Here is a 144,179-nt window from a genome sequence, read left to right as displayed (position 1 = left end):
TCCTAATTGTAGTCCACTTTGTTTTAGGAAATGTGGCATGGTAGGCAATATGTTACATGTTTGGTGGCAATGTAGGCAGGCGTTCAGATTCTGGTCCAGGATATTTACTCTAATTGATTCAATTATGGGGGTTAAACTCCTAAAAGATCCTATGATAGTATTACTCAATACTCACATTCCTGTTTCGAATAAGTATCATCGTAAATTGATCCAGTTTATTTTTACGGCAGCAAAACAAACAATTGCTGCATCTTGGAAAAAATGCTCGATCCCCATAATTATGTTTCGCCTTAAAATGAATTGGATCATGGTGAATGAGAGACTATTGAGTATAGGTGCTGATAAATATGCCACTTTTACCAAAATCTGGACGCCTTGGATATTATATACTAGGTTATAAGGTTTACGTAAAGAATAATTTAGGATATATGTAAGACCACCTCAGAATACGTTATATAGGGAAAAGAGGGTTAGAGTTGAAACCTACATGATATACTGTGTTGTGGTTGCACACACTGGTTTTGGAAATTTATAGTGATCATTTATTAAACACGGAGACATTTGTTAAAGTTCATTAGTTAAATTTTTTATTGCTGAATAATTTCTCATATTAAAATGCTTCTCAATGCACAATGTGAATATGTGAAGAGATGAGAAGAACGGTTTTCTTGTCTCTTTTTTGTTCTTTAGGGAACTTGCATGTGGAACCACCATCCTCCTCTGCGTAGGAGTGAGCTTGTTCTCTGTAAAAATATTCAAAAAACATGTTATGATGAATGGACATGCTGTATTATTATCCAAATAAAAAAGTTTTAAAAGAAAAGAAAAAATTAAAACCAATTGCAAATTGTCTAATAGTTAATTCAAAGGTGAACAACCACTTTAACGTTTTCCTGTTTCTCACTGCTGGAAATCAAAGTCAAAGCACGCACAGAACCTGAAAAAGTAAGAAAAGAGTTAATGGTCTGTGCTTTAGAAAGGGTAAAGGGCTAATTCAGGTCAGGGCCCACTGGGGAAAATCACATTATTCCTACAGGCCAGTTTAACTCTGTCCAATTTGTTTTCACACCTTATAATGGAACCTCCTTTCTTCTAATACGAATGGTTGCCCTCATGTTTGCTGAAAAGTCAATACCTTGCTGGTCCTTCATGTTGCAGTCATTGCTTGCTACAGTTATTAGCTGCCCGGTCTACCAGCTTGTCCAGATCCCACTGTAAGGATGCCGCATATCGTGGATTGAATTTTTTTGGGGTGCATAATTTTGTGTCATTGGCAAATACAGAAATGTTGCTTACAATGCCCTCCCACAGTGAACAAATTAAATAAAAGTTGGTGCAAAACAAAAGTCTGCCATACCCCACCAATAAGTATTGTACAGGTATGGGACCTGTTATCCAGAATGCTCCAGACCTGGGGTTTTCCTAACAAGGGATCTTTCCGTAATTTGGATCTCTGTACCTTCAGGCTGCTTATTAATAATTTAACTAGAATTATATCTTAGTTGGAATCGGGTACAAGGTACTGTCTTATTACAAAGTCATATATCAAATCAAAAGTCACGTTTTACTTCTGTGGCATATCAGAGACATCTTTAAAGTTTTTAAGCTTCTTGCATCAACTAGAGGACTACAGGTATTGGTTTTGGGTTAAATTGGATGCTTTTCCAATTCCATAGCTACTATGTATTTCACCGTTTAAGTGCATCACTGCATTCCAGATCAAGTTCTCTGGTGTCTTTGGCACCTGGTGGGCAGGTAGTTGTGGTTTGAAAGTGAACATGCAAAAAAAAAATCCAAGACATGTGTGATGCAGGATTTTGTACTGAAAGTCATTTTATTTTGAACAATGATATGAACAATGATAAATCCACAATTTTTTTCCGACCAGTGTGTGTAATTCATGCATCCTGGGTTCTGGTGTAGATGACAAATCCTAGCCCCTTCTTGCCCCCGGATCAGCCACTTCTTTCCTCCTATGCTGCTTCAACCCCATTTCTTTCTCCCAATCTCTCCAATCCATCTCCCTGACTTATCTTCATATCTCTGCTCCACAAACCGTTGTGAACCACAAGCAGGATCGGATCCAACATCCGGGAGGGAGATGTAGGCTGTCCCGTTATACGCACTGAGCAGTTATGTAACCTTAGTGTTGCTGATGCCTTCCAGCTTCTCACAGGGTTAATGGGCTACTACTACCAACCATTGCACTGATTTATCATCAGCTACGGCTGCTGCAGTTATTCATTTCTCTAAAGGCAAAACTGAGAACTTAATATATACAGAGAGCTGAGGGGAACTAAACAATTTGTGAGAGGAATAAGCTCCGTCCTCAGGTATTCCACAAGTTCTTAACTTTTACTGAGTTATGTAAAAATGCCAGTAGGGTTTGGGTTGTGCCTTCTTTCTTCTTCTGATGCTACTACTACTTCCAGACAAGAGAAGGACACCCTGCTGGGAAAAGTTAGAGCAGGAAGTCAGGGGTCCCATGAACAATTCCATCCACCATCCTGCCTCAAAACGGCAACTTTAGAATTCTATAACTGAGAAATGGAAAAGTTTAAATGGAGGAGGTTGTGGTTAATATTAAGAAAGGTTTGTGGGTGATTCAAATACATTGCTTCTGGCAGTGGTAATACTTCACCATGTAGATTGTTGAGTTGTAATGCTCCAATGGAACCCTCACTAGTGTACTGTAACATATTGATATGAAGCATATTGTACACAATTCCACAGAGCCTCAACAACTGGAGAAAGTGTCTGTTCATTTGACTCTTTAGTATATCTTTAGTATACAGTCCCCCCAAAATATTGTATCTGCCCTGGAACAAACCTCATACAGAGTGGCCTATTGAGTGGAGCTGAACAGCTGGTTGAAAGTGACATTGAACAACTCTTTTGGCTATTGGGTGTTATGACCTGAGAGGGTTTCCAGACACCTTAATGGAGAATTAAACCCTAAAGTCAAAATGGAGTAGCAATGTCATATTTCATACACTGATCTTACTGCAGCAGTAAGTGTCAATGACACTGCACATACTCCGTGTGTTCTGCTTATAAGAACTAACCAAACACAAAGAGTTTGGGCTCTTTTTACCTATATTAAATAATCAATACCAGGGTCTTGGCTGACCATTTGCAGCAACTACAGTGTGTAACATTTGGTGGGTCTGTACTGAAGATCCTGAATTTTTCGTTAGTCCATGTTCACTGATGGTAGGAGGCAACTGGATCCACTTCCTTCCTGTGTGTTTATGGGCTGCTATAGTGGATCAGAACAATTTGGCTATTCACTGTATGTGATCTGAATAAATGAACCCTGATCCATTCTTGGAACAAGCAGTGTCGGACTAGGGGCCCTAGAGCCTCAGGGGCCCCCACACCATCCCCCGGGTCCCCAGCCACAAACTCCTATATATCGCCGATTGCCGATATAGCCGATTGCTTCCCCCTCTGCGCATATGTCTTCTGGAGGGAGATGAGATAGCGCAGGAGCAGGTCTGGGCCGACCCTGGGTTTAGGTGTCTGAACCAAAAATATGTTTAGGGTCCTGCCTGCTCCTTGCTGTTTGTTTACTCAGGGGAGATGAATACATACTGACAGGTGACGACTAGAAATGCAAATGTGACTTTATATAATACAGGGGAGTGTCTAACATATTGGCGGCCCCCCAGTGATTTAGACTTTCCTTGTGCTTCAACAGGTGGATTTAACTCTTTAAGTGCCAGCAGAATTTCACATTTTGGATACATGGAATGCCAGCCGTTTCTAAAACATTTTGTGCTCTCTCATTTAGGAGCATTTTGTGAGGGGAAAACTATAGTTTACCTAGCAAAATCATACATTTTTATGGGGAGCACCTGAGCTTTCTAAATCTGCCTGAGTTTTCATGTATTTCCACCACTGCAAAAAGATTTATAGCTCTAAATACCAAAAAAACGGAGAAAATCCTATTTTTCATAGAATATGAATTTACACCAGAAAAAGATTTCATTTTACATATGAAAATCAAACTGATTTGGAAAGCCTAATGGCTCTCGAATGTGCCAATACGAGACATGTATAGTTTTAGGAAGATTTAGGACTTCTGTACAGCAAAAACTCCCTGCGGTATATTACCGACTTTTGAAACCACAAAGGCAGAAAACAGCATACTTTAGATTCCAAGGCCAAAAAATCCTGACAGTAGGCTAACCAGAGAAAACCATATATTTTTGAAAAGTACACATTCTGCTAATTCCAAAATGGGTAGCTATGTCTCTACTCCTAACTACAAAACATCAAACCTTGGCTGAACATCGGGGGTTTTTATAAAAAATGTATCAAAATTCTGAAAAATAACTTCAAAGGTTTTATTTTGCAGCTCCGCATATCCCACACTTGATTAGGTACTAAGAAAAAGCACCCTGAATATGATTGCCAGGGGTCCACTGAACAGTTTGATGCCCATTGTGCATAGGTTTATCAAAGTTTCTGGAATTTAGACATCGGCAGATTTTTTATTAAGGCTTGGGGAGGCTAAGCCTCCCCAAACCTGTTTGCCTAAAAATGTTTTTTTAAAAACCGTCCAAATAAAATCAAATTGACACAGCGATCAGCTGATCGCCGTGTCATAGCCCTGCCCTCCATGTCACAGTCCCGCCCCCTCCATTTCACGGCCTGCCTGGTCTTCACCGGGCTAAAAGGTGGCAACCCTACTGACCAGTATGCCTGCTTGTGGTTGTTTTGGGAGGGATGGTGACCCCCCACAGAAAACTCCTCAAATCTTTTTACATCTGAATGTTGCTCACAGGTGAAACATTTGGGGACCCCTGATTTAGACTGAGAAAGAACTGCAGAGATCCCCTAAATTATTTTACTGGTGAGCCTCACTCAGAACTATTGGGGAGCCACAAAAAGCAAGAAAAAATTCCTTGGAAATGCCAAGTAAAGGCTGCGATAAGCTTATTAGTGGCCCCATGTGGACTGCTAGCCTGCAGATGCTCTGTTGGAGTAAGCATGTGTCTTCATGCCTTCAAAACTTAAATTTAAGACAGGAATTTCAAAATGGGCACTTACAATGAGGCCACTGGGAGCAACACTAAATGGGTACTGGGTGCCAAATTATATTGCAAACCTACGGCCAGCAATAGCTTATGACATGCCTCTTCCATGCACCCATGGAGTTGTATTGAGGGTATTCCTAAGGGCCAGTATCTTAGGTTAAGGCATGTATGTTCATCTAATGCTGAATTTGAGATACAGGCATATGATTTGTATAAAATATTTAAAGCTATGGGTTACAAGTCAAGAAATCAGTTGGCATGCTCCCGGACTCGAGACTCTCTTTTATATACTCACAAAAGGGATAATAGGGATATTGTTGAAGGAAAGGGGGACACATGTGAGAATAGCAGATTTGTGCTGACTTTCAGTGCAGATGATAAAAGAGTTCAATCCATTATGAGAAAACATTGGGCTATTTTAACACAGGATCCAATAGTGGGACAACTGGTAAAACCTTACCCCTCATTTAGCTATAGGAGGAATAAGAGTATCTAATGAGTCATTTTAAAGAAAAAATAGTGGAGTCTGTTGTAAAAACCCTGGTACCTTTAAATGTGGTAGATGCAAGCAATGTAGATGGATCCCTCATTAAAGTTTGGTAATGGGATAGTTAATTTTGATCTCCTCACTTATATTAATTGCACTACCTCTTGTGCAAATTATTTATTCACGTTTTTTTTTTAATTTATAAGTGGGCAACACCAAAAGGTGTTTCAAGAGGAGGATATATGAACACATTTCAGATTTTTACAACATTGTAACCTTACATCCGCTATTGACAGACAGATTTTTCTAACATGATGGGAGTTATCGCAATATAAGAGGAGGCGATTTGGATAAGGAATTGTTACAGCTAGAGACCTCCTGGATATTTAAGTTAAATACATATAAACCTGAATTTCGGCTTAATGGACAATAACACGTTCAACTTTTTTTTAATAAACAATATCTATAGGTCCTTTTGTTTTGGTTGTATACATTTTGTTATTGATTTTTATTATTTTTTGTTTTTGCTCTGTTTTGTTATGATTTTGACGTTTTTTGATTTTGGTATCTATAGTTTAATTTGCTAATGATGACCAGGTTTATTTGGATTAATCATTTCAATAAATATGCCAGCCAATGATATTTTAAGATTTGTACCTCATACTACTGAAGCTAAGAGACGGTCTGGATCAAGTCTTGAGGGACTCGCAAACATTTATTTGAAAGGCCAATATCTAGTTACAGACATCTTGAATTTATCTAGACAAACTGGGCGCAGCCCTTTTACATTGAATATTATAATACTTTTCAATAAGAAATATTGACCAACTTTGAAAATGACCATGGGATATAAGAAAGAATATCTGCAACCAAATAATGCTTCCAAGTGTTGTTGTACTGTGGAACTGATATACACATGTGTTACCATGGGAACAAGTGTGATATAGGTGGCGAGTCCCTTTAAGACTCCAGGCGCCCTACCTCTTGAGAAGTTTTTGGTGAAACAATCGTTGAGGTGGAGAGTTAAGCTGTTGGCTAGGGGGGCTCCAATACCAGATGCCTATGATTTAATAATCCTGAAAGGGACTGGCCATCCGGTATAAAAAAAAGATGCAAGCCTTTTACAATACCGGAACTTCTGTCTTGATTCATGCAGCAAAGTGTCAGCTGTGATAAGTATCCTGTTGAAATATTGGGTTTATTTAACAACAATATCCCATCGTATATGTTTTAACACTGCCGGCCTTGCTCTGATTTTGGGACACAAACTGATTTTCATATTTAACAGCAGCTTTGTGATGTGCCTGTTCTATGCAGTGCTGGAGTGACCCCTATTGTGAAAATCATATTGGTTCCACTTGGACACTTGATTGATATCACAGATATCACAGAAGCGTTACCATTCAAATACACTGTTTTTTGGGGAAACATACCCAGCTACAGATATTAACTCACAATTGACTGTTAACAAGGCTGTGCCCAGACATAAGACATAATTAATCTACATATGTCACTGGGTGGTTCGGATATAATGATAATGATATAATACTAAAAAATATAAAAAAAAGTTACAAAGGAGTTCCTGCTTTGATTTTCGGGAGGCAATCATTCTCTGTGCACAGGGGACTTCCTGTGTAATATGAAAGCAAGTACATGAGGAGACACTCAAACCCATGGCAGAACTCTCACGTGTAGCTCTTTGTCAACCTCACCGTGTAGGCAATGGTGAATAAGATATGGTGTATGTGTTGAATGTGAGCTATGAAGTACTGTCCACTTTCAAAAAGACATTTTATTGGAGGTCCCCATAGTAACTCTCTGCTTCGTGTCTCTTACAGTTGACTAATGGGCACTCCTAACGGTCCAAGCCCAGAGAAACAGTAGGATCTAGGGGTAGCCAATCACAGCTCTGCTGTCTTTACAAAGAGAAAGATATACTTCAGTCCCCTGTCAGGTCCACATAACTGTTGATTGCTGTTCAGCCTCTGTCTCACCTATGCAGCCAAGGAAAGCAGCCAGGAGAAGGAGATGATTGTTAGCAGGCTCTAGATTGGTGTTGGGGGAAATGATTGGGAAAGCAGTAAAATATCCAGCAGACAACAGGTGTAAAACTTTAAACATGTTATCTTCCCCAAACCGACTGTCACGGTCGGCACCCAACACCAGAACAAACACCAGGCACCCTGGTCTTGGCTCGTGTGTGACCGCCTTTGGGCCTCTGGGGGAGCCCTCGGCTTACTTGGATGCCACCTGGACTTAAACGAGAGGTGCAAGATGAGGGTTCTGGATAGGCAGAGGGGCACGACAGTAAATCAAAGTCTTTGGACAGAAGATCGCAGTACAAGGCGTTTAGGCAACGGAGTAGTCAGATCAGGCCGGGTCGAGGCAGGCAGAGAATAAACATTATCAGACAGGCAAGGGTCAAACCAGGGAGTCAATCAGAGGGTTAATCAGAGGCGGTAGTCAGTAATCAGGCAAGGGTCAGAATCCAGAAGTCAGAATAGTCAAATAGCCAGGCAGGGGTCAAAAACAGGAATCAAACAGGTTCAGAATATAGCACAAAGCTCAGAAGCACCAGGAACAAAAATCCTATCACGGGCAATGCATAAAGTAAAACTGTACCTTTAAATAGCATTTGAATTTCGCGCCACTGCGCATAAACCCAGGAAGAGGCGCGTGCGCGCGCCCTAACAGACCTGCGCTACAGTGAACCTGCTCAGTTGCGGCGAGCGTCCTCGCTGAGGGGGCGGCAGGCGTCCCTGCCGTCCCCCCACTAGACCACCAGGGTAAGATTTTCTCACACCGACGTTGGGAGCCTAGTTCTAGACCTAAGCACAGCCCTGTATAGGGTTATCACCTCACCCCCTTTAACTCTGAACATATATTCAATTTCAATTATTTAGAAATCCATTAATATAAACACTGCAGACTGCACTGATTTCTGTGTAGCCATGCAGTATTCATCTAAATGTAGGAAAGGGTAAGATGTAAGCCTGCACCAGCATTAGTAAATAAGGACCATTAGAACAGCAAACAGAAAGTATTATTTCTAAAAAGAGAGTCTAAGAGTCTAGAAATGTAGACTCTGTCTCTGGCATTCTGTAACTTCCTTACCAATGATTTAGAATCTAAGATGTTGGCAAGGAAAGGCTTAAACTGAAGCCTGAGAAGTGCCTGAGAAGTACTGTATGTTACTAGTTGTGTGTTGTACAAGCTCCCATGTACATCAGCTTTATAAGAGTAGAGTTTATCAGCCCCAAACCTTCCTCTCACCTTTTGGATGATGTCTCAAGTGGACAGTGCCTTTCATTAAAGGAGAACTAAACCCTAAAAATGAATGTGGCTAAAAATGCCATGTTTTATATACTGAATTTATTGCACCAGCCTAAAGTTTCAACTTCTCAATAGCAGCAATGATCCAGAACTTCAAACTTGTCACAGGGGGTCACCATCTTGGAAAGTGTCTGCAACACTCACATGCTCAGTGGGCTCTTAAGAAGCGAAGCTTAGGGGTTGTCGCAAATTTTCAAGTAGAAAATGAGGTTGGCCTGTAATATAAGCTGATGCTACAGGGCTGATTATTATATTCTGATGCTAATTGCACTGGTTTCTGTGCTGCCATGTAGTAATTATCTGTATTCATTACTAATCAGCCTTATATTGTGACATATATATTCTATGTGTACTGTATATTGTGAGTGGGTCCCTAAGCTCAGTAAGTGACAGCAGCACAGAGCATGTGCAGTGAATCGGCAGAAAAGAAGATGGGGACCTACTGGGGCATCTTTGGAGACACAAAAAGATGCAATGAAATGAGAACTCGTAAGGAAATAATATGAAAGAAAAAGGAAAAAGTACGTTAGGTTGTGGCCCTTGGGCTGTGGTTTCTTTATGGCATGATGGGCTCAGTCCAATACAATTTAGAACAAAGCATCATATTCAATGCCTTTTTCTCTACAGAGCATGTTAAATTAGTACTGGTATAGGATCTGTTATCTGGAAACCTCTGAATTATGGTGTTTAAATGATTTTATAGCAGACTTCATGCATGGAAATTCAAATTACAGAAAAAGCAGAAAACCTAAGTCCCGAGCATTCTGGATAACAGGTCCCGTACTTGTATGCTGACTATTGTGCCAATTCCAGGGTATAAATAAGGAGTAGCTTTTAAATAAGACACCCACGCTGTTCAGATGAAAGGCAATGCCAACATAGTACATTCTACATTGATTCTATATCCTTCTAATCCTATAGTCACAGAACAGACTGGCAGGATCAGATGAATAAAACATCACCACAACAGGTTCTGATTATATATTATCATTTCATTGCAAAGGAAAGAAAAACGGGAGGAAAAAAGGGAGGAGACGGCAGGGGAGAAATATTATAGGATATTTTAAAATGGAGAAGGACAGAAACTGTGAGGAGAGAAAGCAAATAAAGAGAATGTAGGCAATGAAAAGAGAACTATTAGGGGCATGAAATACAAAGAACAAAATGGGGGAGCAGATAAAGAAATAATAGGGTCCCATAGTATAAACATGGAGGAGAGAGCAGACACAAGGGCAGGCAGCAGCAGGTGGGAAGTTGATATCAATGGATTCATGTGTGAAACTCCAGTGTCCCTGTTAATGAATTCTCCATTAATAATCTTTATATGCCAATCTAGCAGTGCTATGCTGCCACCCTCTGCCCATCACTGGGTAATGCCATGCTGCAGTGCTGATACCCTTTGGCCGCACACAACACCCTACACTAGGTGCTGTAATGAACTTGAAGCAGCAACAGGGAGATTTCTAGAGAAGGCAGCAATGCAAGATCAGAGCATAGACTCAGTGCTGCCACAGACAATAATCATCTAATTGTCTGATTATAAGGATGCTGGGTGTTGCAATTACACATCCATCCCTTTATTTTACAATAGGGGGTACATTATTCTCTCTATATCCACTAATGTAATTATGTAATAATCAAAAGCAACAAATCAGAAGACATTTTCATCTTTATTTAAAACAAACATCTGATTGGTTGCTTTGGGTTCTGCAGCTGTAATTACACTGCCTAAAATGACGGATCTATTCTGTGCATTTAGATTAGGGATGCACCGAATAAACTATTTGGAATTCGGCAGAATCCCCGAATCCTTGGTGAAAGATTCGGCAGAATACCGAACCGAAACCTAATTTTTATATGCAAATTAGGGTCAGGAAAGGGAAAAAGTTGGAAAAACTCTTGTTTTGTGACGAAAAGTCACGTAATTTCCCTACCCACCCCTAATTTATATATGCAAATTATGAATCAGTTTGGCCAGGCACAAGAATTCGGGCAAATCTGAAACCTGCTGAAAAAGGCTGAATCATGGCCGAATCCAGAACCGAATCCTGGATTTAGTGCATCCCTAATTTAGATGAAAAGCTCTTGTGTGCAGATGCTGTGGCTTCATTTGCTCGCTGAGTGGAGTAAAGTGTTAATCGACCAAAGTCCCCAAGTGGCCAGATGTTGCAGTTCCAGGGATTACTGGGGTCAGGGGTACTTTATTGCTGGACTGTGAAGGAGTAACGTGCACACAGCAGTTACTGTACTATATTGCTGGTGTGTCTAAATGTTACACCCACTCAGGTTCCTTCCCAGGCACAGGCCCGGATTTGTGGCAAGGCCACATAGGCCCAGGCCTAGGACGGCACCAGCGTGTGGTAGTGCGGGCGGGCGCTAGGACCGCGCGGAGCGCACAACCTAGGGGTGCCCGCCCAGCTAATCCGGCGCTGCCCAGGCAGCTATCAGTATATTGCCCTACAGCCACTGGGACTGCTGCCTTTTGTTATGTGAATAATGCCAGAAAGCAATTAGGGGTCGTAAGTGAGGGATAGTGTGTATAGTAACCCAAAATGGTGTCGCAAGAATGGGGCTGGAACTGTCAGATAGTTTGGCTGGTGAGACAAAGTAACACTTATTAACAAGGCCATAAAAGTTGTATCCCACACAGTGTTTTTGTTATACAAATCAATTTCTACTTAAAGGAGTTGTTTGAGATAACTGGAATGGACTGGAATTTGAATAGGATAGGGTCTGAATAGAATGCGAGAAGTAATAAAAATACATTTGTAGCCTTACTGAGCATTTGATTTTTGGATGGGATCAGTGACCCCTATTTGAATGCTGGAAAAAGTCAGAAGAAAAAGGCAAATAACTAAAATGCTATAAATAATAAATATCAATTGAAACATTGCTTAGAATTGGCCATTATATAACATACTAAAAGTTAACTTAAAGCTAACCCCCCCTTTAAAGCATGCTCTCCTTGTTTAGAAAAAACTCTTGTATCCCCATGTTTCAGAGATTCCTTGATCATATATATCCGAGTCACTAGCCAAGATGGCACTGTTTTCAACTGCCCACTAGATGCCAGTTCCCTCTAGTCTGCGGAAAACATTATAGATATCACAGCAGCCAATGTGGCAGCTTCCAAAAAGGCACATTCAGGAATCAATAAAATGCACCCTACAAAGTTGAATTGTTTGCCATGAGTTATTGCGGTTTTGCCCACTTTTAATAAATGAGCCTCACTGACATGTTCTGTGACCATGTAAAGGCAAAAGGCTGCAGGCCGACTCATACAGGTCAGGGAACAATGAGCAACTCAAATGTTTTATAATATTAAAGAAATCCCCTGTACTGCAAATGATAAAGATACTATAAGTCTGGGAGTTCTGGGCTTTGCTTTTGGAGAAGGCAATCATGTTCTATGCACAGAGGTCTTCCTGTGTAAAATGACAAGTACAAGAGAAGCCACTCCATCTCTTACATGACACTTATACTGGAGCTCCCCATAGTGACGGGCACCTCGTACCAGTCTCATCCCAGAAACACAGTAGGAATCAGGGGTAGCCAACCAAAGCTTCTGTTGTATGTGGGTAGCCAATCACAGCTCCCCTGCCTTCACACAGGGAAAGATATGCTGCAGTCAACTGACAGGTCAACCTAACTGCTGTTTGCTGTGCAAAGTGCTGGCAGCCTTGGATTCCCCTATTCAGCCATGGAAAGCAGCCAGCAGAAGGTACAGATGTTGGTTGGCTGGCTCAAGTTAGATTTGGGGGAATTATTTATGAAAGCAGTAAGAAATGCACATTTTTAAAGCACATTCCTTTAGAGGTGTATATGTAATGGCATGTTGGTGTACTTGACACTACAGGTCCCCTTTAAAACCAATAGTTTGCACTCAGCTACATGGCAAATACCTACGTAATGAGAGCTATCATGTCAAGTTAAGGGAACTTTAGGCAGTTAGTTAGTCGTACCATTTTCTGTATCTCACAAAACACTTTAATAAAAGAAATAGTGGATACTAACAAACACAAGCTATGGGTTTGCACTGGACATAGGCACCTAACGGTTTTCGCCGGCCCAACCAATCAGAGTGTGTGCTGGCCCAGCCAATCAGAGCGCAGCAGAGGTGACTTAGGAGTAACAGACGCTTAGTACCAACAGTCTTAAGAGACAGTTGGAGAGGAGTGAGAGAGAGAGTGAGAGAGAGAGATAGCGAAAAAGAGAGAGATTGTGAGCATGGAGATTTCAAAAGCGAGGAAGCGAAGACGACAGATCAACGAAGAAGAACAACTTTCCCCTGGGTGCTGCCATGATCCCAAAAGGGTGAGGCACCAGGGTGATCAACGAGGGACGTGCCACCCTTCAGCTGGGGACCCAGCACTTCAAAATGAGCCTTGGAACACCTTAGCTCACATAGGCATTGGCCTAGAGACCTTCAAGGAGTATGGGGAAGACGCCTACATGTACAACAAAAGCCTTGAAGAGAGATTTATGGCTTTGAACTTTCTACAAAGTCAGCCAGAAATCACTTTGGCGTCATGGTATGAGTTCACCAGCCTGCTTGTCTTCATACACAGACGCCTGAAGTTGGACTTTAGGTCTCTGTGCTTGACTGTCAACCTTCTGGAGCGGTTTCTTGCCCGCACTGCTCCCATCAAGACCACCGACCTGAACAGAGTAGGAGCCACTTGCTTCAATATAGCCTACAAGTTAGTGGACAAACGGCAATTCAGCCTATGGAATTGCCTAAAACTCTTTGATGCCACCATTACAAAGAAGGAAATGAACCAACTGGAGCGAATCATCATTTGCAGATTGCTTTTTGAACTGTCAGCACCGACCATCGATGACTTCTTGGAGCATTTCACCCTCCGGAGAGTAGCCAGCCAGAAGCCTGTAGCTGCCCAGCAGACAAAAGAAGCCATTGCCCTGACTGCTGCTAGAGGCATCGCCGCACTGAGCCTGACCCACCATCATGAGTTTTATACTTATGCACCCTCCATGATGGCTCTGTGCTGCCTGAAAGTAGCCATAAAATTCTACCCTTCAGGCAAACCCATCAACGTGGATCCCGCTGAATACCCAGATCACGTAATGGAAGAGTGTGTCGGGAAGATCATCGCTCTGGTATCATCCAGGCAGAGCTTTTTACACATGCTGCTTCCAGCAGTGTTTCCAAGAAGAACAGCAGAGGAGACAGAGACAAGCGCCTCCCAGAAAGAACCCGAAGGTGGTGAGGCAGAAACATCCAGGCAGGAACAGGGTTCTGACCCCTTGGAAATGGCCCAGGGATCTGGCCTTTCCATCTATCATCAAGGGGTAGGTTTGCAAAACATGCACCCATACATTCCCACATATCCATACTACCACCCTCACATGCACCCATACATTCCTACATATCCTTACAACCACCCTTACAGGCACCCATACATTCCTACATATCCATACAACCACCCTTACAGGCACCCATACATTCCTACATATCCATACAACCACCCTTACAGGCACCCATACATTCCTACATATCCATACAACCACCCTTACAGGCACCCATACATTCCTTCATATCCATACAATCACCCTTACAGGCACCCATACATTCTTACATATCCATACAACCACCCTCACAGGCACCCATACATTCCTACATATCCATCCAACCACCCTTACAGGCACCCATACATTCCTACATAATTATACAACCACCCTTACAGTCACCCATACATTCCTACATTTCCAAACTGGTAGCCATACATGCACCACATAGACACACATCCCTTTACTGACATACAGTCATACATGTATTTTGGTAAAGCTGAATAGGGCATTTTGATCCTGGGAGTAATTCCGATTGCCGTTAAGGAGTCAGGAAGGAATTTTTTCCTCTAGTGAGGTTTTTTGCCTTCCTTTGGATCAAACAGCCCTTTGTGGGTTCTGTTGGGACACTTATTACTGAAATACAATAAAGCTGTGACCATCACAGATTCACCTCAGAACAGTTGTCCGTGTCTTTATTTAAGGATTGGGTACTGTTGGATAAAGCTTTTTCCCTGAGTTAAGGCAGAGCTGTGACTGGTGCTTATATCCTACTGTGTTGATTAATAAAAGAAAATAAAAAGGTCAGGACAGGCAGTTGCTCAGAGGTCCCAAACAAAGGAACTCAAGGAAACGAGGGCCACCATTTTATTACATTTATTGCACCGCACAATAACATGCTGCTGATCAGCAGTCTATTGCTGGAAAACCTGTACAGGTATGGGACCTGTTATCCAGAATGCTCTGGACCTGGGGTTTTCGGGATAAGAGATCTTACCATAATAATTCTACTAGAAAATTGTGTAAACTGTAAATAAAACCAATAGGCTGGTTTTGCTTCCAATAAGGATTAATTATATCTTAGTTTGGATCAACTACAAGGTACTGTTTTATTATTACAGAGAAAAAGGAAATTGTTTTTAATAATTAGAATTATTTGATTTAAATGTTAGTCTATGTGAGATAGACATCCAATAATTCGGAGCTTTCTGCATAATGGGTTTCCAGACAACGGATCCTATACCTGTATTCTTATTTGCTGTACCACATCGAACTCTCTTAGCTGATAGATACTCCCCTGCCCATACCCTTAGGTTGTAGCACAACACCCAGCAAGGTTATATGTGTTTTAGGTAAAACCCTGCAAGCTATTCATATTCATATTCCTATTCAGATTCCAGTCTCTTATCCATGCTGCATGGTTGCTAGGGTAATTTGGACCCAAGCAACGAGATTGCTGAAATTGCAGACTGGAGAGCTAAATAACACAAACCTATAAAAAATGAAAACCAATTAAAAAGTTGTTTCGGAATATCACCCTCTACATCACTAAAACTTACTTTAGAGGTGAACAACCCCTATAATGATCTATTGTAAGCAACTTTTCAATTGGTTTTCAATTAATTTTTCACTGGTTTTTGAATCATTAGCCATCTTATTCTGCTTCTTTCAAGCCTGCAACTAAAATACTCCCTGATTGCCAGGGGTCACTGACAGCAGCAGCCAAAAAACAATCTGTGGTTGTCGTTATTGGTACTTTTTATTGCGTATATTACAATTCAGTCCCTGGCCCTGTATGGGGAGTGGACACACAAATGTAAGTAAGAAACCCCAGCACCCCAACAATAACTAAATAGACAGCACAATAAAGCATAGAACTATAGCAGGAACATCACCAGGCTCACCTTGTTGGGTCGATTATTCTCTGCAAGAACCGGCTTCCCCAGTTTTGGGAATTTGGAAGTCACTGGCCGAGATGGGTGAAGGGACGGCATCATGGTGAAGGATACGGCTGGAACAAGCAATGACATGGAGATGAAATAAAATTACAGTAATGTCAAGGTGGGGGAAGCAATACTGTATAAAGGCAACACTGCGCCACCTGTCACTCTTTAGCTGTTCAAAAAAGGAACTTGAAACATTCGCCCTTCCATATTTATCAATGCTTCTTCAACGATTGCTGAAGGCGGCCAGATGGCCATCACTGATATAATGTTAGGGTTAATGGTACACATTGCATTGGAGAGAACACCAGTCGGTCCTTATAGCCCCATGGCCAGTAGTACTGAGACACAAGTGTGGCTTCTGACACGAAACTGTGCACGATGCAAAAATCTGCACAAAAGCCAGTATTATTTTATATTTTAGCACAAACATTTTAAAAAGACAAAACTTTAATAAATTCAGCTCTTGATAAACCTTGTTTTCTCTCTAGAAAGTTAAGACCTTTAAAGGAGAATTCAGCCCTAAAGTTAAAAAAAGCTACTCTACATAGGCCCCCGCTCCCTCCTCCCCCCAGTGTTACCCAGGGCAAATGGCTCTAACGTTTTCATAACCCCTCGGTGCAGATTCAGGCATCAGAGTTCATGGGCGCCATCTTCAGCCGATTCGGCAATTTTAGAATGAGACCCAGGCAAATGCCCCTAACATTTTACTTAACCCTCTATTTCAGGAAATCGTTTCTTTTTTGGTGCGACAAATCTCCCCGAACTGCCTTCTAGAATCTAAATCGTCGTCAGGATGGCACTCGCACGCTTTGTTTTCAGAAGTCGCCCAAAGTTGCCTTACGAGGAAACTTCGGAAAGTCAAAGCGATCCAACTGATTTACATTTTAGCTAGTGGGAAGGCAGTTTGGGGAGATTAGTCGCCCGAAGAAGAAGCGATTTGTCGATGGGCGACTAATCTCCTGAAATAGCAGTGTGTGCCCTGGCCCTTAACAGTTAATGCATCGGTGACCCCCCTCACTGAGCTGCTTTAGAAAAATGAAACTTTACACTTCAATTTTAGAATAACAGTCACAAATGGAAAATAGAAGGTAATTGGAAAAGGTCTTTATTTTTGGTGAACTATCTGAAACCAACTGAAATGAAAAAAGTGTGAAGGCCACCAACCAATTTAAATAGAAAACACCTAGCAGTGACATTAGCGGCACTTTCAGATCAAAGATGAGTGCACGTTCTTCCCCAAATATATAATAACCTTACATGGACTCTCCAACTTCCAAATGCAATTACTGTATTATTTACACACATATAATAAAATGCAGGTAAATAATAGGTAGTTAACAAACAAGTAAACTTGCTGCATGACTACAAAAACCTGTAGAATGCAAATATATTTATAGACTATAGGGACAGAATAAAAATGTAATCGCTGGTATTGTACAGCACATAACCTTTGGTTCAAAAGCTGATACTTTATTGTGATTTCCACTCCCATTATAACATGCTTTGTGGTTAGATTCTACTCCAGACCCTTAGGGCTTTTTGCTTTATATTTTAAACGAGTGAATAAGCTGCTCGGTATGCAGTCTTTCCTCAGCTTTGCTTGATTTTTTTTTTCCTCTGCCTTTTGCTGCGGCATTTGCTGCTTTGAAAGCTGCAGTAATGTCCCGTCACCTCAAGGGGTAGTGCGCACACGACATGATATTTTTGTCAGTGTTTTTTTCCCCCCTCTCCGCCATGTTTGTCCTCCTTGTGAGTAACTTGGCGTTCGCTCTCAGCAGTTTCCCACACGTTTCCTATATATGCAGAGAGAGTGTTCAGATTTCTATTAAGGACACCTCTGGCTGCTCTTTTTGCAAGCACAGAACTCAAACGCCCTCTCCCTCCCCTCCAAACTTTTTTTTTTATATCATTTTTGAGTTTGATCATCTGAGAAAGAAGAGCAAGTATAACGGAAGAGGAAGGTTGGAAACATACCTAGAAATAGATCGGGGTGGGGGGTGGACGGCACGACTAGAACAGAAATAATTCCAGCAAGATGGACATGAAAAAAGAATTCACCTGGAGCTGAGGAACAGGACGCCCTCTGATTGTGAGCTCATCTCTTTCCCATCAACATATTCTTTTGCTAATCCTTGTGCTCCACGGAGTCGGTGTCTGTGGGTTGTGCTGGGAGCTAGATGGGGGAGTGGATGAATATGGGCAGCCAGGGTGATATTAGCACATTATTTATGTTCTCTTGTTAGCTATATACTCTGCTTTTAGTTGTGTTCATTGTAACAGACATGTGGGCTGTCAATATTGTGCTTGGGAGACAGATCTCTATTGATAACAATGATATTGCTAGAAAAAAAACCCTGGAGTAAATGTGCTGTTTATGCTGATGAAGTGTAGGAGGGGATCTGCTGTATTGCATCGGATAGAATGGGGGACTCCTTTCCAAACAAGGACAAATAGAGAAAAAACTTAACATTTTTTATTGGTAGTCTTGTTAGTTTATAGAGTTTTTTCCCCCCCCCACACTGCCGCTGTACACCCTTCCTCTACGCTTGAGTTTTCCCAGCAACCATGTTTTGAATAAAAAAAAAAAATCACACTTCGTTTTGTATCTTTAAACAGCTACTGAATGAAGGGAGGCTGTGAAAAAGCCAAAGTTTTGGTATTGGGAGACCCACTGCACATAGGGCTTCCACCTTTTCTTATTTTCTTCCTATATATTTATATGTTTTCCCTATTAAAGGGTAGGGTTGCCACCTTTTCTGGAAAAAAATACCGGCCTTCTTATATATTTATCTTTTTTCCCTATTAATAACATTGGGATCAGCCATCATTTTTACCGGCCAGGCCGGTAAAATACCGGCCAGGTGGCAACCCTACTTCCTATATATTTATCTTTTTTCCCTATTAATAACATTGGGATCAGCCCTCGTTTTTACCAGCCAGGCCAGTAAAATACCGCCCAGGTGGCAACCCTACTTCCTATATATTTATCTTTTTTCCTATTAATAACATTGGGATCAGCCCTCGTTTTTACCAGCCAGGCCAGTAAAATACCGGCCAGGTGGCAACCCTATTAAAGGGGATGTTCACCTTTGAGCTAACTTTTAGCATGACGTGGGGAGTAATGGTCTGAGACAATCTGCAATTGGTTTTCATTTTTTATTATTTGTGGTTTTTGAGTTATTTCGCTTTTTTATTCAGGAGCTCTCCAGTTTGCAAATTAAGCAATCTGGTTGCTAGGGTCCAAATTACTAGGGATGCACCGAATCCAAGATTCGGTTTGGGATTCGGCCAGGATTTGGCCTTTTTCAGCAGGATTTGGATTCGGCCGAATCCTTCTGCCCCGGCCGAACCGAATCCTAATTTGCACATGCAAATTAGGGACGGGGAGGGAAATCGCATGACTTTTTGCCACAAAACAAGGAAGTAAAAATGTTTTCCCTTTCTCGCCCCTAATTTACTTATGCAAATTAGGATTTGGTTCGGTATTCGCCGAATCTTTAGAGAAGGATTCGGGGGTTAGGCCGAATCCAAAATAGTGGATTCGGTGCATCCCTACAAATTACCATAGCAACCATGCATTGATTTGACTAAGAGACTGGAATAGGAGAGGCCTTGAATAGAAAGAGGAGTAAAAAAAATGTAGCAATAACAATACATTTGTAGCCTTACAGAGCATTGGCTTTTTAGATGGGGTCAGCGATGCCCATTTGAAAGCTTGGAAGAGTCAGAAGAAAAAGGCAAATAATTACCGTATAAAAACTATAAAAAATAGATAATGAAAAGTAAAAGTTGCTTAGAATTGGCCATTCACCCCTTTAATAACATGTAAAGACTTGTGAATGGTAAGGTACACTTATCAACAGGGGGCCAGGTGCTCAAGACCCAGACTTTCAGCTCTTGGAGGCAACATAAGACATTCGAATTGCAGTGGTAGGCTGGGCACAAAAACTGGACTTCACTCCAAAAATAGATGCAAATAAAAAAAAGTTTTATTGTACAGAAAGTATCATCTCAGAGGGTGGCCTTACGCGTTTCGTGCCTTCTGGGCACTTAGTCATAGGCTAGTCATAAGCCTATGGAACCTTTTCTCCTGTGCATGTGGGCAGCAGCCTGGCTGACTTGACGCTTATTCTGTGTATATGGAGATTAGCAAACTGCTGTGAGTGGGGACGTAGGATAAGATGACCTACATTGCAAGGCACACTTTCACCTACTACAAAAGGGGGGGGCACATGTAATAAATTACTTATGAAGTTCGCTGGCAGTTGCTGTAGGACTCAAGTGTAAATAGTGCAATATATATGATCTCCCTCATGTAGATACATACACAAAGCTTGGTCATACTATGTAGCGTTGCATAGAACTGATTTGGTTTGGACAAGTTGATGTGCTAGGCTGTGGGGTTCCTTTACAAATGGCAGGGAACCTTCCAGTCAAAGGTTATTGCGGGTGTGTTTAATGTATGGTGCCAAGAAGATGCTTCTGCCACTCAAAAGCAAGTCTGTGGGCTGAACTACCACTCTCAGAACCCTTTGTGCCAGGGCCTTTAATTTAACAAGACTCCTTAGCCTAGAGACAGTGCGGTTTTACTTGTGTAGGATGAATGCTAAGAATGACTTATGGCTCCGCTGTGGCAGTGCTTGTATCTTGTGTGTGAGCTGTCATTCTCAGTTCGTAATGGTGTTTATACGTGTGCCAGTGCCTTTAGCGGGTGCATAGAACACACAGGAGACAACGCTATCGGGATTCTAATGTAATAAGTTAAATCTAGTGTGGGGGGGGGGTTTTCCGCGTCGACGTACCACCCTTCTTTCTCAAATGGGAAATAAGCTGAAAAGATGGGAGGGGGGTATAGCGGCCCGCTGTCCTACATTTACACACGCGCCAATAGTAACATTTGTATACACTAATTTATATTGAGGAGGTTTAAGGAAATAAAATGGGCTGTTGTGTCTCAGTTTGATGCAAGAATGTGTTCTTCGGTTTCAGTCTGCTTTCTAGTCCTCTCCCACCCCTCTGGTGCCGCGCAATGTCAGAGGAGGAGATATCACCATGTTGTCCTCTTGCCTTTCCTCTTCACTTTCTCCATGTTGAATGCATCTTGTTTATCTGGACTTCTCCCTTCTCCTGTGGTGGGTTCTGCCTCTAGTTCTTCAGTGTTAAAATCTGAGGCCGGCTTGGTGTTGGGGTATTGAGTAGTCGTTGCCAGGCTCGTTTTCTCCTCAGCATTGTAGTGTTTCTGCTCTCCTGGTATACTGTCACCCTCCCACCCCCCCCCCCTGTATACAGGAGCTGTCTTTGTCTGCTGCCTGTTTGTACAGGACTGTACTGGGCTCCTCTTTCCAAAAGTTGTCAGTGACAACTTTTTGTCACTGAAAATCTCTTATACAGTTACCTGGTATGATTATTACATTATATTAGCAAGCACCCATAAGTTAATATAAAACTATAAACTGTATTCTATTTATTGTACATTAGAGTGCCCTCCATTTGAGAATATTTTTTATATGATTATTACATTACCCATTTACATTGCAACATTCCCTCCCCATACTTTTCCAAACTTAATTTTTTCCTATATAATCTTTTTTTTTTCTAGACCCATTTGCTTACATGTGGTGATATAACGTGAGTCTTAAAAAAAAAAAAAAAAATTGAAAATGTACACACATTTATATATATATATTTACAACATTAGGGGAAATTACTCTCCCAGCGACAAATATTCTCTTCTTCGGGCAACTAATCTCCCCAAATGCCTTCCTGCTGCATGAATTTGAATCGCCAGCAGGATGGCATATGTATCGATTCGAAGTTGACTTGCGATTTCTGAAGCGATTTATGTGCTGTCCCATCGGCGATTCGGATTTTTGCCGGGGGGAAGGCATTTCAGGGAGGTAATTCGCCCAAAGAAGATAAAATTTGTTGCTGGGCAACTAATCCCCCCCAAATCTTCGTTTTTGCCACCAGCCTTTTATGTTATGCAGAGTTGAAGTCCTGTGGTACATATATCTCCACAACTATCCAAAAGGACCATTTGTCTAAAGCAGATGAGCATTTTTGAGTGGTGGGCCTCCGCTCAGACACAGTGCATCATATTAAAGGAACAGTAACAGCAAAAATTAAAGCATTTTAAAGTAATTCAAATATAATGTACTGTTTCCCTGCTATGGTAAAAGTTCTGTGTTTGCTTAAAGGAGAACTAAACCTCCTCCATAAGTTTCCAGGCATTGCCCCCCTCTCCCTCCCCACAATGCTTTAGTGTTAAAAAAAAAAACCCTTTTAAAAATTCCAACCCTTAAATGCAGAGAAGCACAGCAGAGCTCCCGGTCGACATCTTCCGGATATTTGTGCAGTCTTTGGGTCTATTCACGGTCAAAAAGTCTGCCGTCACAGATGGGCCAAGTCAGGAATCAGTTTGAACTGCATTGAAACCCGAAGACTAAATGAAGATCCGAAAGATGGCAACTGGGAGCTCCCCTGCTCTTCTCTGCATTTAAGGGTGAGAGTTTTTTAAACTTTGTAATGGAATACAAGAGAATTCTGCAGTGTTCTCTGCTATGCAACCTGTGCCTTGAATGGCTGCCCCCATGGCTACACAGCAGCTTATTTATAAAAAAAATATAGTAGTCTTTGTGAAGCAAACACGCCAGTTTTACCAGTGCAGGGCAAGCCAACATTAAACTTTAATTGATTTAAAACACTTTAATTTTTTGGTGTTACTGTTCCTTTAACTAGGGATGTAGCGAACGTCGGAAAAAAAGTTCGCAAACATATTCGCGAACTTGCGTCAAAAATGCGAACGGTTCGCGAACGTCGCGAACCCCATAGACTTCAATGGGAAGGCGAATTTTAAAAGCTAGAAAAGACATTTCTGGCCAGAAAAATGATTTTAAAGTTGTTTAAAGGGTGCAACGACCTGGACAGTGCCATGCCAGAGGGGGATCAAGGGCAAAAATGTTTCTAAAAAATCCATTGTTGACACAGCGCTGCGTTTTGTGCTGTAAAGGGCAGAAATCACACTACATTTCTAAACCTGTGTAATAAAATGCTTTAAAACGTCCGGCGTCTACATGCCAATCAAGTCGTGTAAAGGTTACAGCCTGTTCACACGCAAAGACGAAACGCGGTGCTTACTGCAACCCAAAATGCAGAGAAGCACAGCAGAGCTCCCGGTCGACATCTTCCGGATATTTGTGCAGTCTTTGGGTCTATTCACCGTCAAAAAGTCTGCCGTCACAGATGGGCCAAGTCAGGAATCAGTTTGAACTGCATTGAAACCTGAAGACTAAATGAAGATCCGAAAGATGGCAACTGGGAGCTCCCCTGCTCTTCTCTGCATTTAAGGGTGAGAGTTTTTTAAACTTTGTAATGGAATACAAGAGAATTCTGCAGTGTTCTCTGCTATGCAACCTGTGCCTTGAATGGCTGCCCCCATGGCTACACAGCAGCTTATTTATAAAAAAAATATAGTAGTCTTTGTGAAGCAAACACGCCAGTTTTACCTGCCTGTTCACACGCAAAGACGAAACGCGGTGCTTACTGCAACGCAAAAAGACGCAAAGAGCTTTAATGAATGATACCGTCAAGTGAGCAAATAATAGTTTTTAATTACTAGTTGCTTGTCACCTCCAGGATGTTCGTCCTGTTGGTGGCAATATTTCTGTAGTGGTGTGTTTAGCAGTCACCGTGCTTGTGCGCACGTGCACGGTCAGGCAGAGGTAATTCAATGTACAGTGAAGCGAACCAAAAAACACTGATTCTGCAGTGTGGGCCCAGTTTTGGTCTACTTTATTGATCACCTGCGGTGACCATAAAAGATGCGATTTTGCCACTGTTGCAGAACCCTGAAAAATTAGGCATGTGTACTTTCCTGAAAAATTATGTTTTTTTGTCGCAGCCACTGAACCAGAAGTCCAGAAACAATATGCCATATAAATGCTGAAAATATTAATTTTTTTTTGTGGCAGCCACTGCAGCACAGAGGCCAGAAAAAATATGCCATATAAATGCAAACAATATTAATTTTTTTTTTGTCGCAGCCACTGCAGCACAGAGGCCAGGAAAAATATGCCATATAAATGCTAACAATATAATTTTTTTTTGTCGCAGACACTGAAGCACAGAGGCCAGAAAAAAATATGCCATATAAATGCTGAAAATATTCTGTTTTTTTTTGGCCGCAGCCACTGCAGCACAGAGGCCAGAAAAAATATGCCATATAAATGCAAACAATATAAATTTTTTTTGTCGCAGCCACTGCAGCACAGAGGCCAGGAAAAATATGCCATATAAATGCTAACAATATAAATTTTTTTGGTCGCAGCCACTGAAGCACAGAGGCCAGGAAAAATATGCCATATAAATGCTGAAAATATTCTGTTTTTTTGGTCGCAGCCACTGAAGCACAGAGGCCAGAAAAAATATGCCATATAAATGCTGAAAATATTCTGTTTTTTTTAGTCGCAGCCACTGAAGCACAGAGGCCAGAAAAAATATGCCATATAAATGCTGAAAATATTCATTTTTTTGTCACAGCCACTGAAGCACAGAGGCCAGAAAAAATATGCCATATAAATGCTGAAAATATTCATTTATTTTTGTCGCAGCCACTGAAGCACAGAGGCAAGAAAAAATATGCCATATAAATGCAAACAATATAAATTTTTTTTTGTCGCAGCCACTGAAGCACAGAGGCCAGGAAAAATATGCCATATAAATGCTAACAATATAAATTTTTTTGGTCGCAGCCACTGAAGCACAGAGGCCAGGAAAAATATGCCATATAAATGCTGAAAATATTCTGTTTTTTTGGTCGCAGCCACTGAAGCACAGAGGCCAGAAAAAATATGCCATATAAATGCTGAAAATATTCTGTTTTTTTTTGGCCGCAGCCACTGCAGCACAGAGGCCAGAAAAAATATGCCATATAAATGCAAACAATATAAAAAAAATTTTGTCGCAGCCACTGCAGCACAGAGGCCAGGAAAAATATGCCATATAAATGCTAACAATATAAATTTTTTTGGTCGCAGCCACTGAAGCACAGAGGCCAGGAAAAATATGCCATATAAATGCTGAAAATATTCTGTTTTTTTGGTCGCAGCCACTGAAGCACAGAGGCCAGAAAAAATATGCCATATAAATGCTGAAAATATTCTGTTTTTTTAGTCGCAGCCACTGAAGCACAGAGGCCAGAAAAAATATGCCATATAAATGCTGAAAATATTCATTTTTTTGTCACAGCCACTGAAGCACAGAGGCCAGAAAAAATATGCCATATAAATGCTGAAAATATTCATTTATTTTTGTCGCAGCCACTGAAGCACAGAGGCCAGAAAAAATATGCCATATAAATGCTGAAAATATTCAATTTTTTGGTCGCAGCCACTGAAGCACAGAGGCCAGGAAAAATATGCCATATAAATGCTGAAAATATTCTGTTTTTTTAGTCGCAGCCACTGAAGCACAGAGGCCAGAAAAAATATGCCATATAAATGCTGAAAATATTCAATTTTTTTGGTCGCAGCCACTGAAGCACAGAGGCCAGGAAAAATATGCCATATAAATGCTGAAAATATTCTGTTTTTTTAGTCGCAGCCACTGAAGCACAGAGGCCAGAAAAAATATGCCATATAAATGCTGAAAATATTCAATTTTTTTGTTCGCAGCCACTGAAGCACAGAGGCCAGGAAAAATATGCCATATAAATGCTGAAAATATTCTGTTTTTTTTGGTCGCAGCCACTGAAGCACAGAGGCCAGAAAAACTCAGGATTTACCTGGATTCAAATTAAACCAGTAGGGTTTGCACCCTAGTTTGTAACGGTGGTGGAGGGAGGAGGACGCTAAAGGACAGCTGTATGTGGAGTCATGAGGCGTGCAGAGAAGGACAGCTGCATGGGGAGTCAGAATCAGAAACTCAGAACAAGTCTTCCGGCGTGCAGTAACCCTCCGAGATCCACCCCTCATTCATTTTAATAAAGGTCAGGTAATCCACACTTTTGTGACCTAGGCGAGTTCTCTTCTCAGTTACAATCCCTCCTGCTGCACTGAAGGTCCTTTCTGAGAGGACACTTGAGGCGGGGCAAGACAAGAGGTTCATGGCAAATTGTGACAGCTCTGGCCACAGATCAAGCCTGCGCACCCAGTAGTCCAGGGGTTCATCGCTCCTCAGAGTGTCGATATCTGCAGTTAATGCCAGGTAGTCCGCTACCTGCCGGTCGAGGCGTTCTTTGAGGGTGGATCCAGAAGGGTTCTGCCGCTGCCTTGGGCTGAAAAACATTTGCATGTCTGACGTTACAGAGTGGCCAAAGTGCTTTGTCCTTGCAGGTGCGCTCGTGGCAGGATTACTGGCACCTCTGCCCCTGGAATGTTGATGAGTTCCTGAAGTGACATCACCCTTAAAAGCATTGTACAACATGTTTTGCAGGCTGGTTTGTAAATGCAGCATCCTTTCAGACTTGTGGTATGTTGGTAACATTTCTGCCACTTTATGCTTGTACCGAGGGTCTAGTAGAGTCGCGACCCAGTACAGGTCCTTCTCCTTAAGCCTCTTGATACGGGGGTCCTTCAACAGGCATGACAGCATGAAAGACCCCATTCTCACAAGGTTGGATGCAGAGGTATCCATCTCCGCTTCCTCGTTATCAAGGACTGCATCATCCACGGTCTCCTCCCCCCAGCCACGTACAAGACCAGGGGTCCCCAAAAGGTCACCACTAGCCCCCTGGGAAGCCTGCTCCTGTTGGTCCTCCTCCTCCACAAAGCCACCTTCCTCCTCTGACTCCACTTCTGACACCTCTCCCTGCGTTGCAGCAGGTGCCTGGGTTCGTTCTGGTGATTCCGACCAGAAATCGTGCGCTTCCTGCTCCTCGTCACGCTGGTCTACAGCCTCATCTGTCACTCGTCGCACGGCATGCTCCAGGAAGAAAGCAAAGGGTATTAGGTCGCTGATGGTGCCTTCGGTGCGACTGACCATATTTGTAACCTCTTCAAAAGGGCGCATGAGCCTGCAGGCATCGCGCATAAGCACCCAGTAACGGGGGAAAAAAATCCCCAGCTCTGCAGATCCAGTCCTACCACCCAGTTCAAACAGGTATTCGTTGACGGCTCTTTGTTGTTGCAGCAGACGTTCCAACATGAGGAGCGTTGAATTCCAGCGAGTCTGGCTGTCGCAAATCAAACGCCTGACTGGCATGTTGTACCGCTGCTGAATGTCAGCAAGGCGTGCCATGGCTGTATAGGAACGTCTGAAATGGGCCGACACCTTCCTGGACTGCCTGAGAACGTCCTGGAATCCTGGGTACTTTGAGACAAAACGTTGTACTATTAAATTCAGAACATGTGCCATGCAGGGCACATGTGTTAAATTGCCCAGTCTCAGTGCTGCCAACAGATTGCTTCCATTGTCACACACCACTTTTCCGATCTTCAGTTGGTGTGGGGTCAGCCACCGATCGGCCTGTGACTGCAGAGATGACAGGAGTACAGATCCGGTATGGTTTTTGCTTTCCAGGCACGTCATCCCCAAGACAGCATGACAACGGCGTACCTGGCACGTCGAATAGCCTAGGGGGAGCTGGGGGTGCACAGGTGTGGAGGAGGAGGACCCAGCAGCAGAGGACGAAGAAGAGGAAGAAGACGAGGTAGAGAGCGAAGGAGGAGTAGAGGTGGTGGCAGAACCGCGTGCAATCCGTGGCGGTGACACCAACTCCACTGTCGTTGTTGAGCCACACATTTCCTGCTTCCCAGCCATGACCAAGTTCACCCAGTGGGCAGTGTAGGTGACATACCTGCCCTGACCATGCTTGGAGGACCATGCGTCAGTAGTCATATGGACCTTTGGCCCAACACTAAGTGACAGAGATGCGGTGACTTGGCTCTGCACATGGTGGTACAGGTGTGGTATTCCCTTTTTTGAAAAAAAATTGCGGCTGGGTACCTTCCACTGCGGTGTCCCAATTGCTACAAATTTGCGGAAGGCCTCAGAGTCCACCAGCTGGTATGGTAAAAGCTGGCGGGCTAAGAGTGCAGACAAGCCAGCGGTCAGACGCCGGGCAAGGGGGTGACTCGCAGACATTGGCTTCTTACGCTCAAACATGGCCCTCACAGAAACTTGGCTGGGGGCAGATGACTGGGAATGGGAACTGGTGGTCAAGGTGGAAGGCGGAGTGGAGGGTGGTTCAGACGGGTCAAGGACAGCAGAGGTAGAGCAGTAAGATGCTGGACCAGAAGGAGGGTGGCTTTTAGTTTGCCTGTTGCCTTTGAGGTGTTGCTCCCAAAGTGCTTTGTGCTTGCCGTTCATGTGCCTTCGCATAGAAGTTGTACCTATGTGGCTGTTGGGCTTCCCAAGACTCAGTTTCTGACTGCACTCATTGCAAATTACAACGCTTTTGTCAGAGGCACACACATTAAAAAAATCCCACACTGCTGACCTTTTTGAAGCTGGCAATCTGGCGGTAACAGTAGAAGTTGGCGGCGTTGGCGGCAATGGCGGGTGCGTTGGCCGGCTGACCACAGGTGCCGATACATGTTGTTGCCCTACTGTTCCCTGCGAGCTGTCCTCCCTGCTTCTTCTAAGTCTTATTCTCCTCCTGCCTCTCTGACTCTCCGTCTCTCCATCTGAACTATCCTCCTCTTGCTCTCTTCTACTGGGCACCCACAAAACATCAATCTCCTCATCATCATTCTCCTCAGATGCATCAATTTCTTCTAACAGCTCACAGAAGGAAGCAGCAGCGGGGACCTCCTCGTCATCAATCATTATGTCCATCTCTGTTGTGTTCTCTGCCAGAATTAAATCTGGTGTAACGTCCTCATCTCCTTCATCTTCTTCTGCCAATAATGGTTGCGCATCACTCAGTTCAAGAAACTCATGTGAAAATAACTCCTCTGACTCCAGTGAAGAAGGGGCGCCGGTGGTGGAGGAAGTGTTACGTGGGGTGCCCATAGCAGTGGAGGATGAGGATGTTGTGGTAAAGTTAGAAACGGTAGAGGATGGGGTGTGCTGTGTAAGCCAGTCAACTACCTCTTCAGCATTTTGGGAGTTCAGGGTCATTGCCTTTTTAAAACTGGGCAATTTCCTAGGGCCACAGGATAGCATAGCAGCACGGCCCCTAGTGCCTCTGCGTGGCGGCCTGCCTTTGCCTGGCATTATTTTTAAAACAAAAACAACAACAACTCAGGTGGTGTTTCTGGAGACGGTATTATTATTGATATTTAGACAGAATGTGAAAAAGCTCACACAGCTAAGTGGCAGTGGTTTGAAAATGAAGAACACACTGGGCAAATAATGCCTACAAGGTCAACGTATACACTACAGCAGTGGTGGATACGGAATATATTATTGCTGCTTGAAAAACGTCACTCAGGTGGTGTTTCTGGAGACGGTATTATTATTGATATTTAGACAGAATGTGAACAAGCTCACACAGCTAGATGGCAGTGGTTTGAAAATGAAGAACACACTGGGCAAATAATGCCTACAAGGTCAACGTATACACTACAGCAGTGGTGGATACGGAATATATTATTGCTGCTTGAAAAACGTCACTCAGGTGGTGTTTCTGGAGACGGTATTATTATTGATATTTAGACAGAATGTGAAAAAGCTCACACAGCTAAGTGGCAGTGGTTTGAAAATGAAGAACACACTGGGCAAATAATGCCTGCAAGGTCAACGTATACACTACAGCAGTGGTCGATACGGAATATATTATTGCTGCTTGAAAAACGTCACTCAGGTGGTGTTTCTGGAGACGGTATTATTATTGATATTTAGACAGAATGTGAAAAAGCTCACACAGCTAGATGGCCACTGGGCAAATAATGCCTGCAAGTGCACTACTATTGGTGCACTACTATGAAGAACAGCAAACAGCACTGGACACCTTAAAGAACAGTAAGATAAGTAAAATAAAAAAAAAATTATATGTATATTAAAAAAAAAAAATATTCTCGGGTTGGTGCTGCTGAACTACTAGGAGCAGCACAGTAGCACACCAGTCCCACTCCCCAACACTGCTAGACTAATAGCACTTGGCTGTTAAAGTAGCAAAGTAAAACAACAAAAAAGAAAATAAAAGCAGTCCTTACAAGGACTATTGGGTTATTACAGCAGTCAGCAGATGAGATCAGAAGAGATCAGTGCCCACAGCAGGCAGCTACATACAGAGCACTGCAGTAGAAGGTAGATTACTAGCCAGCAAAGCTACCCTAAAATGTCCCTCAAATCCCTGCAGACTTCTGTCCCTCCAATACAGAGCAGTATCAAGTAGATTACTAGCCAGCAAACTTACTATCAACTGTCCCTCAAAGAAATCAGTGAAATCAGTAACAGCTCTCTCCCTACACTAGCTCTTGCAAGCACACACAGGCAGAATGAAAAAACGCTGCAGGGCTTCAGTTTATATATGGAAGGGGAGTGGTCCAGGGGGTGTGGGGGTGGTCCAGGAGGGAGAGCTTCCTGATTGGCTGCCATGTATCTGCTGGTCTGGGGTGAGAGGTCAAAAAAAAGCGCCAGGTAAGGCGAACCCAAAATGGCGAACGTCGCGCGACGTTCGCGAACATTCGGCGAGCGCGAACAGCCGATGTTCGCGCGAACGAGTTCGCCGGCGAACAGTCCGCGACATCCCTAATCCTTAAAAACGGTGCTGTAGTGATGTAACCAGTTATAATCGGTTCTCATGAATGTAATTTCTGTCATGTGACTCACTAAAACTTGTGTATTATAATAAAAATGTACAGCATGTTGTAAAATATGAGGATATTAGAAGTCACTTTAGAGTTCAAAACCTGTATAAAAGCACTAGGACTTCGGAGGTAAATTATTCATTATATATTGTGCATAAATGGATGTTGCTACAGAAAATGCAAGTTCAGTCATACAATATAACTCCCTGTGCAGAATAACCTTTCAAAATGTATTACTTATCTTTTTATGGGAAAATAAAGTAAACACAATCCATACTTTGAGCCCTGATGTTCTCTGTAGACTCTATGGGCAAACCCACTAACCTCCGAAAATTTGCCAGTGACGGCTTCGCTCACAGTGCAACACTTCGCCAGGTGTAGATTTGCCAGGACAACACTACACAGTGCTATGCAATATGTTGGCGCTATATAAATACACGTTAATAATAATAATTCACTAAAATCCGAAGTTGTGTCCAGGGCTGGTGAAGTTGCGCTAGCGTTACTGCGCCAAGCAAAGCGAAGTTGCACTAGCGTTGCCTAATTTGCATATGGCGGGAAGTTAAAGTTAAATGGACGTATATGTTGCAGCAAATACATTACACTACACAAGCCTGGGAAACCTTAATAAAAGAAAATAGAGTTGTTATATTGCCCTACACATGAGCCCAGTGTATAGTTTAGGTGCCATATGTTAGGAAATGTAGGGGGGAAGCTGGTTACTCCAAAAAAAAATTACGCTCTTTTGCAGCCTATCACCCTGAAAAAAGGAAAAGACGCTAGCGTTTTTTGGGACTATTTTTTTTAGGATCTCCTATATACTCTATTGCACTTCGCCTGGTCTGAGGTGGCGAAGGCAAGTCTGGCGCAAGAGGTAACGTTCAGTAAAATCCGCATCTTAGTGAATTTGCGTAATTACGTCCATTTGCCAAAACGCAAATCAGTGGCGTAACTAGATATTACTGGGCCCCACAGCAAATTATTTTTCAGGCCCCCAAAATTTTTAGCAGTTGACTTGTTTTACCAATATTTATTGAAACTGTATATGAATTAGGGCCTCGTGGGGCCCCTATACCTCCTGGGCCCCCCTGCAGGCGCAGGGTCTGCTTCCTCTATAGTTACGCCCCTGGCGCAAATTCTCCTGGTGTTAGAGAGCGAAGTACATACTTTTTAAATATTGGATAACTATAAAAAAGAATTAAAAAGTAATAGTGTAATAAATGGTAGTATCCTCTTAAAGTACAGCTATACCCCTGAACAATGTAGGTCTCTAAAAATGTGTTGCATAAAACGGCTAGTTTTCTCCCCTTTAAAAGTCAGACCAGAAAAAATCAGACTTTAATAAATAACCCCCTTAGAATCAATCAATCCACTGACCTACAGATGTGTTTATCAATTTTATAACTTTTATGTTACAGTTTCCCAATTTAACCTGACAATTTACCCCCAAACCCACTGGAAAGAATCTTTCTCTAGCGCTTCCTCTCTTTTCCTCTTCAGGAGGGTCCGGTCTCTCAAACGCCGTGTTGTAATCTCTAGAAAATTAACATATTTTTAAAATAAATACTGTGAAACAAAATGTCAGCCAGTACAGAAAACTGTGAATATGTACTGTATCAAATAGGTGTTTATACTTTCATACTTATAATATACAATAGCTACAAATTTTCTGTAAAATATATCTTTATAATATAACACACAAGTTTCAGTGAGTCATGTGAATAAAAGCAATTGCCCTTCAGCCCTGTGCATTTATATGGTCTAGGAACTCCTCAATAATCTATCCTTATATTTTACAATAGGGGATTACATTATCATTTATCTGTTATTTATATATCAATGACATATACACTATGTATGTATATATATATATATATATATATATATATATATATATATATATATACACATACAAAGCCATGATTGCGAATGAATAAATAAATATATATATATATATATATATATATATATATATATATATATACATGCAGTGCTTTACAGAGATTGCCATTCACATCAGCCCCTGCCACAGTGAAGCTTACAGTCTAACGCAGATTAATCAGAATGCTGACTTGTTCAATATGAGTTCTATGAATAAGACTGGTTTTTGCCTATTGTTTGATAAAAATTTGATGAGTTTTGTCATTTCCTGAACAGGAAAAGTGAACCTACTTCCTGTGTGGTCCATGCAAGGTAAGTAATTAGATAAGCGGTGGACAGATAATCCCCCTGCACAATGTACTTCTGCAAACAAAAAGTCACAACAAAGATTAAAAGGAGATGGTTGTACACTGGTACAGGGTAAGCTAATTGTTTACCTCACAAGGACCAAACATGGAGCAGCTTCATGTTTCTCCTGTTTATCTCAATATATAGCAAAAACTAACAATTTGTCATGATTAGAACTCTAAGCGAGTTATTTATCAAAATCCGAATTTATCTCATTATTTTCCGAAATATACTTTGACTAAATCCGCACAGGTTATTTCCCATTATATATCAATACATTTTCCCGGAAAAATTCGAGTTTGGGAAAACCCAAAAACTTTGCCTGAAAACTTTGCCTGGATTTTTGCACTACCACTTCTGTGTTGATAACACTCAGATCTATCTCTCCTCTCCTGATCTGACCCCAGAACTCCTAACTCAGGTCTCCTCCTGCCTGTCCGCTATCTCTACCTGGATGTCACAACGCTACCTTAAATTAAACCTCTCTAAAACTGATATGGTTCTCTTTCCTCCAACTAACACCATTAATATCCCAGAAGTGGCCATCATAGCTAGCAATTCCACCATCACCCCATCTCCCTAGGCCCAGTGCCTTGGGTTTATCCTAGATTCTGCCCTGTCATTCACTCCTCATATCCAGTCACATATTAAATCATGTCACTTCCACCTAAGGAACATATCCAAAATACAATCATTTGTCACCCAAGATGCTGCCAAAATTCTTATTCACTTTCTCGTCATATCACGTCTAGACTACTGTAACTCTTTTACTTGGCCTTCCCCTCAAGAGACTGTCACCTCTCCATTCCATAATGAACACTGCTGCGAGGCTCATAAACCTCAGCAACTGCTCCTCCTCTGCCATTCTACCCTGCAAAACCCTACACTGGCTTCCGCTACCTTTCAGAATAAAATTCAAATTAATGACCCTGACATTCAAAGCACTTCATAACTCTGCCCTACCCTACATCTCTGAACTCATCTCTATATACTCACTACACTCCTCTACTGACCTGCTCCTCAACTCTACTCTCATTACCTCCTCACATGCTCGCATTCAAGACTTTGCAAGGGCTGCAACCCTCCTCTAGAATTCTCTCCTACTTAATTCTGATCGTGCACACTCCCACACCTTGTGTCTTATTCCCTTCCCTTTAGATTCGTAAGATCTTTTGCACAGGGACCTTTTGTACCGGTATTGGTTTTGATGTATGTAACTCCATATGTTCTATGTATGTAATTAATGTGATATAGTTGTATAGATACATTTACTTCACAGCACTGTGAAATATGCTGGTGCTATATAAATAAATGTTAATAATAATAATAAAATAAAAATATATTTGGGACTTCTCCCCTTGACTTATATACAACCTCAGCAGGTCTGAGATGCCGGATTTTCAGAACACCAAAAAAAACAGTGACACCAAAAAATTGGTAAAACTGGTGTATAAACACTAGTATAGTTTATATAAATAAGCTATTGTGTAGTGATGGGGCAGACATTAAAACTAAACAAGTAGAAAAGGCACAGATTACATAGTAATACAAAGGGGTTTAGTCCTTAAGCTGGCCATAGACTCAAAGATCCGCTCGTTTGGCGACATCGCCAAACAAGCGAAACTTTCCCCGATATGCCACTAACGGCATGGCTATATCGGGGGTAATTCGAACGTTCGGCCGTATGGCCGAAGGATCGAATTACGATACGCCAAGGGGCTCCCACGGGTTGTCGGGTAAAAATCAAACCTTCCCGATCGATATCGTTGCCAGATATTGATCGGGAAGACCTGTCGGAAGCCCCCATACACAGGCAGATAAGCTGTCAAATTGGTCTAAATGACCGATATTGGCAGCTTTATCTGCCCGTGTATGGCCACCTTAACACATGAATGTGTGTAAGCATGCATTCTTGCTTATGCACAGCTACATTATATATGTTTGTGACATACATAACAGGTTTCCTAAGAAATATGTATTATTGGGCCTCCTATGGGTTAGATCCAATTTGATGTGAAAAACATTTCCTAATTGAATTCTAGATTTTTCAACTCAAATCAACTATATAACTGCCATTGATGACCCGGTTTTGACATGCCATGCTTTTATTATAGGACCTTGCAAAAAATGCATTCTGCTGAGCAGCACATCTCTGGGTTTTTAGTACGCACCCAAAAAAAGAAAATAAAAAATATATTTGTAAGTAGTCTATGTAATATATTTAATCATATATACTTGAATAAATACAAAATGCAGCAGTATAAGCATAGAACCACCTTCCTCCACATATGAGTGGGAGATACCATATAACTAAAACTAAGCCACAGCAACCACAACAGCATATGTTACTTTTGTTTCTATGGGTAGTTTTAAGCTTACCTCTACATACAGTATATATGTTTAATGTGTGCCATTACATACCCATGATACTGTATATACAATGTTGCATTATAATACCCATTATATATATACTGTTTATAATGTTGTAACTAATTGCTTTCTAAAGATAACAAAATGTGGCATGCTCTCTGTTTTCAACAAAAAAGAAATGAGGACCATGCATACAAAGACAATAATACTGGATCATCCTCAAACAAAAATGGCCCTTCTGCACATATGTTACAGTCCTTACCTGGCATATCTTGCTGTGCTTCATGGTGCTGAACAGTAGAGACCTCAGCTACATCTGAATAATGGTGATCTTTTTTAAAGTCATCCATGTTTGCTAGTACTCCAAAACCCTTTTTGCCAAGTTTCAACTGCTTCCACAAGAAGTAACTGTGAAATGGTGCTGATCTCTGTAAAAGGAGTGTCTAACAACATTTTTTTCTTCCACCCATTGCTGTCTTATCTCTTTTGACCATTACAGAATGTTAATAAAGATGTTGTTATCTAATGCAGAATTGGTGTTTGTGTCCATGCCTACTTGTAAATTAGTAATGCTCCTCATTTACATGTTAGTTTAGCAACTTTTTAAAGAACGTCTTTTGAATTTTTTTTCTAAATTTTCACATTTTACTTCTGTTGTGAAGAAAAAGATGGAGCTCTTTCCACTGATTTAATCTTCTCATTGCATGCAATGCCCACCATTCTAAACTTTCCTAGTTTGGGTATGGAGAGCTGCTGCCAAGACCTAATTACCTACAACTGTAGAAATCTGCACTATTGGGTATTGGGTAGAAATAATAGTAAACATTTATACTATTTATACATGTATAGACGTTTCCAGGGTTAGTTAAGTAGACTAATCGGTTACAGTGGTAAATTAATGAGATGAGAGGCCCCTAGGCTGCATCCACACAGACCACCCTGCTAGGCTACTGCTGGGTCTGGATGCATGCAGATTCCCCCCCCTCTCTATGCTGGGTCGGCCCCCTCCGGCCCAGAACTGCTTCCTGATGGGCGAAACTAAAAAATAATGGGGCAAATTCACTAAGCCGCGAAGCGCCGAACGCTAGCGTTAATTCGCTAGCGTTTGGCATTTTCGCTACTGCGCAAATTCACTAACGAACGCAGGCATAGTTTCGCTAGTGTTACTTCGCAACCTTACGCCAGGCGAATTTTCGCTAGCGATGAAACTACGCAAATTCACTAACTTGCTCAGTGTACTGAACGCTACCTTTTACGCTAGACTTCCTTCGCCACCTCAGACCTGGCGAAGCGCAATAGAGTAGATAGGGATTGTTTAAAAAAAAAGTCAATTTTTTTTCTAAGTCCCAAAAAACGCTGGCGTGTTTTCTACATGATGGGTGATAGGCTGAAAAAGATCGAAAAATTTTTGGGGCTCCCCTTCCTCCCCCCGACATTTCCTGACTCATGGCAACTTACCTTGACAGTGGGCACATGTGTAGGGCAAAATAAAATCTTTATTTGCTGATTTGAAGGTTTTCTAGGCATTTGTAATGCAGATACGTGTTCCTCCATTGAAATTTGAATTTCGCGCCGTATGCAAATTAGCCTTCGATAGCGTAACTTCGCTTTATATAGCGAATCAACGCTAGCGCAACTTCGCAACCTTACGCTACCCCTGTGCGCAACTTCGGATTTTAGTGAATTTGCGGAGCCCTGGCGAAACTACGCCTGGCGAAGTGCGGCGAAGTGCTGCGAAGTGCGGCGAAGTTGCGCCTGGCGCAACTTCGCATCTTAGTGAATTTGCCCCAATATGTGCAGCACTGTGTGCAGGATTCTGACCCTGACGCTACCTACAGTACTACCTACAGTACTACCTACAGTACATGTAGAAACACTAAATTCTTGCACTAAATTTTTTATGTTTTGTTCTTAAAGGGCACTTTTAGAAATGTATTAGCCTTTATACTGGTTTTTTTTCAGCCTGCAATAAAATATTTAGGGATGCACCGAATCCACTAATTTGGATTCGGCTGAATACCTAAATTACTTCTTTGTTTTGTGACAAAAAATCATGGGAAATCCTACCCTGGCCACAATTTGCATATGCAAATTAGGATTCAGATTCGGTTCGGCCAGGCACAAGGATTTGGCCGAATCGGAATCCTGCTCAAAAAGGCCAAATCCTGGCCTAATCCCGAACCGAATCTTGGATTCGGTGCATCCCTAAAAATATTATATAAAAATAATATATATATATATCCCCCTCCCCCTTATCTTCAGCCCTCTCCTGTTCATCTTCTATTATGAGGTCCACATTGCTGCTAAAATAATTACAACCTGATAGATTAAATTTCAAGTGTAGGGATGTGAAAATTTAGACACCCTTACCATTGTTGACAGGCACATTTTTAGTGATATTGACGCCTAAGTGGGTCCTTATGGGGGCCTTGTGTTTATGTAATCCCTGCAGTTCTCACAGTGGAGGCTAGATGGCACTGTGGCATAATATAAAAGGCTTGCAAACCATGAGGTCAGGGCCATTGCAGCTGAACCTTTCCTCTGTTAGGCCACAGAGGTTAGGGGTGGTGGAACTCAGCCTGAGTATAGGAAGTGATAGTTATACCCTTTAATAGATCACTCTAGGAGTGTTAGATAGGGTATGTAGTTGAGCAGCTCAAAGCTCCGACGAGGATATTAGAGAGATTAAGATCCCGGGTATTACTGAACCCATAATAGAGTATGTAGTCTTCTGAGTTCCACCTAAAGTAATCCTGAAGATTGGGGAAATACCTTCTGACAAGCTGCCTAGTTCTCTACGTGTACTCTTTACTTTGCAGAGAGTCATTCTATGTTTGATACAGTGAGTATACCTTGTTATAATACACAAAAGCCATGAATATCTTGTAAATTATATCCTTTTAAACGGTGAGTTCTGATGTCATCAGTTATAAACGGTGAGTTCTGATGTCATTTCTGTCACATGACTCACTGAAACTTGTGTATTATAATAAATAAAGTACCCCCAGTTGTAAAATATGAGGATATTAGAAGTTACCTCAGAGTTCCATGACCTGTATAAAAACACTCGGCCTTCGGCCTCGTGTTTTTATATGGTCATGAAACTCCTCGGTAACTTATAATATCCTTATATTTTACAAAAGGGGGTACTTTATTCACTATATATTGATCGATCCATGTGTTACTCTATGTTCCATGCTCCAACATGAACTCTGGTTTTGGTTAATAAACTCAGTTTATTGTTTAAGCGAAATAAAACTACTGGCGCCCAATCTCTTGTGCATTGCACACAGTTACAGTTGCACTACACCCTGCCTCCACCCTGCTGCGAGGGCTTACCCCTGAGAAAAGAGTTTTATTGGTGGTGTTAATCCACACAGAAAGTAGCTAAAACAGACTTCCATAAAGTCCATTTATTATAGCGCTACACAAGCATGAGACCTGCTTCAAAAAATGAAACCACCAAAAAATACTAATAACTGAAAAAATAATACAAATGTTCACTAATACCCCTGTCTCAGTGCTGTTTTCAATTATTGCATGTAATGGCATAATTATTTCATATGCCATATGGTCACGGGCCAGATTATTATAAAAAAACTAGTAACCATTAAAACTACAGCAAAAGCCGAATTTCCTATGCTTGCCCAATGCGAACCTGCTGGTTTTCGTAGTCCTCCATGCGGGATGCCAGTCCGCGGAGCGCTCGCCCGACATGAGGTGTGGCTTCCTCAGAAGGATCCATGGCCCGAAAATAAGGTCAGGGAGCCGGGAGCCCCCTCTGGGGAGTAGTCCGGATCTAGGAGGAAGCCCCTCAGGAGGGATCAGGGTCGTGGTATCCAGGGGTAACGCAAGAGAATAATCAAAGTCCAAACACAGGTCAAAAGACAGGCGGAATACCAACAAAGTCCAGAGCCAGGCAGGGGGTCAATGGCAGGCAGAGTATCAGCGAAGTCCAGGTCCAGGCAAGGGGTCACAACAAGGAATCAGGCAGATATAAGCAGGGAAAACAGCAAGGGAACCCAGGAATCACTCAGGGAACAGGATCCTATTTTCGGGCGCCATCTTGGCGCCTCAGGCGTCCTTTTATGTTTGAATTTGGCGCCCTTGCGCCAGCGCGCCTGCGACCGTCGCGCCGCGCTGACGTCACAGCGCCGGCGTCGGAACCCACGTGGGTTGCCTGGGCGCCGCCATCTTGGATTCTTCGCCGCCGGGAGCGGACGCGACTCCTCGCGCTCCCGGCGGTCTTGACACTATCGGACACAACTACCTCTCGTACAGAAAAGATACTGCTCACTTTTTTGCTTTTCTATACTAAGAAAGCCATTGCCATTAAATGGAAGGAGGAATTCCCACCCTCCCTCGCCTTCTGGATAACTCTGGTGGAACAAGCATTACCGATTCTAGAACAAGTTTACTTCGCTAGGGGATGCCCTGCTAAATGTACCGCTGTCTGGACACTCTGGATATTGCAAAACTAATCCTACTCAAATAGGCAACAGGATGTTTCTTTTTTCTTCCCTTTCTTTCTTTTCTTTCTTTCCTGTTTCTCCATTACCTCTCCCTCCTTTGATTGTTTTCCCAGGGTTGAAATGAAAAAACACCAGTGCAAAGGGTTTTGGTACAAACTGCTTTTATTAGCGTGTACAAATGCATTACACTTAGGGTTGCCACCTTTTCCGAAAATGTTTTCACGGTCTGGTGGGGGGCGGGAACAAAAAGGGGCGGACGTGACGTCAAAAGGGGCTGTGTCATGCCGTAAAAGGGGCGTGGCCACGGCACCGACATTTCAAGACGGGCACAAAAGTCACAAAAGCTAAGTTTTTACAGGGGATTGGGGGCAGGCCGAGGGGTCTTTTTAAGGGTATTACAAATTTACCGGCCAAATTTACACATTTATAATACCGGTCCCGGCCTTGGCAGGTGTTTTACCGGCTAGGCCGGTAAAATACCGGCTGGGTGGCAACACTAATTACACTGTATGTTGAAACTTGCTCTGGAAATAAATAAAACTTTAAAAAAAAAAAAAGAAACAGCCCCTCCACTCGCATCTGGCCTAAGTGCAGACACCCAGAGCAGATTTCAGCGTAAAAATTCACTTGGACAAAGAAAAGCACAGATGAGAGCAGATGAGCTGCAGTCACCCATTTTACCATACACAAACAATATACTGTTTACCAAGTCAAGAAGCATACTGCAGAAAACCCTTTGTCAATGATTCAAAAATGACATATATGACATCTATTTTTTGTCCCAGTAGCGTGTTGAAAGTCAGAAGCAACAGGTTTAATTATTGTTAAAAAATATGTGTACGAATGAGACACCCCATTTGACATCCAAATTGTGTTAACAAGCACAGACAAAACTAACCACAATGTCATCAACTCTTTTTATCGTTGTAGTGTTGGGTGGGGATATTTTCAGCACTGAATAGTTTTACTTTAATTTAATTTAATAATCACACACGAAATCACATTCATCACTCCCTTATGTGTGTTTGGATTTGTATAAGAGTGGGTTGTGTCTAATCAAAAGAAAATGTGCCTCGTCTTGCTATGGAGGTGTTATAGACATGTTTGTATCAAAAGCTAACAAAAAAACGCCCATAAAACTACTATTATAGGATGCATAGTAAATAATAGTAGTAATTTGTAGCCAGTGACAGCAAACTTCTTAAGCTTCATTCACAGCACATATTTTTGTATGACTTAGATGTGGGCAGATCTGGAACTAGGGGTAGGCACTAGGCCCTGGGCACATAAATTTGACCTGTGTATTCAGATTTTCTGTTGGTAAAATCTATTGGTTTCTGTGGTGGCAAATGGCAAGTGTGGGGGATAGAGCAGCAATGTCCTTGAGCTTGTTTTGAGCCTTTGGCAAAATGTTAGGCTCAAATGACCAAGAGCCTTAGAAAGCTGATTAATAGAATTTATATTTGAGTCAATCACATTTAAATTCCGTCAGAATGAGTTGGAATGGATGCTAATAAGGTAAATTACAGTAAGTCAGCTTGTCTCGGGAGGACAAGAAGGGTGTATACATAAAGCATACATATTGTATTCAAATACTGACCAATACAGGTAATAAATATGGCCATGTTTGTTAGCGCTTACGATTTATTCTATAGTTAGAGCCATAATAAAATGTGAAAGCCATGACCCTCTTTATCAGATACTGTACCTTTTATTTTTCAGACCGCTACTTTAGTTGTGATGGGTAATTCAAAATCCATTACATTGGAGACATAAGGGCAAATTCCATAACCGGCGAAAATTCGCCAGCGACGGCTTTGCAGCCATCACAACACTTCGCCAGGTGTAAATTCGCTAGGACAACGCGAATTCCCTAAAGTGTGAAGTTGCGTCCAGGGTGCCGACCGCTGGCAAATTTTCGCTAGCGTTACTTCGCCGATCAAAACGAAGATGCGCTAGCATTGCCTAATTTGCATACGGCGGGAAATGATAAAGTACAATGGACGTATATGTTGCAGCAAATACACTACATTACACAAGCCCAGGGAACCTTAATAAAGACAATAGGGTTGTTATACTACACATGAGCCCAGTGTATAGTTTATGTTTCATATGTTAGAAATTGGAGGGGGGAACCCGGTTACCCAAAACAAAATTTACGGACCTTTGCAGGCTATCACTCAGAAAAAAGGAAAAGACGCCAGCATTATTTTGGGACTTAGAAAATTTTTGCACTGAATTTGCACTGAATTGAGGAAGTCTATCCACTCCATTACACTTCGCCTGGTCTGAGCTGGTGAAGGCAAGTCTGGCGAATGAGGTAACGTTCAGTAAAATCTGCATCTCAGTGAATTTGAACGTGCGTTCCCCAGAGCGAAAATTTGCCTGGTGTTAGAGTGCGAAGCAATGCTTGCGTCTATCTCTTTCGCTAGCAAAGTGACGCCTGTGCCCGTTAGGGAATCGGGGAAGTTCAGAAATGACGTCACGCTGGCGAATTTTCGCTAGCATTATTCACTTCGCCCTTTAGGGAATCTGCCCCATAGAGTCTTCTCTGGAATTTACCTATGATGCACTACCATGGTGCATAAATATGTAAGTCATATAGAATTTTATTTTCAATATTCATACATTTCAGAAGTACAAAAGTATAGACCACTTAAAATAAATGCTGCAGTTCTGGATTTTTTTTTCAAACATTTTTTTCACAAAATCTAGTAATCTTAGATTATCGCAGTGCATACTTCTTAGGGCAATAAGAAGCACAGGCAATTCTAAAAGTCACAGGGGCTGCAAATATTGCTCTTGTTCCATTCCAGCAAGATCTGACAATCAATAGGAATGGCCTTCATGCAGTATCTGCAATGAACCACAGTCTAACTACGTTTTAACTAATTATCTCAGCAAGCAGATATCATATCATATGTGACGCTCTCTATTCAAGTAGAGCCTGGTTATACTTTCAATGTAAATGTCATTTAAAGGATAACTAAAGCTTAACTAAAGAAGTAGGGCAGAAATATTGTACATTATGTTTTGGGCTTCTGGACCAGCCCAAGGTAACCATAGCCCTTTAGCAGTAAAGACCTTCAAAAATACCCTAGTAGTTCCACATCTTCTTTTCTGCTGATTCACTGCACATGTTCTGTGCTGTCAGTTACTGAGAATATATATATATATATATATATATATATATATATATATATATATATATATATATATATATATATATATATATATATATATATATATATATACACATACACCTGGGGTTTTCCGGATAATGGATCTTTCCATAATTTTGATCTTCATACCTTAAATCTACTAAAAATCCATGTAAACATTAAATTAACCCAGTAGGCTGGTTCTGCTTCCAATAAGGATTAATTATATCTTAGTTTGGAACAAGTACAAGGTACTGTTTTATTATTACAGAGAAAAAGGAAATAATTTTTAAAAATTTGGATTATTTGGATAAAATGGAGTCTATGGGAGACAGCCATTCCGTAATTCGGAGTTTTCTGGATAACGGATTTCCAGATAACAGAATATAAAATATAAATTATCAATATTTAAAATGTGTTTTTTTGAGCCATATACTCTATATATAGTTTAAAAATCCTTTAAAAAATTAGAAGCACCTGTGTTAGTAAAAGAGTCCCAAATCTTTATTGTCAGCATGCATACTGTATATTTCTGGCTAAACCAAAATAAATGGCTGCACAGGCTAAATAACTAAACTAATAAATCAGCTGAAACCAAAATGTATGAAATGACACTGTCATTTGGGTATTAGCAGGCTCCTACAGGGTGTAATTTTATACTGTGAGGCAAGCCTTAGCAAGCCGCACAAATAATTTTTTTAAATAATCGTTTATTATAAAATATTTATTTCAGCTCTGTAGTACCTGTGGTTTAGAGGCCCAGTGCTGTTGATTTTTGTTAAGCCTCTGTTAAAGTCAGCCTGAGTACCCCTGAGAAAGGGAGTTTGATGTCAATGATGTTTTTTTAGCATAGGCAGATTACATTTGTGCACCCAAAAAGAGCAACACAAAAAGTGAATGCAGTTTCAGGTAACTCAGACAAATAAAGCCACAGTCATAGCACATCTAAAATGCACTGGCTTTACAGTCAGAAATGTTGAAAGGCTTGCATCCCGGAGTCAAAGCCAGGACTGTCACTATAATTGTCACTTGACTTTAGCACAGAGCCAGCGAGGAAAATTAAAATAATTTATTTATCATTTACCACATGAAGGATATATCTGGTTGTAGGGTATTGTTCAAACTGTATTCTTTATGCCAATAAATAGTTTTCATCATATACATAAAAACATGGATAGAATATCAGCACACCTCTAGTTATTGTACATGTATTAATGCCACTCCTTGAGTTTGACACCATGGTGCTTCAAATTGTAAATCAACATTTAATACGTTTGTTGACATTGTGTTTGAAAATGGTATAATTTGTAGGTGGATTCAGCGATTCTTCGATCAAGCATTTCCAGTAATTAAAGAGGCGTACTTATTGGGCTTGTTGGCATGTTGTTTATTCTTCGTTTTCACGAATAAGATGAACTTGATAGATGTGACATTTTATGCTCAGACTGCCAAAGAGAAAAAAGTAGGATTGTAGGTATATTAATTTGAAGTAGGAGTTTGTACTGATACTATGCTTTCCTAATACCAACTGAAAAAGTTTGCTGCATAATAGCTTAATTTTATCTCCTAAATGTTTATGTAGGGACCTGTAGAGTTAATTCCCCTCCGTTGTTGAGCACATGTTGAAATCCCCTGTGGACTGAGCTATGGGTTTCCCAGGGGCTGGACCATGGGGCCAGAGCCCTTGTGCTGGTGCAGCATGGCAGACACCGGAGGATACCACAAGGTTTTGCTGCTGCGCTACTTTACTATAAAAGGGAGAGCCATGTGCTCAGACAGCCATTATTTATTAAGATTTGCTGCTGACTGTTATTTCACTCAGGAGAAAGTATCCAGTCTTCTCGCACTAGCACTGAACTAATTTTGCGTGCGGCTGGGCGGCATGCCGCAACTTAATTGATGCCGTCCTAGGCCCGGGCCTTTTCAGCCACGCCGAAATCCGGGCCTGAGTATCTTTCCACTTTAAAATCGGTAATTAACACATGAAACTGGCTAGCCTTGCTCAATTGTTAAGGACGCATATCTGCATGTTCCTGTGGCAGTGAACATCAGAGTTTTCTGATATTTGCTTGCGAAGACCACCATTTTCAGTTCTGTTGTCTGCCCTTTGGGCTCTCCACTTTGCCAAGAACCTTTAACAAGATGTTGGTGGCAGGTCCAGACTGAGAATTGAAATAGGCCCTGGCATTTCAGGTACACAGTCCCAATCATCCCACACAGAGGCCCACCCAGCCCCCACCAGCCCACTAAATACTGACTTTCTATGGCACCTTATAGCAGCCCCTCTGGCATTTGCCAGAACCCACAGATTGTCAGTCCGGGCCTGGTTGGTGGTACTCATTGCCATATTGAGAAAGGAGGGAGTAGAAGTACAGTATATCACTATTTAAACAATTTTCTCATTGTGGGAAGAGATCCAGAGACTCTCAAAGATCATGCACTTTTAGTTAGAACAACTCTAATGCATCCAGGTTGGATACTAAGGGGCAAATTCACTAAGATGCGAAGTTGCGCCAGGCGCAACTTCGCCGCACTTCGCCAGGCATAGTTTCGCCAGGGCTCCGCAAATTCACTAAAATCCGAAGTTGCGCACAGGGGTAGCGTAAGGTTGCGAAGTTGCGCTAGCGTTGATTCGCTATATAAAGCAAAGTTACGCTAGCGAAGGCTAATTTGCATACGGCGCGAAATTCAAATTTCAATGAAGGAACACGTATCTGCACTACAAATGCCTAGAAAACCTTCAAATCAGCAAATAAAAATTTAATTTTGCCCTACACATGTGCCCACTGTCTAGGTAAGTTGCCATGAGTCAGGAAATGTGGGGGGGGGGGAAGGGGAGCCCCAAAAAATTTTCGATCTTTTTCAGCCTATCAGCCATCATGTAGAAAACATGCCAGCGTTTTTTTGGGACTTAGAAAAAAAATTGACTTTTTTTTAAACAATCCCTATCTACTCTATTGCGCTTCGCCAGGTCTGAGGTGGCGAAGGAATTCTAGCATAAAAGGTAGCGTTCAGTACACTGCGCAAGTTAGTGAATTTGCGTAGTTTCGTCGCTAGCGAAACTTCGCCTGGCGTAAAGTTGCGAAGTAACACTAGCGAAACTACGCCAGCGTTCGTTAGTGAATTTGCGCAGTAGCGAAAATGCCAAACGCTAGCGAATTAACGCTAGCGTTCGGCGCTTCGCGGCTTAGTGAATTTGCCCCTAAATGAGAGAGGATGATATATCTAGTGGCGATCTTTAATACCAATCTGGTTTCTTCACCTCTTCAGAGAATTTCCCAGATTACATCTGAGGTGAGACTTCTTCAGAATCACAGTTGCTTGCAAGATAGAGAACTCAGTTTTATGGGTCTTCTGACTTCTAGAATCAATATAGTCAATTATGCGAGGTGGAGAATAAGGCCTGTTCAGAGGTGGTTTCTTGTACATTGGAATACACATCTCAGTAATTGGTCGCAGAAAATCTGTCTCCCGTCTTCACCACATTTTACCAAATGTGGAAATGAGGTTTGTGGATCCAATCCAGTACTTCTTACATATCATATATAACATCATATACTGTATTTAGTTCATATAATATAAAAAAACACTTTATAGACAGAAAGACTGTATTCTTAATTTCCTCTGCATAATATTAAATTACATGTGAACCTTTAACTTTTTTCTCTATTGTATAGCCACTATTTAACAATAAGTCTCTTAGCGTTCCATGTATTTGATATTTAGTAAAGGCATATACTTTACCTATAGAACAATGTGTTTCTGGCCAGGAAGAATATACTAAAATACTTAAATGAGGGAAGGCCCTGCTTCTGTTTCCCTGTGGATGTGGTCTCACTTGGTGCCTTTCCATGGCATCTGATGTCACTATGTTTCTTCCTACAGTGGGGGAAAAAAAGTTCTATGTGTTTCAAGTCCTTGCGCTTTTTCAAGAATGCCCTCCAGGAGTCCGTCCTAACTTAATATAGCAGCTACCTTTAGCCCTTTACTGGATTGAATTTAGAAACTACCATTCCCATCATGCACGGTACGCCCTTAAATATATCTGGACTTTATCCACAAGATAAAATAAAACTCTAGGCTCTACCTGTTCTATTTTTCAGACCTTTAGATATCTAACATGACTAAAATGTCTATATAACAACAATTCCCTAGAGCCCAATCTAATTTTCTGAATATGTTTGTAGATTCTAGTTCTACAATCCAGATCCTCATGAAGCATTCCCCTGGTTGCCTGCCTCTCACTGGCCAAAGATACTGCCAGAGTGCCTCATTGCCCTTTAATACCCCAAGGTTACCCCTTTGAGTAACTGTGGTTTTAGGACCTTTTATCTCTAAATTTCCATTTAGTGGAGCGACTTCAAGCCAACTGCTTACAACTGACCCTCCTGGTCCTGTATATGACAGTAATGATCTACTGTTCATAATAAAACTTTAGGCAGAAGCTGGGAGGAGGCTGTTACTAGCTAACAAATGTGTGTGCCCAGTGGTCTGGTGCCCCCTGTCTGAGCAGTTCATTTCAACACTCCCTTGTGGCCCGTGTATGTGTGAATGTGTGAATAGGGACATTACATGGTAAGCTCCGCTGGGGAAGGCATGATTTGAATGATGTATAAATTCTTTACATCACTGTGAATAACGGAAAGGGTATATGACTAAAAGGATTATCCATGTACAAGTATGGGATCCATCATCTGGAAACCCATTATCTAGAAGGGAAGGCCATCTCTCATAGACTCCATTTTAATCTAATAATTTAATTTTAATTTTGAATATGATTTCCTTTTTGTCTATAATAAATGATAAAATTGTACCTTTTACTTTATCACAATTAAATTGTATGAATCCATATTGGTGACAAAGCAATCCTATTTAAAGTTTTCATTATTTTTTTAATAGACTTAAGGCCCCCATACATGGGCCGATGAAAGCTGACGACTTGGTCTGTCGGCAGCTTATTGGCCCGTGTGTGGGGCCATCCGACAGGCTTCCCTGATCGATATCTGCCTGAAGGGTAAAAAATCCTTTCAGATCTCAGCCGCATCTGTTCGTTGATGCAGTCCTGTGATCTCAGTTCCCATATAGCCTCCATTCTGATCCAGTAGTTGGGCCTTGGGGCCCAAGATCAGATCAACCCGATATTGCCCACCTCAATGTGGGCATATCAGGGAGAGATCCGCTCGTTTGGCGGATCTCCCTGTGCATGGCCACCTTTATATGGGGGAGTCAACCAAAGCTCCCAAGCATTCTAAATAACAGATCCAATATATGTAATAAAGTTGTGTCCCTCCCTCTCATCTCCAAGCCTGCCATATGGATTGTCATTCATCTCTATAAAAACTGTAAACGCTGTTTAAATAAAACAAACACATCACCTTAAAAATGTTGAACCGCAGCAGTACTTTCACCTTTTCATAGCATGGAAAATACATATTGCACGGTGCCACAGGCCATTTTCATGCAAAATTACCAATTGAAAAAAATACCAGTGTAGTTAAAGCAATGAGACAATGGAAACATCCATGTTTGAGGCGCCTCATTTTTCTGTAAATGCTACGTCATTATTTATGGTGCAGTCTGTCACTAGTGACGTGAATTTAGCAGAACTTTCATAACCTCCTGCCAAGCTCAATAGGCGTGTGTTCCGTGTGTGACATCTGAACCGCCCATTCAGCAACAGAAACAGCATCTGTAGAGCTATGGCTGTGACAGGAACAACAGTTCCATAGAAACGTGCAGCCCTTATGAGCAGAAGCATTTCTGACCGCTGAACGGCACGTTGTCCTCGTCCTGCCTGTCCTGCAGGTTTTTCAGGTACCAGTCCTCCCTGATTTCTAGCTGAGAAATGTGCGATAAACAAATAGGCGTCCTCTATCACAACTGCTACAACTGCTTGAGCTTATGTGTTTTTAATTAAAACAAGCCGTGTAGTGAGTGGAGACTGTCAGCAAGATACTCTGCTGTCAAGTAAGTATATTTGCTTTGTTTTTTGCCTTCTCTTTGAAAAGTCTTAGGATTTTTGAAGAAAACATGTTAGGCAGGTTTTATAATGACCTCAAAGGATGAACTTGACTTACTGTACCTATGTCTTTTTCCAAACCCAGTTACAATGGATAAGGCAGTCTGGTAGAAAAAACGGGATAAAAGGGGGTATCTCTAAGCCACTGTACAGGAGAAATCCTTTCCAGATGTGGAGGGTATCTTAGAAAATGTAGCAGAATTGTTAGGCAGCGATGCACTAAACAAAGCAAAACATTCTTCTTTTTCTGTCTAAAGAAACACAGAAAAGTTTTCAGCCACGTGAAACTGATATGTAACGTTAAAGGGTTTGTTCACCTTTCGTATGATGTAGAGAGTGATATTCTGAGACAATTTACAATTGGTTTTAATTTTTTATCATTTGTGGTTTTGAGTTATTTAGCTTTTTATTCAGCAGCATTCCAGTTTGCAGTTTCAGCTATCTGGTTACTAGGGTCCAAATGACCCTAGCAACCATGCACTGATTTGAATAAGAGACTGGAATATGAATAGGAGAGGGACTGGATAGAAAGATGAGTAATAAAAAGTAGCAATAACAATAAATGTGTAGCTTTACAGACCATTTGTTTTTAGATGGGGGGTCAGTGACCCCCATTTGAATGCTGGAAAGAGTTAAAAGAAGGCGGCAAATAATTAAAAAAAACTATAAAAAAATAAATCAATTGAAAAGTTGCTTAGTACTGACCATTCTATAACATACTAAAAGGTAACTTAAAAGGTGAACCACCTCTTTAAGGAACCATCATGTCAGCTATGGGAAGTATTATTTACCACTGCTTGTTACTTTCTACCTTTGAAATCTGTTCTATTATTAAAAAGGATATTTTCAGCCACGTGAATGGTATATAACTAATGTACAATGAGTCTATTGATTATATATGATACATTGAGGTAATTGTTAGGAGTTTAGTCTCCAGCATCCAGTAGGAGAATAGACAGAGATGCCACTACGCAACCATGATTTTCTCTTTCTAATGGTCAGGGATCACTTTTTAGGGTGGCCTTATTTCCCAAATTTTTTGGAGGGAAAAAATATAGGCACCCCTGGGGAACCTAACATTGCTTTTTACTCCTATTTGTACACATAACATTTCCATTAGGGCTCTTAGACACGGGCGTTTGTTTGTGCGCTCCCCTGTGTTGTGATTTCTTCCATTCAGCCGCAGGGGAGTGCAGGAGTAGACGCATTGAATTATTGGGACGCAGCATGTTGCATTTTACCTGCGTTCAGCGCATACAGTTCATGCATCTGTGTGAGTACAGCCCCACTGACAATAATTCAGTGCGTCTACTCCTGCGCTCCCCTGCAGTTGAACGGAAGAAAGCACGATGCCGGGGAGCGCACAAACGCCGGTGTGTAAGAGACCTTACTCTGCAGCAATGCTGTTAGGGGCAAATTCACTAAAGGGTGAAGTGGCTAACGCTGGCGAAAATTCGCCAGCGTGATGTCATTTCGGCACTTCACCAATTTACTAATGGCGTAATTTCACAAGGAGGTAGACTCTGGCGCAACTTCGAACTCTAACGCCAGGCGAATTTACGGTCTGGCGAAAGAGCGTTACTATGCAAATTCACTAAGTTTTTGATTTTACTGACCCTTACCTCTATCACCAGACTTGCCTTCGCCACCTCAGACCAGGCGAAGTGCAATAGAGTAGATAGGAGTTTCTCAAAAAAAAGTTTAAAATTTTTCTAAGTCCCAAAAACTTTTTCCTATTTAAAGGGTGATAGACTGAAAAAGATAGTAATTTTTTTTCCGGGTATCCTCCTTCCCCTCTACATTTGCTAACACCTAAGCTATACTGTGGGCACATGTGTAGGGCATTATAACAACTTTATATAATTTTAGTAAGGTTCCCTGGCCTTGTGTAGTGTAATGTATTTGCTGCAGCATATACGGAACTTCAGATCATCGTGAATTAGCGTTGTTCAGGCGAATTTACGCCTGGCGAAGTGTTGCGATGTGCGGGAAGCCATCGCTGGCGAATTTTCGCCTGTTAGTAAATTTGCCCCTTAGACTTTAGGTAGATTGGTATTATTGATAACAATTTCCACCATCCTCGAAAAGCATTCTCAGAGCTAAAGCATGCTGCTGAGTTCTATTCCAGCAACATCTGGGAACCTAATAAGTGCAAGTTTTATCCGTATGTTCCATTGGAAACCTGTCAGCTTTCTTAGTAAGTCTGTCTTTAAAAAGCACATATCCCGCCAAGTTTTGTCCTCTTGTTACTTCTTTTTCCACCAAGTTAGAAATACTTGAACCATGTGCAGGATTACTTGAAGTGGATCATACACATCAGCAACCATAGCTCAAAGCGTTACAAAGTACATACTATGCAATGGTGTTAGTTCCAGATGGTTATGTACAATTAAATCATCTAGTAATAATGCATATATATTATTTATAAACAATTGAGAGATTAACATAAAATATAATAGTAAGGTTGGACTGGGCCCATCTGCATGCAGAGTTCTTGCACCTGCTCACTGTAAATGAGACCTATTGCGTACTTTCAGCGGTTCCATTGTCTACAACTGGAAGTGATCTGTGACAGTGTTGGACACAGTTATTTCTTAGCAAAAAAATTCTCTGCAACCAGAGATGATGTGTGACATAAGCCATAATACTTCTATAGTTAACTTAAATATAGTGCTTGTAAGTAGGCTATTTTTAATCTCAGGATATAACATGCATTCTCAAATTATTTTTACTACCAGCAGTAGTACAAGTCTATTATCTGGAAAACCTCTTATCCAGAAACTCCCAAAATACATTAATGCCATTTCCTGTTTAAAAGAACATTGATTTGCTTTCTCTATGTAACCCTTTTAATTGTTTTTTAAAAAGCTATCATAAATCCATGCAAAACTGTTTTGCTTAAGATGCCCCCTGATCTGCCCAGCCCCATGATGTCATCACCCCCTCAAGTATTGGCTTATATTATATCTTGCCACAATCCCCACAGCTCATTGGTTGCTATGAGTTACTGCACATGGGCAAACCTAGTTCATTTTTATTACATAACCAAACTCATAAACACAGTATTGTAAATGATTCTTAATAGTCTTGCAATTTTTTTTAGAGTATATGTTGATAATATTTAATATTTTATATTATTTTTTAATATTAATATTTAGTTTTCCAGCCAATCACTGTGTTGCATTTTCCCTGTGGTATGAAAGGGTATGAAAGGGTAAGATACAAAAACGGCCTTTATTAGTGTAAATTGAAATGCACAGTTCATGACAAGGGGACTCCTCAATTGACCCTTCACCTTCAGCTATCCCTTGAACCCCATTGTTACATACCATAATGAAACACCAGGAGTCAGAAATGGTGAAAATGGCCACAGCATTTATTAACATTTTATAAAACAAATAGGACCTTGCCAGCCTCACCCCAAGGCAATATTCAAAGCCAGAATTCCATAAGAGACCGCTACTATGCTCTGCCGCTCCTCACTTGAGATCAGCACTATGTCATTATATCCACCACTGAGTATTAGGCTGCCTCTACCTACAGAGAGGATGGCCCCAAACGGCATCTCCCACCATGAGAGAAGTTTAGCAGCCCTGCTGTCGGTCCTGAATCTGCAGTGTGTCGATGATAGGAAATCCAAGCAGGCTGCCCCCTAGCACAAGCATTAGTAGCGTCTGTATCAATCAACCCACTGTGCAGTCACAGGAGAGAACCTCCTTTCTCCCTCTTCTAAATTTACCTGTGCAGTACTCTGGCAGGTTCCTACTGCTGCTGTGACAAATAAAACTTAAAATACATTATCATACAGTATATCCACTGTTTTGATCCAGAGGAAGGCAAAAAACCCAGTTTAAAGCCAGTGTCAATTATGCCTCAAGAGGGAAAAAATTCCTTCCTGACCCCATTGGCGATCAGAAACATTCCCTGGATCAAGCACTTGACATTCATTAAAATTGACTAATAACATGCAAACTCTCTCATGTTTATACTGTTTAACTATACCGCAACCACAATATAACAGTACATGCAGGAATATATCCACATTTGCTTAATAAATAATATGAGAACATAAAGAGAAATTCCTGACATTTCACAAAATATGCAAAAAAGGGAGGGTGGGATGTTTGTTCCTGCTCAGGAGATAAGGAAGTGAACAGCTTCTTCCCCTGACATCACATCCCTGTCTTTCTCCACCCCCAGCCTGGCATTTCCCTGCCTTACAGGAGAAATCAACCTGTAGGGAAAAAATCCAGTACCCCCCACCCCAGGTAGACCTCCCTCCCTCCTCCCCCCAGGCTAACTACCCCCGGGGAAATGCCCCATACTTTTTACTTACCCCTCTGCAGCAGATTCTTCCAGCGAAGTTCCACGTGTCCATCTTCCGGCTTTTTTTATTATCTGTAATAAATCTTATCTATCATCAAGCATATTTTTCTATAAATGATACTTTATTTTGACTTGTGTTTGGCATTTGCATTCTTTATTACCGATTTTGAGTATCTTGATTTGCAAATCTAGAAACAAGCGGCTCTGCTTCATTCTCAAATACCTAATCTTAATAAGCAACCTTGCTTATTTGCTAAATAATTTTAGTACTGGCATCATTGTTTAAAATGTTTAGAAATATGTGATTTTTTAGCGCATTTTCGTTAATTCGCTGATTCACTAACGGACGCTGGCGTAAATTTGCGTTACTTCGCACCCTTACGCCTGGCGAAATAGGGTAGATAGGGATTGCTTCCAAAAAAGTTAAAAATGTTTCTAAGTCCCAAAAAATGCTGGCGTTTTTTCTTTTTTTATGGGTGATAGGCTGAAAAAGATCTAATTTTTTTTGGGGCTACCCTCCTTCCCCCCTACATTTCTTAACTCATGGCACCTTAACTATACAGTGGGCACATGTGTAGGGCAAAATAAAATTTTATTTGCTGTTTTGAAGGTTTCCCAGGCTTGTGTAGTGATGCTACATATACCTCCATTGTAACTTTAATTTGGCGCCATATGCAAATTAAGCATCGCTAGCGTAACTTTGCTTTGCTTGGCGAATTGATGCCAGCGCAACTTCGCAACCTTACGCTTCCCCTGAGCGCAACTTAGGATTTTAGTGAATTTGCGTAGCGCTGGCGAAAATACGTCTGACGAAGTGCAGCGAAGCGGACGCTGGCGCAACTACGCATCTTAGTGAATGTCCCACTTGGGAGGGAGGCAGGTGGCTCTGAAACCTAAATTCCTCCAGAAAAAAGAAAATATACCCCAGTATAGGGGAAAAGGAGGAGGAGGTCATAAGGTTCAGGCCGCTAACTAAACATTCTGCTAACCCCACTCCCCAAGGCAAACCTGGGATCCATAAAAAATCATAAGGGGTGTAGGGGCCATACAACCCAATGCCGCTGGACGCTCTTTTTGACATGCCCAGGTAGGCACACGGATGGGGGGACATAGCACTTGCCATTGGAAAGGTTATAATCAACCTGATCCAGATGATGAAACACTGAAGACATACATAAGTCATACATAAGGTATGTGCTTGGGGGAAAAAGATCACACCAAAACCCCAGTCCCTAGGACGCTTTCCAGCAAGCCCTAATGCTTCCCCAAGGTTAAAAAGCAAACTACTTCTAACAGGAGCAAAAATAAACTGAAGCAGAAGAAAAAAATACACCGGATTGGGGGGTGGGGTTGAGCTTTTAAAGCTTTGGGGAGGGTCCTTCTGACGGGAGCTCTTGGGCGGGGGCTATCCCTGTAAGTATGACATGGAGTTGTCCAGTGAAAACATTTTCCTCAAGCAAATTAACAGCAGGGTGCACTGCAATGCTTTTTTTTAGTTTTGGGTCTTTTTTTGTAAGAAACACACAGCAAAAGAACAGGGATATCCGACAGGTCTGTACCTGACGGTCATAAATATTGGTCGTCATTTCCAGTGCCAGTGACACATGTGGAGTATCACAGTACATAGTTACATAGTTAAATTGGGTTGAAAAAAGACAAAGTCCATCAAGTTCAACCCCTCCTAATGAAAACCCAGCATCCATACACACACCCCTCCCTACTTTCACATAAATTATATATACCCATATCTATCACAATAGCCTTGGATATTATGCTTGTCCAAGAAATCATCCAACCCACTCTTAAAGGCATTAACAGAATCAGCCATCACAACATCACCTGGCAGTCCATTCCACAACCTCACTGACCTCACTACATTGCTTCAAATTAAATTTCTTTTCCTCTAGTCTGAAGGGGTGGCCTCTGGTGCGGTGATCCACTTTATGGGTAAAAAGGTCCCCTGCTATTTGTCTATAATTTCCCTATAATGTACTTGTAAAGTGTAATCATGTCCCCTCGCAAGCGCCTTTTTTCTAGAGAAAACAACCCCAACCTTCTACCCAGTCTACAGTACAGTATCATCAAATTACATATCTTTGTTTTAATGTCTACATTTACATATTGATGTATACTAAAATAGTTTGTTGCACTTACTTAGTTAAGATATAAGATTTATTCATAAAATGAAATGGTTTCCATATGTGATTTGTGAATATAGAACCATAGGGCTGTGATATACATAGTGTTTTGATCACTGCTAGTAAATGGTGTTTGACTTGATGGCTACATCAAATGCAATGGCTTACTGCAAGAAACCAGATGACAGATCAACGTCTGAGTGACACTTGTATTGCTTCCCATTAGACAGTAGCAGCTGCAAAAATACTACAGTAAGCATAATCGTAAATCCTATGGCTACAAATGATAGTGAAATAATTACCCCCTTGCTTACTGTTGATTGCTTCCCATTGACTTTAATTGAAAGTGCCTTTGGTCATGTTAACTGTGATAGAATGCTCTGCTTAAATGAATAGTTCAGAAACTACATAAAGACATATGTAAGAAAAAGTAATAACAATAAAGTTGTAGCCTCAAAGAGCAATATATTATTGGTTGAAGAGGTCAGTGACCCCCCATTAGAAAAACTTTAAAGAGGCAGAAGAGGAAGACAAATAGCTGAACTAAAAAAATAAATAAATAAACACAGACAAATTGAAAAATTGATAAGAATAGGTCATTCTATAACTTAAAGGGCACCAATCATAACTAAAATAATTTCCTAAGTAAATACACTAAGTCTTAGAATTGTTTGTATAATATAAATCATCAGCTCACTATACCTTCTGCAAGATCTCCCCTATCTCCAATGCAGTTCTAGCTGAGGCAGGCATCTTGGATTTCACTGGCTCCTCCTACCTATATCTTCCCAGCCAACTGTAGCTCTGAAATCTCGCACATGCTCAGTTGAAATTCCTTGTTGCTTATCAACCCTTCTAAGCTATTTTCAAATCAGCCAAACCTCTGTGTTAGCTGCTATACAGTAGTGCTGCCACCTGCTGGAAGTTAGTGTGTGCCCTTCATTTGCATAATAACATCACCAGCAGGGGACAAGATAGGGAAATCTGCTGATACTTCTAGTGGAGAAGTTTACTAAAACAAGGCATTCTGGGTAGAATACTCAAAGCAGTGTTACAATCTGAGCATGCTCCTGAAATTTGCATATTATAGTCTTTGTTATAGTCTCAATATGGCCTCCCTCAGTGAAAGAACCCATTTGACGAAGTAAGGGATTTTTTAAAACCTGCAGGTTTTTTCAAAAAACTATATATGTAGTTTGACTAAACGTGTTTATGTTGTACTGGTCAGATTGTTAATATGCGTTTGATTTTGGCTGTGATAGGTGCCCTTTAAGTTAACTTAAAATTAACCAACTCCTTACAGTCTTTATTCCAATACTACTCTTCTTTATTAAACATTGTATGTATCTTGCACAGAAAAACAATAACAACTTTAAAGTAAGGGAGCACAGAAAATGGAATAATGGATAATAAGAGGTAGAGAGTGGATCATGTTCTTTACTCTTTTCTTTACTTTACATTTTGCTGATAATTAACTTGCCTGTGTGCTTGTAAGATCCTGCTAGAGATCAGTAAATACCTTTTGTGTATTCAGCATGAGCATATTATATTTGTTCACTTAAATATCCTGGAGATAAATGCAAATATGACGCAGTCAGCAATGTTTAAATTTACAATGGACAAAAATAAAGTTTTAAAGAACAAGGCAACTTAAAACTAGTGGCCCATCAGCTGTTGTTAAAATGTGAACTCCAGTCCTCACCAACAACCAAATACTGTCTCTAGTGCAGTGTAAAAACAGCTACAGGGCCATGCTAGTCTTATACAAATAATGGGCCCCATATAATCTGTTTCACCCTAGGCCCTGCCACAAATAAAGACATTATTTCCTTTAAATGTTAAAGGAGAACTAAACTCTAAAAAATAATGTGGCTAAAACAATGCCATATTTTATATACTGAACTTATTGCACCAGCCTAAAGTTTCAGCTTGTGAATAGCAGCAATGATCCAGGACTTCAAACTTGTCACAGAGGGTCACCATCTTGGAAATTGTCTGCGGCACTCGAATACTCAGTGGGCTCTGAGCAACTGTTGAGAAGCTAAGCTTAGGGGTTGTTGCAAATTATCAAGCAGAAAATGAGTCATATAAGATCATGCTACAAGGCTGATGATTAATTTTGATGCTAGTTGTACTGGTTTCTGTGCTGCCATGTAGAAATGATCGGTATTAATTACTAATCAGCCTTATATTGTGACGTTTAGTGAGTGAGTCCCTAAGCTCAGTAACTGACAGCAGCACAGAGCATGTGCAGTGAATCAGCAGAAAAGAAGATGAGGAGCTACTGGGGCATCTTTGGAGACACAAATCTTCCCTGCTAAAGGGCTGTGGTTGCCTTGGGCTGGTACAGAAGCCCAAAAAATAATGTACAACATTTCTAGCCTACTTCTTTAGTTATGCTTTAAAGCTCCTTCAAGCAGGTTACATTTGCACAGGGAGATGTATTCATGCCCATAATTGTGGCTTTTTCTAGAAATGGAAGCAGCCAGTCTGTTGAGAAAATCAAATTCAAAGACAAAAGGAAGGTTACCCTCTAGTGGCCAACTTGATATAAAAATGTATTAGTAATATTTACACAGAGCTTGTTTACTTTTAATGAGCATTAGCCGAGTGTGAAAAGCTTGATAAATATGTATTGTTTACTGAGCTAGCTATAACTGCACAGTATAGTGACACATAATGATCTTATTATATTATTATAACCCATCCATCAGAATTAAGCTCAGTAATGCCTAAGGAATATACCATATCAGTAAATCTTAATCTTATTAAACTACTTAAAGTAGCAATGTGCATACATAGGGGGCATATCTGTATGAAGCTGGGTTTTATAGCAGACATACAGTATAGGACTTCTATATACCTCAGGCTGCTTTTGAGAGACACTGAAATCAATGGCATGTGATTAAAGTTCTGTACCAGGACATATACCCTTTATCTGTAGTCATTATTATCTATTCATTATCATTGTATAGTGACTGAACAGCCAATTAATGTCATCTTAAATGAAAAAAAACTAGAAAATATTTTTTAAAATGTAGGTGCTCATGTAATAAATTACACAGTTTCTCTCTGACCCCCCTCCACCCCCAGGAGCACAGCAAATTACATTTACCCACACAAATCACAAGGGAGTTCATTCAGAGTTTGTCCCAGAATAACTAAAAGCTACATAAATGTAAATGGGCCCTGCAATGTCTGCTAACTGCAAATTGTTGCATGCTCTATGTAAAGTGTGCTCACAGAAAGCAAACCCCAAAATGAGCAATGTGCACCCATAGGAGTTGGTAGCAAATGCTGACTTATAAGTATTTTGCATGTTTTCATCTGTACAAACCTGATTCATCTGCTCATTCCTGCTAGCTGACAAGGCCAATTTGACACATTTGCTTTTTTCATTAATTTCTTGATTCCTATTTTTTTTCAGGAATAATGAGCTTGCCCCAGAAAGATAAGTGGAGAAGTGACAGCACAGAGCTAACAAATCAACAAATGGAAGTCCTTGAATATAATTTCAACAGTATCAGTAAGCAGCCTCATAGCACTTCTATAATGCTAATTGCTGCTGAAACAGGACTCACAGAGGAAGAGACTAAGGTGAGTGGACACTAACCAATTTTTCACTTCTGTGTAATATATCCACAGTTGCTATGCTGCTCAGTTAAAAGTATCAAAAATACTTCTACTGTTTCAATCATTTACGATGTAACCTGTGCTTGGCCTTTTTTTCCCACCTGGTTTCCACATTGTGAATTGTTCATTTAATAGAGAAGGTAGGCTAAAGGAAAAACATATCTATCTATATATCTATCATCCACCTATCTTATATTTTTCTATCCATCTATCATCATCTGTCTGTTATCTATTATTACACTCTCTCTCAGAGATGGGTGATGCATTCATTGGTGCTAGCTCTTTTGTTGGGTTGCTTGCCTTTTGATCAGACCTCTTTGTTTTTCACTGGCTGACCTTGTAGCTGCAGAATGGCATCAATTGTCATATTCATTTAGCAGCAAGTGACACCTATAATGCAGAGCTTGGTACCATATTACATTGCACAGTGAAACGCTTGTTCTAATACTTTGGGGAAAACAACAGTGAAGCCAATATTAAAAATGCAAAAGGCAGCAAATACAACACAGAAAAAAAAATCATCTCAACATTCAAAGAAATTATATTAATGGAAGTTATATTTAGCTGTCCAGTTGGCTTTTAGGCTTGTCCATTTAGAATTATACATGAAATTTAAGAACAGAATCTAGATTTTGATGTACATTCATGGACGTAAGCAAATAATAGGAAATTCATAAACATTGAGAACACAAATAACTCAAAAGAAAGGAGGAAAGGGAGCAGGTGGGGGGGAGCTGGGTGGAAGAGGAAAATTGGAATGGAAAGGAGAGGAAGGGTTAAGAAGGAAAAAAAGAAGAATATCTTGGTTGTAAATAAAAAGATCATTAGACATATAGAGATACAAATAGAAAAAGCTGCAGGAAACAGAAAAAGAGTAAAGAATAGAGAAGGAAAGTAGGCCAGAAATACAAGAGGAAATAGAATGTAAAGTCAAAGAGATTGAAACAATAACAGAGATGGAAATGGGCTGTACTTGCAACATATGTATCTGGTTGTGGGCATCTGCAAAGGCTCATATATGTACCGTAGCAACATCCTACATACAACCTTCTGTAATTCCTGGCTTGAATTGCAGACACTTATATGGTTGGCTTTCAGCAGCCAGGTATGTGAACAGTAACTTGACTTCTATCATGTCATCATGATCATTGTCATCCCTAGGAAAATGGGTCCTCAGGGCGACATTGAAATATTTTTTAAAATACCGTCAGTATCCCCTTAAAGGAATAGTTCAGTGTGAAAATAAAAACTGGGTAAATAGATAGGCTGTGCAAAATAAAAAATGTTTCTAATATAGTTAGTTAGCCAAAAATGTAATGTATAAAGGCTGGAGTGACTGGATGTCTAATAAAACAGCCAGAATCCAACTTCCTGCTTTTCAGCTCTATAACTCTGAGTTAGTCAGCGACTTGAAGGGGGGCCACATGGGACATTTCTGTTCAGTGAGTTTGTAATTGATCCTCAGCATTCAGCTCAGATTCAAAAGCAAGAGATATGACCCATGTGGCCCCCCCCTCAAGTCTCAAGGTTACTGCCTGGTAGCCAGTGTAACCAGTCAGTGTAAACCAAGAGAGCTGAAAAGCAGGAAGTAGTGTCTGACTGACTTGTTATACGTCAAATCACTCCAGCCTTTATACATTTTTGGCTAACTAACTATATTAGAAACATTTTTTATTTTGCACAGCCTATTTACCCAGATTTTATTCTTACACTGTACAATTCCTTTAATATGCTGTTCCTTGTGAAACCTATGCAGTGCTTTTGTTATATTGGCTGCAGGCACATCCTTTTAAAACTGGCCACATAAAGAAAGCACAAGCTGTATGCCTCAGTAAACAGTGTATAGATACGGCACACTACAGAAATTCTAAACAGCCACTCAGCATGAATTTGAGCTGATAACTAAGGTGCATTGCAGCATTTCTCGCAGGTATGACTTTAAAGGAGAAAATCTGCAATATAATGTCCTCCTTAATTACATCAGAAGTCATACATACAGGTCATAGCATTCTAAAGTGACCTCTATCATTATATTTTAAAGTAATGAATAGATTATTGTCTATACAAATATATGCGAGCCAAGTAGCATCACTAAACACTGAATATATATCGGATGACAACACTAAGCACAGTTTATATCGTTATATTTCCATAGTTGTGTATATATATATATACAATAATTACTAACAAGTAACTGTTTTCTTTTCTCTAGAAATGGTTCAAGGAACGACTAGCCAAATGGAGAGAGTCTGAGGGCTTGCCTAGACACTGCAGATCGGTCATGGACTAAATTGCCACATGGATTTCGGGTGGAAAGACTGGAGGAGGAGCTTTTATTTTGAAATCATTTTATTTTTAGTTACAGATGTGAGCATTATGTAAAAGTATCTATTCAAGTGTGTACCTGATCGATAGACACAGTGATAACTATATACCTGAATACCTTGTTAATAAAGGTACTAGTGTAATATATAAACTATGAATTTGCATGTTAGTAAAGGAATTTCTAAAGGAATTTCAAATGATAAAATGTCAAATATTAACACAACATTTATGTTTCCAGATATACTTTTCCTTGGTTTGAAAGGCAGATTCAATGGAAGGACATAACTTGTCCATTTACTGTAATACTTATTCATTCTTTAGTCTGTAGCATTGTCTCATAGCAATAAGAATGCACATATGATGAATGCTCCTAAAACATCATCAATATATGTATATAGTGCACAAAAGCATTTTATACAATCATTAGTGCTGCATTAATTTAACACTTATAATGCTATTGATTTTCTATTTAATAATTAAGGCAGTATTCCTGGTACAATAGTTATAGAGTGAATATTTTTGTGCATGATGACCGATGTTTTGTGCAGTTTTATCAGAGGGTTTGTTTAATAAAAATGTAATAAAACAGAAGAATCAACCATTTCTCATGTTTTTCTGAAAAATACCAATATTGCCCTCAATTTTTTTTGATATGCCAATGCATTCTGATTAGTTGGGCCATCTCAAAATTTTTGATAGAGCTCACACCATGTTTGTGAAAAGGGTAGTTCACCGTAAATGGTAAGGTTTTTTTTTGTGGCAGATTTATCAACATTCCAATTGGAGTTTTTACTGAGATTTTTGTTGAAAAAAAAATGGCAAATTTGAATTTGACTTTCCATAATTAGAATTTTGAGATTTATTAAGCTTAATAATATTAAGTATGTAACCATTTCCCATATTTTAATAGGCAAGGTAGAATGGGAACCTATGTCTGCCTTTTCCAGAGATTTGCCAGTCCAGGACCTAAGTGATCCTGGGGTATCTTGGCGACACCTGTCACGCCCTGGCCCCAACTTTACTCCACCCCTGCTGCTCAGTTCTTCCTTCTTGCAGTGCTCCCTGCTCCAGGGCTTTGGAAGATATTGGAGGACTTTGAGCAACAATTATATGCATTTCAATAAAGTGGGTAAGTAAGGTTTTTGGGTGTAAATTACAGACAGTGAGAGAGACTACAGGAGACCATTTGCATTTGCTTATATACTGTATGTGGAATATTACAGTGAACTCTTCCTAGAAAGTAAATATATTTTCCATGGATAAGAGTAAGGTTTGCAGGAACATTTTCACACTCCACTCTGGAGTCAGTCGTTATATAATCCATTGTGAGCTTGTTGCCTTTCTATGTGAGGATCAATAAAGCTTAGGAAATCTTTCATTTATCTAAAGTGCTGTTATTGAAGTTCCCGAATAGTGTTAGGCTTTATGCTGAAGGGATCCCCTCATTTTCCCTTTCATCCCCTTAAGAGAGTGGTATGTCCAGGAAGTAACAGTGAATTGTGCTGTTTGTAAATAGTCAGGCTCCAGGGTGAAATACTAAGGGTTTGGTCCTAGAGAGGTGCAGTTCTTTTTCATTCTTAAGATGAATACATTTGGCATATTCTCGTGGTCAACCAAGTTTGTTTTTTTTTACTGGGTTTCTAAAAGCAGCTGTGCAAGAAATTCCTGTGCGTCTTCAATACTGGAACGTAATTCAGAACCATTCGTTGCCACGCGGGTGCAATTAAAAACAGCTTCCTTTCCTCACATATCTCTGAAATGAACATATACAGTTATACAATAAAATATGTATCCAATGTATTGACAATTCATCATTTCCCCTTTATGTGAAATACAGAGGGCATCACTGTCATCAAGACTTCAAGAAAAAGTCATACTCAAGAAAACATATATCTGAGCAGTCCTACAAGGTAGTTTTTAAAAATTGATATAACCAAGGGCAGTGATCCCCAACCAGTAGCTCGTGAGCAACATGTTGCTCTCCAACCCCTTGGATGTTGCTCCCAGTGGCCTCACAGCAGGTGCTTATTTTTGAATTCCAGGCTTGGAGGCAAGTTTTAGTTGCATAAAAACCATGTGTACTACCAAACAGAGCCTCAATGTAGGTTGACAATCCACATAAGGGCTACCAAATGGCCAATCACAGCACTTATTTGGCACCCCAAGAACATTTTTCATGCTAGTGTTGCTCCCCAACTCCTTTTTCTTCTGAATGTTGCTCATGGGTTCAAAAGGTTGGGGATCCCTGACCAAGGGTGTAGTTAAAATGATGTTCCCAAACACAACAGGCAGAAAGAGGCTTTTAGTTTTAGGTTGAAAAGGTTGGCTTAAGCTTGTTTATTCTCTTTATCTTCTTTCACAGCAATGAAGAAATAGTAGAATGGTACATGGTATATATATCAGGTCTTTGTGATACTGCCATTTCATTACAGACACTAAACAGTTTGGTGAGTCCTAGCCAGTAGGTTCATTTAGTGGGATCACAACTGCACTAAAAAAAGAGCATCTGAGGAATAAATGTCTGACCTGACAGTGTATCAGGTCAGCTATTTTAAGTGTGTGAGTGTGCCATACTACACTTTCTAGATAGAATATGGGGAGCAAGGCAGAGGATGGCACTCAGACAGCATCCAATGGACACAAAACTTGTGCATGCAACTTATGTGCAAAGATTAAAGAGAACACAGCTTTGCAGACATTTGTGCTGCCCATAATATATAGTAAAAACACTATAATGCAAGTGCAGATCAGAAGCATAACGCTTCATTAACTAATATAATATTATGTTTATTGGAAAACTGTCCCCCAAACTATCTGATGTTTGAGAGGTCTGTTTCACACTTTGTTTTTCATTTTTACTTTCCATTTTTGAAATATTTACTGGGTTATAGCTGCATTGCCAAAATAACATGTTCATGTTATAAAGTCATGTACAGTAATACCTGGAAATAGGATTGAGAAAACACAATTTTAAAATTACATTCAATTTCAGATGAAACATTTCTATATCATAACGTAATATTGTGTGATGTCTGCATCACGCAAACTAAAAATTGCTTATGTAAACATGCAAATGGTATGGCATGCCTATACTTGCCTATACTCTATACATGATAGAATTTCTGTATTCTTTGCATATTCAGACAATTCTGGCACATATTCGGCCCATTTACTAAGGTTCCAATGGTAAATTAGAATTTTGTCATTTTTTTTCAAAACTCTTTCATAATTAAAACCACCAACTCGAATTTCAATTTGAGATTTATCACCCCTCGATTCTGGAAACAGGTCTAATTCTTTGCCACAAAAACAGGTCTAATACTTTGCCACCTAAACCAGTGGCGGAACTACCGGGGGAGAAGGGGGTGCAAGTGTTCCAGGACCCACACCCCCTGCAGGCCTGCTGGCAGTTTGCACTCACGCGTAGGCGCTAACAAAAGCATTTCCGGAAAGGGGTCAGGGGGCCCAGCTGCATTGTCTGCATCCGGGCCCGACCCGCCGTAGTTCCGTTACTGCCTAAAACCTGCTGAGTTCATTTAGAAGTCAACGGCAGAGGTCCGTTGAACCATTTGAAGATATTAATAGCCTTCCTGACAGTTTGAAAAACTCAATTCAAAGTTGATTCAAATTTTCGGGTACTTTCTATTTGATCAAATGTTAGACTTTCGAGTTTTTTCATAAATAACCTCCAATTTGAGTTGTGAGTACATTTGATTTTTTTAACACTTGACTTGAACAAACTGCAAGTATAGGATCCATTGTCCGTAAACCTTTTCTAATAACTAAAATTTTTTAAATTATATCTTTTCTCTGTTAAAATAAAACAGCACCTTGTGCATGATCCCAACTATTATTCATCCTGATTGAAGGTAAAACAATCTTATAGGGTTTATTCCCTTTTGGGAAAACCAAAGGTCCTGAGTATTCAAGATAATAGGTCCCATTCCCATACTGACTTCTGGAAAGTAGATAAAACACTATGCCAATGCAAGAAATGTTAGCTTTACCTGTTTATTAGCAAGGACAACCAAGGGAAGGGAAGATTCATGCTGAATCAGCTGATGAAGATGCATTTTATCAAGAGGAAGAAGACTGTGATCTTTTGAGTCCACAATATAAACGTAGGCAAGGGCTTTATCAAGGTATCTTTCCCAAAATGGGCTTAACTGTTCACTACTCCCAACTGGGAATAACGAAACAACAGAGTAAATATATATTTCAAAAAAGCTACATTCAATAACAGCTGTTTATAGGCAAATATTTGAGCCTTTGATATTAAGGGCTAGATGTGGCCAAAAATGTGAGTTTCTAGAGTGTTTGATTGCATTCTATATGTACTCACTACTGAAAAAATTGCACTAATCTTGTTTGGTCAATTAGTGTGCAAGTGAGAGGGTTATGATTGGTAACTTTCTGATTGTCTTCAGTGCCTGAGTGCACCAATATCAGGCAATGGGATTCCCGCTTTTGTGTGTCTTCTACCAGTAAGCATATAGATAGCTTTAGCAAAAATAAGAGACTCCAAAACTCTCATTATCTACCAAATCCAGATTTTCATCATTTTTTGCAGGGTTCAGATACAGTTGAAACAAAAAATTATGGATTTGGTGCATCAAAATATATAAGATTTCTTCAGTCTAGACATTTTCAGTAGGAGTGAATGCATGCCTAAATGACAAGCATAATTATAGCAGCTGTGATATAAACATAAACATATTAATGAGAAACAGATACTGTATATCATTTGTACATCAGCTAACTTCCCATACAATGCTTACCTACCTTCAATTTTGGAATTCCCATTGGTTATACACACTGCATGAATTCCTTCCTTGAGAGCTGTACTGTGGTTCCCCCTGTTGGTCAAAATGGAGTTCATTACACTTGTCTTTCAAGACCCATCTAAACCCAGAACCAGCACTTGCTGCTTCCTTGTTTGAGACTCTTTCTTTAAAGAAACAACATGTAGGGCCATATTTACTAAAGGTCGCATTTCGAAGTGCAAAAACAAAGTTGAGGCCGTGAAGCCTTGTAGTGGCACCAAACATAGAAGCCTCATACAGCACACAACAGCATACAGCTGCTGAATCAAAAAAACACAGTGCTGGTATATTCCTATGTACATAAGTAATATTATAAATGTTGAAATCATTTTCAGATGATGCAAGCCTTGTTTTTTTTTGGATTTTAGTTAAGTTTAAAATTAGGATTGGATTCATTCTGATCCGTTATCCAGAAACCCGTTATTCAGAAAGCTCTGAATTAAGGAAAGGCTGTCTCACATAGACTCAATTTTATCCAAATACTCCAAACTTTTTAAATGATTTCCCTTTCCTCTATAATAATAAGTAGCTTGTACTTGATCCCAAATAACATAGAATTAATTCTCATTGGAGGAAAAACCAGCCTATTGGGTTTATTTAAAGTTTACATGATTTTAGTAGACATAAGGTATGAAGATCCAAATTACAAAAAGATCCATTATCCAGAAAACCCCAGGCCCTGAGCATTCTGGATAACAGGTCCCATACCAGTATTCAGAAAAATCTATCTATCTTCGGTATCTATCTTCGGTATATAAAAATAGATGGATTAATGTTTTTCTAGCATTTATCAGTATATATAAGGAATATAGGCCTTTGCCTCTTCTTTGGTTGGTTTTGCAAAATCATTCAATGTTGCGCCTAATTCATACTGATGTTACATCTTTCTATTACCCAAACTTATTTCTGCAGAAAGGCTTTTTGGAATATTCAATAATTATATAAAAATAATATATAGAAAATCAGTGACACACAAGTATGAACATTATTCATTATTCATTAAGCTGCTTATCTTAATGACATATTATCCAGTAACCTTGTAATTTTTAGACACAGTGTCCATTTCCTTTTGACACGTTGCTACATTGTGCCTTACCAAGTAACTTTCATGAGCGCTTACAGAGGGTTGTTCGATCCTGCATTTTATGGGTGTTAATTAGTGTATTTTCCCATTTCACGCAAGCGCACTATGGCAGCTTTATGAGATAAATTTTGAGCTTAGACTTTCCTTAATTTACTTTTCATCTTTTATTTTCCATTTTTTCGTTTGTGATTTATTTTCTTTTTATCCTGGTTTTCATCCAACTGTTTGTATTTTCACTAATATGTTAAATTTTCACGTATATTGCCCTTGACACATCATTTCCTCTGCCCCCGGTGTTTCCTTTTGTATTTGATTTTGTTCCCGCCACACCGTGTATTTATTTCCGTTTGTGTGAAACCTTTTCCACTTTGAGAAAGGCTGTTGTATCAGCCGAAACGTCAGCACTTGTCCACAATTTTCTTTTTCTACATTAAGACCTGTGAGTGCGATCTCTACTACTTCTAATTGATGTTACCGATCTAGGACTGCACCCAGGCACGCTTGACCTCCATTTCGTGAGTGCCGGTTCTTTGCTCTATATATATATATATATATATATATATAATTTGAGCAAGAAAGAGCACTCACGGCCATATGTCTGCTTCAAAGAGTATATAAAAGTTTTTATTGCATAACACCAACGCGTTTCAGTCCAAAGAGGACCGTCATCAGGACTTTGGACTGAAACGCGTTGGTGTTATGCAATAAAAACTTTTATATACTCTTTGAAGCAGACATATGGCCGTGAGTGCTCTTTCTTGCTCAAATTAGATATCCCTTTGGATGAGCACCCGGTAGGCTGATCGATTGAATGGAGAGTGCCTATGGAAGCGGTGATTATATATATATATATATATATATATATATATATATATATATATATATATTTATATATATATATATATATATATATATATATATATATATATATATATATATATACACACATATATATAGGGAAATTGAAACTACTGTCAAAATCTCCCACACAGTCCTGAATAGGCAGTGAATGCAGCATGCTACACCTAAAATTGTGCCGCCCTAGGCCTTTGTGTTCTCACCACAAATCCAGGCCTCAGGATTTCCAAATTTACATGATGTGGGTCAGGAGGACTATAAGCATTTATAACACTGCCCTTTTGCTACGATTTGTGAGCTTAGCCATCAGATGGTTTTTGAAAATTCTTAAAAGGAGAACTGCAGGACTCTTCCAAGAAGAGTGAAGAGAAAATACAAATTTTTGTATAATTGCTCATTATCTACAAGGGTGATCCTGGGACTGCAGGCCTGATGCTGTCCTCCAGCTCTGCACTCAAAACATTAGCATCAGAGTGGGTCAAAGGGGGCTGCATTTCAATCAGGCCTGGATTTACATATCTGGCGCCCCTAGGCCAGCTCTGCTTGTCACCGCACCCCCTTCTACGTCTCCGTCCCCCTCAATTTGATGTCAGAAACCTATGAATTTTTGGATTTGCGGCCCAAATTCCATGAAATCTTCAGATTATTTAACAAAACCCAGCGCAGATCAGGATATCAAAGAGACCTCTGCCATTGACTTCTATGAGAACTCGGTCTGAGTTGGAGTACTTTTTTATTCTAACACCATCTAGGTTTAATAAATCACAAACAATTCTACGATTTTTTTTCTACGAAAAATTGTGTTTTTCCCTGTTTAAAAGTCAGATCAGAAAATTTGGACTTTAATATATATCCCAGTTTAAAGTTACAAGAGGTAGCTTTTTACCCCCACTTGCCCACTTGCTGCCGCCTGCACATGTACAGATACTGTTGAATGAGCAAAGGGATAAAACATAAGTTTTCTAACCTGTCCAATCACACAAACAATATATATCTATGGCAAAATATCCGTCCAGATGCTTTGCTTAGCATACACAAGTTATTGAACAAAACTTTGTATGCAGTGATAATATCTTTACATGTAAGGCTGCCATTCATTTTTACTTCCCATTAGAAGAGGGTACAGGCGTTAGATTGCATCTACTATCTAAATACTGCTATACCAAACTTTTGTATATAACAACACAAACTGAAAATAACCCAGCTTTTATTCATTTATCTGTGTTTGTATATTCTCTGCTGCAGATATTACTTTATAAGTTAAAGCTGGGAGAATTATTAGGCAATATCAGATTGTAAGCATGGGTTTGTAAATATTTACAGATTTCTAAAATGTGAAAGCGTGCGGCTTACAGTAACAGAATAATGTAAAGGCATAGCAGAGCACAAGCATTGGTGACAGAATTATAAAGGTATAACAGAAAGTAAGAAGCAGTGATTTATAAGGATATAAAAGGGTGCAGCTATTAGTGACAGAATTATAAAGGTATAACAGAACGTAAGAAGCAATGATCTAAAAGGGTGTAGCTCTAAGTGACAGAATTATAAAGGTGCAGAAGAGTAGTTGGGTACGCCTATCAATTTCTTAATAATGAACCTATAATAGGGGACTATTATCATTTGAAAGATGTAAGTCCCAGGCTATTAATGAGTAAATTATGACCGTATAACATAGTCTGTGAGTAACAGTTATAAAGATATAATATGATACAAATATATCATGAAGATGTATATGGGTACAGATACATTTATAACCGATGGATTCTGCTGCCATATTGCATTATATACAGTTATATAAAAAAGTTTGGGAACCCCTCTTAATTCTTTGGAGTTTTGTTTATCATTGGCTGAGCTTTCAAAGTAGCAACTTCCTTTTAATATATAACATGCCTTATGGAAACAGTAGTATTTCAGCAGTGACATAACGTTTATTGGATTAAAAGAAAATATGCATCATAACAAAATTAGACAGGTGCATAAATTTGGACACGCCAACAGAGAGATTACATCAATACTTAGTTGAGCCTCCTTTTGTAAATGTAACAGCCTCTAGAAACATCCAATAGCCTTTGATAAGTGTCAGGATGGTGGTATTTTTGACCATTCGTCCATACAAATTCTCTCCATTCCAGTTAAATTTGATGGCTGCTGAGCATGGACAGCCTGCTTCAAATCATCCATTAGATTTTCTATGATATTCAAGTCTGGGGACTCTGACGGCCATTCCAGAATATTGTACTTCTCACTCTGCATAAATGACTTTGTCAATTTCGAAGTGTGTTTAGGGTCATATGTAAATGTGATTGGGCCCCAGAGCAATTTTAGCACTCCACATCCCTCATTTAGGACCAATAATTTTTTTGGAATATTTTTGGAAAACTACAAAAGGATTGTGGGAGAACAGTAATTAAACTATAGTTAAAACTATTTTCTGGTCACACCCCTAAATGCAACCCCCATTTAAAAAAAAATGTTAGGTTATGGAAAGTTTGAACAAATTTCTTTCAATGAGAACCTGGGACTGCAGACTGAGCTGTAAAATAAACACTGTCCAGTGAAAATCAGGACAGTTGGGAAGTATGTTAAAATACCCACCATAACAACATAAGGTTCAATGCTCCAGTAGTAAAGGAGAACCTGTGTGATACCACAACAATGCAGAAGGCCCTTTTGATCTTACTTTTTTGTGGCAAATTGGTACGGGAACTCATCAATAGCATATGGGTGGGATGTGGGCATCCTCTGTCGGAATATGTATTTTAATATGCTTATGTAGAATTGCAAACAATCTCAAGACTGTCAAGGCCAAAGAACACTACTCTGTTCTCATGCTCCTGGATTCATCCTCTGCTTCTGATACTATTGACTATTCCATTCTAATGCAAAGTCTCTATTCTCCTGGGGTTGAGCTAGCTGCATCCAAGTTTTCTTCCTACAATTCTTATCACTTGTTCTCTGTTGCATTTCCTAACAAATTCTCATTTCAAGTTAAAACCTAGTGTGTGGTGCCTCATAATTCTGTACGCTGCCCTCTGTAGTTCTCCTTTCTTATCTCCCTGTACTAAAATGATTCACTTACCTAAACTACTATACAAGCTCCAGATCTTAAACGTAAAGATCTAAAGCTAGTAAACAAGACAAAAAAAATATCACCTAGATGCAGATGTATTTAGACACCCCCTTCATTAAAGTGATCCTAACACTAAAATTACTTTTTAAAACATGAATGTACATTAAAAGTTACCTATAGGTCATGTTGATCATTTTTTGCTGAGAGGTTCGTTTTTGTAAGTAATTGTTAGTTGACGTTTCTAAACTTGACTTTCCCATTTCAGCCTGTCAGTTAAAATTTCCAATGCTAACGGACTCCTGTTGCAAAAAGATGGCAGCCCCCTCATACAGGAACATGGGCCATCAGACAGGTAATGTAAAAGCATTGTGAAAATACTTTATGGCAAAGTTATAAGTAAATTTCAAAGGCATTTATTATAGAAAAAGAGTTTATGTTAGAAAAAAGAGTTTAATTTCTGGAGTCAGTATCTATTTAATCACTTATGTTCAAGTACAGATTTCTAACTGCCTCTGAGCATCTCATCCTGGGGGAACACCACCACCTCAGATTTACCCTAACTAATTCCAAGCTCATTGTCTTTCCACCCAAAACTGGCCCTTCTCCTCCTTTTGCCATTACTAGTGATGGCATGACCATTAACACTGTTGATTGGAATTCTGCTGTTAGAGGTTTCAAAGTATTCCTTTTCTACTTTTCAGATCTTTCAGCGCCTTTTTTGTTCTTACTTTTTATAATCACAACTTTGAAACAACCAAGATCTCTGCCTATTGCAGGTAGATCTGTGGTTTTTCTGCACTGACATGCACAATGTCCGGATTGGCATTCAAAATCGGACGTGACATTTCAAGAGCAGAGACGACCAAACAACTAACTATATCGGAAACATTTTCTATTTTGCACAGTCTATTTACAACAGATCACTATACCCTGGAAATGAACCCCTATGTTATTATTTGAGTGATCAAATACCACTTCATCAAAAGGGTGGGCAGAGTTCATACATGCTTATAGAAGTTGTGGCAATATTGCCCTTTACCATGTGCCGCCTAAAGTCCTGTATTATTTCACTACCGATCACACAAAACATGCAGAGTTGTTACATTTTATACCACAATTTGAGTTTCTTCTCCATGTATTCATTATATGATGAATTGGTCTGCTAATAAAAATATTAGCATCGATTTGGTGTATTCACAAACTTTATAAATATTTATTAACTTCAGCTTTCATATTTATTTTGTTTTATAAACAGGACTTCATTTCTGCTTTCATTTCTTTGGCTTTTGGTCAGGTGATCGATTGATCTGTGTGTCACCAAAATAAACCATAAAAGATACTTATATTGCTAGAATTAATTTTTAATTCTATGAGTATTACTTGGTTTTCACTTATATCGTTTTAAGGCAGATGTTTGTTAGACTCTGTTTTACCCGACAATGTTCTGTAAATGTAGAATGAACAAACATAAACTAAAAAGATAATGTCACTTAGTCCTATTTTACACATAACTTATATTTTTGGTCAAATTGAGAGAAAGGGCTGTGATGGCAAGAACAATTGGCATTTAGGAAGATGTATTTTCTCAGTTCCCTCACACAAGTCGTCAAATATTGGGAGCTGAGTTGACGAAGGGCGCAGTGAAATGGTTCTAAACCTACACCATAGAAAAGTCTTTTGTTTCTCATTTTGTTCTCCCCAACAGAAGTACTAGTAGGTGAGAACAGATAGCAAGACTAAACTAGGACCGGAGCTACAGTATCCGATTATATAGCACTCATAGCCTTTCTCACAAGGCGGCTACGTAATGCGTCAATGCGCTTAAGTGTTCTCACGACGCTAGTCTCGCGTGATGACACGCCACGTCCGGATATTGTGCGTGACAGACAGTAGGCTTTGAGCCTGCGCTCTGCAGTAAAGTACCGGGAGGTGTAAGTAGTGATCCGGACCGGGTCTGCGGGTTGCGTTAGCAAACGCGGAACTGAACTGAGTAGTATGAGCTTGCTTGTATTAGCAGGGCCCTATGCTGTCAGTGAGCTACGGAAGGGAGGGCGGGAGCTAGAGTGCCAACATGTTCCTTTCCCTAGAGCTGTCCGTACTGCTGGTTTGTCACTGAAGTTTTAGTCCGGGTAGAGCAGTATATGGATTGGACAGGCTGGGAATGAAGTTTGAACTCCCTACAATCCCCCATGCGGTTGTACCAGAATTAAACTTTTACAGGGGGCCCAGTAATAGGTCAGCGTAACAGAACTGTCCCCCCTTCAACCCCCCCACCGCGTCCAGACCACTGTCAATTCTCGCACTTCCTCCCCCATGGAATTAAAAAGACGCATGATGCCCCTGAGTTGTCATTCGTTGTTTGCTAGTTTAGCTGATTAGTCATGTCATTGGTTAGAATTGGAGCTTAGTGATGTTATTTCTGTCACATGACTCCCTGAGATTTGTGTATTATAATAAAGTGGATATTCGAAGTCACCTCAGAGTTCTGTGACCTGTATAAAAACCACTCAACCATTTTATATGTTCATGGAACCTAGAGGTAACTGATAATATCCTTATATTTTACAAGAGGAGATACTTTATTAACTATATATGTGTGTGTCCATTTACTGCAGTAATACCCGGGTGCCAGCAAAAATGTAATGATGTATATATGAAGAATAGCGACACTCACCTTTGTTTGTTTTGTATTGTCCTGACAAAGATCCCCGTGAGGGATCGAAACGTTGAGTTCTAATAAATATTCTTTTTTTTTTGCATCAAAAAGTCCCATGAGTGTTGCTATTCTTCATATATATATATATATATAAAGAGAGAGAGAGAGAAAGGCCAGCAGGGACCAAAACGTTACGATGGCTATGCACGCCTTACCAAATACACTTTTTTCAGGAATATAAATACCCCTGTGTTGCTGGTTCTTCTTGAAATTACACTAAACTTTAACCGTGAAACTGGGTGATGTTCAGAAGCAGAGTGCCACCCATTCCATGAAATATATATATATATATATATATATATATATATTGAGCACACACTTAGATAAACTTATACCTGGGTGCAAAACAGAGAGATTTATATAGTAATAGAATGCTGATGCACACCAGGATTTTTCTTTAAAATTTGCTTACTTTATTTAATCGACGTTTCGGTCCACGTCTGGGACCTTTATCAAGACACATCTTAGTACAAATGAAAACATTATATAGGGACTCACCCACCAGTGACCCATCACCAGACCACACCCATTTTTCAATTACATGTATTAACCCATGTGTGCCCTTATTTTCAGTTATCACGATATGTTCCTTTTGCGGGTGTGACCTGTAAATCAAACGTACATTGTTTCAATATTTAGCTTTAAAATCTGCTACAATTTATATAGTGATACATAGTAATCTACCGAATACAATACAATAATACAATATATATATATATATATAGATAGATAGATAGATAGATATTGTAAAAAATGCTGTTGCACTCTAGGGGCTTTTGCAGTAAAAAACTTTATTTGAATTGACGTTTCGACCCTCAATGGGGTCTTTATCAAGATAACAACACTTAGGTCAAAGTAACATATTTATAACCTCATATGTGCACTCCCCCTAGACACGTGCTTCCATCAGGTGTCCAACATCAAATCAATTAATCCCGAATTCCTTGTGCAGTTACAGATCAACACTGCCACCTATGGGTGAAACACAAAAACAACATATATATAGATAAATATATCTATATAAAATACAGCACGTGTTATTCAAAATATATTGACACCTTTTGAAGTCTGTAGATTTCTGTTTTCGTGGTCTTTTTTAAGAAACACATAGTTCAGCCGGTGCAATATGGATAAGTAATTAAAACCAGAGAGAGTTCCTTAAAGAAAATGTTAATTTGCATGAACTGGTATTATCTATCTGGTAATAAAATACAACTGATGACTGATATTGGCTTCTGTTTTCCTGTTTCTTTTATGCTCTTGATTCCATCAGAGGGATGCCCAAAAAGTTCCAGAGTGAAAACACCAAGTCTGCTGCTGCCCGTGCCCGCAAGGCTGAGGCGAAAGCCGTGGCAGATGCCAAACGTAAAAAAGAAACGGAGGATGCCTTCTGGCAGGATGATGACAAGCATGTCGTTCGCAAAGAACACAGGAAGGTAGGAGAATGATGGCACCGGTGATACATAGTCTGTTATTTCTTATCTTGGCGCAGTGATTGGTTTGGTTGGTAATGTGAAATATCTTTTAGTATATAGCCTAGGAAAGCTACTTTTTACTGTGTGAGAAAACTACATGGAACTTTACAAACCCCACATTTCACATGGACAAAGTATATACACCATGTTCACTAACATATTTATTTCAAATGCATGGATGCAAGTTTTTTTGTGTAACAGTGGGTAATATACCTTAAAAATATGTAGGTGATTCTGTGGGTAATGACATTAGAATTTGTGGTTTCCCACGAGAATTTGCCATTCTTTGCAAGGGTATGGCTTGCAGGAGCTAGCTTATTCTAACCGACCAATCAGCTCTGCGGAGCCAACATACACACAGACATCTGCACACATGGCAACTATGCTGGCTAGCCTGGGAACATCATTAAAATAAGTAAATTATTTAAAGTGATACTTCTATTACTTTATACTTCAAAGCCTAGCACTAATTCTATAACACTAATCTATATATGCTTCAAACGTGTTGTCAGGATACCATTAAATGTAGTCCAGGCTCACTGTAGGGTGGATAATATGTCTGAAAGTAACATTTTCACAATATATGCTTTTCGAAAAAGTTAAAATCCAAGTTTGTCAGATGTTCCAAAATCATGAAATAGTGTAGATATCAGCCCTCTTCACAAGTACAACATCTTTAACCTTAATTGTACTGTTAAAGCTCCTTGTAAGAGTTAAGAAAAATTTCCGCAATGAACCCGATTGAGTTAGCAAGCAGCATAATGAATTGTAATATTTCATAAATACCATGGGAGCATTCGGGTTCTTAAAACACAGGCTGAGTCAAAGTCAACTTTCATGTGGGGGCCACCCAAGGTGGGGTCTGTTTTTAGATAAAGAGCAGCTAATTATACAGAGGCTTCTCTGGACTTTTTTTTTTTAAAGTATCTTTTTATTTGAGTTTTCAACAGAAAAAAAAGGAGGGGGGAACAGAAAGAAAAAGGAAAGAAAGCATACATACACAATAAACAATAGTCGTGCAATTAGTCTGCATTAATTACACTGTGCAAAATCATTCCAATTAGTGGGTACACATGTTTATCTTATAAGCCAGTAGGAATATTAACGAGGGGTAGGAGAAATTGAAATGTGGGGGTCATGTTCTGGATGTACATCAAGCCACGGGGACCACACTTTCTCAAACTCAGTGGGGCAGCCACCAGCTTCGTAGGTCACTTTAATGTAGAGAAGTCCCTTATTAACTAGTGATAGCCAATGTTGCATGGTGGGGGGTTGGGGGGACATCCATCGCATCACTACAGATTTCTTAGCATAGTATAAAGCAGTCTTAATAAGAGTTCTAGATCTACTATTCCCAGCAGGCACACCTCGGGTGTAGCGGTACCAGGGAAGGCCAGGTGTTCTTTTAAGTGGCCGATCACCTTAGTCCAGAACCGGGAAACCAGACTACATTCCCAGACCAGATGGTGGAAGGTGGCATTAGGGTGCCGGCATTTAGGGCACCTGGCCTCGGGGGATCTGCCAAGTTTTTGCAGTTTGACCAGTGTAATATAAAGCTGATGGGTAAACTTAAATTGAATAAGACGGTCTCTGTTTGATATCAGAAAATTGTATAGCCCCTCAGTGGCCTGGTCCCAGTCGTTTGAACTTAGTGAGGGGAGTTCCATTTGCCACTTTTGGTAGGCTTTAATGAAAAAGCCCGGGGAGGAATATACCAGTTCAAGGGAGGAGAACTGTGCTCTGAAGGCTGCTCTGAGTTGGAGATACCTAAACCATTGAATCGCTTCTTGGCCTGTTTTCTCTTTAAGCTGTGCCATTGTGGGGAATACAGAGTCAACCAAGAGGTCATCCAGGCTTCTAACCCGTAGTTGGGGCCAATACTGAAAGTCCTGAAGTGCCTGTAGATGCGGGAGGTTAGCATTGTTCCAGAGGGGTAGATGTGGAGATTTAAGAGGGATTGTCACCTTAAATATTTTGCAGGCAAGGCCCCATGCTTGGTGGGGAGTAGTAACAGTCGTAGGTAGCCTATCGTCCCCCAACTTCCTATAAGGTATGCTTCGAAGTGCCTCAAGGGAACCTAGCAATGTGCCCAACAACATACTATTAGGGTTGTCTTAGTTAGGATGAAACGAAGAGTGGACATGGTACAGTTGCCCAGCAATATAATATAAGTACAAATGAGGGAGCCCCATTCCGCCTCAATCAATGGGAGCCACTAGAGCCCTCCAGGAGAGTCTGGGTGGTATGTTGTCCCACAAAAAGGGGATGAGCAGAGAGGTGACTTTTTGGAAGAAAAGGGGGTGAAACCTTCACTGGTGAGTTTAGTAGTACATAGAGAAATTTAGGTGGGTATATCATCTTGTAAATGTTTACCCGCCCCCGGAGTGTAATGGGTAGCTTAGACCACGTTGTGAGGGCCTGCTTAAAACGGATCAGAATTGGGTCTAGGTTGTTCATTTGGAAGGAAGTTTAATCCTTAGTAATAGTAATGCCAAGATATTTGAATTGGGGAACACAGCGCAATCCCTGAATAGTGGCAGTTTGGGCTGGGAGTGGGTCTAGTGGCATAATCACAGATTTTTCCTTATTAATAGTTAGACCAGAGAAGGCACTAAAGTCATCTAGTATCCGCATGGCTGCAGATAGGGATTGGTTGGGATCTGCGAGAAATTGGAGGAGGTCATCTGCATATAGGGCCAATTTGTCTTCAAGGGCACCCAGCCGGAAGTCCTGTACCATGACTGTTTGACACAGTTTAAGGGCCAGGAGCTCAATAACCAAGGCAAAGAGTAGGGGTGAGAGAGGGCAACCCTGTCGAGTACCCTGTGATAGAAGAAAGGATTTAGAGTTTATTGACCCTAATTTGTGCTTTGTATTGACTTTGCTCTTTAGGATCATTAACTAACATGTGACTTTACTTTAACCTTTCATGTTGCCATGTTTAGACCATTAAATAACAAAAAACAATGTTCAGCACAAGCCCTGTTGATTAAACCAATTATGGTCCAATTAAATTGACACATAATACTTTGTATAAATTTACAAATTGCCATATAATAAACTCTTGGATGCTTTATTCACCAGTAGATCCTTCTAACATACAATGGTCATCCATTCAGATTCGGAGAAAGCCGGTTTCTTCTAAAAATGTGTAAAGAGTTCTTGACAGTGAGGATTGTGAAGTTCTGGAATTCTTTTCCCTGATGCTGTTATAATATCAAAATAATAGGCAGTACTCAATTCCTTTAAGAGCATGAAAGTGTATTCAGTCCATCATATTCATGTGTGACATAAGTCCAGCGACGTTTCGGGCATGCACATTGCCCGTTCTCAAGCTTAGCAGTGTAGTCAAACACTATCGGTCAACTCAAAAAAATCGGCATTCAGGAAATGACAACATCATGGTAACTTAGTAACAGCTATACACAGCATGTACACCTTCTTCAAACATATCGGAATATTCATACTAATAATTCTGCCCAGAATAAATATTTTACGAAAAAAAATACAAGCCATAGTCCCTATTTAATCCCTCTGTTTAAGTTTGAAGTCATGATCTCCTCTATATATATATATATATATATATATATATATATATATATATATCTATAGTACATCCAAAAAACCGCACTACTCAGGTCTTATATCAATTTAAAATAAAGTATTTTTAATGGCACATACTGACGTTTCGGCTGCTGTTGCAGCCTTTCTCAAAGCACAAAAAATGAATACAACCACCAAAATAAATACACAGTATTGGCGCGAACCTCCAGTGACCTCACCACCGTGAAATGACGTGTAGAAAGTGTTAACCCCTCACCCCTGATTAGAACATCCGTGTGACGTGTAGAGAGTGTTGACCCCTCACCTCTGATCAAAGCTCATAGTGCACCCTTTGTGAAGCTTATCTAGCTTCCATACAATTATTTATGTGTCCTGGGTCTTGCAATAAATTTAATCCAGTACTTAAAATCACATTGTGTCAACATTTATTAGTTAGTTTAAATTCACTCACCCTCTGCCGTGCACACCGTGTATTCCGCTGTGACATATCCCCAAGATGCAACAAAGTAACAAAATGACATTCCAATCTTCCCCCGTACTTTAACTAAGTATCAACCTGTGTCAATGTGTGAATGTGTGCAGTAAATCATTTTAACTCACTCTTCATAATCTCGCGTATATCTCCAATTTAGATACTTCGTGCAATTGACCTATATCCGTGTGTGTTCCGGCTGTTTATACCTCTGGTCCTACTAAAGTCTAAGGCTTTGGCAAAAAATGTCATATCACAAAATTATTAAAAGAAAAAATTTTTTTTTTCAATGGACAAAAAACTTCTTCAAGAGAATTTATCTTGAAACAAGCCTCCAATCAATCCATAGGACGGCGTTAAAGAAAAAAATGGTGCATGAAAGGTTAAAGAACAAACATAGTGAATAAAAGATATATGAAATGCCCCTATGTGAATGTACAAACCTAGGGACCTTGTTTCCGCACAGAGGTCCTTACCAATAAAAGGCCTAAATTTTATTCCAACAAAGATTGCGATATATCCAACGTTAAGGGAGCATTCAATACTTGTTACCCAAGCGTTATGGATTGTCAATGCTTTTTTATTGTATTTTTATCAGTGCTATCTATGAATTTCTATTATATACATATATTTTTTTATTATTCTTATATTTTTATTAATTTATTGTAAGTGTTTTCGTTGGCATTTCTTCGTATTCGTATTTAGAAAATGTACAACATGCTAATAGTGATCCCCACGATCTGCGGACCACATCGTGGCTCTTATTTCTTTGCCAGGATACTATTTGAAGTGTGCAGGCACCACTGGGGCTGGTTCACCCGTGTGGACTGGACGCCAACTTCCATATGGGGGTACCTTACCCACCTGGCGTTCCAATAAAATCCCGTTATTTACTTCACTGAATTTAGCCCCTTAATACACTGTGTTAATGGTGCCACTGTGTGCGGAAAGACAAAGGTCCTCTTCGTTCTACCGGTATGGTTAGGATAGAGGAACCAAGGAAGATAATCCTGGTGAAAAAAAGGTCCTAAAGCACTAGAAAAGAGCAAACCCATTTTTTCGTTTTTTTAGGAACGAAAAAGTGCTCAGATAAGATTTAAAAGGTTAATGATAAAAATATCTATTAATCAAAAAACAAAAAACAAAACAAACCCAAAAGCCGGAACACCAATATATCACGTACTCAATATAAATAGCAGCAAGTCCATTAAATCCATTGACTAATTCATCCTAATACAACCAGTAAATCTAATTAACGTATCAAAAAATTAAAATCAATAATTCGAGACACAATCTAACAATTTCATTATGTTCCAAAAAATTCCCAAATTGTTTAAAGTATTATGATTAATGGCTAATCAGCTTTCTGTTACCAGTTCCCCGATGTGTAAATTTTTCTGATAAATTTCCTTATCAATAATCAGAATCAAATAAAAATATAATGGCTAAAGTCCACTTCTCTGTTAATATTTTCACCACCTTTCACAGAAATGGCGAATAGGAGACTACTTCATTCAGTCCATTGGGATTCAGCGTATTCAATTTGTGGATCCAACGAAGTTCCAATTATAGCAATAGTTTTTCCCGATTGCCCCCTCTAATGGGTGAGGGAACATGGTCAAAAATCATACACCTAAGGCTGGCTAGTGAATGTTTCTTCATCAGGGTCTCTGCTTTTCCGGTCTCTAAGGCAGCCCGGATCGAGGCTCGATGGTTCCCCATGCGTTCGCGGAAAGTCGTAATTGTTTTTCCAACATAAAACAAGTCACATGGGCATTTTATGAAATAAATCAAGAATTTTGAGGTACAGGTTAGTTTGTGTGTTATTTTTATCAATTTCCCCGTATGTGGATGGTTGAATGACGAGCCAGTAATCAAGTTATTGCAAGTTGTGCAAGAGGGGCATTTTAAACATCCCAGTTTCTTCGGGTTTAACCACATGTCAGAGGTTTTAGCTTGATAACAATGAGTTGGATCCGTCTTTACTAATACATCTCTTAGATTTCTGCCTCTTTTGTACGCTATTTGAGGGCAGTTCCTGAATATAGGAGGTAATGTTTTATCTCTTTCCAAAACTGTCCAATATATATATATATATATATATATATATATATATACATACATACATACATACATATATATATACATACATACATACATACATACATACATAAATACAATACATTTTTATTATTTTTAGGACCACGAATATGGATCTTATTCGTTGGATTTAGAATTAATGTATTGATGCTGCACCCAGGCACATTATTTTTATTATTGTGAGTGCCGGCTTCGCGGTGGACACTATATATATTATATAGTGAATAAAGTACCCCCTCTTGTAAAATATAAGGATATTATAAGTCACCGAGGAGTTTCATGACCATATAAAAACACGAGGCCGAAGTGAGTCATGTGACAGAAATGACATCAGAACTCACCGTTTATAACTGATGACATCAGAACTCACCGTTTATAAGGATATAATTTACAGGATATTCATAGCTTTTGTGTATTATATATATATATATATATATATATATATATATATATATATATATATATACACACATACATATATATATACATATATATATATATATATATACACATATATACACATACATACACATACATATATATATATATATATATATATATATATATATATATATATATATATATATATATATATATAAACAAGGAAAGTTGTGCTCACCACTAATTTTTAAAACCAGTAGGCGGGGGTGCAATGAGGCTGTGACCACAAAATACATATAGACAAATACAAGAGTCCTCTGCACTCAACACATTATCAATATATTTAAGACAGAGACATTTTGTGCATACTGCTACTGAAAAATGCCTTACCCTTTAAACAAAACAGGGATTGTTTGTCCATATATTGCAATATATTTAAGCTGGCCAACTACGTCAGTCATCCCATATCTGGCCAGTCCTACGCTCAATTTTCTTCTGATTCATTGAGAATTCTATTGCTTCATTATGTATTGTACAAAGGGACTAAGTTTTATCTGCAACTTACTAGCTGCTTTCAAAGTAAAACTCCCAAACTTGGCTGCCCTTTTATTAGACACCAGTGGGATCATCTGACTATAGCTGGGAGGCGTGGGAGCTACAACATGGAGCTGGTCACCACTCCCGTATAACTATAACAAACAAGGGAAAGTTGTGCTCACCACTTATTTTTAAAACCATTAGGCAGGGGTGCAATGAGGCTGTGACCACAAAATACATATAGACAAATACAAGAGTCCTCTGCACTCAACCCATTATCAATATATTTAAAAAGTACTTAGCGATCGTCCCGGTGCTCAACCTCCATAAGGAACTCCGTTCAGCCCCATGTCAAGATCTTAACAAAGGCTCTAGAAGTGACCCGAAACGTTGATTCTTATCAAACATGGAATAAAGTGTGATATTTTGTAAAATTGCCAGGAGTGTGTGTATATCTATCTATATACATATAAATCCAAAGTTCCAAATCGGGTTTTGTTTTTAATTGATTATATTGCAGCTTACGTCGACCCCAGGCCCATAGATCATCACCCCCTGGTCACTTTATATGCCTGAAAATATATTTGAGACACATTTATGATTAGGTTGAGACCCTGCTCCTAATGAGCACCTTATAAGTAGCTGTGTTAAAAGCAGCAGTTTACCATAATACAGGGTGAACATTGAACAACATAAAAACAGTTTATAATGGGTAACACAGAACCAGATCAATTATGGATGCTACAGCCTTTCGTAATTAGGTAGATAGAGACATTGTGCTTTGAACTCAAATTCAAATTTTAACGTAATTGTAACATTAGTTATTTAAATGTCTAAGTAGAGCTATTATGTGGTTACAAAATGTCTTGTTTTTAACTTGTTAGTGATATAAACTAGGGGATATATTGTGTCTAGTTTTTTATGTTTAAATGTTATACTTAAAGTGATACCTTAAAGTGATATGTACTATTAATGATTGCAATACTGATCATGTGACATGTACCAGCTGTCTTTCCCCGCCCTTATGTATACTTAAGGTGGTTTCTTGTTCAGTTTGTCACTTTGAGAAAGACCTTGGGGAGGCGCAATAAATCTTCTTATTTTTATAAGTCCTGTGAGTGCGGATCTTCTATATATATATATCTTCAACATAGAACAACTTGTGAATATGGCTGAGAATCCCTCTCAATTACCACTAGATATTGATACCACTTTGGACTTTTCTTTCAATATACACGATGTGGATAGGATTCTCTTCACAGAGACTCCATTGGATATAGCTGTGGACAAACCAAGCAATGACATATATCACGAACTTTTGAATCTAAAGAAAAAAGCAACTGATTTACAACTTCACGGCATCTATCTTTCCAATTACCACCGACAGCGATTAATCCCTAGAGGCTTCAGAATCAACAACATCCCCACTTTGGGACGCAGCAACCCGGAGTTCTGTGCAAAATGGTGCGGGATTTTAAATAGATGTTCTTTTGATCTTATCCTGCTGGTGGTGGAACAAGTGGGCAAAGAGCTCACCACAGTCAAAGAAGAGATCAAACGACTGGAGGATCAACACCTTGAGACATTGAAAGCTGATACCTCATCTGATTGGATAGACAGAATTCAAAAATTAACTGATAAATACAAACAAGATTTGACACTATTCAAGCAGAATAAATTGACAAAAGTAACAGAAGATTACAAAGCAAAACGTGTGTATGGATGGCTGATGGGCCTAAGACAGGATAACTACAGAGCACCCCCACGCAGAAGGAGGCATATACCAAGATCATTCCAAACCGTGGACAGCTCTGATCAGTCTACAGATTCAGACGCTGGACCAGAGAATACAAACTCCAACTCTTTTTTAGGGGTGGCTACAAGATCTCAGAGTACAAAAGAAAAAACAGGAAGAGAGCGCACACGAGACGAGGCGGGAGGCACAATAAGAGGAAAACCTCCAAGGGGCAAGAAAATATAATTTTTAATTTAAGCCGTCACACACTGTCTGCAGGGGAAACATCACTTTTATCCAAAGGACTCTCCTTTGTCCCTAGTGCTGTCCCGGATACCTTCGACATATTGGTTGATATTCATAAATTTCAGAGGAAATTGAAATTAAAAGAATTCTTCAAAGATTCACCAAGAGGCAGTACTCCGACATTTAAGGAAAAGAGTACCTTTGAGCCCCCTAATACCCCCGCTCCGATCAAAACTTTTGGCAACATCTTAAGCAGAGACATTATGAGTACAGAAAAGAAATTTAACTCTAAATGCAATCTGACTCCCCCTGAGAGACAAGCGATCAAATCCCTTAAAGCAGATCCAGACTTGGTAATACGAGCAGCCGACAAAGGTGGTGCCATTGTCTTATTGGACTACACATATTACAGAAATGAAATCCTGGAACAACGTTCAGATTCTACAACATACAGGCCCCTCCCTGGGGACCCGACCTTCAAATTCAAACGGGAACTGGATGAGTTTCTTCTACTAGCCAAGAACGCTGGATGGATAGACCAGGACACTTATAGATACCTATTGACCGACCATCCAAGAACTCCCATAATATATACATTACCAAAAATCCATAAATCCCTTTCGGCTCCTCCAGGAAGACCAATCATCTCTGCCATTGGCTCTCTCTATCAATCTATCTCTACTTACGTAGACTTTCACTTACAACCAATTGTACAGACCATGGCATCGTATACACAGGATTCCAGTCATGTAATCAGACGATTGCATGAGTTACATTGCATTCCCCCTAACAGCATATTAGTAACAATGGATGTGAAGAGTTTATATACTGTCATTCCGCATGACCAAGGGATCCAAGCATGCAGAGAAGCATTCATCACTACACCACCAAAATCTGTACCCACAGAATTCCTTATACAACTCCTTGAATTGACTTTGTCTAGGAATTTCTTTAGATTCGAGAGATCCTTCTACCTGCAAGTGTCCGGAACAGCTATGGGAAGTGCACTAGCTCCCTCATATGCAAACATTTACATGCTAAATTTTGAACGTCTGCACATCCTTCCAATGATTGGCCTGTCTATACTCACCTACTTTCGATATATCGATGACCTGTTCATGATATGGGTGGATGCACAGGAGGCCCTCCAGTCATTCTACCAGCACCTAAATGACCTAAATAGCCCTATCAAACTCACTATTAATTATGACATGGATAATATTGACTTTTTGGATCTAAATATCTTCATCAAAGATTCCAAATTGGGCACCAGGCTATACAGGAAGCCTACGGATCGCAACTCTATACTGCACGCCTCCAGCAACCATCCACCTGCTACAATCCGAGGCATCCCATATTCCCAGTTTCTAAGAGTAATACGGAACAACAACGTAAGAGAAACAGCTGAAATACAACTTCGTGACATGTTCAACCGGTTTCTTGAAAGAGGCTACTCAGAGGACCTTTTGTGCAGACAGTTGGACAAAGCTTTACAACACACACAAAGCGACCTACTATCAAAAAAACAACAGAAGACAGAGATAAATACTCCATTGATCTTTACTACCACTTTTTCAGCTGCATCTAAACACCTTACCTCTAGCATCAACAAACATTGGCCCATGTTGAACATGGACGAGTCTCTTTCACTGCATGCAACCAAAAAACCAATGATGGGGTTTCGCAGAGGCAAATCCCTCAAAGATTTACTAGTGCGCACTGATTTCAAAGGCGTTAAGACTACGGAAACGGATTGGCTGTCACAAAAGAAAAAACTGGGGTGTTACAAATGTCCAAATTGCGTGACATGCAGAAGTTTACTGACAGGCCCGGACTTCCCTCATCCACACACTGGCAAGAGAATCAAGATAAGAGAGAGACTAAGTTGCACCTCCACATACATCGTCTACATCATTTCCTGCCCATGTGGCAAATATTATGTTGGGAAAACATGTACCACTCTCCGTGAGAGAATTAGCAACCACCGATCTGCCATCAGCAAAGCGTGGAAGGAAGGAAAAGCCATGCAACCCGTGGCAAAACACTTCTTAGCGGAAGGCCATACCCTCCCGACATTCAGGTGTATGGCTATAGACTACCAACCTCCTTTGGAAAGAGGGGGCGACCGGGAACAAGCCCTGTTGAGAAGAGAATCCAGGTGGATTCATATATTGGACACCGTATCCCCCCGTGGTCTAAATGAAACACTCCCTCTGGGATGTTTCTTATGAACCTACCTACTAATAACCACGTTTGGTTATTCTATGGACTTTGTAACATTGCTTCATTGATATATTAATCGTTTTTTCCACACTATATCCCACTGTCTCTAGATATTGTACCAGTATCCTCTATTGTCAAAATTTCTTTTGTTCACAGTTCTTTGCCGTTAGTTTTACCTTGCCACCCTACCCATGATTTAGCCTGGCATTATGATCCCACGGGCAGTACCCCCAACACACTGCAACATCCTTTGGTCGTGCTATGGAGCATTTGGCTGACTCTGGCTCCCTATCCTGTCCTGCTGTGTGTGAGAGGGGCAAGTAGGGGCAAACATTGGCCAACGAATATCCAGCAAGACTAAATGCAGCTGGATGTATTGATAAGCGTTAACTCGCAAATCATACACCCTAATGCTGCAGTGTCTGTGCTTTGGGAAAACAGCAGGGGAGCGCCACCGTTGCTACAATGTAGCAATGTTGGTTACAGCTCCCTGCTGTCAATCGGAACTGAATGGCCTCCAATGTGTAAGTACGCGCAAGTATGCGCATGACGTATTTAGCTCCGCCCCCTCCGTGCCTGCAGCCGCGAGACACACACAGCCTACAGGACCCTGGACGAGGACCGAGTCCTGCCACATCCACACGCTGGGAACACGATCAGTGCAGTACAGAGGCTCCTGGCCATGGCTAATGAGGTAGGAACTGGTAAAGAAATGTCATGCGGTTTTGCTTTTATTCTGCTCACTTCACTACCAGGTGCCACAGTAATGGGGTTTGTTTACACATACACATGGGTTGCCTAGCAACCATTTTTGGCGCCATAATCTGAATTTAAGCGTCTCACTGTGCACAAAGCTTTTCACTCCCTGATGAAAGTTCCTGTGAGGAACTGAAACGTTGGTTCAGTCCAATAAACCTCCTTTTTTATCTTCAAAAACGTTTGTGTTGCTGTAACTTCTTGGTGTGCCGTCATCCTGCATTGCTTATCGAATTTTTTCTAGACTGGCACCCAAGTTTTTATTTTGCCTAGGGTGTGCGTCCCTTACTCACTCACTCACTCACTCTCTCTCTCTCTCTCTCTCTCTCTCACTCTCTCTCTCTCTCTCTCTCTCTCTCTCTCTCTCTCTCTCTCTCTCTCTCTCTCTCTCTCTCTCTCTCTCTCTCTCTCTCTCTCTCTCTCTCTCTCTATATATATATGCATATAGATGCATACTCTAATAGGGTATTGAGCGCTATCGATACAGGCATTCTAATCTAGTTTGTGCTGGTGCCGCGATCATGTTTTTACTATTAAACATTGTGCACTTTATGATCACGGTTCGATTGGCACTGGGTGCAGGGGTGTCTCCGATTGTTGTTTATTGTAGCCTGAAGGATGTGGCCACAATATGTTTCATTGATATATACACACTCATACTTACACACGTCTGGGCAGTATGACACAAAGGAGATTTGGCGCCAGTTTGAGCACTTAAAATGGGTGGTTTGTTTGTATTTTTTACTTCCTGAAGAAGTCTTGAGCCAAAACGTTGAAATAAACATTTATTATTTTCTACACTTTGATCAAGTCCTGAGAGTACGGTTCTTTTTTGAGTTCTTATCAAAGGCCATATTCCAATCTAAATCCTGGATTTTGTGCATCCATAATATAAATCTATAAATATTGTATGTCTCTATATAATAATACAATATGTACACATCTATGTTGCTCAGCTTATCCATCAGTATGATGATAATGCTCAGGTGCTGCTCAGGTTGGCCAACATATACATAATGTGATTAGTCTGAGTGCATTTAACTTGTGTCTCTTGCTTGAGGATTTGTCCTAGAAGTTGTCAGTGCTTTTCAGAAAGGTTGATGGAAGTTTGAGGCATCTCCAGGTTTTGTTGTTGAATTGAGTTGTTTATAAGACAGCATGTTTTGTTGTTGCAATACTCGTGCTTTCCACTAAAGGGCATAGTCTCTGTGGAGATCTGCTTCGTGTTTACTTGGTTTATAGGAACCAGGTTTTTTCCCCTCAAACAATGTTATTTCCTAACTGTAAACTATTCAGGGTTGATCAGGTATAGACCACTATAGACATATAGACATATAGATCACTGTGTCACCTTATATATGAATGCTTACAGGCTACTGTAAAATATGTGTGCGCATATAATTATTACTGACTCATTATTCTATGTAACTGACACACATAAGCAATATTGATGTTTTAAAACCTCTGTTTAAAATATACATTCCTCAGAACTAAACAATTCAGCACACAATATTTAATAAAATAATCATGGCGAATAAGTCAAATAAGTTAATTTGCCAATTTGTCAAGAAAGTATCTGTAGAATCTGACCAATTTTAATCCGAGTACAGTATGTAATTCTGATTTATATTTTTTGATGGTTCTAATCTGTGAGGTATAGAAGCATGTCACAACGATTATGCCATTGGAAAAAAAAAACGAATGGTGAACTATATTTTGAATTTAATACTTTTCATTGGTAACAGTTATTGCATGATTAAAAATGAAAAGTGAAATAGTAAAAAATTATCAGTGATTGTATGTTGCAACACATCACTTAGTGCTTCATAAAGATTTACCTGAAAGTATAAATTCTATGACACTGGCAGTCAGGTCCCTGTCTGCTAATTCCTTAAAGGAAGTATAAAAATAAAAACTAGTTAAATAAATTGGCTGTACAAAATAAAAAAATGTTTCTAATAAAGTTAAGGCTGGAATGACTGGCTGTGTAACATAATAGAACACTACTTCCTGCTTTGCAGCTGTTTTGGTTTCCGCTGATTGGTTACCAGTTAGTAACCAATCGGTGACTTAAGGGGGGTCACATGGATCTTAACGGTTTGCTTTTATATCTGACCTGCATGCTAAGGATCAATTGCAAACTCACTGAACAGTTATGTCCCACTGACGGAAGTTAAAATTTCAATAGTACTGTATATGACTTCACGCTACTAATAGATAGGTGGGCAAATATTCAGAAGCAGGCTTTTGTGGATAGAAGCAGAATAAGGCTGGCACAGTTCAGTGTGAAATTTTTTTTTATTGTCTTAAAAGGAAACAGTTGCTATTGTAAAAATGTAAATAACTTTTTGATCATTCTTTTTATAAATATATAGATGTGTATATTTTTAGTAGGATTTAAGATAAAAAAAAATGTTTATTAATCTTTGGCCTAGCACTGTCTAATACAAAAACTTGTATTAAATTGTTGGTGGCAAAGTGCTCAAAAACGTAACTGTTGTCAGTAGTGCATAGTTAAGTGCTGACTTATGATGGAATCGACCAGTTAGAGTAGAAGAAATGTCGGCAAAAGCACAATTGCAAAAGCAAGGCCCTTAATGAACCCAAAACGTTGCCTTATCATGTATGTTTTTGGGCTTTATAAATTTGTTTTTGCACCACTACAACTTACAGTGTGCTGCTGATAATTGTATTTTGCATGTGGATATGGCCCTGTGGCAGGCATGGGTCCTCAAGTACAGCACCTGACACCGCAATAAAGGTAGGTTTATAGAGTTGAACTCTCCACAAGGGTGTATTCGTAGAAGCACAATTGTGATGGTTGCAATTAGATTTTCATACAGTGACTCTCAAACTAAGAATATAGACTGCTGCCTGGTTGCTAGTTTGAAGCGTAGCTGTTGGAATAACTATGGATTAAAGCAAAATGTGTATATATTGAATTTATTGCAAATTTGCTTAGATAAGTTACCTTATATTTACCTACAATTTTATGGTAGAGCCTTTTTCTTGTTAGACTGGCAATGACTCATCACAATGTAATATAAAATTGTGTTATATTTATCCATCACCTCTATATGAGGGGTGTTCTTTTGTGTATTTCTCTTTTGTATTAAGTGTTTGTGGCTGCAAGTACATTTCTTTGGGTACAATTTGAGAGGCTGCACCTAGTCAGCTTTTTCCCCATTGTTTCTTGTATGTATGTAGGTATGTATAATTAGTTATACAGTACTCTGCTACACACTCCACACAGAGTAGTGAATTTATATAGATCTCTGACTGGGTGCCGGTAATCGTAACATTTCCGATATAGACTGTACTTTAAAGACACACTCTCTTTCTGCTGTTTTTTTTTAATTTAATTTAATTTATTTTTTAAGCTTTGGATACAAAAAAATAGGACATAATTTAAACCCTTACAAAGAACAAAAGGTTAAAGGTTTTAACTGGGACACAGTTACTTGCTCAAGGGCACCTTTACTAACAGAGACATTGGGTCTTTTTTGTTAAACAGGTTTTAAAGCTAAATGCAAGAGCTTCTTGGGGGCTAATTGACCAACTTGGCAGCAGTAGCATATTTTTCAGGGCTGCACAGCTATTCACAAGGGCAGACACACGGTCTCCAAGATGCCCTAGGACTCCACTCCTCTCTACCAGACATAAACAGCTATTGTATTTGGGACTTCTTGGGGCATTCTCCTGTTTCTGGAGAGAAATCCTCTCTCTTTTTCTGTTATGTTGAAGATGGAAATTTAGGACACTTGGGCAGCGGACATAAATGAGAAAGGAGCCTCAGGCTGAAAAGGGGAGACTGCAGATGTTTTGTCCAAACCCATTTGTTAAATCGTGCAAGAGTTTGCATAGACAAATAAGCAAACAAAGAGTTGGATTTTTAAGAAGTCGGTTATTGCATAATTGGTGTGTTTGGGGAAATATTAATTTATCAAGGTCTTTGATGGAGCATCTGTAATATACACTGATGTATGTGTGTTTATAATTTTTACTTTTTTTCACGGACAACAATTATTAATGAATACATGATAGCAAGTGTGTTCCTTACTGCAGTGACCCTTTCAAGGAACTACTCCTACTCGGCAGTTTAGTATGCTGAGATTATGGGCTGCTTCTTATAGAGAATTTTAACTACATTGTCCTCCTACCTGGACATTTTATCCCTCAGTGTGAAACAGTATGGTAATAACGTAGTGCCACCTATTTGGGAACAAGAGGTAATGTCATTGGAATGTCGCACTTTATAATGGGTGACCTCCTGTGCATTTTTTTTTTGTTATATGAGGCTGTAAAGAAGATTCTAATACTGGTAGATGGTGTTTCCCTTTGAAGCGCTTCATATTGTCTGGTACTGGTGACTATTGCTTGAAAGCACACATTGCCCTAGCATTATTGTGAGAAAAGTGTTTAGACAAATTGCATTACCCGGTCGTGTGCTATTGTGCATTATTTTGTGAAATCATCATCCAGAGAGATTGGAATGGAAAAATAAGATGGTCATACATATAAAGCAATGCAGAAAAAAACCCCAAAGTATCTGAATGATGCAAAGCCCCATTCTTATCCACAGATGCAGTCACGTGGAGTCTATACTGTATGCAGATGCACTTATTGCTACATATCAAATAACAAGTGGTATCACCATAGCACAAGTGTTTCAATCCACACAGGTATTTTCATCAAGGTAAAAAGTTGTCACCCAACACCACCATGTGACTGCCTCCAGGAAATGACATTGTGTCCAATAGAAGTGATGTCATGTTACATCACTTCCTCCCTTTTTACTTGCAAAGGCTTATTTGGTGAGGTTAGCAGTCAGGCCTAGTTTGGCACTGTTGTTTTAAGACCAAGTTAATGTTTTGGCCCCAGACTAGTCCTCAGATAACATTGCAGGCCCATTGAAAGATTTTTTGCCTTATGGGATTTTACAACAAGTTCAGTTATTTTGCTGAACCTCTACCAGATAGTGATCTGGGACTTGGATGCTTGTTGTTTTGGTATACACTGTGCAGTCAGTAAGCTACATTATCAGGAGTCAATATATGATCATGCATGGCAAGCTGCAATCTACAAAGTAGATTGTAGATTGCAGCTCATGAATGGCTCATATTCTCTGCCAGAGCCAAACAGCACCAATGCACGCTGTCAATTTGTTAAATTGGAGCTTACTATTAATAGTGATGATTGTTTCTGCGATATACAGCACTCAAATGTATTGTTCTTGCGGAATCCGCTGGTCACAACTTGTGACAGATGAATTCCATTGAACTAAATGACAGGCTACATATGTGCTGTCAAATTCATATACTGTCTATTTTGTTTAAATGTGTAAATCCATATTTTTGTTTGATTTGTAAAATGATTACTTCGTTTTTACACTTAATACCACCCAGCTTTGCATAAACAACACCCTCCCTGTGCATAAACACCCTTCCTTTGCTTTGGCTTACAGATAAGCTGAAGTCCTTTATTCAGGGCGTTTATTATAAGTGCAGTGGAATTCTGATAAATTGCCTCAGAACAACTAGGAAGCACGTAAGTCAAAATCTAATGTGATTTTTTTTTTTTTCACAATTCTAGTTTTTTTTAACCCAAACTCACACATTCGAGTTATATTTTTGTAAACTCAAATATCTGTGAGTTATTAAGAAATTTTTTTAAAATAAAATGTAAAAATTTGTTTTTTTATCTGAAAACTCGATCAATAAGATTTCTTGGGACATAAATTTGGTTGAAGTCTTTTCAGAACATAAACTCGATCATTAGAGTTTTTTTCCCCCGTCGTTTTTCATGCAAGTTTTTGACATTCAGATTTTCCTATCCTTCCTTCATTCTGATATACATAAAACATAAAAATTTAATAAATAGGTATCATTACCAATTTTATTTAAATATTAATATTTGCATCATACTAAAAAGCAAATTTAAGGGGTATTTCGCCTTTAACTACTGCTAGGTAACCTAGCTTTTTTATTTTTGATAGACATGCCCTATAATGTGTCTTGGGCCCCTGTGACTTGATGTCTGATTGTGTTAGTAATGTGACACTCTATGCTCTGTGCAACTCAGATCTTTTGTCCTAAGCATTGCTTACAGCATCACCCATGTCAGCACTCCTTTTGTTTTCTCTGGAAGCGGAGCATTATTAAACACTTGATCAGACAACTATGGAAGTGGCATAAGTAATGCACAGGACACTTAATTAAGTGTTCATAGCAATCTGACACCAGCATTCAGAGGGAAGCTGCACAGCCTACTGGCTTTAGCAGTAATAAGGTTACATAAGGACAAGCCTGTATGTTATACAGCATGCTTGCTTAGCTTAACCAGGTGCCATGATTCTGGTATATCTGCCTAATAGCATAGAGGCAGAGCAGGCAGGATGAAAGCAACTCCCATACTGTGAGTTGTATGTTTTTTTTGTCACTAGAAACGTAAATTTCTAATTTCGAGTTACCCTGCCTTGCCCTCTGTGGAGATTCAAATTGCTGGCACAGGAACTTGAATTCTAACTTGAATCTAAAAATACATACTTTTACACTTCAAAACAATTGTCTCATGTGCCATTGGCCAAACAAAATCGTTTTACTCTTGCGACAATAGAATGAATACTAAGGAACTTCATGTATTTCACAGGTTACAGAACATATTTCACTAAATTCTGTAAGCAAACATAACCTCATTAATGGTAAGATTTATTATGGATCTAATTAAAAATTCGAATTATTGAGTTGAATTATTGGTCAAAACTCACAAATTCGAGTTGGGAATAATCCAAATCTGGACCCTGGGGACAATTCAAATTGGACTATTCGCCACATAAAACCTGCCGAGTTCATGTAGAAGTCAGTGGCAGAGGTCCAGTGACCCATTTGAAGATGTTGGTAGTCTTCCTGACATCAAGTTTTTTTCAGAAGAAGAAACTATTCGAGTTTAGTTGAATTTGATTTGAATTCGATTCAAGTTTTTGGGTAGGTAATATTCATTCGAGTTTTAGACTTTTTTTATTAACCTCCCAGTCGAATTGTGAGTATATTCAATTTGTTAGAGTAAAAATGAATTCGACCTTTGATAAATGGACTTGGACCCGCTACCCAACCGCAGCCGCAAGTACCTTATCTGCAACACGGACCCCCGACCCGCTGACCATCAAGAATCAGAAAGTGCTGTCATTGTGAACCGGAAGTGACCTCATCGGAAGTAGGTGTTATCAGAATAAAAAAGGAATAAAGCAGGAAGTGCTGTCATTGTAAACTGGAAGTGACCTCATCGGAAGTAGACATGATCAGGAAAAAAAAGAGTAAGAATCGATATTGAGAAGACCTGTGGCCCAACCCGCAGAACCGCTGACCCGCGTCTGTCCCCGCACCCGGAACTTCCACCCGCAACCCGCAGGGTACCGCATGTTTTTGCGGGTAACCCGCGGGTACCTGACCCACTGCAGGACTCTAGTCCACTGTACATAGATCTTGAGTTTGCTTGAATGGAACCAAAAACATGTATCTGTATATAATCTAAATGTGTTCGAGATATATATATATATATATATATATATATATATATATATATATATATATATATATATATATATATATACACACACACACACACATAATAATGGGCACCATGAGTGAGATTCATTCCCTGATATTTTGGACTAATACACATGATTGGGATCTTGTGATCTTTATCCATGTACTATTGAAATCTGATGTCAATCATTGTTCTGCTAAAGTTGGACCTCTTGCAAAATAAAGGTCGTTGACTATTGTGGAAAAGACGAAAAAAAAGACCGCTCCAGCTCGCCACTCTTCCCTTCACCCAGGTGCTCAGTCAACAGTGTCCCCACTGTAAATGTATCATAACTCAACAGACAGACGGCACTTCTGGATGGGTTTATTGGGATAACTGCTGTTAACTGCCTAACGTGTTTTGGGAATCTATCCCTTAATTATATATCCCTTATTCCCTTGGAGCCTATGATTAAGGGATATATTCCCAAAACGCGTTAGACGGTTAACCGCAGTTATCCCAATAAACCCATCCAGAAGTGCCGTCTGTTTGTTGACTATGGTGTCCTCTTTCTCACACATCAGGAGATAACACTTATAAACCTTTGGGGACATGTTTTTATATTCTAGTCAATTCTCTGGGGCAGTGGAGAGCTGGTTATAGCAAGGTCAAGGTTTCAATTTAAATTTTAAAGTGTATGATCCAAACAAATGTATTTTCCATATATCTAAAGTTTAGTTAATTTTTAGAAATTTTTTTTAAATAGGTACAGTCACACTGCCTAGAGGGCAAACCAAGGGTGCTTATATAGGAAAGACTTTTTTTTTCTTTTTTTGGTGGATTTTAGATCAACTGTCTAGTGCGGTGTCTGGGGGCTTTTAAAAATAATAGGTTCATTCTCATAGCCTGTATTGTGCACCCTCTAGTTATTTTAGAATTAGTGAATAAGGGGTCATTCCTGCAATAGTGTTGGTATTAATGCAGCACTGTCTGTATGAAAGTGCTATGATTGAAACCTAGCCTAAAGTAATTATAAAAATTTGATTACAAAAGAAAACATAATTCTAAACTTTTCAATATATATTTGTTAAAACTTTTTATTGTTTAATATTGATGGGATCATCAAAGCAACTCTCAAAAGATCTGAAAACTAAGATTCTTCAGTATCATTGGTTAGGGGAAGGCTACAAAAAGCTATCTGAGGTTTAAACGCTCATTTTCAACTTTAAGGAATGTAATCAGGAAATTGAAGGCCAAAGGCACAGTCGCTGTGAAATCCAGATCTGGCAGGCCAAGAAAAATACAGGAGTGGCATATGCGGAAGATTGTGAGAGTGGTTACAGACAACCTAAAGATCACCTCCAAAGACCTTCAAGAACATCTTGCTGCAAATGGTGTATCTGTACATCGTTGTACAATTAAGAGCATCGTTATGGCCTGGGTGATTAGACAGAAGCCCTTTCTGAACTCACGCCACAAACAGAGTCGCTTGCTGTATGCAAAAACTCATTTAGACAAGCCACAGTCATTTTGGAACAAAGTGCTTTGGACTAATGAGACAAAAATGTTATTTGGTCATAACAAAAAGCGCTTTGCATGGCTGAAGAACACCGCATTCCAAGAAAAACACCTGCTACCTACTGTTAAATTTGGTGGAGGTTCCCTCATGCTGATGTTCTTTGTGGCTAGTTCAGGGACTGGGGCCCTTTTTAGAGTCGAGGGTCGGATGAATTCAATCCAATATCAACAAATTCTTCAGGATAATGTTCAAGCATCAGTCACAAAGTTGAAGTTATGCAGGGGTTGAATATTCCAACAAGACAATGACCCTAAACACACTTTGAAATCTACAAAGGCATTTATGCAGAGGGAGAAGTATAATATTCTGGAATGGCCGTCACAGTCCCCCGACTTGAATATCATTGAAAATCTATGGGATGATTTGAAGCAGGCTGTCCATGCTCATCAACCATCAAATCTAACTGAACTGGAGATATTTTGTATGGACAAATGGTCAGAAATACCGCCATTTAGAATCCAGACTCTCATCAAAGGCTATAGGAAGCATCTAGAGGCTGTTACATTTGCAAAAGGAGGCTCAACTTAGTATTGATGTAATATCTCTGTTGGGCTGCCCAAATTTATGCACCTAATTTTGTTATGATGCATATTGCATATTTTCTGTTAATCCAATAAACTTTGTCACTGCTGAAATACTACTGTTTCCATAAGGCATGTTATATATTAAAAGGAAGTTACTACTTTGAAAGCTCAGCCAATGATAAACAAAACTCTAAAGAATTTAGAGAGGTTCCCAAACTTTTTCATATTACTGTACATCGTTTGCTTAGAATTATGTCTTTTATTAGAGACTAATATTTTGGAGTTAACTTGTTTTTTAAAACCTAGTAAGATAATATAATATGCTTTTGTTTGTTCCAGTAAATAGGTAAGCAGCAAATTGGCTATAACTGTTTTAAAATAAAAAGAAATTACATTTTTGCTCTTGGTCATTAACCATATATATTTTGATGATAATATCCTTTAAAAATGAGCCCTTGGCATTCCTGAAAAACACAAATCTTGCTTTTGTTTTGATTCATGTTCATAGAATAGCCTCGAAGTTCAGTACCCCATTCTTTGTCTATATGGCCATTAATGATATCAGCCAAATATGTAAGGCAATAAGTTTTACTGGAAGGGTTTTTTTGTTTCCTTGTCATTCGGATATGAAGTCAAAAATAAATATATATATATATATAGATATATTTATTCAGGTTCCATAAATGTGGCCTGGAATGATTGCCTATACACCATCTCTCAAGCATCAGCACCTTTCTACATAATCTTATATTTGAACAGTAATTCCAAAGGATGTAATCTCTGCAGTCGTTTTATGAAAGGTTGCTGATGTTAGAAAGACGGTGTCCCCATTAAATTAAATTTGATCATGTTATTTTGGTACTCTCTGCAGTTTGCTTTGGCACAAATGCACAGTTACATTTTCTTTTTGATTGGGTCAGTCAGTCAGATGTTAGACTTTATATAGTTGTTTTGTATTCGTTTTTGATTCTTCCCCATGTTCATAATTTATCTTTATTTCTCAGATTTAACTGTATAACTAGATCTATAGCAGTAACTGTATTTGGGAATAACCAAGACACTACATTTTAGACATGCAAACTTTACCAGTATAAGCATCAAAACAAAGATGGAAAAGGGTTTTGCAGCAAAGAATAAAATGAAGCCAAAATTGTTTTTTAAATACGTATAATAAATAAAGTAAAGCAAGAAGGGGTGGGACACATATGCTGTGTAAAACATCGGAAGAAAACATCACTGGTGATGTTGACCATAGCAATCAATCAGATCTTTGCTTTTGTTTTCAAACTTGTAGGTGACTAATGACGTGTAACATCACGGATGATGTTTTACTTCAATGTTTTATACATAAGAAATGACCTCAAAGGGAGGTCAGTTGGTTGGTGAGAGCAGAAAAACATGAATTAGTTTCTTTTGTCTACACAACTCAAACCAGCTAATGAAGGCTTCCTTTTTAATAGCAAAAAGTTATGCTCACCAATAAATTTTAAATCATTAGGCAGGAATGCAATGAGGCTGTGACCACAAAATGTATACAAACGCAAGAACTCCTCTGCAATCAATTACCAATACAGTTTAAAGAAGACGTCAAGGTTTAAAATTTAGTGTAGAGCACAGCTTCGCTTTTTGGCTATAGTTTATACAGGGGCAGTGACCAGCTTCATGTTGTAGCTCTCATCATTCCCAGCTACAGTCAGGTAATCCAAGTGGTGGCAAATTGCAGGTAAAATGTAGTCCCTCTGAAAAATATATTACGAAGTAGTGGTATACTTAATTAGCCAGATCGGTATTAATGTGTAGGACTAGTTAGACCAGGGATGACTGATATGGTTGGCCAGCTTAAATTTATTGCAGTATATGGACAAACAAGCCCTGTTTTGTTTAAAGGGGAGGGCATTTTTGGTAGCTTAATACACAAAATGCCATAATCCTTGTAAAAATGTATAATGAATTAGTAGAATTCTTGAATGAATTAGATGAAAGTAAATGTAGGCCAGACCAAGGACTAAGACATTTTGTGACTGTAGCTGGGAATAATGAGAGCTACAATATGAAGCTGGTCACTGCCCCTGTATAAACTATAGCCAAAAAGCGAAGCTGTGCTCAACACTAAATTTTAAACCTTGATGTCTTATATAAACTGTATTGATACTTGATTGAGGACTTTGACATAGATGGCCAGCTTGAATATATTGCAATATATGGACAAACAATCCCTACCCCTTTTTAATAACCCCAATTCTAATAATATAACTAATGATGTAGTGGCTGACTCAGGAGGAAATTCTAGATAGCCTCCTAGATCGTGTAATGGTAAATAAAAGGTCTATGGCCAGATGGTATCCATACTAAACAAGCTTAGCTCTGTGATTGCCAAACCTCTTAATTTTTCAGAGTCCCTTGAGGTCTGGCTTAGCCAAAAGATTGGCAATTTGCTGTTGTGGTGCCATTATGCAAATGACATTCTTAGCCTGAAAACTATGGGCCTGTTAGTTTGACATTAGTGGTAGGAAAGCTTTTTGAAGGGGTAATAAGGCATACGACACTAGAATACACTGCAAATCACAGTACAATGAGTTTGCACCAGCATGGTTTTATGAGTAATAGATCTTGTTACAGTAATTTGTTTTCTATTGGGGGGAACAGAAACCCAGAGATGTCAGTGGAGGTAATCTACTATAGGCTAGGGCCAGATATGACAGAAATCAGCCTGCTGAAATCGTCATGCAGATTTCAGTTCTCGGCCGCTAACAGACTCTTCTTCTTTGTTCTCTTCCAGAAGCCTTGTGTAGACTCCTGCTTTTGTATCTTAAAGTGGACATGTTACTCGCATACAAAAAGCTGTATAAGTAATTTTCAAATTAAACATGAAATCCAATTTCTATTATTTATTAAAGCATCTATAGCTGTTGTAAACTCATTAAAAAATTTCTGTTAATCAAATATTGTCTGCCCCTCCTCTATGCCTTAAGCATAGAGGTGGGGCAGACAATTACTTTCACTTTTCATTCAGCATTTTCTAGATGTCACTGCTTGCCACACATTCCCCATTCTATTCACCGTTTAATTGTGTAGCCAGGTCATGGGGATGGACATTTCCCCCCCCCCCCCATTCTGGTGAACAAACAAGATTCTGAGATGATGCAAGGCTTCATAACAGAGTCCACAAAATGGCTCCTGTCTGCTTGCTGTAGTTAAGAATTCCCAGACTGAAGGAAACAAGATTCAAATAATTTATATAGTGTAAGTTAATTTTGCTTGACTAATGTGATAAAATAGGATTTTGAACAATTTTTTGTGGTGACAGGTCCCCTTTAAGATCTATAGTTAGTTAATATAGATACCATTATATATATTCTTATATATGAGTGAATATATATATATATATATATATATATATATATATATATATATATATATATATATATATATATATATATATATATATATATATATAGTATAGATCTGTGTAAGCGTGTGTATAACTGTGCCTTGGTGTTCGTATAGAGTAGTTGAACTTGATGGTCTTTGGTATTTTTCCAATCCAAATCTACTGTAACTATGTCAACATGGAAATATTTTTTATCTTTACTGTAGAGTTACATAATTATAAACAGTCTGCTGTGTTTAAGTAGAACTTTTTATTGGATATTTTAAGTCTCTTTGTTGTGAAAATCCAAAGGGAATAATTTAAATAAAATAAAGTTTGTTTGTTCTTTAAAACCTCACTTGAAAAATGTCCATTCTCCATCCCCATGTTGCATTATTTAAACACACCAATCTATAGGTACTGATGTCAGATGTGGAGTACATGGGTCCCCTTTTTATTGTTCGGTGCAATACATACTATTAAACAGGACAGCTGATATGAAGAATTTCATAAATGGATCAAAAGTATTTTGATCCAGTATATTTACCTGGTTCAAACACTGTGGTGGGCAAATCCAAAAAGCTTGAGTACAACTATCAGCACAGCCCAAAGGTGGTTGTTATATGTATCAGTGCTATGGTATTGTGCTGCATAACTACAGTAAATCTTTCATGCAACCAAATACTTAACTAACTTATTTAAATAAGAGAGAATAATTGTATAGCTCTATTGTAACTGATCTTATTATTTATGTTGGGGAGCTTATTGGAAAACTATGCAGGTACTATAAACATTATTAATTAAATTACTGATTACACAATTTCCCTTGAAGGCCTTTTCCATCCATTTCCAGATGGAACTCCTTTAACTAAAAGTGCACTTCCACACCAGGATGTCCACAGGCATGGAATATTGTTTACTACCCATGAATACCATCTTCTTATTTCATTTATAGGAGTTACTGAAGAGGCATATCGAAAACTATGTCATTAAGCCACAATATGGCTCATAAGCCATGTCCTAGCATAGATGATGTCATGTTGGTGGTTGCAGATTATAAATATTCAAATTTTTGCTTCTGTTGTTGAAGTGCCAATATCTGCACTTTTTATACTCGTGGTTTACTTCTATTTTTAGTTGTACAGGTCAGGAGGTAGGATTCTTCTGATTTTGCCTTGCTCTTCTGGACAGGCATTGGTCAACATTATCCATTCTTTTTCTATTCTTATTTAAGCTGTTTGCTCAGTTAGAAATGTAACTTTATATTTAAGGGAAACATTTTTATAAGTTTACTTCAGTAAATGTATGTGTGTGCTTTTTTGTTCACTTAGTAAGTGTGTAAGCAGGAATAAATACCCTTTTGTATTGCACAAGCGATAATTATGGTCATCTATGTATTTTATATACTGCTAGCAAGTTGTTCTGCTTAAAAAAATATATTTTTAATGAATTGATGGAGAGTTAAAGTTCACAATATCCTACAGTAACTTTAAAGGAATCTTGTATGAAAAGCAAATTAGGTACTCTTCATGTCCCAAAAATAGCCCTGTCTTAAATTCACAAGGGGTGTCTTTTTAACCAAAGGATTCAAAGTTAGATTTCATGGCCCAAAAATAGCCCTGTCTTAAAGTCACAAGGGGTGTCTTTTTAACCAAAGGATTGAAAGTTGGATTTAACTAAAGTATCACTTACTCTAAGCATAATATTATGATCTTCAAAACCATACCCATGTAGAAGCACTAGCTTGCTTGCCTTGATATCCAAGTAATTTATGGAGACTTAAATGTGTGATCCAAGGGGTTCAACCCTATGCATTGAAATTCATCATTTAATAGATCCTATCATTCTTTTTTGGTCAGCATCGCAGGAGCAGGTACCAACTCACAAAAAACAAGACTAAATGGGGGCCATATGACCCAGGGGCAGCAAGTGCAGGAGCACTAATGATGTTGGTCTCCATCTCTATGGGTAAAGACCCCACAGAAAAGATCTCCTAACACCTAAGTTGATATGTGGCAGGACACAAGTCCTGGGTCCAAGCACCTTGGTATGTTTTACCCATCTAACTTGCTAACAGCTTACAGCTGTCAGGTCTCATTAAGAATCCAACTCTGCAAGTTTTTTAAACTAAAAATTAAACATTAAAGATGTTATTCCTGTATGTAATAACTACCTACTTTTTTTAATTGTTAGAAATGTCTGCTAGATGCACACCCAGATCTATCTTATCTTTAAATTTACAAATAAGTTGAACTTACAGTGTGTAAGACTAAATGGTAAAATGTCAGTTTTTCCTAGACATAATGTAATGGATGGGTATAGAGAACTACTGTACTGGGAGTCAGAACGAATTTTTGCCATTAAAATTACAGAGCACGTCAGTATCCTTGAACACAGGGGAGTAAGACCTCTAGACATTCAATCCAGAATCAATTTCAGACTAAACTAGTTTCATGGCCTCTAAAAATCCATCTACATATTTAAAACAAAATGTATTTATACTCAAGTAAGCTCATTTATACATTTTCTGTTGTGAAGATTTCTGCTTGTATGAGCACATCCTGTACCCGTTTTAACAGAGAAAAGTACTATATGAACAGTGTATTTATTACATCTTCTTATATTTCCTTTTCTTAATATGTTAGGAAGAGAAAGAAAAAAAGCGTTTAGAGCTATTAGAAAGAAAGAAGGAGAGTCAGCGATTGCTAGATGAGGAGGATTCCAAAATGAAGGGGAAGCCAACCAAACCTGCAGCACCCTCAAAGGTGACACGGGCGCAGATTGAGGAGACTCTATGTAAAGAAGAAAAGCACAAAGGTGAGCCTGATGTGATAATGTTATTGAGCTGATACTGTGATCTTTTGAAAGAAGAGAACTAACACCATTCTTACTGTTAAGATGCCCCTGAAAAACCCAAGACTCACCTAGAAATTCCACTAGAGGAGAACGTGAACCGTCGAGTTCTGGAAGAAGGTGAAGTGGAGGCCAGAACAGTAGAAGATGCCATTGCTGCTTTGAGGTTGGTTAACGTTAAACACTGCAAGACTTTTTTAAATTCAGCCCTATTCTGTGTTCTTGTAAAATACATTATTTTTCCAGTGACCTGAAAGGCTAGTTTCTCAAACCATTAATTTCTCCCACGTTTATATGTTGCTGTTCTTTCCAGTCTCTTTACACTTAGCATAATCATACTAGATCACAGCAGTAATATTTTTACTTTTACGCATCATTTTTATACCATTTACAGTTAACTTGCATGAGAATACTGTATATCTAACACGATCTGGTACTTTAGTGTATTTAAACTTTATCTTCAAATTTAATACCACATTTAATCCAGGTATCAGTTTTGCAACCAAAAGAAGTAGAACCTTGTTAGGATTACAAGTCTGTATTGTAGGAGAACATGTTTGTGTTCTGGGGTTTGAAGTGGCCCACAGCTTTAAAATCCCAACTTCATTTCAAAACCTTATAGATCCTGCATTCAACCTGTAGGTGGAGAATGTACAAAACCAGCAGAGAAAACTTTATTGCCCACAGTGAGGATTGCATTAAAGCTTATGTGCTGCCAGGCAATTATCCTGCATGTTGATGGTGCATGTGCTCGGCAATTCAACTACTCGTTGTGCCTCAAGCACAACATTTTGTCACTGTCCCCAGATGTATTCATGTATAGTATCAAGAGGCTGTTTTCTTCACTTTTTAGTGGAACTGTATTTCTGATTAGTACAAGGGATTTCTCATTCTAGATCACAGATTAAGTTTTCATTTTCGGTTTACAATAAAGGGGATTTCACTTACTTTATTAATAGTTTGCTATTGCATCAGACACACAAGGATAAAACTCAATTTTGGGCACAAACTTTGTAACTAAAAGTCTTTTTTTTATTAGAGTTATAGTTCAGTTGTGCAAAACAGGTTTTCGCAGGGGGCTATATGTTGGGAGTGCTGTGGTAAATTTATCATTTGTATATCAAGCCTGACCATGTGCACTCAATGAAGGAAGGGATAAGCTGCATTTCATTGTGTGGCACTCTCGATAAAAATAGTAGATGTGCAGGGTCAACACATTATCTCCATTTACTGCAAAAGATCCGCACTCACAGGTCTTAATTTAAAAGGGACTAATGTTTCGGCCTACCCTAAGGCCTTTCTCTATAAATTATAAGACCTGTGAGTGTGGATCTTTTACAGTAAATGTGTATATGTATGTATGTGTGTGTATATATATATATATATATATATATATATACAATATCAAAACAGGGGGGTTGTGGGAGCACTCTAAAGGCTTTAAAGTATATATATATAAGTATAATAAATGCTATTGCATATGTACCCAAAACAGGGGTTATTTTGTTACAAAGTTATGATCATAAAATTGATAAGCCACCATACCACGTCAAGGTAAACCCCGAATGGCGGTCCCTAACTTGTTTTATATTTTATGTGCATTTTAGCATTACCTGTAATCAATGTCCATTGAACGCTGTTTTTTCACTAAGGGCTAAATCCTCCCCAGCCAGCAATCAGGCTTTTAAAGGAGAGATATTCCCAAAACAAACGCCCAATTTTAAAAGCATAGGATCACCACTAGTTTAAAGGGGGGTATGGGGTGCTACAACCACTGAAGCTATGCCACAGCTCCTGGCTAAATATACAATATCAAAACAGGGGGGTTGTGGGAGCACTCTAAAGGCTTTAAAGTATATATATATAAGTATAATAAATGCTATTGCATATGTACCCAAAACAGGGGTTATTTTGTTACAAAGTTATGATCATAAAATTGATAAGCCACCATACCACGTCAAGGTAAACCCCGAATGGCGGTCCCTAACTTGTTTTATATTTTATGTGCATTTTAGCATTACCTGTAATCAATGTCCATTGAACGCTGTTTTTTCACTAAGGGCTAAATCCTCCCCAGCCAGCAATCAGGCTTTTAAAGGAGAGATATTCCCAAAACAAACGCCCAATTTTAAAAGCATAGGATCACCACTAGTTTAAAGGGGGGTATGGGGTGCTACAACCACTGAAGCTATGCCACAGCTCCTGGCTAAATATACAATATCAAAACAGGGGGGTTGTGGGAGCACTCTAAAGGCTTTAAAGTATATATATATAAGTATAATAAATGCTATTGCATATGTACCCAAAACAGGGGTTATTTTGTTACAAAGTTATGATCATAAAATTGATAAGCCACCATACCACGTCAAGGTAAACCCCGAATGGCGGTCCCTAACTTGTTTTATATTTATGTGCATTTTAGCATTACCTGTAATCAATGTCCATTGAACGCTGTTTTTTCACTAAGGGCTAAATCCTCCCCAGCCAGCAATCAGGCTTTTAAAGGAGAGATATTCCCAAAACAAACGCCCAATTTTAAAAGCATAGGATCACCACTAGTTTAAAGGGGGGGTATGGGGTGCTACAACCACTGAAGCTATGCCACAGCTCCTGGCTAAATATACAATATCAAAACAGGGGGGTTGTGGGAGCACTCTAAAGGCTTTAAAGTATATATATATAAGTATAATAAATGCTATTGCATATGTACCCAAAACAGGGGTTATTTTGTTACAAAGTTATGATCATAAAATTGATAAGCCACCATACCACGTCAAGGTAAACCCCGAATGGCGGTCCCTAACTTGTTTTATATTTTATGTGCATTTTAGCATTACCTGTAATCAATGTCCATTGAACGCTGTTTTTTCACTAAGGGCTAAATCCTCCCCAGCCAGCAATCAGGCTTTTAAAGGAGAGATATTCCCAAAACAAACGCCCAATTTTAAAAGCATAGGATCACCACTAGTTTAAAGGGGGGGTATGGGGTGCTACAACCACTGAAGCTATGCCACAGCTCCTGGCTAAATATACAATATTACAATATTACAAAGTTAGGGACCGCCATTCGGGGTTTACCTTGACGTGGTATGGTGGCTTATCAATTTTATGATCATAACTTTGTAACAAAATAACCCCTGTTTTGGGTACATATGCAATAGCATTTATTATACTTATATATATACTTTAAAGCCTTTAGAGTGCTCCCACAACCCCCCTGTTTTGATATATATATATATATATATATATATATATATATATATATATATTCATATTCATTGGGGGTCCATAACAGACACTTTCTTCAAGTTTAGGCAGTTTATTTACCCACAGGGGTGACCATATCAGGATACAAAAACAGAAATCATAAAAATAAATCCTGCCCACTGGGCACTACCTTCACACATGAAGAGTTCCCTTAATAAACTGGGCCCCTTGTGGACTACCAGTAAGCAAATCCATAAGTAGGTGTCAACCCTCTACTCACATTTCTCCTTTGGAATTGCTCAGCCTCATGGCTTTTCTCAGTTAGACAGACTCTCTGTCACTTGCAATGGCAAGTGGCACCCCAGCCCCTCTGGGAGTTCCTCACACAGGCATGTAGTCTTCCTGCCCTGTGTCCTGCTCTGGGATTCCTAACAGCCCCACTAGAACTAAATACTTTTCCACAGGACATCCTTCCTGTGGAAGGTGAGCTCTAATCTGTGAGCTGGACTACTGGATTGGAGTACCTGGCTTGCCTGTTCTTTACAGAATACTCCAGCTTCCAGGGACCTGGTCACCAAAGCCTTTAAACAGAGAACCTATTGGTTGGTCCTCATCAAATAATTTGTGTTTCCACAGCATTGGCAAAGAGCTTGACCGTCACCCTGAGCGCAGGATGAAAGCTGCTTTTACAGCCTTTGAGGAAATAAATATGCCCCTGCTCAAGCAAGAGAACCCCAATATGCGGCTGTCCCAGCTAAAGCAACTCTTAAAAAAGGAATGGATGAAGTCTCCAGAAAATCCAATGAACCAGAAGTATGCCACATACAATTCACACTAACACATTCTTGCCCCACAACTCATCCACTTATTAATTTGTAGAACTGCCGGCAAGGGGGAAATAGCTGAACTCACCCCTTCAAGAAGGTAGGTATTTGTGGAAGAATTAATGGTGTCTGTTGTACGCAGACAAAGCAGAAAAACTATTCAACGTTGTGGGATCCCATAATGCATTTTGGAGCAAGTAACAAATATTGATCAACGTGTGCCAAATGGCTGGCCAAGGAAAATAACTCCAACTGGACTGAAATGACTAAACAGAATGCTTTTTGCAGGAGGAAGCTGGGTAGTGGTCAGAGTATTAATGCTTTTCTTACCAGTACACTCTAGCATGAAAAGATTTAAAAGGGTCATTTAAAAGTTTTGCTCCACTGTCCCTGAAATGAATTGGGGGTTGTGATGTTATTTAATAGGAATGCCGGTGTGACTATGTTTAACAAACACATTGTACAAGTGGATGCCATTTATTTAACCCTGTAGCTATGTGTTGGGCTGTTTACAGAAGGGATAAATAGCTGCCTTTTTCTGGGATATGTGCAGTGGTATGACATACAGTAGAAAACGGCAGTGTACAATTATAGTCTTTGCGCCACCCGTGTATCATGAAACATTAAGACATATTTATTAAATTGTTTTAATACCTATTCCATATTTAATTGGGACGTTAAGGGACAAATCATGATATTGCTATTTCGTATGCATGAATAAATCTCATTTGAAGTATGCAGCCATCTTTTTTCAAACGGTTTTGAATTCATGTCTGTCCTCACTTCATAGCTGTGTCTTATACCTATCATGTTCCCTAGCCCCAGATAGTCTGACATTTAATTGAGTCATCTATCAGAATGCTGTAGGTAGGGCATTTAAAAAAAAAATTGAGGCTGATACATCAACATGTGAGATTAGAGTTCACCACAGAAAAATTCGCTCACTTTCTATTCATTCCTATGGGATTTTTAGAATTGATAACCAATTGATAATTTTAAAAATCCCATAAGATTGAATAGAATGTGGGTGAAGTTTCTTTTGTGATGAACGCTAACCTCACATTTTAATGAATCTGCCCCAAGTTAGTGCTGCAACAGGGAAGAAGAGCTGACTTTTGCTACATTGTCCGAGGCAGGAATACAGAAATGTATATTGAAAAGTTGGTTGTTTTTTTTTTGTTTAATTTGGCAAAATACTATTTCTGTGTTTACATCCCAGTAAAAATCAAGTGCCCAAAAGAACAGCAATGTTTTCTAAAATAATAATAAATTGAAGATGAAAACAAAATGTGTCCCATGCATAATGTTTATAAAACAGTGCTTGTAGTCTTGTAATGCTGTTGTAGGTTTCTTTGGCTGCCTCGCTGACAAGGTGAACAGGCATGTGTCATACCTGGTGAAGACAGAGCTACCCGCAGGAAGTTCATATATAACTTATAAGACAAGTAGCATAGCGTAGCTCTGTACACCAAATGGATCAGCTGAAAGATTGATCCTGGCACACCTGAGATGATAATATGGTATGACTTAGGCCCAAGAAGCCAACCGTGTGAATCTAAATACATTTTTAAATAGAAAATGCTTCCTAGAAATATTTAAGGCTCTGAAAGGAATTCAAAATATCTTTCATGTATAAGTGTGCATTTGTAACGGAAAACAGCACAAAATGTTGTATAAAGTAGGGTCAAAATGAATATTAGCCTTTGTCACTTTTTGTTTTTGAATGCCTGCATATATGCCAGTGTTTCTAAATAAATGCTTGTGAATTTTGTTGACCTTTACACTACTGTAGCAAGGAGCAGTTTACACAAGTTGCATAAAGAGAGATCTGCCCAGATCAGGTAAATGGACTATTAATTCAGTACATTATATCCTAATATGGTCAGAATTTGGGGTGTTTGGATCCATGCACATGGCCATGTCAGACAGTTTTGTTGAGCCTTCTCACCCTTATCTACCCATCTTAGGGCTTAAATCAGATATTTGATCAAGTCTATGGTTTATGTATTAATCACCATCTCCTAATAATATGGTTCTGCAGAAAGACTTGCTAATTGGAGACAATTGCAGGCAGTCATTTTGGGTGTAGCTTTGCTTAACGGTGTGTTGGAAACCCTGGCAGATATCCATAGGAACTGGAAACAGTTTTTTAAAAAAAAAAAAAAAAAAAAAAAAAAAAGAAGATATATCTGACATCTCAAAAATACAAAAAAAAGAGACATTTCATATAGAGCTCAAAACATGTATTATTCTATTTCTCTCTTCTTAATCATTTTCATGTTTACAGAACTCAGTCCATCAGTGTGTTTTGGACAAAGATTTGGCAGCTCTGTCCTAGAAGGTCAGATCTGGTTTTAGATGACCTATCTATAGTGAAGAGAAGCTCTAGCAGCTTCTCCGCTGATGTCAGCAGAACAATTGAAAGGAGGATGCCTGGCTTTTCATGCATGCTGAGAAACTCTAGAAATGAACAGCTTGTGCAAGTATAAAATTAGCTGACTTGCACTATGCCAGTGCTTAAAGCAAAAATACACTATTTCAATTTGTAGTGTTTGACCTTTATGCATTATTCCCTCAAAGTATGGGAGCCTCTCTGCTTGTGTTGTCTGCCATATACCATGTCCTGTATAAACTACAAGCAGAGACTTGAAAAACAATATATATAACCCATTAGAGGAGATGCTGTTATATATGGATACTTTACATTCTTAGCTAATCCAAGGAAATTTAGTGGTGCAACTAAAAAGTTACTGGGACCCGAGGAGAATCTTTTTAGGACCATAAACTTTGGGAGTAAAGGAATACCATAAACATAAATGTTAGAGTCCTAATTGCCTCCAATACCCCCTGGACCTCAATAGTTGTAAGTTGGCATCCTATCACGGTAGTAAGATCCATATTTACTGCTAATACTAATCTATGCCATCATAGTAATAATACAGAGATAATTTGCAATAGGTGTTTATTTTTTATTTTTTTATTTTTTTTAATCATTTAGCATTTTGATGAGCTGTTCTCGAGTTTGGAATTTCAGCACCTATCTGATGCTAGGGTCCAATTTACCCTAGCAACCAGGCAATGCTTTGGATGAAAGATTAATAGTAGAGGACCCGACTACTAATTGAAAAGGTGCTAAAAATAGCTACCTGAAAGGGATACTGTCATGGGAAAACAAGTTTTATTTTTCTAAATGCATCAATTAATGGGGCTGCTCCAGCAGACTTCTGCACTAAAATCAGTTTTTCAAAAGAGATTTTTTTATGTATAATTCTGAAAACTGACATGGGTCAAGACATATTGTCAGTTTCCCAGATGCCCCAGTCATATAACTGTTGCTTAACTTCAGTCACTCTTTACTGCTGCACTGCAAGTTAGAGTGATATCACGCCCTCCCTTCTCCCCCCCAGCAGCCAGCAAAATTATGTGCACCCAGTGTCACTTTTAAAAGAAAAAGAATTATTCAGAGATGAATACTTTATACACACGAGGACAGCTGTCTCATTTACTCAAAACAGCTGCTACTTTTATGATATTATTAGTCTATTGTATCCAATGAGCAGCATGGGAAGACTATAAGGGTCAGGGCACACAGACAGATTTAGATTTGGGGAGATTAGTCGCCCAGCTACAAATCTCCTCTTCTTGGTGACTAATCTCCTTGAACTGCCTTCCTGCCAACTAAAATGCAAATCGCCCGCGGGACGGTACTCGGAGTGATTAATTTTCCGTAGTCGTCCGAAAAGAAACGAATCTACCAGAGTGCCATTCTGCCGGTGATTTGCAATTTAGCCGACGGAGGCAGTTCGTGGAGATTAGTCGCCCCGAAGAAAAGGTGTTCCCTGAACCTAACTCTATTACCCAGTGATCCTATGGGAGAATGAAAACTTAAAATGTTCTAAGGCAGGGGTGCCCAGATTTTATTGAGGTGGCGTCTAGTTATGACATGAAGTTCCACAACCCCAAGTTATGGAAACTGTAACCTTATTGCATTCCACATGAAAAATATATATATTGTTGTGTTTAAAGAAACGGCATCAATTCCCAAGTCATTTGATTTAAAGTGTGAATATCTGGAAACTTAGTAGGGTGTAATAGTAGAATTGTTGCATGTCCGTGCAGGGTTACTGAGAAGTACTGCACTCTATGGTTTTGGGCAACCAAACTTTTGCTCCTGGAAATTATGATGGAGATACATGTCAGAGAGGGGTTTGTTGACGACATTCAGTGACTGCAGTGGCATGCATGGGAGAGAAAACAGCCGACAGACACAGTTGATACATGGAGAATCAGAAGGATAAGTGGTTAGAAAGCAGTGTGGGAGAGAGGGATAAAGTAATGAAATGCTGTGGTTAATGAAAGAAGACAAATATGAAAATTATGAACCATACAACTGATTTCAATAATACACTGTTCTTTGTAAAAATAGAATATCATTAAAAAAAATACTGCAGCTGGGGTAAGTGCTTGAGCTTTATCCTTCTGGATTTAAGGATCGACATTATTACCTTTTATCTGATCTCACGTGGAACAGAGTTTGTTAAAGTGAGCATGCTCCAAAGCCTAGGCCCTCTTTTCAGGAAATGTCTTCTTCTTATAAACAAGCTTCAGCCAAAACTTTCCAAATGTGAATCTCAAGAATGTGAAAATGGTACAGTGTTATAGAATTTTATATAACCCTGCTTGATTTGTTTTACTCCCTCGCAGATCCCAATCACCCCCATCCCACGCAGACTTTATAGAACCACAAAGAAAGGACATGCCGGGACTGTGGAAGGTCACCACAAACAGCTGCAGTTTAGCAAGGAGTACAGATAAATTTAAATGAGTGAGCAAACTAATCCACAGAGATTATAAACAGCACATGGGTATCTGTGTGCATCGAATAATACCTAGAATATTGTAGACCGCTATTATGCAGTACTAGGTAAAATACCAAACTGTAGCTATGATAGATGCCAGTGAATCTGAACATAGGTTTCCATTCACTTGCATTGCATATACATATTCAGTAAAACAAGTTATTCTAATTAAGGAGGTTATTTTGATGGATTTGCTATATAGGAAAGGAGCTGCCATACTGGCTCAGATTTTCCCAAATGACTAATCTGTACTGAGCTGTAATACTTACTCAATGGTTTCCAAAAAGACATCAGAATGCATCTGAACTGTTTGTAAAGAGCACTTTAGCACAAGGGTTTCTTAAGAGTCTAGTTTTAACTTGATAAAAACCCTTGTAATGTCTCAGTGATTGTCCATTTTTTCTGTATATGTTTTTTTTTATCTGTATCATTATTTGTAAAACAAACAAGGGAAAATGTTGTGCTTACCATTAATTTTTAAACCATTAAGCGGCGGTGCAAGAAGGTGCTCTGCACATAATATATTTAAGACACTGAGACATTTTGTGCCTTAAACTAGCAAAAAAGTCCTCCCCTTTGAACAAAACAGGGATTGTTGGTCCATATTTTGCAATATATTTAAGTTGGCCAGTCATCCCTGGTCTGACCAGTCCTACACTCAACTTTTATCTGATTCATCACAACATTATGCCTGCAGGCAGTGCATTCCACAACCTCAGGGATTGTTTGTCCATATTTTGCAATATATTTAAGATGGCCAACTACGTCAGTCATCCCTTGTCTGACCAGTCCTACACTTAACTTTAATCTGATTCGGCACAACGTTATGCCTGCAGGCAGTGCATTCCACAACCTCAGAGTAGCCTGGGGAAGGCACACGCGGCGCTTCGTTTTCCGAAGTTGCCTCACGTGGAAACTTCTGTCGACTTCGAAAATCAAAGCGCCGCCAGTGCATTGCCGCAGGTGATTTTCATTTTGTCGCTGGGGCGACTAATCTCCCCTAATCTTTTTATGTGGCCAGACCCTAAAGGGCAATTCACATTTATTAGCAAAATTGTAATAACACCAAAACCACAGAAATGTGTTCAAACTTTCATAACCTGCCGAATTTTGTAAAATGGTAATTCGGGGGTGTGGTCACAAAATCGGCCCGGTTAAAACATTTTGCAGCAAATCTTTTTGTTCTTCTTTCTATTTCCAAACTGTTGGGAGGAATGTTTATAGTATATAGACACATTCATACCATTACATATTTCAACTCTCACATCCATTATACATACACCCTATACTGACTACTACTTTGTACTTGAAAAAAACTAAGATATAATTAATTCTTATTGGAAGCAAAACCAGCCTATTTATTTAATGTTTACATGATTTTCTAGTAGACTTAAAGGGATACTGTCATGGGAAAAAAATTTTTTTCAAAATGAATCAGTTAATAGTGCTGCTCCAGCAGAATTCTGCACTGAAATCCATTTCTCAAAAGAGCAAATAGATTTTTTTTATATTCAATTTTGAAATCTGACATGGGGCTAGACATATTGTCAATTTCCCAGCTGCCCCAAGTCATGTGACTTGTGCTCTGATAAACTTCAATCACTCTTTACTGCTGTACTGCAAGTTGGAGTAATATCACCCCCTCCCTTTTACCCCCCAGCAGCCAAACAACAGAACAATGAGAAGGTAACCAGATAGCAGCTCCCTAACACAAGATAGCAGCTGCCTGGTAGATCTAAGAAATACACTCAATAGTAAAAACCCATGTCCCACTGAGACACATTCAGTTACATTGAGAAGGAAAAACAGCAGCCTGCCAGAAAGCATTTCCCTCCTAAAGTGCAGGCACATGACCAGGCATTCTGGAAAACCTGGTCCCATACTTGTGTCAGTGTCTGTATCATCTGCAACGCTCAGTCATCTGTTCCCTGTTATTTACACTCTAATTAAATATAACCCTTACCTTTAAAAAGAAAACATGAACACCCCAAATACAGGCAGTGCTGTGATTGTATAGCATATATTCTGTCAAATGTGCAGTTGCATGAAACAAACTGCTCTCTTTGCTCCACATGTTTAAGAAAAGAGCTTTAGGCTAACATTATATGAGGCAGTTGATATGTCTAAAACTGCCCATGCCACTTGCCATTCAGTATAATGCAAATCACTTGTCAGTACTGATACAGGCAGGACTTGACCCAAATGAGCTCAAGTGTGCAAAAGTACAAAAACCTCTATCAGAAAGTTTCCACCATGCTAAATAAAATTAGCATGAGTGATTTTGGATGTCTCTTCACTAGTGGAGATATCCCCCATTCTGACATTAGCCCTGGCTGGGATCTTATCAACAACTATATTATCGATGTTTTTTGGGTAGCACATTGAAGGGATTGTAATCCGTACATAAAATTCATCCACTGTGCACCCTGACTCCCCAGGGTAAATGCCCTAAACTTTAGTAGAGATGCAAATATATTCTCCAGTGAGAATATTGCTTACCAGCACAACCTCCATGTGAAGAGACTGAAGGGTGACCATTCAAGCATAGAGGCTGATTGTCAGCCTGCAGGGCAAGAATCAACTCAATGTGGCCATAGCCTTAGAGTTATACCTCTGACTACAGTTCCAAGCATGCTTTAAACCAATGATATATGTATATATAAGTATAAATTGATTACAAAAGCAAGATAATTAACCACTGAGAATCATCTATAGTTACCGCAGTAAGGGCAGGAGTACGCAGTAAGAAGTGCTAGAGACACTACATTTAAGCAGGAACAATCAATGATTTATTCATTTGTAATTATAAAGAAGGCTAATATTATACTTGGAAGCTGTCAGTATGTGCACAGCTCCTGTTTTGGGGCCTTTTTTATGGAAATACGACTATATACAGCATAATATACTGGTGTCTAATAAAAGGGCAGCCAAGTATGGGAGTTTTACTTTGAAAGCAGCAAGTAAGTTGCAGGTAAAACTTAGTCCCTTTGTAAAATGTATAATGAAGCAATAGAATTCTTAATGAATCAGATGAAAATTGAGCATAGGACTGGCCAGATATAGGATGACTTTGACGTAGTTGGCCATCTTAAATATATTGCAATATATGGACAAACAATCCCTGTTTTGTTTAAAGGGTAAGGCATTTTTCAGTAGCAGTATGCACAAAATGTCTCTGTCTTAAATATATTCATAATGGGTTTAGTGCAGAGGACTCTTGTATTTGTCTATATGTATATATATATATAAATATGTATATATATATATATATATATAATATGTCGGTACAGTGAACGCACTCCTCCCGGATATAATTACTGGATTATATATATATATATATATATATATATATATATATATATATATATATATATATATATATATATATATATATATAAATAAGCTTTATGTTCACTTCATCTGCAGTCATGACCCACCCAACTAGTGTAGAAAACTGTGCTTGTCCTAAAAATGTCTAGCAAAAGAGGCCATACCACTGTAGCTAGATATCCAGTCCTGTCTAAAAATATGTAGCGAGTGTATCATCCGACATCAGACGGGAACCCTGCACTGTCGGAGGCTGTCCTGGAAGTCTGCGTTGATGCGCTGAGGTCAGCCACACTGATTTGAATCTGGCACTGCTGGAGTCTATCCAAGTCTTCTGCTCTCCTACTCTCTGCAGTGGCTACGCTACTCCTGCAATTATGTAGTAATTCAGTATTGTTCTTGTTATGGGGATACATATATTAAAGAGCACCCAGTACTGTCTGGATCTGTCTTGTTAATAAATCATCAGTACAAATGCCCATGAAACACAAAAACCTAGTACTTTCTTCTGCTCTCCCAAGTGCATTTTTTTATATAAATAAACCCATGAGTTTCCAAGCATTGAAACACAGATAGCAACTGATAAAAAGCCAATTGGCCTGACAGTCTGTTTTTCAATGTACAAGCTGCCTAGATTCCTGTGTTCTGTTAGGGATTTCCCATTCACTATCTGAAACATGAGCATTTCCTAGCTGTTATGGCCTCCACTGTCTCCATACTCTGCTTTGAGGATCATTGTCTATTTTTGCAAATCTAGAATAGTGAAGCATCCATTCAGGACTTTTTTCGGTTGCCATCTCTTATTAAGCAGGTCCGTCAGTCAGAAAAAACTGTGTACAAATAAGAATATTTACTGAAAGTAGAATGTCTGGGAAAGAGAGGGGAACTGTGACTGAACCATACTGTATCTACTGTACTGTACTGTAACGCAGCATTAAGGGACCAGTAAACCCCCCAATCCAAGTTTCTTTCTTTAGATTTTCTTCACCCCAGCCATGAAACATCAATTATTTGCATCAAATAATTTTTCTTCAATACGAAACCTTCACAGCCACTGACTTGGGACAAGATCTGACTTCCTTAGTGCTCATTTTGCACTCGTTCTAACAGAGCATGCACTATGCACAGAGTTGGGGGTGGAGGTGGTAACTACAAGTGCAGTAGACCAGGACATAGTCCAGGTCTAAATCTGTATTCTTTATTCAAGCAGAATTTATGGCAACTAATTTAAGGGTAAAAAAAGGAAAGCTGTGTTCACCACTACATTTTAAACCATTAGGTTGGAATGCAAAGAGGCTGTGACCACATAATTCATAAAGACAAAGACAATAGTTCTTCTGTGCTCTCCCATTATCTACAGTATATACAGTTTAAGGGACAATACGACATTTTGTGCCTTAAGCTACTAGAAGATGCCCTACCCTTTAAGCAAAACCAGAATCCTTGTCCATATATTGCAATATATGCAACATATAACTGTATAATATTAGATTAAAGAGAAATACACACACCATGGTCTGCCGTCAGGCTAATATGTTCAGTTAACATATTGTATACTGTTGTATTGTATACTGTTATTCTGCTCCAGGAACTCTACACATATATTGACAATCATAGGAGTTGTACACAGGAGGTCACCATCTTGGATTTTGTTATGAGCAGCTGTTGAGAAGCTAAGGCAATGTTGGAAATCATGATGCAGAAAATGAGGTTCACTGTCATAGAAGCTGATGCTAAAATGGTGATTATTAAACTCTGATACAAATTGCACAAATCATGTACAGTATGTATATGCAGTATATATAAAGTCAATCCCTAATCTTAGGTAAATTACAGCAGCACAATGCATGTGTAGTAAAAGAAGATGGGGAACTACTGGGGGTATATTTGGAGTCGGAGAGCTTCCCTGCAAAAGAGCTGTGATTGCCTTGTGCTGGCAGAAAACACATTATTGTACATCATTGCTTGTCTACCATGTTGTTAAGCTTTAGTTCTGCTTTAACCATAATTTTCAAGACCTGAAGACGACGAGTTCCATTACAATTTCCCCTATGTGTCATGAATGATGTGGAAGGGAATTACAGAAAACAAAACATTTATAGATGTCTGTTTATGCCCTACCATAGTGGTCAACTTTCTGCCAAGGGTTGAAGCCCTCCGTCATGATTTCATAGTTCTCTAATATTATGCCTTCTCCCCTCCTCAATGAGTACTCATATTTCCTTATCCTAACCCTAATCCCATTCTATTTTAGCATTCCTATCTTTAGTGACAGAGTTAGGATTTCAGATAGGGCCAGGCAGTACTAAGATCTTACTGTTTCTTTTCTCACTTACGTTTCTTCTAAGTGATCAACTGCAAGTCACCAATTCTCTGTAATGGTGGTGTGTAAACTAAAGGGTTAATTTGGCCATTTACTACAAAAACTATAGTACCAAAAGTACACCAATTTATACATATCTTTGTAAAATTTGTGATGGATGTATATTGGAATGTTAGAATTAAATTTTATTTTATTGTGTGTGGTTTTATATTTGGGTTTACAGCTCATTTAAAGTACTTCTCAGGGAATATTTCCAAGGTGTATAACTAACAGAAGTACCAGAGAAGGTGGAAATAGTTTTCCAGTTTTTTCCATAAACGCTAACTGACATTACATCTTGCCAAAGAGAACAAAGTTGCAAATGCAGATGGCCATCAGAGTAGCTATTGTTGGAGAGCTTAGCACAGTATATCATTGACATATCGGGGCCAATTCACAAAGGGTCAAATATCGAGGGTTAATTAACCCTTGATATTCGACTGGGAATTAAAATCCTTCGACTTCGAACATCAAAGTCGAAGGATTTTAGCGCAAATAGTGCAATCGAACGATCGAAGGATTATTCCTTCGATCGAACAATAAAATCCTTCGAATCGAACGATTCAAAGGATTTTAATCCAACGATCGAAGGAATATCCTTCGATCAAAAAAAGTTAGCCAAGCCTATGGAGACCTTCCCCAATTTTTAGTTTGAATAGTTCGATTCAAAGTCGTAGTAGCCCATTCGATGGTCGAAGTAGCCCAAAAAACACTGCGAAATTCGAAGTTTTTTTACTTTGAATCCTTCACTCGAAGTTAGTGAATCGGCCCCATCATGTCTGTGTATAAGGTATATAGAAAATTATGCCTTACTGTAAATGCATTTGCATGTGCTAATCGTATCTTTCTGATATCAATGACAGACAGTTATAAATATATCTAACAATAGAACTGATGCAGATGTCACTCACGTTCAGGTATGGGATCCATTATCCAGAAACCGTTTATCGAAAAAGCTCCAAAATTATGGGAAGGCCATCTCCCATAGAGTCCATTTTTAACAAATAATTTGAATTTTTAAAAATTATTTCTGTTTTCTCTGTAATAATAAAACAGTACGTTGTACTTGATCCAAACTAAGATATAATTAAAGGCGTTGTTCACCTTTAAATTAACTTTTAGTGTGACGTTGAGAGTGATATTCTGAGAAAATATGCAATTGGTTTTCATTTTTATTCATTTTTTATTATATGGTTTTTGAGTTATTTAGCTTTTTATTCGGCAGCTAGAAGTTTGCAATTACAGCAATCTGGTTGATAGGCTTCAAATTACTCTAGCAACCATGCATTGATCATGCATTGATCTGAATAAGAGACTGGAGTATGAATATGAGAGGACCTGAATAGAAAGCGGAGTAGTAGAAAGTAGCCATAATTTATTTTGTCGATGGGGTAAGTGACCCCCAATCGAAGCTGGACAGAATCAGAAGAAGAAGGCAAATAAATAATAAAAAAAAAATGAAGACCAATTTGTTAAGATTTGGCCATTCTATAAAATACTGAAAGTTAACTAAAAGGTGAGCCACCCCTTTAATTTTTATATAAGGCTTATTTGGTTTATTTAATTTTGAAATGATTTATTGGTAGACTTTAGGTATGAAGATCCAAATTAAGAAAGGATCCATTATCTGGAAAACCCCAGGTTCCAAGCATCCTGGATAACAGGTCTCATACCTGAATTATACGAGATCTCCAGTGATTAGCAACCAGTAATTTTAAAAATGCCACTCATGGATCTTCTGCAATTCAGAGGCTACATGTAAATATTCAACTGCAGAATAAAGCCTTGTTCTTTGTATTAGACAAGCATTATTCAGATCTCATTCTCTGTTGGCAGTAAGTAAACCAAGTCCTCTCTTACATAGCCTGTTACTCTGGAGAACGGAAAATCACACAGAATATAAGAACCATCGCAATTCTGAAGTTGTGAACGATTCTACATTGGTAGTTACTGTATCTAACCAAAAATGCCTACATCACTCCACAATGAAAATCACATAAACATGATTGAATATTTGCCATAAATTTCCATGGCTAGGACTATAAAAAAGAAATGCAGTGGGACTATCATCTGAAGTCAGTAGTCATTAATGTAGAGAGGCAACGGCATAGAGTGCCCCATAGTCAGCAGAAAACTATATAGAAAGAAGCACCAGTCCCTATAATTCATGATATGGATGTCATGCTACCGTAGAAGGAAACAAAACTCTTAGAAAGTCTTCCTTTATCCATTTTCGATGTCATTTTACATGAGAGGAGCCCCCTGGGGACTGTTTTTATAGTGTATCACTGCAGGTTTTTAGCTGTCCCTGCTCCAATGGGAGCATTGAAACGGTTTATTGTGGCAAAGTGAATAGGGAGCATTAGAATTCCCCTGAGCTGAGCTAGTAATTAACCTTTAAACTGCAGATAAATGGGGCGCTTCATTCTCCCAGCAGCTGGTCCAGAGATTTAATTAGGTTCCCAGATCACGTGAGAGGAGGAAGTAGCAGGAGGACACTGAAGGGAATGTGGTGCCGGGACAGAGGGTGACATCGAAGTGGGGGTCATGGGGCTGAATATCAGGGCTTGAAGTAAAGGTCAGTAGCAGAGGCACTTGCCTAGGGTACAAAGGGGAGAGGCACAACTGCAAAATGATGTTTATTGTAATATGCATGGCAGCACATTATTGTAGCAGTTCATCGTTAGACCAGCTCCTTGTGTGTCCTCACCCTTCCTGTGTCAGCAGGTCTGTGTCTTAATCATTTCTTCCAGACAAGGGTGATGGTGTGGTGGGATTGTGAGGAGGGGGGAGTTGATGGGGATATAGTGACCTTTACCTTTGGTAATAAAGCTCCTTGAAGTGGAATACGATGTTGGTAAGTAGGGATGTAGCATATATATACTGAATGCAAAATGGAGCTACTCAGGGCTCCCATATTTTATAAACAGTAGGAAAGTGCATTAAACATGTTGTTTTCCATGAATTTCTTCTTAAAGAAGAGGCTGCAACGGGAGGTTAGCATCCGTGACACTTCATATTATAGTGGTCTAACCTACAGCCTCCTGCTTGTGTTTGAACTAGCACTCCTATCATCCTCTTACAGTCAGTGGCTGTTATGGCATACTGGAAGTTGTAGTTTAGTCAAGGCTGGAAAGCTGCAGACCCCAAAATAAATAGTGAAGCCCCATGCGGAATGTTTTCAACCAGCTCCCTCACGACAAATGACCGCCCTGTGGGTAAGCATGGAAGCCCCTGGTCAGCATCTAGGAAATCCCCAGTGACCTTGAAGATGAATAGAAGGCTCTCCATACTTATCTTTCACTCTCTTATCTCATTATCACTCAGTCGTGTTATTGACAGATCCAATTTTACTCTTCCTTTGCCTCATTTTTCTGAGTATAAAACTGTTTATTCCATTTTCCTACATTCTGTGTCTCACTTTTCTGTTATTACACAGTGCTTCCGTTTTTTTCATTCTCCTTCCCTATCATTTAGAAAAGGGTTTATTAAGAATCCTTGAGTCACGACCCCCCCCCCATTCTTCATTAAAGGAATCCAAGGGTTAATGCTTTTTACAAAGCTTTATTGACAAAACACCTGACAGTCTTTGGCACACACAACAGTACAAGGAAAATGGCCAATCACCATGGAAACCAGGGAGCATGAGCGCAGCCTTTGATGTGGAAAGAAAGGAAGCAGAGGGAGGCGGGGAGAGAGGGGATTCCCTGAGTCTGTGGGGGGATGTATGTGGTGGGGAGCTGAGTAGGTATTAACCCTGCCTCTGCAGCCATAATTCAAGGTATGCTAGAGAATAATGAAGGGAAACCTAGAAGCATTCATTTCAGTTTTTACCCCTTCACCCTGCCATCTTTATTTCTTCTAGTGTGACTTTTCTCTGTCATCCTTATCATATTCATGGAATCTCCTTTCTCTCCCTTGCCCCCTCCTCTTCTCCAATGTGCTCTTCCTCTCAGTTTATTCTTAAATCACCCTCTATCACTGGCTGGTATCTCCCTGATGCATCTCTTCTCTTCTGTCTTTCTGTATTATTACTCTTTCCCCCCACATTTCTCTTTTATTCAACCACATACCCTCTCTCCTTCTCCATCTCCCTCTTTTTCATGCTTCACTAAACTCTCCCCCTCCCTTTCTGTGCTTTATTCTGCCTTCAGTTTACCATCCAATGCTCTGTCACAACCTGTGTTTCTTTCAAGACTGTGTATATTGTGTCCCCCTGTTTCATGTGACATTATAGCACGTTGGAAAAGCCTTGTGGCAGTTCCATTGCATCCACTGTACTAGGTAGAACTTGGGTTGATGCCAATATTATAAGACAGTGGCAAACATCAGTTGGCACAGTGAATACTGAGCATAGCAGCTAATAGCACAAGGATTTTTTTCTATTCAACTGTGTATTCTATTTATTTTGCCCATTAGGCATAACAGATACCAATTTTGCAGAACCTGCAGTCTGACAGATAAAGATAATGAAAGTATTTTGGCAAGGTTACAGTGGTTTTACAGATGCTTTGCAGGGCTAGAAAATAGTATTTTAATTGGATATTGTTTTATGGTGAAGACAAAACAAAAAAGTCCAAAAAATAGAGAGATTGGCCCATTCCATTCCAGACAGATCTTCTCTGTCCAGGTTGGTTGCATAACCTTTGTGCACCTTCATATTCAATAAATCCCACAGATTATCTGATTGTTATAATCTGATTGTGGTCAGATGTTAGAATGAGCCCATTTAAAAGTGGTTTTATATTGATACAACCCCCAATCTTCCCTGATCTCACTTGAGCTTCCCCAACCTGCAGCTATCTACATTATTAACGAGTGGGCCGACTCGACACCCACCAGACCCATGGGTCGCTGGCAGGTTTGGGTTGAGCTCTTCCTTCCACTCTACCTGGCTTTTTATAGACTTGTGCCTTTATGTCCCCACTCCTTCCATAACTTCATAACTGGGTGGGCGAGGGTCTGTCAATTCAAAGGGTTAGGTGCAGGTGGTGGAGCAGCGGGTTAGGGTCGGTGCAAGTCAATCTCCACCCTTTCAGGGTCTGCAACTGGGACAGGACTCTCGCCTGTCCCATTATGTACAGTGTCGGACTGGGATGCCAGGGGCCCACCAGAAAACCTTAGGCTGAGGGCCCACTTTCCAAACTATTATACCTCCTCTCCTCACTCAACTTCTTTATTCTCCTAGTCTCTTTTCTCTACATACTATTCTCTATTCTTCCATTATTAAGCCTCTTTATTCCCATAAATAAATAGGGAATGACCATGAAATAGGCCAAATGATTAGAAGCAGGAGGGCCACTGAAAACTGGGCCCACCGGGATTTTTCCTGGTATACTGGTGGGCCAGTCTGACACTGCTTACGTATACACATTGGCAGCCCTGAGCCATTTGCGATAACTGTATATTGTGTATCTATGTTTATAATAGTGGGGATTATTCACTATCCATCTAAGTTCCTGGTCATATTCAATATTTGGAACATGGATTATGGACCCTTTATACTTTCCAATAGGTAATAATCTTTGTAATTATTTTAGTTGATTATAAATCTCCACCTGAATTAAAGGTTATGAGGGGCCATGTGAACTTTCATAAACCTTTGCACTTCATCTGATAAAGGGAGGTTAGCCCCCTGAAATTTTATATTGCATGTCAGACTCCGTGGCTATAAATAAAAGGACAAAGCACTCATTGATCCACGCGTGTGGGCAACTCATGCTTTTGCTTCTTATCTGAGCCATTGCAGGGCAAGGACATTCACTTTTTTGTTCTCCTATTCATCTTCCATTCTGCCATTCAAATCACTGCCTGGTAGCAACGAGATAGCAGTTTAAAGGGATAGTTCACAGTTATGTAAGCAGTGATATTCTAAGCCAATATTGTAGGTGTTCATATAGTTTTTTTTAATTTAGTTTTTAAATGTTTAGCCCTCTTACAGTTGCCTTTGGGTTGTGGTCAAGGTAAAAACTCTATACTCTGGTAATTTATATTAATTTTAAAAGATGTCAGCAGGAAAACAAACAAAATATTTTACCAAAAATATCATTGGCCTCACAGCCATTTCCTCAAACATATTAAGGACATACTGCAACCCTCAGATTTCCCTTTCTTTATATCAACCAGATTAAATTCAAGAGGAAGATGCTAAGGCTGCCATACACCTTGCAACCTTGTGCGCTAGCCAACCAATCACCCCGCAGTCCTAATGGACGGATAGAGCATAAGGAGCCTTACACAGTGGGCCTATGTCCACATTTCCTTTACTTCCTTATCTGCTGCTGAAGCACATGAAGTGGCCAAAGGTGCATCGTCAGATTAAATTTTTAAGACAGCCTAACCTCTGTAACCTGCAGAAGTGTGAGAGCTGGCATCAGATGCAATTATCGTTACTGAATTAAATTTTGCATGTGACAACTGCACCGAATATTCGCAATTCCAACTGTATTTGCAGGTTATAAATGACCTTTAATATCTCTTGTAGGCTTGTTTGCATTAGAGCAAACTTGACAGCATTACTTACAATGTAAGGTCTATGAGGCAGGGACCTCCATCCTCCTCTGTCCCTTAACATGTGCCAATTTGTTACTTGTATATTTATATTTTTATTGCAATGTTTAATCCCTCTGTTTGTATTATAACTGTATTGTAAAAATATACAGTGCTGCTTTATACAGTAGTGCTATGTAAAGAAAGCTATACACATGCCTCCCAACATTCCTCTCTGCATTTTTGACCACGCCCATTTTGTGGCCACACCCCCTATTTACCATGTTCATTTTACAAAATTTGGCAGGTTATGAAAGTTTGAGCACATTTTTGTTGTCAGTGCAACTTCTTTAAGACTTTGAAGAGATACTGACATCAGAAAATAACCTTTTTTATTATCTATCATAACATTGTCTTTGCTATAAAAGTATTTGCATGATGCTTTTATATTACCTTTCTTACTACCCTGTTCCTGTATGAGGGGCTGCCATATTTGCGTAGCAGGAGTCTGTCAGCATTAGAAACTCTGACAGGTTAAGAAGGGACAGTCAGGTTGGCAAAACAGTCAGGTTTAGTGACAATTACTTACAAAATCAGAACTATCAGCGAAAAATTATCAACATGACCTATAGGTAACTTTTAATGTAGATTAATATTTAAAAAAGAACGTTTAAAGAGGCAAATTTACTAAAGCTTGATAAAGGGCTGGAATAGCCCGAAACGTTGCTTTGCTAATGGCATGAATAAATAATTGAATCACATATCGGATTGCTGCTGGATTTATTGCTTTTACTGTGAATATATTCCTTGGCAGAGAGGAACACAGCTGTGCACCCGATGCTTCAAAAGGCGATTCAGTGTTAGTGTGGCACCTTTACTGATTTGACTGTATTTGCTGCTACATATACCTCCATTGTACTTTAACTTGGCGCATGCAAATTAGGAATTGCTACTGTAACTTCGAACCGCTGATCGTAACATCGCTAGCACAACTTTGCAAACGATCGGTAACTTGTGTGCAACTTGGGATCTTAGTGAATTTGCGCAGCCCTGGCGAATCTACACCTGGCAAACTGCGAAAAGTGTGGCGAAGCCAACGCTGGTGCAACTTCGGAGGTAAGTAAATTTGCCCCTAAGTGTCAGTGTCACTTTAAGGTTCATGTTTTTCAATAGCCAAAAGTGAACAGCAACCAATCTCAGCTGATTACTACATGTGATGCCACAACAAAGACATATTGATATTTGATATATGGTATTTGATATACAGTATTTCAAAACAGTTTTTTATGTCATTATAAACATGCCCCTTATTGTACAGTACATCTGTTTTATTAAAGAGAACATGAGAAGATCAGGCAAACAGCTCAGGCTCATGAGTTAGTACTAAACCTATATTGAAAATGTGCCATATAAGAGGATGGCTACCATGGGGGCTATATACCCTACCTACAGTTTTGTTTATTACAAAAGAGAATGAGATTCTTGAGAAAAGAAAGTAGGGATAAGAGCTAAATCTCTATGTGTATTAATAGGAGTTTTTTCAATAATGGCTCATGGTAATACTCTGATTAAACCCAATAGCTCATCGCAATACTTTGATAAAGAACTGTATAAAATATAACACAAAGAACTGTTCTACTGTTGAACCCGATGTCGTATGTTGCTCCCAATATAGTGTTTATGACTTAGAATTGTGCATAACAAAGCTTTGTATGATAGTATATAAAGTGGCCTTATAATCCATAATCCTGTATAATGAAGTGTTGTGCAAGAGAAATCATGGGAAGTAATCAACTCGATGACCTAATACTTGTTCATTATTCTCATATGTATTATGTTTTATGATTTCTGAAGCCCTTGTCAGACTTTCCTTTATTGTAGCTAGGGGCACAATATGCTATTCAGCTACCAGCTAGCTAAGATAAGATCTCTGCTTCGGATGTGCTTGTTGGGAGTCTGGCCAGATCCTGATGAGCGCATGGGAAGCAAGATCTGTTATTAAACAAACCATGATATGAATAATATGAGCTATTGATTAAACTACAATATGAGCTCATTGTTTGCTAAGCCTATATAAACTGGGGGTCTCCATTCTGTCAGTTGAGATCTCACTTGTGGGGTTGACGCGTTCCGCCACAGGACCTTCCGTGCACCGTTTGAGGGATTCAATCTGCTGACTGTTCCGGGATCTCCCAGTCTCGGTTGTAGATTGTCTGCTTCGCTCTTTTACTCATTCGGTAATGTATATCTTCTTCATTCTATGTATGTAATAAACCTTTGCTTATACATAGCTGGTGTGTTTGAATTACTTCCGAGAGACTCATAGAACCCCAATTAAAACATGTGGTACCAGGAGTGGGGTCTCTGGAAATAATTTAATACATGGCTTTCTTTCGCAAATCTAAGGATAGAGTACCCAAGCTCGTGGTTGATGTACCCAGATCAGGGACGAGAGTGTGTGTTCCTGGTTGGGATGAAACGCCATACAGGATCATTGCTAACGAGTGGGCATGCTGTACAGGACCATGTGAGTCTTGGGATGTAAAAAGTGGTGAACCTACTGATGTAGTGCAATGTTTGCAGAGGGTAAATGTTGAAAAAGGTAACGAAGTTAGTACAGTATCCAGACGAGGTTGGATCCTTTTGTTTGGGTACAGAAAGATGCATCAAAAATGTTCTGATATAATAACACAGAAAGTAAAGCTTGAGGAAGAGTTAGGTTATACTGAAACTCAGTTAAAAGCTGCTCAAACTCAGCTGAATACTTCTGAAGCTGAGGTTAAAATGTTAACTAAAAGATTGGAGCAGTTACAATGTCATACTGAAAAAGCTGCTGTAAGAATAGCACGCTATAAAAATAAAAAGAGAAAGGGGAAGATCAGTCAGAGAAAAGTGCAGGCTGCAGTTGCTTCTGCAGATTGGGACCCAGAAATCTGGGATGGAAATATTTGGGATTCAATTGATGAACAAAATTCCTCTGATTCCGATCGAGCGTGTAGACCTTTATCTCGACGGAAGGTAGTGTAAATCCCAAATCAACCCATCGATTATAAGTATATCACAGAGGATTTTTCACAACAAGAGATTATTGACATACATGCAAGATTTAAGCAACAGCCAGGGGAACATCTAAGTACTTGGTTAGTACGCTTATATGACATGGGAGCTGCAGGCATCTCTGTAGATCAAGATGATGCACCTAAATTTGTGCAGCTAACTCATGATTCTACTGTTCAAGATGCTTTTAGAGCATACAATAGCCAACAATCTACTAATTTGTTAATGTTGGCTGCAATAGGAACATTCAGAAGGTATCCCCTAATTAGCCCAGTAGACAAAAGTACAACTGTAATTGTAAGAACAAGTTTGGTGAGTGAACAGCTGCATGCTGAGAGCTCTCTCTGTAAAAAAACCCAAAAAAACCCCACAGGATTCTTTCCCCCCCCCCCTCACAGTCTACTGAGGGAGTGATTCCAGATTCAGACAGAGACACAAAAAGAAATGTTAAATTGTGTTACAGTTTAGTGTATAGTCATGTAATGATTAATAATTTGTTTTTCCTTTCTCCTCGTTCATTTCATGTTTCAAGATTGATGAATCTGATCATTTTGTGTTAATAAGGTTTCCAATTACAGGAAAAAAGTTTTTTTTTGTTTTATTTTTGTTGCTTGGATCCATTATTTTGTTTTAAGCTTACACATTTTTGTGTAAGATATTTAAGACATGGTGATTTTAGGAAATTTTAGACATGGTAGTTTTTGGAAAAAAAAAATTTTCTCCTCTAAGAAAAAAGAGGCAGAAGCACGGTAAAATACCTAATGATGAAACTTGCAAGTTACTAAAACATTTTTGTTTTGTATGTTTCTGAGTGTGAGTGGGCCCACATGAATGAGTTATGTGTTTATATGTTTTGTCTTGTCTTTGTGATTTAAGACAATGTGATGCAAAATAAGAGACATAAAAGTCTTGATAAAATTTATAAGTTGATATAAAGTTATAAATCAGATCTTAAATGCTAAGAACTGATGCTGCCTTGATGCTTTCTTTTATAGATGTTTCATATGGCTGCAATAACTGTATTAACAAACAAGTTGATTGCCAAACTATGGACTGTAAACAAAGATTCGGACATTGCTTATCTTCAATGGACAATAAACAAAAATGCCGACATTGTTTATCTTCAATGGACATTGTTTATCTTCCACAGATCAAGGTGGATTGAGAACTTCAATAGACATTGATTCGTTTTATGTTCCTTTTTTGTTTTGGAGGGTTGTCATCAACATGGACTTTACAAGTGACTATTTCAAAGTCTTTTCGTCCAACTGGTTTTATAAATTGGAATGCAAAAGCATTATTATATCATTCGTAACGGAGTTGTTATAGTCTGTTATATGACAGACATTACAAGGTCAGTTCATAAAGATCTCTGGTTACAGATATTCATAATCTTATAGGAAACGTAATGTTAGCCATAAATGCAATATAATATCAAAAATGTAATATTAAGGTACAAAAAGTATTGCATATGTGGGAATAGGGTAACAGAACATCTTTAATGTAATGGAATAACAAGTTGTCAAGTTCTAGGCAGTGTCATTCTGTGGTTATAAAAATAATATATCATGTCTTGTAAAAAAGAACATGGGGTGGATTAACTCATAGGATAATATATGATTTTGCCTTTTTGTATGTCCCTCTTACAGCCTTGCCTTCAGGATAGGGGACAGTTTTAAGCGTTAGTCCTTAAAAGGAATATTAATCAGATTAAGAAAGTGCAGAGCCATACAACCAAACAAATTAGGAGTGGAATACCTAAATCCTAGACAATGCTTGAAAGTATATAATTCTGCTGAAGGACATAGTGGTTTATAAGAATTCACTGTTAGACTTGATAGTATCATCCCAAGTGATTTGAATGCTCTGGGTGATTTGTGCCCTATGGGTTGGAGTTTGTGGATATTGGTCAAGTATCGGTGTTTTTGAAAAGCTGTGGCAGAATGTGTGTTTATACTAAAACTGCTGGAATAAACCCACTTGGCAATGGTCTGTATTAAGGCAGGTTTGTTACAAAAATTCATGGCGATAACATGGTAAACAGAATGTTTTCTAAGACAGCACTGTTTAACTCTGTAACGCCTCCAATGTAACCAACCCTCAGCCTAATTGTTTAGACCAGCTTATAGCCGATAATAAAATAATGCAGAGCAAAAGGGATGCTTATACATGTTTTGCCGCGCTTGCCTAAAATAAATTTCTATTTGTGGACACAGATTCTCTCACTGGACAGGAATCATTGTAGAAGTATTTTATGACTTGGAATGTACGTGAGATTTGTTTAATCTTTTGTTCAAAGTGATGTCCTTCACTCAGAATTAGTTGCTCACTTCAGTACAATAATTGCTTATCTCCTTAGAATAATGGGAATATTATCAGTCTATGGGGCAAATTCACTAAGCGCGGAAGCGCCGAACGCTAGCGTCAATTCGCTAGCGTTGGGCATTTTCGTTACTTCGCAAATTCACTAACGAACGCTGGTGTAGATTCGCTAGTGTTATTTTGCACCCTTACGCCTGGCGAATTTTCACTACGGACGTAGCTACGCAAATTCACTAACGCGCGCAGTGTACTGAAGACTACCTTTTATGCTAGACTTCCTTCGCCACCTCAGACCAGGCGAAGCGCAATAGAGTAGATAGGGATTGCTTCAAAAAAAGTCAAAATTTTTTCTAAGTCCCAAAAAACGGTGGCGTGTTTTCTACATTATGGGTGATGGGCTGAAAAAGATCGAAATTTTTTTGGGGCTCCCCTCCTTCCCCCCTACATTTCCTGACTCATGGCAACTTACCTATACAGTGGGCACATGTGTAGGGCAAAATAAAATTTTTATTTGATGTTTTGAAAGTTTTCTAGGCATTTGTAGTGCTGATACGTATTCCTCCAATGAAATTTGAATTTGGCGCCGTATGCAAATGAACCATCGCTAGCGAAACTTCGCTTCGCTTTGCGAATCAACGCTAGCGCAACTTCGCAAACTTACGCTACCCCTGTGCGCAACTTCGGATTTTAGTGAATTTGCGGAGCGCTGGCGAAACTACACCTGGCGAAGTGCAGCAAAGCGCGGCAAAGTTGCGCCTGGCGCAACTTCGAATCTTAGTGAATTTGCCCCAATGAGATCAGATCAGTATATATTTTCTAAATCAATGGGTGGAAACTAATATTCATAATTAGTCATAATAATTTCCAATATATATCTGCTCCAATATATAAATCAAGTTTAAGTAAAGCAGCAGATTTCAAGACAGCTTTTGTCCATAGGTACAGTTACTCTAATACTGATAAATGCCTAGAGTTAGAGGACATAATCATGGGGTTTGTGGGATTTGTTATTTGAGTGGTTACCTGATTTTAGGCTATGAATGTGTTGCATGATATGTTTGCCAATGAAAGTTCTGTCACCTATAATGACGGCACATTTCTTTATAATAATGAGATTAACAGCCCAGAGGATTCAATTCATTATCAAAGCATGATATAATGCTAGAGAAGTTAAAAAAAAGGGGAACAAGAAGTGTATTTTATGTGTATTACCAGGAGCCAAAGGGTGGAATGTATTAATAGGAGTTTTTACTTCCGAGAGACTCATAGAACCCCAATTAAAACAGTATGGAAAAACATATTTTTGAAGGCTGAACACACAGCCTCCACAGTAAGGGCAGAGACACGCACTCAGATTCGGGGAGATTTAGTCGCCCATCGATAAATCACCTCTTCTTCGGGGGCTAATCTCCCCGAACTGCCCCCTGCCTGTTAGAATCTAAATCTCCGGCGGGATGGCACTCGGAGTGCATCATTTTCCGAAGTTTCCGGAAGTTTCCTCGTGAGCCATACCTTCACGTTTGAGTTAACTTTAGTATGTTATAAAATGGCTCGTTCTAAGCAACTTTTCAATTGGTCTTCATTTTTTCTTATTTCTTATTATTTTTCTTGCTTCTTCTGACTCTTTCCAGTTTTCAAATAGGGGTCACTGACCCAATCTAAAAACAAATGCTCTGTAATGTTACAAACGCAATGTTATTGCTCCTTTTTATTACTCCTCTTTCTATTCAGGCCTCTCCTATTCATGTTCCAGCCTCTTATTCAAAGCAATGCATGGTTGCTAGGGTAATTTGGACCTGAGCAACCGGATAGCAGAAATTGCAAACTTGAGTAAACTGAATAAAAACTAAATAACAAAACTCAAAAACCTTCAATAATAAAAAATGAAAAGCAATTGCAAATTGTCTCAGAATATCACTAAAAGTTCATTTAAAGGTAAACAACCCCTTTAAGTTTACGAGAAAATCATGTAAATATTAAATAGACCTTCCTTAAAGGTTAATTATATCTCAGTTTGGATCAAGTACAAGTTGCTTTTTTATTATTACAGAAAAAAAATAAAATCATTTTAAAATATTTGGATTATTTGAATAAAATGAAGTCTGTGGGAGCCAGCCTTTGTGTGATTTGGAGCTTTATGGATAATGTGCTTCCAGATAATGGATCCCACACTGTAATACATGTAATGCTGTTCACATTATCACCACCATATTTATGTGCCGTATGTGAGAAGGCAATATCGGGGGCATCTCTTTATTTATGACTATGGATGGTGCTGTGATTAAACACAAACAGAAACCACCAGCACTCTTTAGCCATGAAACTTGAGGTGTAGCACCAGGAATCTTCACATTCCTGTTGTTTTTATTCTACAGTCTAGTGCATTTATTTTCCCTTTGCAGTAAGTTTTCTTGTTTTGTACTGCCAACGGATGCATCAATATTGGAACAAGTGTTGAAGTAGCTACTCAACCAGGGAAACTGAAGTAGGATCAAGAGAGAGGAAGGTAGCTAGCCAACAATGAATCTTAGTAGAGTAACATGAGTGAGGTTTATATGCCTGTATGAATAATACATATTTTTCCTAATAAAATGATCCACAGGGTAAAAGAGAGAACAAAAGGCACATTTGGTCATATCTGGTAAAACATTTTTGGCAATTCTTTTGAGAGATCACTTTTTTATGTTAAACCTTATAGAACACTATCCTTTATATTTAAATAGTAAATATATACTTAGAGGATGTTATCCCAATTCCTCCACTAGTGGTACTGCTGGAATATGGGGTGCTATACTATAGCAACTATATCACTGTATCATACAAAAGTGAAGGGTTTGATCAATGCACATATCTTGGTCCCCTTTTTCATTAATAATTAAGTATCTATGCACGTATGTATGCTTCCAAAAACAGGGGTTTTTAGTTACCAAGTTATGATCATAAAATTGATAAGCCATAAAGCTATCACTTAAATGGTGGTCTTATACCTTTAAAAATGGGCGGTGGTCTGGGAAATCACTCTCTGTTTAAAAAGCCACATGTGGTGGGGGATAAAACACTGTTCTCCCCAGGCTGTTTTAGCTGGGCGCCATACCCAGTTGTTTACATAGAGAGGCCAGTAGGCCAGTAGCTGTATTTCCTAAAGTGCACAGTCCTATTGGTATTTGTAGGGATGGGGAGTCAGTGGGGATAGGGAGTCAGTATTTTTTTATTCGTTTTTCTCCCCCACCTGGCTGAATTTATTTCCCACTTGGGTTTTTTTTGGAAGGGGGATGGGGTTTAGAACAATGGATTAAGCTTGTGGAACTAGTGTTTTCATTCTGCCAATCTATGACATTATATTGTCATTCCATTAAGACACTTTCCGTCTTTGGTGGTACAGTTCATTTAAGAAACTCAAGGTGATTGGTGATATTTTCTATTTTCAGGCAAGTAAGGATCACATTTTGCAATGGGGCCCATGAGTAGTTCCAACACTATATATAATAGGATGGTGAAATGCCAATAGGCTATGTTGTTGAATATATACGTATAGCAGAAGCTGTGGCAGAATCAGTATAAGGACATGTGCTTCTGCTGCACTGTAAGTATTTGTATGGAAAGATTTCAGGTTGCAGAGTGCAGCTGGGAGCTCATTCATTTATATGGTTGCCCAGAAATGGTTAAAATTGCATAATCTTGAAAAAATGCATGTATGTTAGGTTTTAGCGATAAACAGGAACATTGACATTGTAATGTAACTGATGGCAATCTATTTTACAGATACTGTCCATCCTAAGATGATGTGTGCAACAGCAGCATATCAATCCAATGTTTATGGTGTCATTTAGCAAATGTGCAGTCTTTCTTTCCAGTTTTTTTTTTGGTTACAAAAATACATCAGATATAACTGAGAAAACCTGTGAAAGCCTAGTATGCACGACTTTGCACATCCGTTCCAATGTTATTTGGAAATGCAACGTGTTAGTGACAGCTCCGAGGATTCCCCCACAATCCAAAAGGGCTTTCTGCGCTAAGGCTCAGAGGAGGGAGGCAGTATTGCAGGAGCGAGGGGAAGAGGTTGCCAGCACTGGGTTTTGCTAGCAGCATTCTGCTTTGGAATCTTCAGCCACTTGGAGTCCAGCAAGCTCAGGGTTAGTATGGGTTTGTGCGTCAGGGGTTTCCTAGTCAGAGAGATTTGTAGACATGATGTATATGTGCCATGGGAAAAAATGGGATTTTTGTGGGGCAGATCAAAGACGAGACTGAATTTTGTGAATGAATCTGCTTGATATGCCTGCCTGTATAGTCAATTTGCCTGTTAGTTAAAGGGAAAAATATCATCTTTCATTGCATTGTTTATTGTTTATTGATTTTATATATTAAATGTGTGGATCATTAAACATGTGAATTTTCTATATGCTTCTCTATTTGTCCTGTTATGAGAATTGATCATGTGTTAGAACAGAGCTCACAGAATACAGTATATGATTCTTTATCTGTTTTTTTAATCTAATTGGAGTGAGATCACATAGGTAATATCTGACCCAAGAATGCCTATGGCACAGGTCCAGTTACTGTGTTTTCAGACGGCAGAAAGTGCAAAAGTCTTGAAGAATAGATTGCCTCCTTATAAATTAAAATGCTTGTACAAACATGGAAGAGACTGCAAGCAGCTTGCCTATGTTTGGTCAGTAGAACATTCATTCTGCAGGAGGTTCCTTCAGCCACACCCAGGCAGAATTAAAAAAAAATAGTCCCTACATTTGGTAGCCTTTCATAGGGAAAAAAGCAATGAATTATAGATATATCAATGCATGGCTATCCATACGTGAGTAATCTGCAACTGCTTTTACTGACATGCAGCAAAGACTGGATGTCCTTTTTTTAAGGGATCACTGTAGTGGCTCTCATATGAATTCCCAAAATAAATTCACCAGCCATGTATTTTTTTTAGGAAATTCAAAAAACAGTTTAGCCACTAACACCTAAACGGAATAGGTCTGTCACCCCTTTCACTAAACGTCCATCTTTTTCAGGGCTGCCATCAGATACAGCATGCTAAGAAGGCTGCTCTCTAGACAGCAACACAACAATGCAATACAATATGTTTAAATTCTACAAGTCTATACAAATAAGTACATATTTACTATAAGGCAACTGCTGAGAAATACTAAAAGTGCTAGAAAAAGTAGGATTTTTTGTTTTCTGTTTAAGAAAAGCTATTGAATATTTGTGTTAACACGGTCAGGCTTTATATAGTGACTATTTCATATAATCTTATTTGCTGAGTTATCCAACATTATTGAGACATCTTAGGGAATCAGTTGCTGTACTGGTACAGATAATACTGCAATGTACTTGGCCCTTGCCCATACTGATTGTGAGGAGTAGAAGTAGCAATGTGAACCATTGCTGTGTTAAGGGTTATAACTAAAAATAAGTGGCTGTAAGGGTCACAGCTAACATGAACGCATCTTTTTAAGTGCACAGATACAACATATTTAATTTCATGTATTTATTATTCCATTAATAATAGGTTTAATTGAGAAAAGCAGCTAAATGCTCAAACGTTTAAATTTTGCATAGTAAAATAACATTCTAGGCAACTTTGCACAAGTTAATTTTTAAAAATGATTTTAAAGTTATTTTAATTGCTATCGAAAACCACATCCTTTGATAGTCTGTCCACTACCGGTCCTAACTACATGTACCATTGAGCAAGTAGCAAGAGTCAGCTCTTCTCTAGTTAAGACTCCATGTTCAGAAGAGAACATTGCTGAAAAACTATTCTTATATGAGATAAGTGAAGTTAAGGGAAGCTACTGGCAGTTGGAAAACGTTTTTAACTCTCAGTTCGGACAAAAAGGATAATGAGGGGTTTTAACCTGAAGCAATAGGATGAATGTTAATTCACAGTCTAGTATACACTGAGAACTTATTAAATGTATTTTTGTCTTACTACACATCTTATTATGAGCTATGGGGTGTCTAAAGAAATGATGGACCACAGGAGTCTTGTTAGAGAAAATATGTGGAATATAAACCACATGATCACGTGATTTAGTATTTGTATGTGAAATGTGTTAGGGTTTTCCAAATGCTTCATAATAACAATAAAAAATATGGCATATTTTCCCTCAAGGGAACCACGCAATCTGTCAGCACAGTAGCACTCAGTGTAACATTATGTAGATCAATCCAAGTATTCCTCTTATTTTTTGATATTTCAGTTTCTGCCTTCCTTCCTTCCTCACATCCCTATACCCTGGTATCTGTAGTACAATGGTGCTTTTCTGACTTACTGGCAAATATTTCTCATGCAGTGTTATCCTCTGGATCAGTACATGACCATGGGCTTTTTGCTTTTTGTTGCACTTTACTAAGCGAGGGCCAGAGTATTGGAGTGGGAGTATATGAAAATGTTGGCTTTCCGTTTAAATTACTGTCTTGTTTTTCTGTAGTATTCAGTGCACCCCTTGTGGATTCTGAGCTGCAGTATTTGGCAGGTACTGATCTAAGAGAATTGTTTATGAAGGATGAAAGAACAGGTTAAAACAACACTAAGGCTTTTACAGTGAATGCAAATGTAACTTGTTATTTCTCCACTGGGATCAATCATTTTAATTGTCTGATTGTATTCCCATCTCACTGTCCCTTCTTCCCCATACGTATGTCAATGTGCCCTGCCCCTCTCTGTTTTTAACATGTCTGTTTTTTTCAGTGGTACCTCTGACCTTTATGTCTGATATCACTGCCTCTGTCTCACTTTTGCCTGGCATTTAACTGCCTACCCGTGTCTCACCTACTTGCGTCTTTATACCCAGTCACAATCCCTTCACTTTGTCTTACCACGGCACTGTGGCATTTCTCTGCCATGCCTACAGTTCTCACTGCTAGCTTCTATGTAACAAAATGAGTTTTTGTCAAGGTCATTCCAAGCTGGGTGTGTCAGACATCTTCCATTTCACGATCCGTGTAACAAGTCTGGATTGCTGTGATATTTTTAGGGTTCTGTTTCCAGATGCCCCTTTTTTCAGATACCTTTCAAATTGTGCTGTTACGTTACTCGTTGTGTTCCGGCAAATGATGGGTTAAAAGCATGGGAAAGATTTTTAGAGGCAGTGAATCAATCACTCTATAAAAGCTCCAGAACAGAGAGATTCCTCTGAGGGTGTAGCAGGGAGAGGGTTACACACACACATGCACATTATGACCATAAAATCTATTAAAGTGCGGCCTTGGCACAGAGGCATTGACCATCAGCCAGTCATACATTTTTATTCAGGGAGCCAGACTAAATTTAGTGCACCAGAACAATAGCACACAAAACATTTTAGAAAACACAAAGGGACTGACTAACTCAGTAAGATTTTATATACGGTATAAACCAAATATCCAGTACACATAAATATACAGTAACGGTTCCTGTACTCCAACTATAATACCAGTTTTAGTAAAACACCAGGGCATTATTGTTGGAGTTCAAGCAATTGCCACAATACGTTCATTCAACAAAACTTGAAGTGAAATTATTATAACAAACCCCCACACTAGCGTGACATGCCATTTTAGGAATCCTTTAGCGAATAAAGAAACCCTGCAGGGCTGGGCATCCTTTTCCTAAAGACACAAAGCAAATGCACCATAAAATGAAAAGACAATAAATACCCTGTTTACAGAGCCTTTTCCAAGCAATGCAGATGAGAAAACTGAATGCAAATAATTAAAAAAAAAGACTTGGCCAGAGTAGTAGCTTTCAGGCTAGGAAGGAATGGCCGTGGTGTCTGCAATGCACAAGGGTACATTGTTTTTGCACATGTCCAGTAAGAAAAATTATAAAATGAATACAGGTATGTGATCTGTTATCCAGAAAGGCCATCTCCCACAGACTCGACTTTATCCAAATAAACAACATGTTTTAAAATGATTTCGTTTTTCACTGTAATAATAAAACAGTAATATGTACTTGATCCAAACTAAGATATCATTTATCCTTATTGGAAGTAAAACCAGCCTATTGGGTTTATTTAATTTTATTCCAGTAGACTTAAGGAAGATCCAAATTACAGAAAGATCTGTTAAGTGGAAAACCAAGTTCTGAGCATTCTGGATAAGAGGCCCCATACCTGTATTATATAGTTGATCTTCCTGAGTATTCCTAAGTCTGTGAAGTACATTTAAACATTCTGCTTTTAATCATTTGCACACTTTAGGCATCATTTTATAGTAGCCGTGGCTGCTATGAATTCTTGTCTTTTCAAGCATGTGCTCATTCCCTATAATATTAATGCGTACAAATATTGGGTTGGGTTCAAACTTTGCTCCAAGCATTAAAATTGTATCCAATTCCAAAACAAAAACATTATGAATCATTATTATGAATAGTTTTCCTTAAAGTACCAACCACCAAGCATGTGCCAATGGGGATCATTTTGGGCCCAGATAGTAAGTAGGTGTGGGGTATGTTGGTGTGCATGGTGCAAGACCCTTAGCCCTGGCTTCTGCAGTTATGCATGCAGCAGCAGTGTGGAAGAGTGAAAGTGATTTTGCGGGGAAGAAAGAGCAGGGAGAGGGGCGGTTTAATTGACTGCAGATCAGGGAGAAGTTAAGAAGCAAGAGACAATGAACTGTAAGATCTACATGACATTTCTCTTTGCTTCCTGTCACTGCTTTCGTCCTTTCATAATCTGGATATCTCCAAATTGTATGTATTTCTTTCATGTCCTCCTTTCCCCACCTCCTTACATATTCCCCCTTCCTTCCTCCCCATGCAGCAGCCCCCCTTTGGCTGGGTATTTCCTTGCTGTCTCTGGGTTTGATGTGGAGAATAACTGATGCTAAAAATAGTTTGTAGTGATGTATGGGATGCTGGCTGGTTGGGGGGAAGTAAATGAAACATACCAGGGATCCCAGACGAAGCACGACTGATTATGCTTTGTGACGGGAACTATAACACAAAGGTAAGTGATTCAGTTGGGCGGGAGCCTCTGAAAGCAACTGAACAAAGCAAGAGGGTTTGTAGGTAGAATTTAATCAGTCCTAAGATTTATAGAACAGCTGTAATTCTATTAAGCAAGGGCAATGTAAAATGTGACCCACTGTCTTTTTTTGAATTACAACTCCCAGCAACCTAGCCAGAAATGGATGTACTACAAGTTCACAGTTTGGTTGTCCATGATTTTAATATTTTTTTCTAAGGATGGTGTCAGGGAATACTGCAATGGGAACCCCTTTCAGCAGATTTGCAGATGTGCAGTAGGTGTTTAAACATGTGGAATGTGTGGAGATTCATTTACTTGAGAGATATAGACATTTCGTACAGTGAATAAAGGGGGGGGGCTAGGAGAACAATTATTTTAAAGATTCATGCATCTTTCTTTGTAATTATTTGTGATAAATTCCCCCAGTGAGTTGCATGGGTGTACAAAAAAAGCCAGGGGAGTGCCAAAGGAAAATTCCCTATACTGAATATTGTGACCAATCATATTCCAGTTCTAATCACTTGGAATAGAGAACCAATTTGACCATGAAACCCATCTGCATGCATCAGGGACCATATACTTTGTCCATTTCATTGACTAGACCTTTTGGTCTTCAAACATCTGTGGCAGTATTAGGCACTGAAAATTCTGTAAATTAGCTTGTGCATAACACTGCAATATACTGTAGTCCAGTATTGAACATTTCAATATGTCCAAGCAAAATATTATATATATATAATTATATAATTATATATTATATCACACAAAGCCAGACTGTAGTAGACCATGCCATTTTTGTTGTTGTGATGCAGATAGTACCTCCAGAATAGAGCATTTGTATGAAAGAACATCTGTCTTGCAATATTTTCTGGTTTATTAAAAGGAATGCTGACTGCATGTTTAGCCATGTTACAGCGTGAGCAGCTCACCTTGGGTATCGATTAGTGTACTCTTTCACTGTGAGTGTATAAACAGTCTGCTTAGATAATGTATGTATTATGCTTCTACAAGGATATTTGGGAAGGTACTAGATCATATATATATATATTTTCCAATTCTCACAGGTGGAAAATGTGGTCATTTATGGTTAAAGGGTGATGTTACAGGGATTACTGGTTGACTGTAGATAGTAATAAAAAATGTTATTAGGAGATGTTAATGTAAAAGAGGATATAGGGAGGAAAAGGTTGGAGGAGATTATAAAAACAAGGTACTTGGATCAAAAGGAAACAGTATAAAGAAACAGTTAAACTGTGCCGCAACTCAGAAGAACAGGAAGAGTTATAAAATCCACAAGTAACAGTGATAGGGTGGTCTCATTAATTAAAAGCACATGTCTGTGCCGTATGTTCTATCACTGTACCCTTCGGCAGGTTTCTTGCAGTCTTGCCAGCAACTCCTGTACCTGTTCCCCAGATGGGAGGTGAAGGATCATTAAATTATTTAGGTATCCCAGCAGATAGTATGTGGAGCTGATATGGTGCACTCTGCCTGCACCCCCTCTCCGCTTACTAGCACTTCTAATGTTTCTCCAAATGTGTGTGAAGGATGGGCTCCATTTTATGGACGATGTAAGTCTAACAGTGCTCTCATTTCGAGGCAAACACTGGGTAGGTCATCTTTGTATAATGGTAAAGGAGCAAAACACAACATGTTTCTCTTACAAATAAATAATAATAAGCCACATTTCAACACAGTCACACTCAGATTGATGCTGATATAATCATGCAGCAGAATAAAATACTTTAATATTATATAATGCCTTTTTCGGCCGAATCCTGCTTAAAAAGGCCGAATCCTGGATTCGGTGCATCCCTAAAGATAACTGTAAGCACCAAGAAGCAAAGAGGTATAGAACTCAGAAGTCATAGATTTCACAAAATGTTTACATATTTTTCTTTTTTTTATTGAAGCCAGAGTAAAACGTGCAAAAGGAACAAAGGGTGCAGTCTGGCTAGCTTTAGAAAACTCCTGGCCATCCAGCCAGAAAGTCCACAATGAAGAGAAATCTTCAGACCCACCTCTCCTTCCGAAGACTAGGCTGGGCCCCTTATCCTCAACCCCTCCTGCCAGAAGGCCTGCACCCCAAGTCTAAACAGAAAGTCTGGACAGAAAGTTCTACAAGGGTGGAAGAGAAAATTAGACCCCCACAGGTGTCCTAATACAAATTCACCCTTTGCACGGCCAACTTCAGGGGGAGAAGAAGCTTAATGTAACACATTCCCAAACCAGATCCTTGCTCAGTCCTATAAGGTACTGGGAAAAATACAGAAGTTTTAATAAAGAACTGATAATATCTGCCATTAGGGCAGAGACACATGCTGTGATTCGGGGGTTCGGAAAACGAATCGCTCCGAGTGCCACCCCGCTGGCGATTTTCATTTTAGCCGGCCGGAAGGCAGGGGAGGCAGTCCAGGGAGATTAGTAGCCCCGAAGAAGAGGAGATTTGTCATCGGGCGACTAAGCTCCCCGAATCATAGAGCGTGTCTCTGCCCTTACAGCTAAGAAAAATTTACATCTCCAGAGGGCAACGTAAAAGAGAGGAGTTGTCTTGTTAGATTTAGTTAGCCTGATTTACTTTTTAAACAAGTTATTGTGGGACATTTCAAGTACTTTTAGTTGTTTGTACTCCACATGTGCCTGCCCAGGGCTGCATTTAAGACACCTGGGAGCACTGAAGAAGGTGGCAGCACACTCTCTACCAAAATTTGCTGGGACAGTGTATTTTTGAAAGAACTAGAGTGCTGACATGAAGTGTAGGTGTTGGTCAGCTGAAAACCCCCTGGGACCTGTAGGTTTACTCGCAGGTTGGGCAGGTTTAGGTCAACATCCACACAAGATTTAAGGATCCAGGGTGTGTTCAAGCCAAGCTCTTCCTTCCACCCTCAGCACTGCAACCTTAGTATGTCCCCACTTCCACCTTTGGTGGCCTCTACTTATAGGCATGCATCTATGCTTTGGCCAAGAGACACTTTTATTAAGAAATTCATCCAAGAAGCCAGTTTATGAAAAATATGAAAAGAGATACAGTGATGTGAAAACGTAGGTACACCCCCCAGCAATTTGACCTTTCATTGTACATTGACCTTTCATTGTACAGATATCTGATTTCAACAATACTGATAAAGGTGATATATAATATAACACATATCATGCACCACATTTCTTAATCCATAGTTTTTATAAAGATGGTTGCAAATTTTACATGTGGCAAAAGTTCGTTTCTATTTATCACTAGCTCAAATACCAAAAATAAGAATTAGGTGCACCAGATTGGGTAGAAATCAATAGAACATCATAAGAAAGGATCTTGGAAGAAACGGGTCTAATTCCAGCCTCAGACATTTCATTTGCTTTGCTCTTGCTGTTGAAGTGCGTGGCATCAGCATTCCTTTTAGATGCCTATATATATAGTAAGTCTAGGTAGGGATTAAAAAAAGAATTACCAAATAACTGAACAGCAATCATTCTAACCTCTGAAAGATCATCTTCTAGTGGAATTTTAATAACTGCCAGCTTGCCCAGGCCAGGCTATCCCTGCTAGTTTAGCCTAAAAGAAGAATGCAAGGTGCTAAATGAATTTGCTATGTCGGCATTTACCAAGTGTAAAGCAAGGCAGTGGAAATGTTATGCATCAGGGCAGCTCAACCTTGTAGAATCTACTAAGGATGAGTAATCTTTTAGGCTGGTATAGTTTTGTAGTGGAATTTGCAGTTTAATCAGTGGAGATTTTTTTCATGAAGTCACACTAGAATTTCTCCATGTGGTCTGTCTATTCGGGAAAAAAACACTCTCAACAGACCAGCAGACATCATTATCAATTCCTTCCACATCAACCAATGGGTTTGGAACATGATTTGAAGAATTTATGGGCTGAGGAACAGGTAGACTATGGTAAGACAATATCGATGGAAAAGTCACCACATTGAAGCTTCTATGAAGAACAATTGTTGCATAGTAAAAAGAATTTTTCTAATCAAGGTTGGGAAATGTGAATGTTACTGCACCTACAGATAAAAATGCCTTAATAGCAATGTAATTTGCATTCCTATAGACAGTGCATGTCAGCTGATCTGTTTTGAGAAATTTTCTGTGGTTTTGTGAACTCTTAGGTACTGTGAAACGCCCATGTTTGCTTCAATTCTTCATTGTACTTGAGTACTTGAGAGTGTTTGAGAGCAATGTGAGACAATTTGGATTGAAGCTCAACCAAAAGTGGACCTTGCAACATGACACTAAACATTCTATACATTTACCAAGAATATCTGGACAGGGGCACTGTGCCAAAGCAGTTGAAAAACTGCGGCAGAGCCAAACAGGTTACCAGGGGCTGCAGAAAGCCACTCCTGGTACTTTTAGACTGAGGAAGATTGAACAAGGCTGTCTGCAAGTTTGGCTCTGAACTATGAGGCTGTATCTGTGCTATAAAACCAGCGGTTTCTGCATAGTTGGCCACAAGGACATAAAAGAGTGATTTGCATGTCTCCACTCATAATGCCTTATATGAAAATTTCATTTTTGTTATTTAGGCAGTGCTATGTGTGTAGCATGAGACATGTAAATACCTTCTGTTATCAGAAGGCTTTACAATGCATGTCTTGCATTGTGAAGAGCTTTTTGGCTCCTTTTAGCCCGTCTCACCCTGACCAGGTCAGTTTCTCTGCTTAACTGCCCTCTAAGTCCTTCCCACTCAGAAGCCATGATCCAATATCTTGCACTGATGATTTTTCAAAGTCCACCAAGTGACTCCAAATAGGTTCTAGGATGTCCCCTATAGGCTAAAATAGCAATTCAGCAGGTTTTAGATGGCAAATGGTTGAAGTCAAATTTTTAAAAAGACAGTACATGATACATTTCGATATTTGAATATTCGTTTTTTTCAAATTCAAATCGAATTTGGACTATTCCCTAGTCAAAGTACACAAAAAATAGCTTGAAATTCGAATTTTTTTAATTCAAAGATTCACCTCGACCTTTGATAAATCTTCCCCCAAGTGTAGTATCTGTTCTTACGTAATTTTATGTATTTTTACATGCATCTTTTCTGCAGTCCTTTTGGCTCTGCACCAGGTTTTTGGTGCCCTGGTTGAAGCTTCGGCAGAACTCAGGGTTTAAGGGACTCTCCTTAGCTGTGAGGCAAAGATCTTTGCTCCCCCCCCGTCTGTGCCTTTTGTGCCGGAGGGAGGGGTTGGGGCTCACCCTAGCTTTGGTGAAGGCAAGTACATAGGCTCTTGATGCTTTCAGCACCTTCCAGCACCCTGCACTTTGCACCTTGCACTATGCACTTAAGGGTGGTAGGAAGAAAGCATGACCTCGGGCTGTCATATATAAAAAAATGTGTTCTTATCAGGAGGGGGGTAAAAACCTCTTCTGGTGGAATGGGTATGAAGCTTGATCC

General features: G+C 39.3%; 3 protein-coding genes and 1 pseudogene across 4 annotated transcripts; 3 read left to right on the top strand and 1 right to left on the bottom strand.

The window, feature by feature from the left end:
• Window positions 1–11,735: 11,735 nt before the first annotated feature.
• LOC121398923 (cyclin-O protein B-like) lies at window positions 11,736–14,912 on the top strand. Its single transcript, XM_041578508.1, has 2 exons — window positions 11,736–14,339; window positions 14,837–14,912. The coding sequence occupies exons 1-2, from the start codon at window positions 13,090–13,092 to the stop codon at window positions 14,910–14,912; spliced, it is 1,326 nt and encodes a 441-aa protein (XP_041434442.1). The 5' UTR covers window positions 11,736–13,089.
• A 33,811-nt stretch (window positions 14,913–48,723) lies between these two features.
• On the top strand, window positions 48,724–62,072 carry hopx.S (HOP homeobox S homeolog). Of its 2 annotated transcripts, none has more exons than XM_041580027.1 (3): window positions 48,724–48,854; window positions 58,951–59,120; window positions 61,369–62,072. In XM_041580027.1, exons 2-3 carry the CDS (start codon window positions 58,956–58,958, stop codon window positions 61,444–61,446), a joined length of 243 nt encoding a protein of 80 aa, XP_041435961.1. In that variant the 5' UTR covers window positions 48,724–48,854; window positions 58,951–58,955; the 3' UTR covers window positions 61,447–62,072. The 2 variants fall into 2 exon arrangements, with proteins under 2 accessions (XP_041435961.1, XP_018095352.1); XM_018239863.2 differs by lacking the exon at window positions 48,724–48,854 and adding an exon at window positions 48,869–49,007.
• A 563-nt stretch (window positions 62,073–62,635) lies between these two features.
• Window positions 62,636–66,474, bottom strand: LOC108703684 (annotated as a pseudogene).
• A 6,700-nt stretch (window positions 66,475–73,174) lies between these two features.
• Window positions 73,175–108,656, top strand: ccdc124.S (coiled-coil domain containing 124 S homeolog). Its single transcript, NM_001093480.1, is given in 5 exon segments — window positions 73,175–73,247; window positions 75,306–75,468; window positions 103,164–103,335; window positions 103,417–103,537; window positions 107,215–108,656. Coding segments are annotated over 4 exon segments (654 nt in total). The 5' UTR covers window positions 73,175–73,247; window positions 75,306–75,309; the 3' UTR covers window positions 107,417–108,656.
• Window positions 108,657–144,179: the final 35,523 nt, after the last annotated feature.

This window comes from Xenopus laevis, chromosome 1S, assembly GCF_017654675.1.
Source record: "Xenopus laevis strain J_2021 chromosome 1S, Xenopus_laevis_v10.1, whole genome shotgun sequence".
NCBI lineage: Eukaryota > Metazoa > Chordata > Amphibia > Anura > Pipidae > Xenopus > Xenopus laevis.
The sequence above is the reverse complement of the archived record's forward strand: the minus strand, read 5'-3'. Positions and strand labels throughout refer to the sequence as shown.

Bases quoted from the DNA above. Each gene is read 5' to 3' on its own strand.
- LOC121398923 (XM_041578508.1), top strand. From the start codon at position 13,090: ATGGAGATTTCAAAAGCGAGGAAGCGAAGACGACAGATCAACGAAGAA. The intron at 14,340-14,836 runs ATACAACCACCC...TGACCATCACAG, and splicing joins CCATACATTCCTACATATCC to ATTCACCTCAGAACAGTTGT.
- hopx.S (XM_041580027.1), top strand. From the start codon at position 58,956: ATGAGCTTGCCCCAGAAAGATAAGTGGAGAAGTGACAGCACAGAGCTA. The intron at 59,121-61,368 runs GTGAGTGGACAC...TCTTTTCTCTAG, and splicing joins TCACAGAGGAAGAGACTAAG to AAATGGTTCAAGGAACGACT.